This window comes from Rhamphochromis longiceps, linkage group LG18, assembly GCF_057381845.1.
Source record: "Rhamphochromis longiceps isolate RC_006_pf linkage group LG18, R_longiceps_female_GT1.1, whole genome shotgun sequence".
Lineage (NCBI taxonomy): Eukaryota > Metazoa > Chordata > Actinopteri > Cichliformes > Cichlidae > Rhamphochromis > Rhamphochromis longiceps.
In genome coordinates this window covers 36,286,571-36,423,786 of record NC_140574.1, presented here as the reverse complement: position 1 = coordinate 36,423,786, position 137,216 = coordinate 36,286,571, and the positions used below count along the sequence as shown (strand labels likewise).

Sequence of the window (137,216 nt, the reverse complement as noted above, 5' to 3'; positions counted from 1 at the left end):
TTAACAGTTTAACAAAATGATATTTAACAGATACTTTATTTTGGCATCTTTCACGGTACCCACAGTCCCCACAGTCCTCTAGCATTTGAAATGTCATATGGATGTTATATGTATATATTCAGAAAAACAGTCGCTATTCTTCCGCCTCAGCCTAAAGTCCGGGAAGAATTAAAATAAGCACAGATAGGCGGTAAGAAAAGATGCTGGACTCCCTGACATTCACCCAGGTCTCTGTTATGTAGAGGAAATAGAGGGTATTGAAGGTGAAGGTAATTGATCTTTCTGAGTTAACTTCTTCCAAACCATCCACGTGCCTTTTAGATATTCCTACATGACTGCTCAATTAAGTCCTATCATAATCATGCCAATACCACTCTGCCTCTAATCATTAGTCATTATTAATCTCGGTTTCTCTTTTACAGCATCTCTCTGTTCTGTCTTTCTCTCCTCACCCCAAACCAGTCGCACAGATGTGCGCCCCTCCCTGAGACTGGTTCTGTAGGATGCTTATTCCTGTTATAAGGGAGTTTTTCCTTCCCACTATTGCTCAGGGGGGTGATATGACTGTTTGGGTTTTCTCTGTTTTCTTTGTATTTTTGTAGTGTCTTTACCATACAATATAAAGTGCCATGAGGCAACTGTTATTTTAATTTGGCACTATATAAAATTGAATTGAATAAACTTAAGTGTCATTACTGTTTGTTACAGAAATGTTCCAAAAGGTGATGTAATGAAACATGGATATAAGAAGTTGGATATTGTATTCATCAATGTTAGAAGCAAGTGGAAAAAGTGTTGAAATGAACAAAAAGGAATAATGTCTGGTTAATGTGGGAATTGAGATATCAACATACATCAGTCTGTTAGAAAGTGAAAAGAGCAAAGTGTCTTGAGAAGAGCATAGTATTCAGCAAACACGGCTGAGTCCTGACAGTGGAAGGAAGTGAAAGCTGAAAAATTTTAATAGGGAAACAACAGAATTCATAGTGGGAATAGGTCAGAGAAGAAAGTGGCAGAGAGAGAGAGTAAAACAGAGAAAGGAAAAGCGAGAGAGCTAGTGTGCTATGCCCGAGGACTTGAGGCTCACACACAGAGCACAGTGCTGGCAGAGAGACAGCAGCAGAGGGGAAACTATAGAGAAAAAGGGCTTCACACTCTGTGAGCAGCCACAGCTTTTCACAATGATTGCTACTGTTAACACAGGGACAGATCTGCAGTACACAGATAACAAGAGCTGAAAAGGGATTAAGAAAACTCAAACTGATCCAAGATTGAAGAACAGCGGAGTGGAGCTGGACAAACAGAAGCCCACAGAGGTGGAGGATAACATGAACTAAAGAGACAACCTGACAAAACCAAAACATTTTCAATCCCTAAAAAAAAAACAAAAAAACGGACACACAGGAAGGAGACTGTGGCAGCTTTCTTCAGTTTTTTTTTCAAACAGCATAAATGACTTTTTGAAGACAAAACTTGAAGAAGCCAAAACTCTGGAAGAAGAAAAGGACGAACCCTGGAGTATAGAACTAATATTCTGCTCAGCAGCAAAGATGCCAAAGTCCTCCACCCATCTTGGTCAACCGGGATCAGCAGGTTCTAGAAGTCCCAGCTTAAGAAAAGAACAGCAGTTCAATCGCTCGTGCATGCTGCGGATTGGAGAGAGGCTGATGAGGGCAGGCAGTGAGAGCAACCTGGTCCAGAGACCCACTCCAGTGCAAAGTCAAAACCAGACTTCCTCATCTGGATTAGGGCAAAGGTCAAATGGCAGGACACAAACTTCAGCCCATGAGGACAAGCTCAGTAAGTGTACAAGAATAACCTCCAGCAAGGGTAGGAAGTCTTCCCTATGTTAATCTAACTGAATGCTTTAATAACAAAATGTAACAAAAGTTATTCTCCAGATATATTTCAGAAGTAGAAAACAGAAAAACAATCTTCCAGCACAGCTGCTGTCACAAAACTGGTTTTAAATTGAAAAACGCAGTGACTTTATCCATAATGTATTTTACCAACCATCTACATGTCCTCTTTCGCTACATCCATGAATCTCCTCTGAGGTCTTCCTGGCACTCTATTTTCAACATCCAATATATCAACCATCCCTCTGTTGTATGGCCAAATCATTTCAACCTTGCCTCTCTAGCTTTTCTGATTTCACTTCTAATTTTATCAACTCCGGTGACTCTCAATAAAAATCTCAACGTCGTCAACTCCACCTACACCACCACCACCTCCAGTTCAGCCTCCTGTCTTTTTGTCAGTACCACCATCTCCATACATCATAGCAGGTCTCTTTACCATCTCGTGAACCTTCCCTTTCACTCTTGCTGCTCTCCATCTGTCACAAAATCCCCGCTGACACTGGTCTATCCTGTCTGCACTCTCTTCTTCAACTCTCTTGTGCAGTATCTGTTGCTTTGGATGGCTAATTGCACGTATCTGCCTTCAATATATCTACTCCTTGCATGTTCATCTCTCCCCATGCCTCCCTCATACACATGTATTTTCGTGTTTCTAATAATTTCACTCATGTGTAAATAGCTGTAACTGAAAAAACACTTTTTTTCCCTTGACCTCTGTAAACATGCTGCAGTGTTCATTGCCTTAATTACAGGTCATACTGAATGAAAAATCAAATATATTTTGTGAAATATTTCATATCACTCCAAGCCTCTTACTACACTCTTCATTTCTTTGCACTCCTTTCTGGCAATTGCATTGTAAAATGATGATATAACTATAGTTATCTATTTACTATTAGCTCATGCCTGGAACACCTCACTCAGGAGGTGCCCAGGAGGGATCTGTCTCAGATGCCCGAACCATTTCAACTCATTCCTTTCGTCTGGAGGAGTATTGGCTGTAGTCTGAGGGACTCCTGGATGGCTGAACTCGTCTTGTGAACAAGACCCTGATATACTTAAGCTGCTCCACGTTAGACTTTACCTCAGTGCTATTCAAAAAAAATAATCCTATTTCCTTAAATCCAAACAGTGGTTGCAATCTACCACTACACTGATTTCTCAGACTTTTTATCTGATTTAGTGCTCAGCTCAGATAAAATAATTATTGTAGGTGATTTTAACATCCATGTAAATACTAAAAAAGACAGCCTCGAAACAGATTTAATCAGTATTAGACTCAATTGGTTTCTTTCAAAATGCAAAAAGAACCAACCCACTTCAGTAACACTCTGGATCTTGTGCTGACATGTGGCATAGAAACTGAGCAGTTTTCCTGAAAACCTCTTTTGTCCGATCATTTCCTGATAACATTTACATTTACAATAATTGATTACACAGTAGTAGAGAATAGATTTCATCACAGTAGATGTCTTTCTGAAAGTGCTAAGTAAGTAAGTAAGTTTAAGGATATACATGTAATTCATCCACTGTCATCTTCTTCAATGCCGTGTGCCAGCACAGTACAGAGCAGCTACCTGAACACTACTCGCACCAAGGTTGATTATCTTGTTATCTTGTTCTTGTTGTTTTTAATTCTTGTACTTGACTCCCTAACACAACTCTCAAACACGCACCTTAAAACAGATAACTCATAAGCTGGAGAGGAAATGGTGTCTCACTAATTTAGAAGATCATCATTTAGCCTAGAAAAATACTCTATAAAGAAGCTCTACATGAAGCTAGAGAATCTTACTTTACTATCTGAGAGTGAAAAAAACAGGTTAAAAAGTAGTTCGTCCAATTTTTTACTTCTAGGCGGGACTACTATAATTCATTACTATGAATTAAGGATTAAGGATTAAGGATATTAAGGGTGTCCTAAAAACTGCCTGAAAAGCCTTCAGTTGATCCAAAATGCTGCAGCAAGAGTCCTGACAGGGACTAGAGAGAAAGATCATATTTCTCCTGTATTGGCTTCCCTTCATAGGCTCTATGTTAATTCCATCCATCCATCTTCTTCCGCTTTATCCGGGGCCGGGTTGCCAGGGCAGCAGCCTAAGTAGAGAAGCCCAGACCTCCCTCTCCCCAGCCACCTCCTCTAGCTTATCTGGGGAAACACTAAGGCGTTCCCAGGCCAGCCGACAGATATAATCTCTCCAGCGTGTCCTAGGTCTGCCCCGGGGCCTCCTCCCAGTGGAACATGCCTGGAACACCTCACCCAGGAGGCGCCCAGGATGCCACCTCAACTGGCTCCTTTCGATGTGGAGGAGCAGCGGCTCTACTCTGAGCCACATCACTGCGGCCGCAGCACCAATCCGTCTGTCGATCTCCGGCTCCCTTCTCCCATCACTCGCGAACAAGACCCCGAGATACTTGAACTCCTCCACTTGGGGCAGGAACTCATCCCCGACCTGGAGTGGGAACTCCACCCTTTTCCGGCTGAGAACCATGGCCTCAGATTTGGAGGTGCTGATCCTCATTCCCGCTGCTTCACACTCGGCTGTGAACCGTTCCAGTGCGAGCTGGACGCCATTACCCGATGAAGCCAACAGAACCACATCATCCACGACAAACAGAGATGAGATTCTGCGGCCACCGAAGTGAAAGCCCTCCGCCACTTGGCTGCACCTAGAAATCCTGTCCATCAAAATTTATGTTAATTCATAATCAAAGATAAAATCCTATTCCTCACAAAGAAAGTCTTGAATAATCAGGTTCCATCTTATTTTAATGACCTTATATTACCGTATCACCCAGATAGAGCACGTTGCTCTCAGACTGTGGGTTTGTTTGTGGTTTCTAGAGTACCAGCTTCCAGACAGACACCCTCTCTACTTTTAAGATTAGGCTTGAAACATTCCTTTTTGACAAAGCATATAGTTAAGGCAATAGGTGTAGCTCGCTGGGGGATGATGCAATGAGTGTTTCCTCTTCCTCACCCTTTTTACTCACTATGTGTTTATACATCTCTCTGCATTTAATTATTGGTTATTATTAATCTCTGGCTGTCTTCCACAGCATGTCTTTGTCCTGTCTTCTTCCACTCACTCCTAACCAGTCATGACAGATGGCCACCCCTCCCTGAGCCTGGTTCTGCTGGAGGTTTCTTCCTCGTAAATGGGAGTTTCTTCCTTCCCACTGCCACCAAAGCACTTCATGTTAGGGGGTTCTTAGGGAGAAAGTCTAATGGTGTGATAGCTAAGACACTGTAATGTCCTTACCATGCAGAAGTTTGCTGGTTCTAAATTAGTGATATATAGGGATACAAAGTAAATAAACAACTTAAGCTCAAGTGCATAGAACAGAGTAGCTAGTAGTGGATGCCCATTCATTAATATCCACTTCTGAACAGACAATTGTTTTGTCTCTTGTAAGTTCATTTGGTCTGAGACATTAAAGTTCCCAAACTAGAGAATAGTTGGGTTTAGGATACTGTCCTTGAGGATCTGTCATGGGTGGAAGAAGTCTGCAGGAAAATGCCATAATTTGTTTGTGAGAATAAAGGACCCAAGGCACAAAGCACTGATGGTACATGGAAGCTTTATTTGCAATGTTTATGTTCGCACCTGTGCAGGTGCCTTGTTCCGTGCCACACCTTTCTTGTCAGGTCCCAACATCCTACTGAAGTAGAGAGGCATGACAGGGTGATGGAAAACAGCTGTGTGGGCCAGGCTTCCCTGACACCACACCCTTGAACCCGTTGCTCCATTCTCGGGCTGCCACAAATGATTATTTTGATAGTCGACTAGTCACCGATTATTTTTGCGATTAGTCGACTAATCAGATCATCATCCATTGGACGTAAAACGTACAGCTTATTGCACCAGCAGCATCTGCTCTTATATAACTATCATTAGCTTACAGCTTTAAGTGTTTAAGGTCTGTGCTAACTAACAATAAAGACAAGATGATAGTTCATTTTTATGAAATTTGCAGATTGTTTCGGTGAAGTTTAATAAACTCCTTGCTATCTAAAATATAACAGGACACCGGAGTAAATTCTCGAGCATCTCACACTTCTGATAATCAGCTGTCTGCTTGATGTTTATTCAGCTGTGTAAAAACTATAACTTTAATCTCAGCCAAACCGATTTACTCAGGAACAAATAAAACACTGAAAAAAGCCAAACAATAAAATTTTTAAGTTATCTAAGTGACTTATATATCATGTTTAACCTGAGTAGCGAAAGAGGGCGGTGGGTTTGAAAACGATTTGCCGGGAGTCCGGTGTTCTCACGGCTCTAGTGAGCCTTGCCCCCGGCTCGCTATCGAGCTAGCGGGTAACAGACGTCTCCGAAAACGTCGGAGCACTTTTGAAAATTTGTGTCTTGATAAACCAAACAGATATTTGAGGTTTACACAGCTACATTCTCGCCTGAAAATATGTTAAAAGTTTATTTTGTGACCCAGAAAGAATAAAAAGAGTAATATTAAAACTAACTAGCTGCCGCCATTGTTGGAAACTGAGCTGGGCCGCACGGTTCCTGAATTTGGACACAGCTACCATACCGGACACAGCTTCTTCTTCTTCGTTGTTTAACGCCAGCTGGCATCCTTGTACATGCAGTGCTGCCATCTCCTGTTTCAGTCCGTTATTACACTCTTAAATCCTGCTACTTATTCCTGCGTCTTTTGGGATCTTACAAAGCTTCAAACGACGCGTCGACTATTAAATCAGTCGTCAACGATTTTAATAGTCGACGTAATCGTGACTAGTCGACTAATCGTGGCAGCCCTACTCCACTCCTCCCCTGCAGCTGAGCTACAAACCACACCCCGCCACATAGTTATCATGTCTTTTTTGTGAGTCTTTGTGTTTGTCCCAATTCCGAGGCTGCATTTGAAGGCTGATTACATCACAGCCAGGCAGCGAAGGCTGTCCCAATTCAAATGCATCCTTCATCACCCCGGATTTCAAGGATGGGTCGGTGTATCTTTCGTGGCCCAACCTATTAAAGAATTCATAGTGCGGCCCAAGAATAACTCCAAAACATTGCTTTGGCATTGCTTGAAATAGAATCAAATGTGAAAAAAACAAAAAACAAATGAAAGCCGTAGGATAAATTTTGTTATTTATTGTATTTATGTATTTATTTTTGGCACAATAGTATAGTAACACAATAAAGATGTTCTTCTTCTGATAATGTTATCACTCTATAAATGTTATTAGAAAAACTTGACACTGACACTAATAGAAAATAATTACCTAGACCAGAGACTCTGCTTTGCCAAAAGGCTAGAGGGCTTTCGCTTCATATTGTGCTACTGCTTTGAAACAGTCACTGACCCTGTCCTGGCTCATTTTTGTCTTTGCTGTAAGGGAAAATTGTGTTGGCTCAACACTATGCTACAGATGCAACCGATCAAATAAAATTGAAAAAAAAAAAAAAAGCACAGAAAGAAAAGATATAATCTACTTTATTATTCAGTAAGTACAAGCATTTTTTTAAAGACCCACAATTACATTGATGGGCAGCAAGGTAGCTTTGTGGTTAGCAGTGTTGCCTCATAGCAAAAGTCCTGATTTCACTATGTGACCGGGGCCTTTCTGTGTGGCGTTAGCATGTTTCTCCGTATGCTTGTGTGAGTTCTCTCTAGGTACTCCGGCTTCCTCCAACAGTGCATTACCGTACTTACCACTGAAACACACTCACCCTAACCCCCTCAGGCCTATGTTAGAAGGATTTAAGGGTATCAGAACATTTCTGGCTCTGATTTCATTAGTCTTTAGTGATAGCAAAACAGAGGTCATTGTATTTGGGGCCTGGACTTGGAGCCTCTCACATCCTGTGTCAAAGCAGATGGAACAACTTTGGGGTGAAAATTGAACCAGTGCCTAAAAAGGACAAAGCAAATAAGTATGGCGAAGGGAAATATCTTTTGTTCAGCTTAGGCAGCTATCTAAAGTCAAACCTTCGATCTCTTTTCACAACAGAGAGAGATTTACATATATTTGTGATCACTCGTCTTAAATATTGTAATGCAGTTTATGTTACATTTACTGTTATGTTTCAAATGATCCAGCATGCTGCTGCTTATCTACTGGCATAAACAGTCACATGGCAGGGCACATGGGAGAGGCACAGAAATGAATTGGCAGGAATACCACAGGGGCAAAACACCTACTGGAAGAACTAGAGCTATAGAACTGTATACAATCAACAAGGCCCTGAGAACCTTCATCAGGAATTCAACGGCGATGTCACAGTCATGCCAAAACCCAGTTGTGGGACAATGGACCCATGATCGACACAGTCAGTACTGGAACTGGCAAAATTGTTTATGTATTGGGAGCAGGCGTCAGTGGAGCAGCAACAACTCAACCGGCTGCAGGAACCGCCCATCATCGCCGATGATCCCCCTAGCCCCAGAGGTCGTCTTTGAGTGCATTGGAATGGAGCTCATTGTGCCATTTCACAGGAGCGCATTTCTTTGTATTAGTTCTGGTGGAGCATGCAACACGATATCCCAAAGTAGTGTTGGTGTGCACCATTTCTGCGAAAAGTGTGGTGCTGTTTCAGGTCATCTCATCTTTCAGTAAGCATCCCGTAAGTGTTACTGATTGACCAGAGCACATTGTTCATGTCTCCCACACTTAAACTGTAGAAATTACTGGGCATTAAATATGTTTGGAAGCTGAATAAGACCATGATTCGTATGTTCATTCATGAGAATGAACGCAATAGAGATTGCTGCTTTTGTTTTCAGTGCATGAGGGCACAGCCTTCATGTCTTGCACACTAAAGGACCTGTATGAATTACTGGGCATTAAATGTCTTTGGACCAGCATCTGCCAACCTCAGACTGACAGGCTGGTGAAGTGCCACAGGCCTCCACGGGGTCTTCTCCCTTTGAGTTATTGATCAGTAGCAAGCCGCAGAGCATACTGGACATTATTAAAGAAAACTGCTTATAACGCTCAAGCCCAGGGAAAAATAAAATGTATTATGTTCTGGACCTGAGAGCAAAGCTACAGAAATTGAGAAAGTTATTATGGGAGGATTTGCTCTAGGCCCAGGAACAGCAGCAGCTCCTGTCCAAAGAAGGGGGCTAGGCTCAAGCTGTCATGTTACGGCTATGTGCAGGGATTGGACCCAAACGCAAACTCACTGACACAAGGAATAAACTCAAAAAACCACAGCTGTATTGGCGGGCAGGGGAAAAGGATACTAAACTAAACTAAACTAAACTGGGAAACTGATAGAACTAATGCACACGAGAAGACACTGGGAAACACACAGCATGAGGGACGACGCAACATGGAACTGAGGGGAACTGACATAAATACACAGAAGGTAATGAGGGAAGTGAAAGCACACAGGGAACACAGCTGAGGACAATTACAGTTGACAGGACGGGGAGGACACAAAACTGAAAACGCTGACACCAAGACGTGAACCTTAAACGTAACACAGGAAGTACAAAGAGACAGCCTGGAGAGAGAGAGGGAGAGAAGTCCAAAAACAAAACGTCCACAAAAAACAGTGCCTGCAGGGAGCAGTTCATAAATAATTCAGGGGGCCGACCTGGAGGACGGCAACAGGGGCGACAGGGCAGTTCTGGAGGCCGACCGTGCGGGAAGCAACGGCGGCAACGTGGAAACCGTTCTGGAGGCCTTCCACGATGGCCAGGGCATCCAGCCAGCGGCCTGGAAAGTGGCCAGTGATGCTGAGGAGATGACTGTGGAAAAGCCAGCCATGCTAGACGTGGACGAGGAAGTGACGTGGCAACCGCAGGACCAGACGGCAGCGTGGCAGCTGCAGATAGTGATATTGCAGGCCGGATGAATCCCTCAGACCCTCCAGCGAAGACAGGCGGCGGCTGAAGCGGCCCATCAGACCCTCCAGCAGGGTAGAAGACTAAACACAGAACAGAGGGCACAGAGAAACATGAGGGGCAAGGGATCAAAACCTAGGAACCATAGAATAAATCATAAATGAACTTTACATAATACAAAAATCACAAAGAACTGAAAACACTGGATCAGGAGACCCAGGACCCTGACACAAGCTATTTTCAGAGATAAGAAATATGCGGTTTGATGGAGGGAGGCGCAATATTTGTGGTACCACAAAGAGGTGTCATGGGGTGGAAAGGGACAAGTTATCTAAGTTTTTTTACTGTGCATGTTTTTGTTGTGTTTTATCTTTTTAATGTTTTAATATTGTACATTGGGTTATTTTTATGAGTTTTACTGCATGTTTTAATGGTATTTATTTGGTGACTTGTCCTGGAAAGACTCCACCCCTACCTGATAATAAACTGATCACACCTGCGAGAGATCCCAGAGAGGCCAATAAGAGGGCCTGCCAGACCACAGGAAGGAGTCGACCGAGAGGCAAGAGAGGACCGAAGCATGAAGGCACCCATGAGTGTCACGGGAACCCACGAGAGCCTGGAGTGACACGGAGGCTTAAGAGATGAGGCCTGAGAGGCCTGACGTGAGGCTTCAGGGTGAAGTCACAGAGGCGTGACACATGGCGTGACACATGAGGCCTGACATGAGGTTTGAGAGCGGCACGAAAAGAGTGACACATAAGACGGTTGGAGCTTGGCGTTCCAGGAAAGGACGATACAGCACCAGCGACTAGGGACGCGGAGCGAACAGTTGGACGGCAGTAGCAACAAGAGCCCAGCCTGTGCACTGCGGGAGAGCTGGTGCTGATTTGCAGTTTTAAAGAAGCGGCGGGCGGAGTTGAGAGCTCTGCCCACCCGGGGTAAGTCTTCGACTTATCCCCTTTTTACGAATGAAAACTGCCTGAAAAGAATAGTGACTGCCGCTCCCTCCCTTTCTCCAGCGTACCGGGACGCGGAATGCGGGGAGGAAGGCGAGGACTCCGCTGGGTTTCCTTTTTACACCACTTCGCTGGATTTCTTTAGTTCTTTGTGACTTTTATACCGTGCCGGATGCCACTGGACTTTTAATGTTGTGTTTTATTGATTTGTATTGTGTTACCCCTTGGCCAGGGTTGTTTTAATTCATTTTACATTTTTTAACTATTTAAATATAATAAATTATATTTTAATTATACAGTTTTTTAATCGTGTGCTTTCCCTTGGCGGCTCCACTGCTCTGTCCGTTTGGAGGAAGGTTTCCTTCCTTTAGAAAAAACACTGTGGAAATATAAACACCTTCATTACAGAGGCAGGAAGGTGCATCCACAAATGGATAAAAAGGCAGCCATCACATCCTATGAGCCTATGAGCCAGTTACTGAAACTCCAAAAGTTGATTCTGTTCATCTGGACGTAGCGTTTTTCAAAACGTTACGATTTACTTACCTGGTTGATTGAGAATGCATCAAGTTCCTGAAACTGTTCAAACCCTTATTTTCAACCCATAAGAGAGGGAAGAGCACTTCAGATCTGGCCCCCTCCCAAACCTCCTCGTGTATGTCCAGTGGACCTCTGACATTGTCTTTTCCTGAGCTTTTTTTTTTACAAACTTCCTCAACATTGATTTCAGGGTTTTGTTAAACCTCTCATGAAGTGCATCAGTTAGCGTATGGTAGAGACTTGTTTTGGCTCCAGTAAGTTCCCAAGATTTATAGATTTCCTTCAACAGGTTGGAAGTGAAGTTTGATCCTTGGTCTGTCGGGATTTCTTTTGGAATACCCACCCTTGTAAACATCTGTATCAGATAATTATCAATTTAGCAGGCTTTAACAGCTCTGCCTGCCCACAAGAATGACATACTAAAGGGCATTTAAATGGTCTCAGTTTAAATGGTCTAACATTGTTACTGCTAGTGATTGGAAAACTTTGCTTAGGGCCTTTAGTTCTATTTCCATTCCCACCCCCTGACTTACCCACCATCACAGAGACTGAACTGGGTTTTCCTGTCATGTACCCTTTTTTTTGGGCATCAGGCTGCAGCTGTGCACTACTTTGAACAGTTTGTTTGTGGGGCTCACGAGCATTCCAGCATCACCTGCTGCACCTCCCAACAGTGGCTGATGCTCCCAGCGTTCCGACTGGACTTCCTGCTGAAATTGACTGAACTGGTGGTGCATTTTCGGCCACTGTTTATCTGGCATTGAATGTCAGACGAACGGTGCTCTAGGCCCAGGAACATCACTGGCCTGATGCAGCATGCTACATTGTTTGTCCCAGGTGGTTGTGGTGATATACTGCAAGATGCTGTAGATGCAGCAGCAGCAACAGTTGCAGGACACACTGGCTGGCACCTTCATTAATATCACACTCAACTAGCTGTTTTATCTTCCCATTGCACTGATGGGTGGACAGTTCTCAGGTGCCTGTTTTCTTGCAGACTCTACACTCTGCCTATGTATTGTCAGTAAAATTGAAATGGTTCCAGATTTAGCTTCTTTTCTTGATGTCACTGATTTTCTTTACTATACCTTTCTAATGTGTTGTCTCTTGTTGTTGCCCCTGGCTCTCATTCTCTCTCTTACTCCTGCTCTGTTTGTGTACTACTGCAAGTGTAACTACCACCCTTCCCCCCTCTGCTCAGCACAAGCACCAAGACTCACGTGTTGTGTGAGAGAGGGGCTGAGAGAGAAAAAACACAGCCGGCTCCTGTCGTTCGCTTTTGTTCGTGACCGACACATCACTAGTTAGTATCTTCCATCCATCCATCCATCCATTCGCTTCTGCTTATCCTTTTCAGGGTCGCGGGGGGCGCTGGAGCCTATCCCAGCTGTCATAGGGCGAGAGGCGGGGTACACCCTGGACAGGTCGCCAGTCTGTCGCAGGGCCAACACACAGGGACAGACAACCATTCGTGCTCACATTCACTCCTAATGGCAATTTGGATTTTCCAATTAACCTATCCCCACAAGCTGCATGTCTTTGGACGGTGGGCAGCACGGTGGCACGGTGGTTAGCACTGTTGCCGCACAGCAAGAAGGTCCTGAGTTCAATTCCAACACCAGGCCGGGGTCTTTCTGTGTGGAGTTTGCATGTTCTCCCCGTGTTTGCGTGGGTTCTCTCCGGGTACTCCGGCTTCCTCCCACCGTCCAAAGACATGCAGCTTGTGGGGATAGTTAGTATCTTGGCCAAGGATATTTGGCATGTAAACTGGAGCAGTCAGGCATCCAACCTTCTAATTAGCAAATGACCTGAGCTACACCCATCCCAGTGGGATGGCTTTGTCTAAAGACAGAACAATTCAAATAAGTTTTAGTTACATAGAACCAATTCACAACAGCCTCGAGGTGCTTTATGTTGTAAGGTAAAGACTAATGAGCAAACACCTGAAGACGGTTGCTGTTAAAAACCTAAAAAGGAAAAGTTGAAATCTAAGGGTTCCAGAGATTTGGATCTGAAAAATAATTTGTTTATTTTAGTGCTGTCAATAGATTAAAAAATTGACTAATGAATCTCACAATTTTGTGTAATTAATCGCGATTAATTGCAATTACTTGATCAATAGCCTGGTTGCAATTACATTTTTCAATGTTATATTTAACCTTGTAACAGACATTTATGCAATATAATGAAATAAATGCAGAATAAACACAAAGAATGTATGCTTAAATTCAAAGAGACTTTGAATAGTTTTCAATCTTTTAGCACAGGTTCTCTCCTGTGAAATACAACTTTTTTAAAAAAAACCCTGTATACTAGAACAGTATACATACATACATTCTATACTATATAATATATATTAGTGCTGTCAAATAATTAAAATATTTAATTGGTTACAGTGGATTAATTTTGATTAATCATGATTAAATATCATTAATTTTTTATTCTATATTAATTGCATTTCATTTTGCATGACCAAACATACTTGAGAAAAAAGGGAAAATATACGCACTTAACATGTTTATTGAACATCTTGCGCGTCCATGTTAACAAAAAACTCTGGATACATTTATCCACTCTCTCTGCCACTCTTGGGGAGGCACTTTAAACGAGGAACCAAAGCTATGTAGGCGCAACGATATTAATAGGTCTGCAGTTTGTTGTAATGCACTTCTCAATTGTGTCTGTCAATATTTCCGACGTAGCCTTACTGAGTCCCCGATGCTCCGTGAGTGGTTTGTCACAAGCTGGGTGACGCATTGGCCAAAGTGCTAGCAGCATACGTCAATGTGATATTTTAAGCTGGAAGTGCTTCAGTGAAAAGAAAATTCCTTCTTGCACAATGTGCATAATACTTTATGTCGGTCAACTGTTCCATCTTGTTATTTTTTCAATACTCAAATTTCCCATCAAGGGCCAATGTGCGTTTATCATCTTCCATATTGAAATGATTGGTGCAGCTGCCCATCACTACCAGATCAATTGCCCATTTGCACATGTGCAATGGTAACTCTACTTGAACAAACTGCCCGAAATGCGTTGACAGAAAAAATTCAGGGATTTTGAGTTATTCTGCACTTCAGATGCATTAATTGCATTAAAATTTTTAATCGCATTGACTGTGATGGCAGATTCATTTGCATTAACACGGTAATTTTAACCAGTTTATTTCTGAGTTCTGATTTGTTCAATTATATTTGAAGCTCTGAATATAAGGCTTGTATACAAAATGCTTTTAATTCACTGAGAGTCAGATGGCATTGATCAAATGCAAGGAAAATCAGAGCTGGGGTGGGAATGAGGTGGGGTTTTCTACATAAAAGATCACTGCTTCCCAACAGCACAAGCTGTTTGTCCTGTATAAAGTACAACGTAAATGTCTCTTCATGCTGATGGTGTAATCTGAGTCTATGGTTCTTAAAGATCATGGGTTGTCACAGTTTTCTCCAGTCATTGAGCTAAGTAACTGCATGTCCAACCAAACACATGCACGCACTTTCCCAGTAGAGCAGCTTGTATCATAAGTTGTTATTATTGATAAGATATTACTGAATGTTGACTTGTTTTGAAAGGATATATAAGCCGTCATTTTAAAATCCTTCATCCTGATGGTCTAAAAGTCAGACTTGTTTGAGTAAAATTGAAAAAACTCCCTTTCCACTTCACTGTGTTTTTCTCATTGTGTTAGATGAAAGTACTCGAAGAGTGGACCAACATCAGTGTATATAACATTTTTCATTCAAACATTTAAAAAAATGCAAAACTGTCACGATTTACGGGGCAAGCCATGTGGGATTTAAGTCCGAAACAGAAAAATTGTCCTTTTTACTCACCACAGCCAGCCGATCTGAAATCCCGGGGTCTGACTGTGGCGAGGGGCATCGACAGCGAGGGGCACTGACAGCGAGGGGCATCGACGGCGTGAGTGCCACTTCCTTTTCGAAGGCTGGACCAACGGGCCGGACAGAACATCCTCCGGCAGGCCGGGCAGCGAAGCAGTAGTGGCTGGATGAAGGTTTGGTGTGTTAAAGATGAAGTCCTGTGCGATCGGAGGAAGCAATCCCAGTAGCCATGGAAGGCTGGAAAAGAGCCGCTGTAGCCGGCTTTCAACTGCGCAGCGAAGCTCCTTCAGAGGGTGATCCAGCCACAGGTTGAGGAGAATCTCCACCGTGTAAATAATGTCATCTTGGAGCCACTCAAGTAGTTTGGGGGTCACTGCATGGTCAGTGTTCTGATTATGGGAGACCACTGTTGCCTTCATCCTCCACATCTTCTCGAGTTTCTCTTTCAGTCATTGGTATTTCTTGAGCTTCTTGTGTTCCTTCTTCCTGATGATATTCCTGTAAGCATTTCATGCATGCCCTGCCTATTAGTATCTTGCACACTCCTGTTATGTGCTGGATTGACCCAGGGTCATCTTTGCACAGCCTGCACATGGGGTCGTGCCTGGTGTGGTAGACCCTAGCTTCTATCGATCTTGGGCTTAGAGCTTCTTCTGCCATGATTAGTGCCTCTGTGCTTTCTGGCTATATTCCTGATGTACTCATGGATCTTTATCATTTCACCCTGGATTGTGGATCTGATACTTACCAGTCCTCAGCCTCCTTCTACAATTAGTGTAGAATTTCAGCGTGCTGGACTTTGTTTGAAACCCTCCCTGCATGTTAAGGAGTTTTCTGGTTTTGATCTCAGTGGCTTCTATTTCCTCCTTTATCTGATATCAGGAAGGATGTAGCATTCAGATCTTGTTCTTCCCATTCAGCTGACCCCTCAGGACTAGGACTGTCTGTAGGTAATTGGTGCAGCTTTCCTAGCGGCCTCTTCATAGCTATCCACATTGTATGCAATTGTTGCCTTCTGGTATGTAATTCCCTCTGTTCTGACTACCATCCTTCTCTTTGTTACCATCCGACTACACTTTTCCACTCTGACTGGCATTCCAAAGTCTTTGCTGTAGATCCTGGTGTGGTTCAGTGAATCGAAGTCTCGTTCCCTCCTGGCATACAGCATTCCAGATGCCTCTCATCTATCAGCAGTATACATTAACATTATTATTATGTACCCCAGAGGTTATGCCACCAAGGAATTGTTTAACTGCCTCCAGAGATTGGCCAGTCATCCCCCTTGACCCTAGACTCTGATCCCTCCTTGGAAGACATTTTGGTGGGATTAAGGACGTCCTTGTAGTATTCCTTCCACCACCTGACAATTTTCTCAGTTGAAGTCAGCGTTCCACCTGCACTATACACAGTCCTGAGTTGCCTGATGATTTGCTAGAATCTCTTCGAGGCAGTCTGAAAGTCTTTTTCCATGGCGTCTCTGAACTCCTCCCACACTCCAGTTTTTGACTCAGCATCTGCCCAAGCTGTGTTCCGCTTGTCCTGTCAATACCTATTAGCTCCCTCCAAAGTCTCACAGGCTAATCAAGCCCGATAGGATTCCTTCTTCAGCCTGGTGGCTCCCTTCACCTCTGGTGTCCACCGTTTGGTTCAGGGGTTACCACCATGACAGACACCAACCACCTTGCAGCCGCTCAGGGCAACGGAGGTGCTGAACATGGTTTGGACCAGTCCCCAGTCTCCCTCAGAATGCTGTTGTGGCCTCTGCCAGGCATTCCCAGTGCACCCTCACTATACGGTTAGGTACACCAGGTCTGTCCAGCATCCTCCCCTGCCACCTGATCCAACTCACCACCAGGTGGTGATCAGTTAACAGCTCAGTCTCTCTCTTTTCCTGAGTGACCAGAACATATGTCAGTAACCAGAACAGATCCTGTCACGGTCCGCTGTGACGGACCGAGTGGAGAGTGCGTGGAGGACTCAGGTGCAGACACGAGTGATAAGGAAGTGAACTTAAACAAAAGCGAGCCTTTTATTGTGGCTGATGAATACAAAAGAAGCAAACCAGAATAAGGGCAGCACAAGAGCAATAACTAAACTGGGGAAAACTAATACTGTGACAAACTAAGGGAACTCTGAGACGAAGATGATCACAAAAGACTGATCGTGAAAACATGGGGGTGAGAACACAGACGACGCGACACAGACTGTACGAAACACAGAGACTAAATACACATGAGGGATGATCAGGGGAAGTGGATGCACACGGGGAACACAGGTGACACTGATAATCATAACAAGACACGGCAGGAGTGAACGTAACACTGATGGGAGATGGGCAAAGTAAAGCAGGAAGTACACAGAGGTTCAAACAGGAGGAGAGAGAGCACGGGGAGAACGCAGACATAACGGGCTGGGGAAAACATAGAATAAAGCACAAAGAGAGACGAGGGCTCATAAATACACAGAGGGGCACACAGGGGGTAAGAGTCACGAAGGGAAAACACATAAGGAACAACGTAACAGATCAACCCAGGAAGCATGGCCTAAATAAAGAACAAAATACAAAAATACATGAAAACTAAGAATACTGGGCCCACATGGCCCAGGACCATGACACCACCCCCCCCTAAAGGGCTGGCTCCCGACAGCCCAAACCCGAGAAACAAAACACAAGCGAAACAGAAAACACCCCACCCAGGGCGGGAGGCGGGGGACCAGGACGGAGGGAACAAAACGAACCAAAAACAAGGAGCACGAGAACAAAACTGAGTCCACAAATACACAAAAGAGTCCAGAACAGGAAGGCGAATGTCCAAAGAGGCCCGAAGGCCAACCCGAGAGGCGACAACACAAAAGTCCAGTCCAACCGTTCCGGAGGCCGGCCACGGGAAAGGTGGCCACGGTGACAGAACAGATCCGGAGGCCGACCGCGCGGAAGGCAGCGGCGGCGGCGAAGGCGGAGCAGTTCAGGGGGCCGGCCGCGCGGAAGGCAGCGGCGGCGGCGAAGCAGTTCAGGGGGCCGGCAGTGCGCAAGGCAGCGGCGAAGCAGTTCAGGGGGCCGGCAGTGCGCAAGGCGGCGGCGAAGCAGTTCAGGGGGCCGGCAGTGCGCAAGGCAGCGGCGGCTCTCCAGTGTCAGGCGTACTGGCCGAGGCCCGGTGGGCACGGGACCAGCTGAGGCGGGACCAGACGAAGCACAGGCTGAGGCGGGACCAGACGAAGACTCTGAGGCTGCAGCAGACGAAGACTCTGAGGCTGCAGCTGACGAAGACTCTGAGGCTGCAGCAGACGAAGACTCTGAGGCTGCAGCTGACGAAGCACAGGCTGGAGCTGCAGCTGACGAAGCACAGGCTGGAGCTGCAGCTGACGAAGCACAGGCTGGAGCTGCAGCTGACGAAGCACAGGCCGGAGCTGCAGCTGACGAAGCACAGGCCGGAGCTGCAGCAGACGAAGCACAGGCTGGACCAGGCGTAGCAGAAGGTGGCTGGATGGGCTCCTCGGGCCCTCCAGCAGACGAGGCGTGAGGCCGGATGGGCTCCTCGGGCCCTCCAGCGGAGACAGGAGGCTGAACGGGCCCCTCGGACCCTCCAGCGGAGACAGAAGGCTGAACGGGCCCCTCGGACCCTCCAGCGGAGACAGGAGGCTGAACGGGCCCCTCGGACCCTCCAGCGGAGACAGGAGGCTGGACGGGCTCCTCGGACCTTCCAGCGGAGACAGGAGGCTGGACGGGCCCCTCGGACCCTCCAGCTGACGAGGCGTGAGGCTGGACAGGCCCCTCGGACCCTCCAGCGGAGATAGGCGGCCGGGGCAGAAAGCAGTCTGAGGCGGAGAGAAAGCTCACGCCATTCCTAGCAGGCTCAGAAGCAAACTGTACAGCCGACGTGTGAACCCCTTTCGCTGTTTCATGAACCTGGGCTTCATGTGGTACGACTATGAGAGCAACGCTAGAAAAAGTCCTGGATTCTACAGAGACAAGAACATGGTCTGTGGTTTCGTTGTGTGCTCCTTCAAAACAGTTACACACAGTTCTTTCAGCTCTGGAGCCCAATTCCGTTATAGTCTCCGGTCCCGGCAAATCAACACTCATTTCACTCTGCTTCATAGAAGGGACGTGAGGCGCAAAAACGCAGTCACTCACCGGAGTTAGTGCGGTGCAACGGCGGCGCCGGCACCGCCCCCTTCTGGTAGCTGGCGCAATGGGCGCTGATGCCACCACTGCCGAGGGTGGCGTAGCGGCAACATCCTCCTCTGCCCATATCCTCGCTAACGGCGAGGCAGGGGAAGCGAAGTCTGAGCGGGTTGGAGACGGCGAGCGGCTGGTAGGCGGTGCAGCAGGTGAGAGTTCCTCCTCTGGGATGAGCCAGGGTTTCCACCGGAGCTCGTCCTCCCGATAAGCCCGTAACACCTGCTGACGCTCATCGTCCCCGAAGTCTATGGCCTCCACCGCCTCCGTGTGCCGGTTAGTGCAGCATGACGGTGGCGGAAACGAGGAAGCCGATCCACGGTGAGGCGATGGCTGAGTGGAAGTGGGCCTCAGCGTTCCCCCTGTCGCAGCCTCTGGCTCATGAGGCAGCGGCGCCGACACCCGTTTACGGGGTGGAGGTGTGGGTGCTGAGGCGGCATCCAGGACCCTCTGGGCCAGCGCGCGGGCACGAAGCTCCTCCTTCAGGGGGCCCAGGGAGTCAAATGCCTCGACGAGGCGGGGGAGCTGTCGCAACCGTGGCTCCCGCAACATAATGGCGTCCACGGCCGCCAATCCCGTGGAAACCACTCTCGGATCCGTGCATCCGATGATGCGATCCATAACGCGGCAGAGCCTGTTCAGCTCCTCTCCCACCTCCTCCGAAATGTCCGCTGAGTCCGACATGGTCGCGTCGTACTGTCACGGTCCGCTGTGACGGACCGAGTGGAGAGTGCGTGGAGGACTCAGGTGCAGACACGAGTGATAAGGAAGTGAACTTAAACAAAAGCGAGCCTTTTATTGTGGCTGATGAATACAAAAGAAGCAAACCAGAATAAGGGCAGCACAAGAGCAATAACTAAACTGGGGAAAACTAATACTGTGACAAACTAAGGGAACTCTGAGACGAAGATGATCACAAAAGACTGATCGTGAAAACATGGGGGTGAGAACACAGACGACGCGACACAGACTGTACGAAACACAGAGACTAAATACACATGAGGGATGATCAGGGGAAGTGGATGCACACGGGGAACACAGGTGACACTGATAATCATAACAAGACACGGCAGGAGTGAACGTAACACTGATGGGAGATGGGCAAAGTAAAGCAGGAAGTACACAGAGGTTCAAACAGGAGGAGAGAGAGCACGGGGAGAACGCAGACATAACGGGCTGGGGAAAACATAGAATAAAGCACAAAGAGAGACGAGGGCTCATAAATACACAGAGGGGCACACAGGGGGTAAGAGTCACGAAGGGAAAACACATAAGGAACAACGTAACAGATCAACCCAGGAAGCATGGCCTAAATAAAGAACAAAATACAAAAATACATGAAAACTAAGAATACTGGGCCCACATGGCCCAGGACCATGACAGATCCGGGAGGCCGTTCCTCCCAATCATGCCCCTCAAGGTCTCACTGTCGTTGCCCACATGAGCACTGAAGTCTCCCAGTAGGACAACAGTGTCCCCAGGCAGAGCACCCTCAAGCACCCCACCCAGGTACTCCAAGAAGGCTGGTTCCCTGACCCGAAGGCACAGGGAATAAACGCTCTCGTCCACTATGAGAAACCCCAATGTATGTACATATTTGCATATTTTGGCATATTTTATATGTTTTGGATCATCACACTAATTTAATATTGGACAAAGACAACATTAGTTACCACAAAATGTAGTTTTTAAATGATGACTTAATTTATTATGGGATATAAGCTATCCAAACCTGCTTAACCCTGTGTGAGAAAATAAACCTAAACCTAAGACCTAGTTGTGTCACCTTTGGCAGCAAGGGTGGCAACAAACCATTTGTGATAACTGGTAAATCTTTCACATCACTGCGGAGGAATTTTTTGCCCAGTATTCATGGCTGAATTGTTTTAATTGAGCCATTTTGGTAGGGTTTCAAGCATGAATGAGCTATTTAAGGTCATGCCTGTGCATTTTTGAACCATTTAGTCTATTTGCTGGTTTTAGATCATTGTGCTGCTGAATAACCTACGCATGCTTGGGTGTCAGGACGTAATGTGCAGACATTCTTCTACGGGATCTTCTGGTAGAGAGCTGAATTCCCAGTTCTGTTATTTATGGCAATTCATTAAGGTCCTGAAGCAGCAAAACAGCATCAGACTGTCATACAACCACCACCATGTTTGATTGTTAGTATTATAACCTTTATATGAAATGCTGTGTTGTTTTACACCAGATGTAATGCAAACCTTCCAAAAGGTTGTCTCCTCGGTACACAAAATATTTTCTTGGAGATCACCAAGATGATGTTGGCAAATATAGGAAAAGCCCTTATGTTCTTTTTGGTCAGGAGTGGTTTTTTGCCTTCGTGGTTTCCCATGGATGCCATTGTTGCCCATTCTTTTTCATGCTGTTGAATCATGAACTCTGAACCTAACTGAGGCAAGTGAAACCTGCAATTCTTCTTGGTTATGGCTTCTTTGGAGATCTCCTGGATGAGACATTGGTGTTGTCTTGGAGCAATTTTGGTAGGCTGGACACTCCTAGGTTCATCACTATTTAAAATTTTCTTCTATTTGTGGGATAATGGCTGTCACTATGGTTTGCTGTAGTCCCAAAGCATTAGATTCATTAGAACATTCCAGACTTATAGATATGTCAGCGGTAGGTGCCAGGTACTTTGAGATAGCTTAATTAATGAAATAACCATTTCAATCAAATCTGCATTTTGTATTTACTCTGATTATTTTTGTCTAATAATAAAATTTGTTTGGTATACTGAAACATTCAAGCATGATAAAAATGTGAAAAAACAAGGAATCAGGACAGAGACGAATGCTTTTTCATAGCACTGTAGATTAATACTGCTGATTAACAGAATTTTTACTTTTGTTTAAACTGCATGTGTGAAGCTGATATACGATGTTGTGCGTGTGTTTTTATTTTGTAGTGCTATTATATTAAGAAAACTGAGCAAGGTGACAAATCCAAACTTGATCACATATGAATGTGTTAGTTTCATTTTTAGTTTTTACACAAAGAAAGTTCAGGTATCATAGTGTTTACATTTAAAGAAAATGTTTTTGTCCACTCACAATAAAAAAAACAAATCCTTCCAGCTATGTTAGAAAATGATTTTCCATCTAACCAGAAAAAATGTCCTTATTTCAGACAATGCTCCAGGACAGGTTTAAATGTCAAGAAGATGACGTAAATATACTCTGTATCTGTACACTACAAGAAATGGGTGAATTTAAAACTTATGCTCGTTAAGTACTGGTGTCCATTATTATTCAACGATTTTTGGCCATACAAGCAACAAAAAATAGAATCTTGCCCAAGGATATTTGACATGCAAACTAGAGCAGCCAGGGATCAAAGTTATTAAACAAGATATTTAGTTGTATATTTCTACATGGAAGCTATTGCAGTCCTTGAAATCCTTGAAAGGACTGCAATAACTGTGATAAACTGTGATTTTTACTATTTAACTGGAGATTTACGAGTTGGTTTACTGTGGTAACTCATGACAAGGTAAAAGACAAAATAAACATTGAAATATTTTAAACATAAGTTTCCATTTCTACCACTTCTAAAAACTTATAAAACATACTTGATGACACAATACACACACTAATACGTGTTTTAATGTAACCTACGATGTGTAGATGTGATGCGTTAATGTGCGCTGGTTAATTTGCATATTTCTCCTAATACAGGACAGACTATAGAGCTGTTTGAAATATGACAATTTCATATTTGAACTATGAAGCAGCAATGTACACTGCTCAAAAATACTAAAGGAGCACTTTGAAAACACATTTTTGGTCAGACATTCACACCAGTGGCATGCAGAAGGTCATTTTGTAGGGATCTGTCAGTGCTCATCCTGTTCCTCCTTCACAAAGGAGCCGAGACCAGTCCTGCAGATAGGTTAAGGACCTTCTATGATCCTGTCCAGCTCTTCTTGAGGAACCTCCTATCTCCTATCTCTCCTCTATGGTGTTGAGACTGTTCTGGAAGACACAGCAAACCTTCTGGCAATGGCACATGTTGATGTGCCACCTTGGAGGAGTTGGACCACTGTGCAACTTCTGGAGTGTCCAGGCCAAGCTACCAATAGTGACACTGAGCCAAATGCAAAAGTACAGTCAGAAAAGACCAGAAGGGAAAAATATCAGTGTCCTCCATATGTAAAGCCTTTCCTGTTTGGGGGAGTGGAGGGGGCTGTCTTATTTCCCCCCTCTAGTGCACCTGTTGTTAATTTCATTAACACCAAAGCAGCTGATTAGTGATTAACAATCCCCCCAGCTACTTAACTGACCACATTAACATCCCACAAGTGTAAATGACTTGATGATATACTCTAATAAAAACTGTTCCTATAATTTTTGAGGAGTGTATAAACACTCCTGAATAAACATATATCCTCATGCTAGTGCACTGAACTGTTATGGTTGTCAGCTGACATTGTTTTAACCTGCCAGTCTCCTTCTGTGCTACCTGAAAGTCTGATCAAGATTACTTACAGTTGTCATGGGATAACTGAAATCATAATGAAGAAAATTGGTAAACAGAAAACAGTTCATTTTGAAATTATATATTATATAAATTATAATTATATAATTGTAATATTTTCCATCGAAACATGAAGATAAATAGGTATACCTGTACGAAGTATTTATAAGTAACAGTGAGTACAGTCAGAATCAGAGTGTTTCTTATGTTTCACCTGTGTTGTAAATCAGCTGTGCTGTCGTTGTTGGTTTTGTTTTGTTTTACAATCCTTTACCGTGCTCCGACCCGTGGCTCCTCTCTCGTACTTCTCCCGTGAATCTGCTCTCGTGAAAGACACTCTTTGCTCCCAATTCCTGACAACAAAAACACACACACGTTGACAGATAAACAATAAGCGAGGTTCAGACATGATTAATCACAGCCGTACTGATGAGGATTAACTCAATGATCCAGCGTTAACTGGAGCCTGGCTGCACTGCTAAATAGGTTGCTCTTCTGACTCAGTCAGCACAGCTGATGAGGGGTGACGAGCGGCAGGTCCGGCTACCTCCAGCACTGGACACTTCCAGATTGAGAAGTTGCATCGGCGACCAAAACATCCAGGAGCGAGAGAAAAACAAAAACACAAGGAGACACTAACAAAAAACAGCACACACGAGCACAACGGGCAGGTCGGCCACAATGGACTACCGATCCGACACAATATGTGTGTATGTCGGAGCCTGTAGATGTGAGGAGTGGATGGAAATGCCACACATCTATACTGATGGCATCATTCTCAGCAGCTATGGGAGTAGGTTGGAGTTAGGGCTGAATCAGTGACATTTAAACTCCACTAACAATCCTTGGCCTGTGTAATGCCAAAGCTTATTAAAGTCATGCAATCAAGTTACAGTGAAGATACTGGGGGGAAGTTACATGTACAAGTAAAAGATATTGTTTCATCTCAGCAAACTGTGAAAACTACAAAGAGGAGCAGAGGAGCAGCGGTTAATAGCTGCAGGCTTTGTGAAGTCTTTAAAATATACATGGAGTATTTTTAGCATCTGTCAAAAGGCGCCTGTATGTGATGGTGGACTCAAAGGCAGAGCCCGATGCAGACACAGCAGACACACAAGCTTTATTTACAGAACGTGAATGCAAGAGTAAATTCAACAAGGGACTCGTGGCTTGGTGACTAGACATGGCAAGGGTGTAATGGTCTAATGCAGTGAACTGTGAACAGAGGAGAGGTGGGTAGCGGGGAACTGTTAACTACTTATCCAGGAGTGAAGTGTGAATGGCTTAGTTTGAAGGAAGAGTCTGTGATGCTTTGGGGGGGTGGGGGGGTGACGGTCCGCGATGAGGGCTGACCTGAGTTCCAAGGGATCCTGTGAGGAGTAGTAACAAGAGGGCAGGTAGGTGCGATATTGAAACCCCATTCCGGGAGACGGCGCGTGAAGCTGGGTGGCAAATGCTGGAAGTATGATCTGATGTCTAAGCTTAACTGAGGAGTGGAGCAGTTTCATGACCAGAGAGCTGTAGCACAAAGAAAAGAAAGTAATGGGCTGAGTACTGGCATAACCTGTGATACACGGGATGAATCTTTAGAGATGTAGGGAGTTTGAGTTTGACAGCGGATGGTGAGATTTTTACGGTCGAGGCGTGGGGCAGACCGAGTGAAGTGAGTGAGTGGACCCAGGAGCAGACAGAGGCGAGGAGACTGAACTTCAGTTACAAACCAAAAACGAGCCTTTATTGTGGCTGACATGAATACTACTCAAATGGAAGCAAACATGGGTAAGAGCTAACTGAAAACCTACACTGGGAAAAACTAAGATAATTGAGCAAACACAGAAATACACATGAGGTGATCAGGAGAAGTGGCGACACATGAGGACACAGCTGACTCGAATAAAACATAATGACAACACATCGGAGAGTAACACCGGACACACTAATATGAGACACAGACCTTCAAAGTAAAACAGGAAACATGACAGGCACTGAACTAAACCTAAGAACAAACTCAGAATAACACTGAAACGTAGGACTATCATATTCAAAACAGGACAACTAAAGAATCTGAAAATAAACCGTAATACAGAAAAATACCAAAATACAAGAAACTGAAAATGCTAGGTCAAAGTGACCCAGAACTGTGGCAGAGATGATGGTGTCGATATCATAGGGCCCAATGAACCATCTTGCACCATGGTTCAGTTTACGGGAGTTTGACTTGAGAGGAATAGCCATACCTTCTTTCCAGGGGTGTACTGGGGTGCTGGTGTCCAAAGCTGATCCGAGTAGTGGTGCTGGTGGTTGACAGCTTTATGCAAGGCTTCCAGAGTTCTGACCGAAACGTTGCGCCAGTCCCGGAGGTGGTGCTGGAGTGAAGGATTTGTGATGTCAGCCTCCTCCTTTGGAAGCAAGCTGAGTGACGCTTCAAATAGAGACCGGCGGATGATGAGGTGTGTGCATTGTGCGCCTACTCTACCGACGGGAGATTTGAGGTACAGGTGGACAGGTTGTGAGTGATGACACAGTGGAGAGTGGATTCCAACTCCTGATTCAGCCGTTCTGTCTGGCTGTTGGTCTTTGGGTGGTAACTGGAGCTGAGGTTGACTTGGGCCCCTAGAACAGAAAGATTTCTAAACCTATGAGGTGAACTGGGGGCCTCTGTCCGAGGTGATCTCCGAGGTGATTCCATGAGGTTTGAAGATGTGATATACCACAAGCTTCACTGTTTCTGTGGCTGTGGGGCGTTTGTCCAGGCCAATGAAGTGTGCTGCCTTAGAGAATCTGTCAAGTACAGAAGGGATTACTGATTTTCCTGTGGAGACAGGTAAGTCAGTGACAAAAACGAGAGAAATATGGGAACAGGGGTGTGATAAACCACGGCATGTTTATGCTTTTAAGCATCTCTGTATTAACACGGTAGCTTGTTCACACGACTAGGCTGCAGCATTCCAACTGCCAGCCACACACCAACAACAACAACAACATGACAGGACCCTACACCACTCTTAAGCTGGTGAGGCATGATTGCGATGCCGCGCAGGTGCGTCCGCCTTCCCAGCCGCGGCACCACCGCCTACGTCCTGCCACAATAGCCAAGAAGGTATGGATAGAGGCTGAAGCAGGCCCAATGGCTTCTGAGTTTTGGTCTTGCTGCCAGCACAGACCAGCACTAGTCCTGCACATCCTTCTCTGTCATTCCCCACCAGAAGTGACGCTTCAGCAGAGGGATGGTCCGACCTACCTCATGATGACATGAAGACCTGTAGGCCCAGCTTAGTACCAAAGCTAATGCTTCTGAGGGGACATGTCGCCAGCCCAGGGGCCCAGTTCCTGGATCTGGCAGAGCCTGCCGAATCATTTCCTCAATCCCCCAAGAGATGAGGCCCACGCGGCAGAAGGCAGGTAGCACAGTTGACAGCTCTGAGGGATCTGCGTCAGGGGCGTACTAGTGGAACAAGGCATCTGCCTTGGTGTTCTTGGACTCTGGATGGAAGGACATAGCAAACTTGAAACAGTCAAAGAATAAGGACCACAAGGCCTGGTGGGCATCCAGGCGTTTAACTGTCTTGAGGTAAGTGAGGTTCTTATTGTCAGTGAATGGAAGTTCAGCCCGCTCTAGCAGATGATGCCACTCTTCTAAGGCCAGTTTTATAGTTAACAGTTCTGTCTCCTACATTACAATTTTGCTCCGCGGGGGAGAGACAGCATGAAAACAATGCACAGGGTTGTAGCTCGGGGTCCAGAGTGATGCAAAAGCATCGCTCCGACTCCAACATCAGACACATCAACAACAAATGATTTAGTGGTGACAGGATGAATCTGAACAGGAGCTGAGGGGAACAGATGTTTGAGCTTTTTGAAAGCTGATTCAGCTTCAGGTCTCCAGTGGAAGAGTTTTTTGGTGGAGGTGAAAGTGGTGAGTGGTGCAGCTACCTGGCTGTAGTTTCGTATGAAACAGCGATAAAAATTAGCAAAGCTGAGGAAGCGTTGAAGCTGTTTTCAGGAGGTGGGAAATGGTCATTCCTTGACCGCTTGGATCTTCTGTGGAGACACGAGAGCGTTGAGTGGACGCTGGCGCATTTTGGCTGCTGCTGCTCTCTCTCTATACTTATTGCTTAATATAGTTAGAGAAGTTTTTTTATTCTCTGAACCTATACCTGTATTTAAATTGTCTGCTAGGTAAGGCGTTTGCATTAGTCATTTACCAACCTTAAATGCCTCAGCTTCCACCTCTTGCATTCCTCCATTCTGAAGTTATTTCTAGCGAGGTGTCTATGAACCTGCACAGCTACTATATTTTTCAAGTCGAAGAACTTCCTTTTCCCGTTCTGCCTCCTAATATTCATCTGAACTTCACCAACTCAAAGCTGTTGGCCGCCACCTGGAATGTGTCTTCAGCAAAAATGGACGTACTATTCTTAAGACTTAAGGATATCTATCTCAGTCATATACAACATTATGAAGAAGCTATTTATCATGCTAAATCATCTTACAACACTTCTATTATTAAGTGCACTGATGAAAATACTCGTACTTTGTTTTCTATATTACATAATATTGTTAAACCTCCAGATACCTTTGCCAGACATACCCACTCTGCTGCAGTCTGTAACAAATTTATGGACTTTTTTAAATACCAAAATTGTTAATCTTCACAGTTGCCCTCTTCTTGTGGTCAATTGTTCTATTTGCATGTTTTCTCCTACTCAACTGTTATCTTCTCTATCCAGTTTTGAACTTCCTATAATAATTCAAATATCTTCTATTATTAGTAAGTAAAAGTTATCATAGCGTAAACTCAATCCACTGCCCATTTGAATAATTGTAGAGCAATTTTAAATTTGCCTTTCCTCAAATTTGCCAAAATTCACAAAAATATAGTAGCTGCACAGGTTCATAGACACCTCACTAGAAATAAATTGTATGAACAGTTTCTATTTGGTGATCATTCATTTCATAGTACAGAAATAGCTCTAGTAAAAACCACAAATGATTGTTTTGCTTGCAGCTGACTCTGGACTCATCACTATCCTCTTTCTCCTTGACCTTTGTGATATTATTCTGTTATTATATGTTACCTTATATATGTAATCAAAGTAGTTGAATTAGAATACTGCTGTAGATCATATTATACCCTTTAAAATAGAGTGTGTGATCTGTATGTAGTTTAGTTCTCATTATACTTTTGAGTTAACAGAACATATTCACATATTAGTTCATTAGATAAATGTGCATCACTCTGTATCCTTGATCTGCTGGGAATGTGTTACACTGTTTTCTTGACATGCTTAATTGTTGAATCATGAAGAGAAGGTTGTAAGCAGAAGACTCTGTGTCTAAAGACAGGGGAGATAGACAGACCACATTCCACACCCCCACCTTACAGAAAGCAGAGAAACAACTGCCGAGGTCATAACTTAGGCGCTGTAACAGAGAAAAAATGTGATGTTTTGGCTTTTACGACTAGCTGGGGGCCACTAGAGACTATAAAAAGCTGAGCAACCCGTCACCATTTTGAGACATGTGCCTGACCCTCTGGTAGCATCTCTCCCGTCCGGACGTTGTAATGCTCTTATTGTTGATTTGTATGGAAATAAATGATTGTTGATTGAGCATTGATACACCGAGTATTGTCCCTCCTTCAGCCCAAAGATTCAAAGAACTGCGTGTTTTCAACAACTTGGTGCCGTGTGACCCGGATCTTTGGTGTGCTGAGGAGGTGTAGATTTGACCTTTGGTGAGATCGTGAGGCGAGGTGAACAGAGGACCGGTCCAAAAATAAAAAGGTAAGCACAGCCTGTTGTATTATAAATACCAAATGTGCATATTGGGCTTTCCAAATTAATCTGTTCACTGAGTCACATGTATTTTCACAGTAAATTTGTCGGTGTCTGGTTTTTGGCGCAAGATACTAACAACATAAGTTGAGGCTGAATTCCAGTGTGTTAAATAAACTGCTTCTACCGAGATACTAATAACATACTACGTTGGTCTAGATTGCAGTAATCTGCTTCTACCGAGATACTAATAACATACTACGTTGGACTAGATGCAGCCACTTTACCTTCCACATTTAATTTTGTCTAATACTGGCTTCTGTAGCAATAATACATTAGAATTTATTCTGAAGACGCGGCCATTAGTTCAGTACATTGAAGTCGAGGTTTGAAGTTTGTTTATGGTGTCGGTTACGTCCTGGCTCTTGCCGGCTATGAAATAGAAGTTGATTTAAGGAAAAGCAGATGCTGGCTTCACGGTGCGGTTAAACACTGGCAACGCGAGAGCGAAACACGTCCGTAGGTTTGGTTTATGATACGGCCGTGTTCCGGTGATATGCGGCCGTGAAGTGCAGTAGTGGTTGGTGCTAATTTTAGTACATTGAACAGAGGTTTGACGGTGGTTTGTGGCGTCAGTCGAGTTTTTTTTTAAGGGCTGCGGTCATAAAACAAAGTAAAATTTTACTTGCCAAGAAGTACATAGAGCAAAACCTGGTTTATGATGTCTGGTATAACTTCGGGGATGCAAGCATCACTTTTATGATGCGACTTTGCCCCGTGGTGGCGGTCATAAGCGCAGAGAAAAGGGTATTTTGGTCTATGGTGCAGTGTGCTTTCAGAAGATCTAATAGTTGAGCTCAGAGGTTTCTGTGTAAAATTCCCGCTGAGGAAAAGTGTTGTGTGTGAGTGTCAAAGCGCGCTCTGGGTGAGAGAGTGTGTGTGAAGCTGCGAGGCGCGCTCTGGGTGCTGTCTTGTGGGTGAAGCGCGCACTGAGTGAGAGTGTGAGTGAGGCGCGCTCTGAGTGTGTTTTTTGTGTGGAGTGTGAAGCGTGAACACAGTGACAGTGACGGTTGATGTGTTTGATTAGGAGGACATTAGAGCAAATACACATTTTAGGATCAAAGGTTGATGCCTAGTGTACCTGTGGAACTTTGCCCTAGGAGTGGCGACCCTCCTGTCCGTGGACGCGTGGCCAGGACCGGCGTTGTCCGGGTGCCGAGGTGGTGACTTGGGGAGGTGAGGGCCCCCGCATAGCTACGGAAATAACACTGGAACGGCCGTGTAATCACGGGTTCACATTTATTTCCGGACTAGAACAAGACACATTTTGCGAACAAACGTTGAGTCTAGATTAGTAAAGAAATATAAAAAGGTTGAATTCCTCGTTTCAGTGGTTGAAATTGTTGTGTGCCTGTCCCCTGACGAGTGTGAAATTAAAATAAAGAGGGAATTTGGAGCCACATGGAGATAGACGGGCATAATTGGGTGTATTACTCTGTGGTGTAATAAAAATAAAAAGGAGAGATAGTAAGAGGTGTGCAGTGGAGAATTATGGAGGAGTACAGAGAGGAATGTGTTGGGAGACTGGCGTACAGTTTACGCTGTCAAGGTAGGCGGGTTGCCTGCTTATCTGTTTAACAGTGATGAAAATGAAATTAAATAAATCTCTTAGTGTGTTAATACAGGAAGCTGCGGACCTGGACCAACTGCCCCCACAAGCACAGCGGCCGAAGCAAAATTATAGGTAATGGGAACCACACCCAGCACGAATCAGCAGCTGTGAAAAAGACAGCAGCGAGGAGAGAATTAGAGGAGAAATTAAGAGAAGTTTTAACACATAAAATTGGGGCCAACGGACTTGTGGAGGTTGGGAAGGCGTCCGGAGCATCACAACAAAAAGGTGAAACAAAAACACACACAAGCAGAGAAATCTGAGAGAAAGGCTCCTTTTAAGGTAACGCCTAGTTTGAGAAAAGATAAAATTAACCTGCTTTTATACAAATGCACATACACGCAATGAAGAAACAGCTTACACTCATGAACACGTGAAGATTTTCCAGCAAGGTTAAAGAAAAATTAACATACTTAAATGATGAAGTCTATACATTACTGACAAAGAAACCCTCTGGGTTGCAGGACAACAATTTAACTAAAAAAAAAAAAAAAGGAACACTGGTCTAACCAACCAGGCAAGACACAACAAATTTAGTGGTTAAAAGATTCAAATTGTGACATGTTTTCTGTTGATTGATTAATAAAAGTGATTACTGAATGAAAGAAAGTTCCTTTTTTGGGCTTTTAAACATGATCTTAAGAATTTTAACATGTACCGGTGTTGTCCTGTCAACTTGGTGGGTTAGGAGTTGATTATATCGGGAGACAAAAAACAAAAAAAGGGGGAGAGAAGGCTGACACAGGGCCTGGCCCCATTGCCTCCCCTCTGAATAACACAGCCAACACAACAACATTTTCCTGTTCGTTTGTTTTTGTTTTTTGTTTGTTTTTGTTTTGTTTTGTTTTTGTTTTTGTTTTTTCTATACATATTTAATTACAGGCTGCTTTGCCGGCCCTGAAAGCCGAGGCTGACTGGACTCCTGCTCTCCCCCATACGTGACACTGACCAAATGCTGCAACAGCTGGACCCACAACAACGACCTGAGAATGTCAACAGACCTGCAGGAATGTGATCTCATGCAGCCGAGACGGAGAGCACTAAACCTAAGGCCCGTTTCACTACACGGGGGAAAATTCCCAGACTGCGTCAGCTGACAGAGCTGTGACGAGACGCCCGCCAAGCCCGAATGACAAGTAAGGCCGAGCGAAAGAATGCTGACCTTGATAACTTTGCATTCACACTGTGCAGGACAGTGATGGACCAACACGGATGATCGGGTGGCGAAAAAGGGCGTGACCGAGACAAGAGGAGTAACTGAGGACAGAAGGCACCTCAGAATGGACAAAAACACAGAAGAAGATGCAGGTTTCACCTGCGGTGAACATCGACACTGGAGAAAGGACTGCCCCAATTGGGGTCAGAACCAGGACGGACTGAATTTTGAGCAGCAGCAGCAGCAGCAGCAATGGTCGCAAACAAACTGAAAAAGGAGGGGGGCAGGACCCCAGGGCATGCTTCAGGCCGTGGTTTACCCAGAACACCAGAACAGGAAAGTGATGAACACAAACACACACACAAACACACACATCTACATGCACTGACTCAGAATGAAGAGAAACACACACACACACACACACACACACACACACACACACACACACACACACACACACACGCTGATGCAATGAAGAATGCTTTGCTTATGCTGATATGCAAAATGCTGCACACAAACATCCCAATGCATAATTTTTATGAGGAGCCATTGATTACCATTAAATACTTAGAATGTGTTATATGTCACCCAGAGGGCATTTATGTAGATTTTAGGAATAAGGTCTAAAACGGTTTGGTTATGAAAACAATGTCTGTGCGTGATGTCTGTTTATGGCTCAAGGCCTTGACTGAATTCTTTGCTGTGCTTCACACAGCCCTGATGAGGAACAGTGGCACAGAGTGAAAATGATGAATTAATAGTGTAAGTTTTAGGTTGGAGTACGGCATTTTCTGTGATTGAGTTTTAATTCAAGGAGGAACAAAAGGTGTTACGGCACCTGAGGTTCTCATTCCCACACAATATTGTCCCGGCAGGAAGCAAAATGTTCCTGTGAATTTCTGGTTGATTGTTTGGTTTTGTTTAGCGCTAGCTTGATTTTATCAGTGAGCTTTGGCTTGTGTTCTTTCTCGTAAGCGAGAGAGGGATAGTTTTATGCTTGGACATGTCTGCAACGGGCCCTAGTTTGTGTTATTTTAGTAGTATTTTGTTGGTTATGTCTGTTTTCGTTTTTGTTACAGTGCACTGGAGAAAAAACATCTGAGAGGTGTGATCCACCGGTGGTGATATGTTGATATTTTGTGAGTTTATGATTTAACAATCAGCTCTTTGAACCAGGCCTGAAAGATTGAAATTTAAAGCGCTATAAAATATTATTACTGTAAACAGTTGCAAAGTGTGCTTCTCCATGATTGTAATTGGCTTGGGAGAAATTCACTTATAGGGAACACTGATCTAAAAGGATTGCACCGAGTCAATCCGGCCCAAAAAACAACAAGGAATTGTTTTCCTTTAAAATGATGACGTCATCTTGCTGGTGATGGATGCTCGAATAGGTTGCGCGTGAGACTCCATTATCAGCAACATCTGGTATGAATGTGTATGGAGGTATGCATGTGAATGGACTGTGATGGACTGACGACTAAAAGTTTTGACTGACTTGATACTGAGACAATGACTGCACCCACTTTAGGATTAGTAAATGCCAATAAACAATTTATAAACAATTCACCCAGCCGACAAGAGAAGGGTGGATGCTTCGCTTTGTTTTGTTTTGTTTTTTCAGGAGCAGGAGGATAAGAGAGACTGGAGGAGGAGACTCTAGCTTCACATAAGTATGAACTGCAGACTTAACACTGTGGTTGCTGATTTTGAGTTACCGATGTTTGCATTAAGAAAACTGTGCTATATTAGCTGTGTTTTGAGTAAGGTATCATGTTATATTATTGGGAATGCCAAATGCTACAGTGGAGAAGACTTTTGATGCCACTCATGACTGGAACATGTTATTATTAACCATAGCAGGCCACTGTAAAAAGTCAATTAAATTTTATAGAGGAAAATCGCCAAAATTGAACAATACCTATGAATGACTGGCCATATTCAGAATAGAGATATGCAATAATAAACATTGGTCCACGTGATTTAGGTTCTCACTTGAAATAGTAAGTTATTAAATGTAGAATATAATCGACAGGGACATCTGATAGGATGTGGTACTGCAAAAGAACAAGAGCAAAGTAAATAAAGAAAATATTGTGTTTAGTTTGGATAAATTCAAATTAAAATGTACCATTACAAAAAGAATTGGTTAAAACTAATTAAAACTGATATAAAATTGGAAAATCTGAAGTCGAAGCTAAATAAAAATAAAAACTGATGAAAATTGCAAAACTATTACAACCCTGGTGCAGAGATTGGCAAATCTGACCAGGAAACGTTATAAAATGGATTGTCAGGATAGTCAGCGTTAAAGCCACTTTTGACAGTCCATACTAGGATGGCATTGGACATCTTCGGGGCAGAAACGGGTTGGTGTGACCAAGGTGTGGTTTGGCTTGTTGTATGTACATTTCAAAATGTTACAGCTCTGGATGGACCAGTTACCAGGGCATGGAAGGATGACAGACTTTATTAAATATGGAGAAGGGAAATGTCCGGGATTGACGATCCTCAGTGATGACAAGGCTGGAGCAACGGTACTCGAGAGAAGAATTTCTGATACTTTCTGAGATATGATGTCACTAACCTTCTCTTTTAATTGTCTAGCTCCAATGAATTGACACATGGGAGTGTGTCAAAAAGGGGGAGTTGACTCCGAACATCAAACAATGGTTTTATGAACATCTTATGACGTTATTTCTGTGTTTAATAATTTAGCTATGGTAAAACTTAAGCGTATAATGTGTTAGACTTAGAAAGGGTTCACTAATTTTTGATTTCTTTTACACACACATAGATTATGATTAGAATAAGTCCTGAACATAATATTTTAAACCAAATTTGAATCATTAGAAGAACAATGGATAACAATATTAGATTATCAAGGCTAGGGAGAGAGGTGTTTTGGTTTTCTGTCTCTTGCAGAGAAAGGAAGAGACACCAGACGGGGACACGGAGATGTGAGGACCCTTCACAGCAGAGACAGATGTAGGGACAGCCGAGACAGCAACTGGGGTCAAGTGTCATGACGTTTGGGCTCCTGGAGAAGATGGATCCCACAGACACAGCAATAACCATGAAGGGGTTGGCGAAAACCAGGAACACCAGACCAACGAGGTTCGAGAGGCTCTTGGCAAAAAGGGGGACACGCCGGTGAACCCAAAATACACAGATCTTTGTTTGAAATCGGGGCAGAATAATCCCCAGAACTGTGCAATGACTAAAGGGTGGTCTAACCCCGGAGGTCGAAGAAAGAAGCTGAGAATCACCCAACTGGAAGACACTGGTAGCTGCAGCAATAAAAATAAAGGTTAAAAGCTCCTTAGACAGAGGTTCTAGTCTAAGTACATTTGAAAGGTATAAGGGGGCATTAAAATGGGAGTGGAAAACTGGAGCACCAAAATAAAGCTGTGGGAAAATGGGGAGTGATGGGAGTGTCATCTGTAACTGCTGTTATGGTTGTAAATCTAACTTTGCTTGCATCTGAACTGCGTGAACACAGAGGTCATCCCCCATATGGTCCACCCGTTAAAAGGGGACAGAGGGCCTCAGGATCAAGAAAACCTGGACCTTGCAACGCTGAAGTGCTTGTTATTAGTGATCTCTTTAATGAGAGATCAAAAGAGGGTATTGTGATATTATTCTGTTATTATATGTTACCTTATATATGTAATCAAAGTAGTTGAATTAGAATACTGCTGTAGATCACATTATACCCTTTAAAATAGAGTGTGTGATCTGTATGTAGTTTAGTTCTCATTATACTTTTGAGTTAACAGAACATATTCACATATTAGTTCATTAGATAAATGTGCATCACTCTGTATCCTTGATCTGCTGGGAATGTGTTACACTGTTTTCTTGACATGCTTAATTGTTGAATCATGAAGAGAAGGTTGTAAGCAGGAGACTCTGTGTCTAAAGACAGGGGAGATAGACAGACCACATTCCACACCCCCACCTTACAGAAAGCAGAGAAACAACTGCCGAGGTCATAACTTAGGCGCTGTAACAGAGAAAAAATGTGATGTTTTGGCTTTTACGACTAGCTGGGGGGCACTAGAGACTATAAAAAGCTGAGCAACCCGTCACCATTTTGAGACATGTGCCTGACCCTCTGGTAGCATCTCTCCCGTCCGGACGTTGTAATGCTCTTATTGTTGATTTGTATGGAAATAAATGATTGTTGATTGAGCATTGATACACCGAGTATTGTCCCTCCTTCAGCCCAAAGATTCAAAGAACTGCGTGTTTTCAACACCTTACAGCAGCTTTTGATACTGTCTGTCACTGCATCCTTCCTCATAGATTAACATCTTTTGGCATCAGTAACATACCACTCACCTGGTTAACCTCTTATCTCTCTGGTTTGCTTAACTACTTACTCACAGATCACCATCTGCTCCAGTTCACCTCCATATCAATTTCAAGATCCTGCTTCTTACTTTCAAAACACTTCATAACCTTGCTCCTCCATATTTATCTGATCTTCTCCATGCGTGCTCACCCCCTCATACACGCCACTCGTTTTCAGCTTCCCTTCTGTCTGTTCCACCTGCTCGCCTGAAGTCCTCCCAGACCTCAACAGTGAGGAGGCCAAACAGAGAGAATGAGGAGGAGCTTCTTCCCTCAGGCTATTCGGTCCCTGAATCAGGTGTAGGACTGGACTCTCTCTCTCATTACTATACATCAGCAACAGTTTATTCCACCTCAAACTGTTACACTGCACACTGTTTATTTGCACACTCTCAACTTGCACACTTTTATATTTTCTTAAATTTACTTTTTTTGCACGTTCTATTTTTTTAAATATTGTTTTTTACCTTCAATTTTACTGTAATTTTTTACTGTTAATTTTGGAATTTTAAATTTGTATATTATGCAAATTTCTAGTTAGTTTAGTTTCATTTCTAGTTTCGTTTTGTTTACTTTTATGTCTATGTGTAGTTTTTTTAAGGTCAGGCTTTGCACAGCAACAAGCATTTCACTTTATATTGTATTATGTATGATTGTGTATATGACAAATAAAATTTGAACTTGAATTAAGGTCTCTGCTGAATCTACTCTAGTCTTGACCTCTTGTCATATTGGTAAAAAAATTTCATAGAGGCATCATAGGTCATCAGTGAAGCTAATCACAATTTAAGACTAAAAAACCTGACTGAAGTCAACAATTTATGCGCTCATATGGCGCCTTTAGCTCCATCGTATATTAGTTCAGTGAGACTGTTTGCTTATTTCTGGAAAGATTTTGAAAGGATGGAACATAAGGAAGCAGCAGGGTATAATGGATAACTATAATTTAAATATTACATTCTATTAGGACTATTAGTTGAATGAACAAAATGTGAGAAATAATAGTGTTTCAAACATTTAAAAAATTACAAGGCGCAGCTGGTTCTCTGTGTTTAATTTAGGGCACTGAACCTGAAAAATGGTCCAAAATACTTCGCTTTCAGACTGGAATAGCCAGGGATTTGATTAATAGATGCCCTGTTCAACTGCCTGAGCTACAGCCATTCCCACAACAGAGATTTGAGGAAAGACATAAAAAGACCACAGAGACACCACCACGCAAGAATCTACAGAAGAGCGTTAGATTGAGAATGGTAGCGATCAACTCTGATACACTGAAAATTCAAAGTTGAGAAATGAAAAAAGTCATCCTGTCATATAAGTTTTTTTCTCCTGTAAATCTTCGTTCTCTCTGCACTTCCTTCTACCATCACTCCTTTTTCCTCTCATCCTTCCAACTTAGATCCAAGTATCTCCCCTTCGAGAGCCTCTTCTGCCTCTGCTGTGGGGGACAACAGCATAGACTGTCTGCTACAGAAGAAAGAACACACCTCCAGAAGCCTGTTGTCTAACCCTGACTTCTCCTACAGTCCATATCGATGCTCTCCCAATACCTTACCTCGAAGCTACCCCACCAATAACAGCAGCAGCAGACACAGCCAGATGGACAGCCTCATAATGCAGCACACACATGTGGAGAGGAAGAAAGAGGTCCTGGACCATGTGAGGCAAAAATATCCTCAACATAAAACCATTATCATAGGACATCAGGACTGCACAAACGAGCAGGTAAGATTTGTTCATCATTAGCAGTGTTTGAAAAATGAAATGTGGAGTGAATTTATGACTTTTTTAAATTCATTTTAAGGCCAGCAACAACCTGTTTTCATTTTAATGATCTTCTAAGCTTTATCAACATGTTTTTCACATTGTGATTTCAATGAGTTGCTGACAGACATTTATCAGTTACTGTTTTGCATTTTCTTTTCTAAAACGATGTATGTGTGTTGTTATAGTGGTAATGCTGAAGGGGCATGAGGTGTCTTGTGGCTTGTCATAGATTTCACGAGTAGTACTACTGATCTCCCAGTTAGACCGGTACAGCCAGCATTATTTGCTAAGGTGGAGTTGTGTTGAAACAGCAACGGGTGGAAAGGGGTGGAGTTTGTCAGTGCACCTGATCCAAGCAGAGAAACATGCGGCATGTAGAAACTACGACGTCTCAAAAGTCCGAGAAAAGAACCTTAAACCTGCCGTGAAACCGCAGGACTTGATTTTGACCCTTAGAGCTAAGTTACCTGGGAAGTGCTAAAACTCTAAAACCGCACTGCTGACACCAAGCATCTCCTCCAGGTAAGTTCCTCTAATTTATCTGTAAAGACCAACAGCTCCTCTGAGCCGCTCTTTTTCTACTACTTAAAAGACAACTTAGTGTAAAAGTAGCCAAAGCGATTAGCAGGATATGAACTTTACATTAGCCTTCAACTTGCGATACACAAGCTCCTGAGTGTTTGGAGCCGGCTCAACAAGCTGCTCCATCAGCGCGTCATTATGCGGGCTATTCAGCGTCTGCGCCAGATGTCTGTCACTGTTTGTTACGTCAGCATGTGACGAGAGCCAACACAAACAGAAAGGTACCATCATTTAAGGGATTCAATGGGTGGAATCCGTTCTGACCCAGCACTGCTGTTGTAGGCGAAGAGTCCACCAGGTGAAAGAACTAAAAGAACTGAAGACGCTGTTTCCTAATATCTATTTTCCACACGCAGGCATTAAGAAAAATGACACATTTGCGCAGGAATGGTGAGCATTCCTCACAAGTTTGATCTGTAATGACAACAGGGATGTCTGTTTGCGCTCAGATGAGTCATAATAGCCATAACAGCCTGCTGAAGCAGTGAGCCGGGATTATGATTATTGCAGTGTGCTGTTAGCTGTATGGGGAGATTTTTATTTTCTGTTCCAGTAAGTGGGGGGCACAGGGGCAGTAAGACATTACTGTCCTCTCAACCTACTTTATTTTCAGACTTTTTGAAGCTGCGGTGTGTTTTAAATGTGTCTCTCTTCAAATTTACACCTATGGGCATTAGAGACTCTGCACAAACTAACATACCATTCACAAACAAACAATTGTGTAATTATTCGCTATCGAAATATCACACCTTTGGAATATTAACAGTCTCATAGCAATTATATCCGCCATTTTTTACTTCAAATTTTAAAACACAAAGCCACAAGCTCTTATTGGTCATATTGAATTATTATCTTTGTGTGTTTTTGTGTGATTTATGTCTTTGGCTGTGTGCCCTGCTGATGATGCAGCTGGAATGCAGGTTGTTTCCTGTAATGTCAGAGAGACAGACTGATGGTTAAACCTTGATTATGTCCTTCCTTCTAGACTACTCTTTTGTTTGCATTGAATTTTATTATAAGTTTTATTCTATTGAATTTTAATAATTATAAACACTTTTCTGTGGAAAGGTTCAGTCCCAAATTATTTAAACATGCTAAAATAGCATTAAATCACATTACAAAAGGGAATCTTGCCTTACAAGACTTTTTAATGATGTTTTATGTATTTCTTATTCTGTCTCCTCTGATGTCCTGGTGTGCTTTTCTCTCTCGTGGACCCTAAAATTTTAATCTCCTATCTTGAGCAGTCATCCGATTATTAAAATAGAATAGTCATTCATAACACAGTCATACAAAAATAACATTGCCCCCCCCCCTCATCATATTTTTAAGAGATGCATTCAGGGTTTGAGTCTGACCTGCAGCCTCTTCTCACTCTCTGAGAATTTCACGTAGATGAAAGAAGTTCGACGATTGTGGGTTAACATAAGATAACAACTGTATACAGCCAACAATGTAGTTTTATGTGGTCTGCCTTTGTCAATTTTGATATTTTTTTCTCTTTTGTGTTATGACTTTGTTTGTGCTGCTTTGGAGGGGAACCGGGACCTGTGTCCAGGTGAAACTGAGAAGGTACCAGAGACTAGCTTCTAGGCTGTAGGGAGACTCCCAGTACCTGCAGCATGATAGTGTTGGCTTCCAATGTTTTCAACTGAAAATACATTGCATACTGCCACATAATCGCTATTGTCTCCTAAGATAAGTCAGTAGAGTAAACTATGGCTTCCCAGATTGCTTTGACACAGTGCACCAAAAACCCTGCCCAGAAACAGCTAGTGGCACACAAAGGAGAGGCATTGAGCTGACCCAGCCTCTAAACTCCCAGATTCCAATGTCATCTGGCAATTACTGGATAAACTAACACACAATCCATAGAGGCCCCCAGCTTGCAGCCCACAGGAGACAATGGTTCTGGTGCCCTGTGTGACAAAGTGGATGAGCAGTCGTAAAACTTTCAACTTGTCCCAGAAGTATTGACTTTTTGCACATTAAGCACATTATTCTCTCCATATATTTATTTACTATGATTTGCTATTGTCAGAATAACATTGCTGCACTGACTATCCCAGGTTTCTTTGTGTAAACACTATGTTGCCAGCAAAATCAAACATTCAGCAAATTAAAGCAAATATTCAGTCACATGTTACTTTGTTTTATTATGTTGTTAATTCATTAAGTTATGAATTAACTTAATTGTGCATACATACATTGTTTCTTTGTTTTCGGTCTTCATGTAGGTCCGGTGTGGGGAAGGCCCGCCCAGACAACATCACACCATTATTGTGAATGTAGCAGCTAATGGACTGTAGCTAGATAAAAGATGAATCAGTACTGCAAGCTGAGCAGATCTCAGGTGGAATATTGAGCCATGACAGAGCAGATTACATGGAGAAATGCATGGGTTGCTGTCCATACAGAGCAACAGGGGAACCATAGCTGAACTGAGCAAAGAGTCCAGAGTGTGGAGAAGTAATCGAGTAAATTAAAAAGTGAACTCTGGAGTAGGGCTGTTCGATATAACGATATATATCGGATGACGATATAAAAACGTCTATCGTTTCATTTTACGCTGTCGTTTGTTTCGTGGTGTCGCAAAATAAACTCTTTACGGCAATATTTTTTCATGGTTTTGATGTCACTGTAGTGGCTATATTCATTTCTTAAACTTCTCTCTTTCTCTTATATTTAATATAACCACACTACGGACGGACAAGCGCCTGTTTTTATGCGTTGTGGTTCGCAACAACGACGGTAAAGAATAAAGTTACGTTGAAACCAAGCACACCATTGTTTTTCTTGTGAACCAATAAGTCTGATGTGTCACATGGCCCTCTTCCTATTGAAAAAACAAAAGTTGTATCCAAGATGGCCGACTTCTAAATGGCCACCATGGTCACCACCCATCTTGAGGAGTTTGCCCCTCACATATACTAATGTGCCACAAACAGGACTTTAATATCACCAACCATTCCCATGTTGTTACGGTGTATCTATATAAAGGCCCACCCTGTAGATCGTTATATCGAACAGCCCTACAGAACATGTTTATTGAACATCTTAACATTCATGTTTACAAAAAACTTTCTGCAAACATTTATCCACATTAATGTGGCCCTGTTACTGAGACAAACTAACTTGTTTACATTGTCCGAGAGGAGAGCTGACCGCCTCTGATTTACAGTGTTGCCTGCAACTGAGAACAGTCTCTCACACAGAACAGTGGTTGCAGGAGTGGCCAGATATTTGCAAGCCAGCAGTGCCAGCTTGTCACCAGCTCCTGAATGAGCTACAGAATCAAGTGCATGATTCTGTCAGGCAGAAACTCCTCATCTGATTCATCTGTAATAGACTCATTTTCTTGGGTGGCTTATCTTCACAAGTCTGAGGTGGGGATTGATCATGCAGCAGTCTTCCAAGTGTGGGCCACACCCTCTCTCTGTCACTCTTGGGGAGGCACTTCCATCGAGCATCCAAAGCTGTGGCAATCTTGAGACAATCATTGTTGATAAAGTTTTCTTGGTGGGAGGTTAGGTGTTCTTGGAATGCTGTTTTAAACCTAGTTACATATGCAGAGTCATCATTAGAGGTTTCCATCACATGATGCAAGTGGGAGAGGGCAGGCAGTACCACTGAGCAGGAAATATAGGATTCCCCACCCAGAATCTCAGTTACATACCTGTAGTGAAAACACACAGACAGAGGAAGAGATGGAAGAAGAACAAAATGGTTATTAAAACAAGAAATGGATTTTCTTTAATCAATTAATTAAAAAAATTTTTTTATTTCTTTCTTGTGGCATCAGCATCACAAGTTTGTGGCTCTGCTGGATCAATGGCTCCTTCTGCTCCCCCAGGGTTGTTTGTCGTGTTTCCAGCTCTGGGACGTTGGTTGGAATATGTTTGAATTGACCAACAATTTTCTGAAACCTGGACAAATCCACTGTCACCAACACTCACAGTGATGCAACAAGGCATATGCTCAAATGGCAAAGGTTTAGCTGCAGCTGTTGAGTTTCGTGGACAATCAATCCCTACAGTTGTGATTTTTCCTTCAATTTCCCACCTGACACCTGACAGGGTGACATGTTTGGCTGCAGCTAAATTCTCTTGTTTTTTCCTTTCCAGTGTCTTAGAGCCCATTAATTTTTGACATTATTGTGCTTGTTGTTGGAGCCTTGTACAATGCATCTCGAAAGGCAACTTGCAAAACCTTTGTAAGGGCTGTGTCCTCGACGATATTAATAGTTTTGCAGTTTGGTGCAATCTACTTGCCAGTTGTGTCTGTCAATTTGTCTGAGGTAGACTTACTGAGGCCCCAATGCTCCGTGAGAGTGGTTTGCCACAAGCTGGGCGACACGTTAGCCAAAGTGCTAGCAGCATCCCCGAGTAGCATATGCTTTGTGTGATATTTTTACCCTGGAAGTGCTTCGGTAAAAAGAAAATAACTTCCTGCACAATGTGCATAGTACTTTATGTCGGTCAACTGTTCTGTCTTGTTGTTTTAATTAAAATTTTCTATCAAACGAGCCAATGTGCTGTTTATCATCTTCCATATTGAGTTGACTGGTTCTTCTGGCCGTTACTACCAGATCAACTGCCCATTTGCGCATGTGCCAAGATAAAAAATGTAATCAGATTAGTCATGATGATGGATTAAGCTGCATTAACGTGTTAATTTTGACAGCCCTAATATATATGGATATATATGTCCCTTAACATGAGGCAGCACGGTGGCACGGTGGTTAGCACTGTTGCCGCACAGCAAGAAGGTCCTGAGTTCAATTCCACCATCAGGCCGGGGTCTTTCTGTGTGGAGTTTGCATGTTCTCCCCGTGTTTGCGTGGGTTCTCTCCGGGTACTCCGGCTTCCTCCCACCATCCAAAGACATGCAGCTTGTGGGGATAGGTTAATTGGATAATCCAAATTGCCACTAGGTGTGAATGTGCGAGTGAATGTGAGTGCGAATGGTTGTCTGTCCCTATGTGTCGCCCCAGACTGGCGACCTGTCCAGGGTGTACCCCGCCTCTCGCCCTATGACAGCTGGGATAGGCTCCAGCGCCCCCCGCGACCCTGAAAAGGATAAGCGGAAGCGAATGGATGGATGGATGTCCCTTAACATAAGATTTGATTAGTAGTGGAAGCACTTTTAATAATTTTTTTTTACCATTTTCTCCTCTCTCCCATAATCATAATCCTTTTGCTTTTTCTTTCAATCCAGGTAAGGAGTCCCTGGTTTGTTGACAGTCCCCAAGGTGCTGGTGTCCCACACTTGGTGAAAGAGCAGAACAGGCTGGTTTCAAGTAGCATGTCTGGTGGAGAGATGATACCCCTATCTGCTGCCTTTACAAGGGGCTCTAAGGCTAGAGCAAGTCTACCTGTAGGCCGCTCAAGTGGTCAGACAAGAGGTTGGCCGTTAGGTATGTAGACACATCTAAATAAATCTGTTCAATAACACTGTATGAAATAGTTTGCTTCTTAACTGATTTGGACAACACATATGAATATCCTGCAGAAGCTGTATGGAAAATATGGTCATGAAAATGCTGTCAGGATCCAATTTATGATAAAATACCATATTCCCAGATCACTTCCATCTCTCTTTAAAACATTTACTTTTAGAAGACATAATGATACAATAAAAACACACACACACACACACACACACACACATTAAAAAAAACAGCATAGAAAATAAATGGATGGGTTTTTTGCGCTAGTAAAGTTGTGGAGTTGTATTTTGTATTTTGTCTCACATCAATTATATCATCAGTTATATCGTTATCGCATAAATATTTTTGGCCATATCGCCCTGCTCTACTGTGGAGTACCTCAGGGTTTTCTACTGGGGCCCATTCTTTTCTCTTTATATTTGCTTCCCCGTGGGGTCCATTTATAAAAAGCATAATGTCCTTTCATTGCTTTGCAGATGACCTCCAGATATACAGTTAGGACCAAATATATTTGAACAGAGACAATTTTTTTCTGATTTTATACAATACAGTACAACTTTATTTATATAGCACATTTAAAAAACCAGCGGTACACCAAAGTGCTTTACAATCGAAACAGGAAAATAAAGACATGGTTAAATAAAAGACGATTAACAAAGTACCACAAATGTCAGCAGGTTGAGTGCACTAATTATACAGGAATAAAGTTACCAAGAGCAGATATTGCTAAAAGATAAAGTACATAGATAAAAAAAATTGAGCCAAATATAAAATAGGGACACCAACTAGATGGAAAAGCTAGGTTAAATAAGTGAGTTTTTAAACTGGATTTAAAAGATAAAATGGAGTCTGACGCACGGATAGCAATGGGAAGGTCGTTCCACAGGTTAGGTGCAACCAGGGCAAAAGCACGGTCTCCCCTAGATTTAAGTCTAGATCTAGGCTGAGCCAGGAGTAATTGGGCTAAAGACCTGAGGGCTCGCCCAGGGACATGTGGACTATGGAGATCGACCAGATAGCTAGGGGCTAAATTATTTATAATTTTAAAGGTGAGCAACAATATTTTAAATTCAATATGATATTTTATGGATAACCAATACAAATCAGCAAGAACAGGGGTGACAGAGGCATGCTTTCTAGTACCAGTCAGGAGGCGAGCTGCAGCATTCTGGACAAGCTGAAGTCTGTGAAGGAGAGCAGAGTGAAGACCAATGTAGAGAGAATTACAATAATCCAATCTAGATGTCACAAAAGCATGAATGAGTTTTTTAAGATCTTTATGAGGGACATAGTGCTTAGCCTTAGCAATAAGGCGCAGTTGGTAAAAGCTAGATTTGATTACTGAGGACACTTGTTTGTTAAATTTGAAAGAGCTATCCAGCAGGACACCTAGGTCACTAACCGAGTCAGAGAGAGAAGTGACAAAGGAACCAAAGGTATCAGTTAATATGTCCCATGGGGTATGGTTGCCAAACACTACAATTGCCGTTTTCTTTTCATTCAGGATAAGGGAATTGCCCAAAAGCAATTCTCTGACTTCTCTCATGCACTTGAGAAAGCAGTGCAACGATGGAGCAAATGTTATATTTTTCAAAGATTAAGTCTAGAGGGGCATGTATAATGAGAATAACATTGGGCCAAGCACAGAGCCTTGAGGAACACCACAGCATAAGGATGCAGTGGTGTGCATGGCTCTGTACATTACCACAATAAACTTTAAATGAAACAACTCAGACGGAGTTGATGTGCAGACTTTAGCTTTTATTCTGTGGGTTGAAAAAGATGTCATAAAAATGTGAGGAACTAAAGTATTTTTAACACAGTCCCTTCATTTCAAGGGCTCAAATGTAATTGGACAATTAAATAACTGAAAATAAAATGTTCATTTCTAATACTTGGTTGAAAATCCTTTGCTGACAATGACAGCCTTAAGTCTTGAACTCATGGACATCACTAGATGTCCTCCTGAAACTGAGTCAGTTTCCTCCTGACTCTCCCAGGCCTCTACTGCAGCAGCTTTCAGTTGATAATTTGATGATGTCATAATGAAGGGATTGCCAACACCTGCCCATGAAATAGCCTTTAAGTAAATTTTCCAATTGGTCCCTCACTGTAACGCAGTTCACCTTTTGCGGCCTTGCAAAATTAGTTTCCTAAAATTTTGCATTCCTTTTTTCTTTTTTCTTTCTTGTTTTCTTTCTTTCTTTTTTTTTTTTTTACAGCGCATTGTGTTCTGCGTCCTGATTGGCTATAGACCATTGTCAATCAATGGTTGCTCTATTCCCATGTTTTGGACCTGAAAACAGGGTTTGATGTTTGGTTTCATTCTATAATACTGGACTTATTTTTCTACGAAGGTTTGAACTTTGAGGCTGTTTAAACTAGAGAGAAAATGTTCATGCTTGTCTGAGAAGTGTGTAGTGAGAGGTTTTAAACCCTTAAAACATCTATAATAATTGTTAAAAATAAAGCTGACTAGTTCGCAGATTTCACCTATCGCAGGTTACTTTTAGAATGTAACTCCCGCAATAAATGAGGGGCCACTGTACTTTGGTCCCTGTAAAAAGAGGGTGGAACATGTTAATGAGCTGAAACTCCTAAACTCTTCATCCAATTTGAGTGTAGACTTAAATGAAAGCTGAGAGTGTAAACATATCCATGCCCATTATATAACTATAATTGGAATTAGAGCTGGCGATATGAGATTTTTTCATATCACGATATGTTTTTTTTCATTTCAGGCGATAACGATATCTATCACGATATAAGCCAAATAACTATATTTGTAAGATTTAAATGTGCCGTTGCTCACAAGTAAAATGTGAAATAATCAGCAGCTTGTTTTTATTTAAATATTTATTTCCCATAATAAGTTCAACAGGGTAGATGTACTTAAGGAACATGAGACTTTTTCAGATAAATAAAGGCAAATATTGCAAACTACACAAAAGGCAGCCGCTAAAGCGTTTAAGTTTCAAAATAGAACAAACAAAACAGACTAAATTGTCAATTCCACTTAGAAACAAAATATTAATTCTAAAAATAAATCTTAGTTTGTTTTACAGAAGAACAGACAAAACTGACTAACTTTTGTCAATATCAAATAAACTGAGAACTAAAAGGAAATTCTCAATCTCTCCTTGTTGTATAGCTGAGCTTTTCAAACAGTTTTAACAGTTACTTTAGTCTGACAAAAGCCGAATGAAGAATTAGCGCTTCCAGTCAGAGACTGAGGCTACGTCCACACGTACACGGGTATTTTTGAAAACTGAGATTTTCCGTTTTCGTTTTAAAAAATAATCCCGTCCACACATAAAGGCAGAAATGAAGGAAAACGCTGCTATGAACATGCCAAAGCAGCAGGTGGCGCTAGATTCCTAACCGTGCAGAAATGTTGGCCAATCAGAAGTCTAGAAGTGGAAAAAGTAAACAAAGCTGGGGCATAGAAGCAGAACCGAGTCGTATGTGTGGACGGACAGTAACTGTGTGTATATGTAAGCATTTAAACACTGCAGAGAGTAGAATTAACAGTAACAGTATTGTAGAAATTCATTTCACCGAAACAATAACGTGGCGCACAGTGTGACGCATGCACCAGTTTATTGTATTTCCAGACTTGCTGTCGGCACAATTTACAGTGCACGCTGCTCTGTTTTTTGTCAGACTTGAAATAGCCGAAATACCTTCACACTACGGAACTTCTATGGCTCTTCCGTTCGACAATCTCTCCGGCGTTGGAACCATCATCTGTTTTCTCTTCGGTCACGCTCGGTTGATTTTTCTAGTCGGCACACTCATTTCCTCCATTACGCGCTGGCTGCTTCCCAAACAAACACACGTGCGGCTTGGCACTTGTGCTGTACGTAACAAGTCACGCGACGTGACGCTGCGGCTGTGATTGGTTCGGCTCTGCGCTACTTGATTTGGATTGGCTGACCTTTTTTTTTTTTTTTTTTTTTTTTCTTTGAGGACAAGAGCGGCGAGGTCTATCGCGATAGCTTAATTTCTCTATCGAGTAAAAGTTATATCGCGATACATATCGTTATCGTTCTATCGCCCAGCTCTAATTGGAATATGTTTCAGTAAACAGAAAAAAAACAAAACTTGTGTCAATGTCCAAATACATTTGAACACAGTTAGTGTCCAAATGTATTTGAACACAGTGTTCAAATGTATTTGGACACTGTGTTCAAATACATTTGTATTTGCGTATACAAACCAACAGCCATATTTCTAACCAGGCACTAGTGAACTGTCCCAGAGATGTACAGTCGTGAGGAAATAAACTTTTGGGCAACCCAATCTGTTACATGGGTATGACAGCGCTATTGGTCCTTTAGTGTCTTACTGTCATCTGGTTGCAAGGCACCTTGGTGTGACTTTCAACAGTGCTTTAAAATTTGATAAACAGATCAGCTCAGCTGTTAAGACAAGTTTCTTTTAACTAAGGCTCCTCAGTAAGGTGAAGGCCTGCCTCGCTTTTATTACCTGTCATCTTAATTACTGTAACTCTTTATATGTTGGCTCTGATCAGTTCTTACTTCAGTGTTCAAAATGCAGATGTTTGCCTTTTGACAGGAAAGAAAAGGTGTGATCACATTACACCTATACTGGCATCCTAACACTGGCTTCAAGTCCGTTTCAGTATCCACTTTAAAATGTTATAACTTGTTTTTAAGAGTCTCAATTGTTTAGCGCCACGTCACTTAACAGAACTTTTGAAACTCTATGTAGGGTAATTTCCAATAAACAAAGTTTAAAAAAGGAGTCTTGTGTTCCTGGTTTCCAAAAGAAATGCTTCCAGTTGCATTATGATTTGAAGACTGTTTATGTATTACAAACTGAAGATGTAACAATGAACTCCTTCCTAAATAAGCATGGAAGTTCCAAAAAATAAGCAGTTATCCAGAACTACCTGTGCACACGGTCAGAAAACCGTGAGACTCCTAACCTCGCTGTCCATGCTCCGCCCCTTCCCTCTCACACAGGGTTTCATGCTGCTATTGCACTAGGGAGAAATGAATAAATCAGGAAGTGGAGAGGATTAGTAAGTGGGAAGTGAGGGCAGCTATGAAGAGGATGAAAAATGGAAAGGCAGATGTTTCAGATGATATACCTGTAGAAGTCAGGATATGTATTAATTCTTTAACCAGACTGTTTAACACAGTGTTGTAGAGTGGGGGAAAGAGTGTACTGCTTTTCAAGAACAAGTTTGATACTACAGTTCTGAACAAGGGTGAAGAACTTTACATCCGATTTTCTTCTTAACACAAATAAAGGCATTTGTGTCCCCCACTGGAATCAAACCAGCAACCTTTTGCTTGCTAATCAAGCGTGTCAAGCATTACACAGTTGGAGGCATTAGAGTTGTAGCTGCAGAAATCCCTTTAAAACAAGTTTCATTTTATCAAGTTACCAACTGAATTAACATTAATCCTGGCAGCTAATTTGACTGCTGAGGTTTCTCCTAGTAGCATTTCTGTTAGATAGACAGTGTTGCAGTGGTTAGCTCAGTCATCTCACAGCTAAAAGGCCTGTAGGTCCGTAACTAAGTATGTGTCACGGCTGGGGCAGCAGTCGTATGGTGTTACGAGAAAAGGACCCAAAATGCACGAACTGGCAGGGGTGCGAGTGAGTGTTTATTTACAGTGACGACGAAGTACAAAAAGAGGAAATAAGGAACAGGGAGCTACTAAAGCCTAGACTGGGAAAAACTAATAAACAACCCTGAAAACATAAGGACACAGGATGATACACGGAGATGACACGGAGGAAGCAGGGCAGAGAGACGCGGAGAAACACTGAATAACACAGACGAACCGACAAGGATCACAGGCAGGCACACACTGTAAAAACACACAAGGTAATTAGGGAATGACACACCAGAGGGGAACACAGCTGAACCTAATAGACACAACGAGACACAGACCTTCAAAGTAAAACAGGAAATTCACAAACTGTTCTACAACACTAACTCAGGGACATGAACAGAGCACAGGAGGGAGCACACTAAAACACTAAACACAAGAACCAAACCCTAAGAATTAATACAAAACATAAGATGATACCAAAATGAAACACAAAACGCTGGGTCATGTGGACCATGACAGTATGCATATGAGACAAATTGAGTGCATAGGATAGCTCGTGAATCACTGGGATTTAAATAATCTCTCAACATGAATCTATTCATACTTCACATTTCACCTGCAAGCTCTTGTGTTGGAGCTTGAAGGTTTAGTTTATAAGCTGTCTGCTTCATAAGCCATTGAGAAGCAAGCACCTGTACCCTATTTAATTTAAAGATTTTGTTGTGGATTAGCATTCTTATGTTGTATATGGCTAAATATATTAAAATAAACATCAAAAATATTTATTTTAGCTGCCACTCATCAGTTTGCGTATTAAGATTTGAAGATGTTTCTTTGTACGGTTCTGACACAGACTGATGGCCCCTCTTCCTGCCTGTTTGTGTTGTGTCAGGTGTGCTGTTCCTGCAGTATGGGGAGGAAACAAAGCAAGTCTGGGTGCCCACAGAAATCAGCAATCAGGATGCTCTTCGGGCTTTGTTTGTTACCGCTTTCCCTCAACAGCTCACCATGAAGATGCTGCAGTCTCCAAACATGGCCATCTACATCAAAGATACCACCCGCAATGTTTACTATGACCTGGAGGATATTAGGTGAGGGTGGTAAAGAGAATGATATACACAATTACATAGTTGTGCTCATAAGTTTACATACCCTGTCAGAATTTGTGACTTTTTTGGGCCATTTTTTTGTTTTAGAGAATATGAATGCTAATGGAAAAACTTTTTACTCGCTCGTGGTTAGGGGTTGGGTGAAACCATCTATATAAAAATTTATAATCACAACACAAACAATCAGGGGTGTTAAACTAATTTTACATCATGTACACATGCAGCCCACTTTGATCTTAAGCAGGCAGCACCAGTGACACTCCCCTTTCTGTCAGTGTAAAAAACATTACATATTTAACTGGGGTTTTTTTTTATATGATAAAGTGAGAAATGTGTCTGTTAGACTCTTTGGAGTTAGGTTGTTTAAAAAACAAATCAATTCTATAGTAGATAGTGAAAAACAGAAATCTTTCCTATTTTTACAAAGTTAGAGTGGTTTTGTTAGAGACATAGGTAAGCGTTTTGCAATTTGGAATAGTTTGTGAGAGCTGAAATTTCTTTTGTACTGAATTACACGTTTTTCTCCTCTTTGCAATCTTCTCTGAAGAGTGGCAACATGGGAGCTTCAAAACTCTCAAATGACCTGAAAACAAAGATTGTTCAACATCATGGTTCAGGGGAAGGATACAAAAAGCTATCTCAGAGATTTCAGCTGTCAGTTTCCACTGTGAGGAACATAGTGAGGATGTTGAAGACCACAGGCACAGTTCAAGTTAAGACCCGAAGTGGCAAGTCAAGAAAAATCTTAGATAAGCAGAGGCGAGGGATGGTGAGAATGGTCATAGTCAAGCCACCAACCAGCTCCAAAGACCTACAACATCATCTTGCTGCAGATAGTGTCACTGTGCATCGTTCAACTATTCAGTGCACTTTGCACAAGGAAATGCTGTATGGGAAAGTGATGCAGAAGATCAGTGACAGAATCAAGAATTAGAAAAAGTTGCATTTCCTGCAAAAATGCAGTGTGAATGCCGTGTAGTGGAATCTGCTGAAAAAAGCTGAAGAAGCAGAATTATCTGCTGAACAGATGTGTAGAAGCTGAACTGCTTGCCGAAGATGGCTATATTTGAAAGGGTACACTGTAGAGTGTCAAGAAAGCAGTGTGCATGCAAGCAGGGAAGATGTGCGGCAACCGCCACAGGTAGGATTCGAACCTTCATCACTGGGTCTCTCGGCAGCTGCTCATCCCACTGAGCCAAACCAGTTCCAGTCCCAAAACAAAGATATGATGAGAGAAAAAATGTGCACTGCGCAGAAGAAGCTGAATTGTGCTGAAAAAAGAGATGAAGAAACTGAAAATTGTGCTAAAAAGAGGCGAAGGAACTGAAAACAGCTGAAAAGGGGTGAAGAAGGTAGAATTTGTGTTGAAAAGAGTTAAAAAACTTGAACTGTTTAATGAAAAAAATGTTGCCATAAGCGGGATTCTAACCCTGGCCTCCCGCTCTGAAAATGGCTGCTTATCTCACTGAGCTAAAACATGGCTCAGCCCAGCAAGCTAAACTGGTGATCACACTGAAAATGTGGTCTCTTTCATCAAATGGGCCAAAAAGTGGCATAAAAAGCTTAATATCTCAAAAAGTAGAAAAGTTGTGAGCACCAAAGGACATAGCTGGCATTAGCAGAAATAGCAGAACAGTTTAAATATTTGAATGGTGGCAATCGGCTGAAAACTGAGGGAGTAGTTAAGCGGCAAAGAAACGGAGCAACTAGAATAAGGTAGAAGAATAAAGTTTAAAGAGAAACAGGAACACAATGCCTCACCACATTCACACAATCAGTGAAGTTGAAGTTGCGCCAGGCCCGGATTTTTCAACAAGATAATGAACCTCAACACTGCTCAAACTCTACTAAGGCATTCATGCAGAGGAACAAGTACAACATTCTGAAATGGCCATCTCAGTCCCAACACCTGAATATTATTGAAAATTTATGGTGTGACTTAAAGCGGCTGTCCATGCTTGGAAACCATCAAACCTGACTGAACTGGAGATGTTTTGTAAAGAAGAATGGTCCAAAATACCTTCAACCAGAATCCAGACTCTCATTGGAAGCCATAGGAAGCATTTAGAGGCTGTTATTTCTGTAAAAGGAGGATCTGGGTACACGGTCGGCCCCCTGATCCGACTCATCCTTGCTGCTGGTCTATGGGCCGGGACACAGATGGTCATGGCCAGTCCCCACTTACCGTCTGCAGAGGGATGGAATAGGCTAGGCCAGACGGCTCCCCGGGCTAGGTTGGGCGATGGGAGTATGTGGCGGGGTGTGGCTTGCAGGGAGGCTGAGACACACTGGAGCTCCATCAGCCAATTACGTCTCCCCTATTAAAGAATGTACTAGGACATGCGTTGTTGTTTTGTGTGTGGCTAGCAGCTGAAAAGCTGCGGCCGAGTGTTAGAGAAAAGAGCAACCAAATAATGAAGTGTCGAAACTGCAACTATGTGGTCCATCATTCATGTCACACAGTCCATTTTTCTTTAAGTGCTTCCTATTATGTATCTTGAAATCCACTTTTTTTCCCCGGAGAGTCCCGTATGTCAACTGAAGTTATTTGTGGGGGTTTTTCTTGCATCCCGAACAAGTTTTGTGGCAGTTTTGGCTGAAATGTTTGTTTCCATTACAAAAGAATTTTTCCACTTCTTTGTTTGAACACTGCTGATTGATGCTGTCAATTGCCTGGATATCATTTTTCCTGTTTCATAAAGTTCAACTATCGTCTCCCACAGATCCTTTGATCATTCTTTTGCTTTCCCTGTAGCTCAGAATCCAACATCAGTGCAGCACTGGGGGTTTGTCAGGAGCCCAGAAACTCACTGACTTTTATACACACAAACTAATTACAAGGAAACAGATCACGGACTGGTCACCGTTATTATTAAAACTTTCATGGTATATAAACATTGATCATGGTCATTTTGGTAGTTTCTGTTGTCATTATGATTTAAAAAGGGTATGTTTGATAATAAATGGTTTCTCCCAACCACTAATCCTGATTGAAATAAAAGTTTTGTATTATCAATCATATTCTCTGGAAAATGGCCCAAAAATTACAAATTCTGCCACGGTATGTAAACTTACCAGCACAACTGTTTATAAACAAATCACAATCCCCTCTGTCCTTTTTACTCATTAACAAATTCAGATTATCTGTCACTGTGTTTTGTTATATGAAAAGATTTTGGTGTCAATTGTAAATTGAGGAAACATCTTTTTCACTTTTGCCATCTTTAATTGATACATAGTTTTCCTTAATCTTGTTTTTAGCACTAAACCTTACATACTCAGTCTGGCAGCTACACTTTTTGCTTCTTGTCAAATTCAAAAGGATTAAGAACCCTGAGGTTAAAAGGCTTCATCATTCAAAAAAAGCATACACTTCATGTCGTGCTCTAAATGGTTTGTATCCTCCATCCCCTGCTGTACCTAGAGATAATGGCACTCTCAATATCATCTCCTTTCAGTTACAGAGCCTCCCACCTTCTACAAAACGACTTCTCAGCATTTTAGGTTTAGGCAGCAAAAGGAAATCAATTTGCCTCATATATCAACAGTAACTGGATTGAAATAGACAGCAAAATGTTAACAATTGCATGCTGAACATCACAACGATAAACTAAATAAAACTGTTCTCACAAACAAAATTTAGACCACCCCTTTATTTTAAAATATACGCTGCACAGCCATGAGACCTGTTTTGACCAAACAACATGTCTGATCCATTTAATTACTACTCAGCGATTTCAGCATACCACAACTTAAGCTAAATATTTAATAATGCGTTTCACATGTGTCAAAACTGATTCAGTATACCTTTTGTAGAAGTTGTTGCACACATTGATTTGTCACATCATGCAAATCTGTTGCTTCTAGAAACATCACCCCCAACTCCTTCTTGAAGGCGTATCATAAAGACCCTGAACATGTGTTCAAACATCATGCCAAGTCTGCCACTGTAGGAGGAAAGGTGAGTCAGTCAGCTTTTTTTGTTTTGTTTGTTTTTTTCAATTTAATGCATTGTGGTTTATTTTCTCCACAGAAAATGGTACATGCAAAAAGTCGTTAATATTTACAGTATATACAAGATCTTTAATCAAAGGGATAGTTAAACACACTACAAACAACATTTTCCCATTACATTTCAGCAGTACTAGAATTTTGAGCAAAGCTATTAACATCCATCTCTTTGATTTCAGGACACAGCACTGAAAGTGAATATAAAATGCAAAAATATTAACAGTAGTTATATGAGAGCCTGGACACTGAACCAGTGTCTGGTGTGGATCAGGCCAACTAAACATAAAGATCAGAAACTTCTAGTTAGGTTGTTAATCTGTCCATCAGAATAAAGGATTAGCAAAATGTATCCAAGTACGGGGCCCATTTACAGAGCTCTAACTGTTTAAAACCTGTGAACTTTGTTACACCCCAGCCCAGGGGAAACCGGTGCACAACACAAGGAAAATAAAAAGAAAAGAGAGAATGTCCTCACACTCCTGCTCTCAAGGAAAACAAACCAAAAACTGCCACAGAGTTACATAACCAGTCAGTATATTAAATTCCAAAAGGTAGCGGGCGTCAGGGTGAGCATGGCCAAAACAACAAACAAAACTCGCTATAAATGAAGTGAAACTGACTCACCTACACGGAGAAAACCCAAAAGAAAATGCAGGTCTCTTATCTGCCTCCCTAACCAAAAACAGGAGAAAATAGCTTCTCAGCCCTACAGCTACCGAGTAAAAATACTTACAACTATTTACAACAAAACTATTCACAACACAGCAAAAGCTTCTCATTCCAGAGAACAGAGTCTCACACACAGCCACAGCTCATTGGGAGCAGGAAGCAGCCAGGGGCAGAAGGGTCCTCATTTACAGCCGGCCTCTCCCAGTGCTCCACCAATGGTCAGCCTCCACCTGGAACTCACAAAACATCAATAACATAGAACACAAACTACGCCACCCTCTGGTGTGTGACAGACAACAACCACACAGTACAAAACATGACTCCATGACACTGACTCATAACAACTTATTTGTATTTATTTTTGCATTTATTCCAAGCTATCTCGTGGTAACTTAAACTTACAATGGCCTTTCTTACCCAGATATGAGCATATATTTCAAACAACTTACAGTGACAACTTGGTCCTACTAGAATGTGAGGAAAAAGTGATAATGAGAAAGTGATACTTGTCATTTGGTTGTTTTAACTCAACATTATTTTGGTGAAGCCTGAGGAGAAACCCGATGGGAGTTTCTTTTGCAGGTTAAATAATGATTTCCTTTGTGCTTTTCTTAATGTTTGTCTTTGTAGCTGTAGATGCTGGGTTAGAAATAAACAGTAAGATTTTGCTGAGAAAGAAAAATAATGCTAGGTAGAAAACACGTGCATGTGTGAATGAGGCATGTTGAATAAAGGACTTTGAGTGCTCAACTAGAGTGGAAAATGAAACAGTACAATTCAGAATGTATTTGAAACAAACAAAACTATTTAATGTAATTTTCCAACTGATTGGATAATTGAATCTTGTACACTGATAAAACTCACAGATGAACTTGGTCATGAGTTCTGCTACTAGTGCTTTTCTACTCTTCTGGAGCACTTTATACCACATGGCTCATCACACAAGCACTTTTTCTATAAACATTTACACATGTTCATACTCCCACGGATGCATCAGTGAACAACTTGGGGTTAGTATCTTGGCCAAGCCAAGGATTGAATCCCCAAGTGGACGAGTACTCATATGATGCTTTTCTACTCTAACTGAGCATTTCCTACTACAAGCCGTATTCATCCAGGCACACACACATTCATACAAACACTTTTTTCCATTCCAAGATTTGTTTGTCTTACATTCACAAATGCTCAGGCTTGGTAACATGCCACTAACCTCCTGACTGGTAAACATCAACCTCTACCACACTGAGATGCCTGTTGACTCTGAAGGGTTTTTCTCTTTGTTTTCCTTTCCTGGGCCACTACTTTTGAGAGCTAATTTCATCATATAGTTTGAGACTGGATATTGAACCACATTTGCTTAATAGAATGGGGATTCTGCTACCCTGCCCTCTACATATATGTTACTAACCAGCTCATAATTTGAGAAAATTCAGTAACTTAACATTGATAGAAGAGAACTATTGCAACAGTATTTGTTTCTGTCTGTACTTGCATTACTCATGAGAGAGAAATGTGTTTGAGGTCCCTATGTTGTAGGGTGAGCTAACGTTAGGTTTGGGTTTGTGTTGGAGAAAGTGTAGAGGGAAATAATGGAAGTCAAGTAAGTAGTACTGGATGTCTGAATGGTGAAGTGAAAGACAGTCAGGGCAGAGTCATAGCTGGAAGAATATTTTGTTGTTGCTGGGAATTTGTGTCAACTCAGTTTGTACTCGAACAATCATCTGTTTGACAGGTTGCTCTCCTTGTGTAACTGGTCTGGACAAAAGGAAAGCAACCTGTTGGATTTTTAAACTTCTGGCAGTTCATCTCTTTCGGCATGCCAGCTCTTTGTAGGTTTACTCAGTCACATAGACTAATATGCATCTCTTATTTGCACAACAATAGGAATATTAACTGTAGTCATGCAGAGCTAAGTCAAAATATGCACACATTATTTATTGTTTCACTTGGTAGTGTGGAGAATTGAGACAATAATGGAGAATGGAGAAAACAAACCAGTCTTTACCATGAGAAGATTCATATTTGAGTATTTGTAAAGAAATTTAATATGTAGGATTAAAGAAAAATGGAGGTGGAGGAATCTGTACTCATTTGTCCCATTGCACAATTATTTGGCTTATAATTTGGTTTCAGAAATGACTTGTTCACTGGCATATTCTCCATTCAGTAATTGACAATAGCAATGAAATTGACAGGATGACTAACACCATAATGTTTTTATATCTAGGAAAACCTTCATCTGATATGTAGCTGCTGGCAGAAACCAAACTTGTGACTAGAGCTTGCAGTGGAACGACATTAGTTGTAATGCTGATCATGTTGGCATTGTGACCCATGCATATTCAGCTAAATTTGCTAAAGACTTCCATGATAGACGCACACAGATTCATCAGATAGGCTCATATCTGCTATGGCTTTGCAACTTGTACTTATGTTTCTGAGTGCCATTTATATTATATTTACACTTCTGACCTCTCTTGAGGACAAAGAGGCACAATTATACTTTCAACATTTTCAGTAAATGTTTGTATGTGACATTTTGGGGTGGTGGTTTGGTATTTGGTACATTTTTGTATCGTTTGTATTATTATTATTTTTAATTAGCTGAGATTACTTATTCTTTCTTATACATTATTTCTTTTTCTTAAGACCCAGAGTCAGGAATGTTTTTGTTTGTCTGAGTGAGTGATATATATTTTATGTAAGGGTGTATCCAGAATTCACAAAAACATAAAAATTCCATTTATCAAATGGAAGTACTTTTAAAATTCAGCTATACACTTCTTGGGGTTTGGTGAAATGATGAAATTTCCGCTTGATTTTCATTGGAAGGTTGACTGAGTTTCATTAATACATTACATGTGCTTTATGATCAAAGCCTGAAAGATGAAACTGACTTGTTGGGATCAGCTAAACACTTTTGAATTAAATGCATATTCAGACCTGTTAAACAACAACTGGCCAAAAAGGACTCCACAGCAGAAAAGGAAGGAATCCCCAACTCACTCAGAACGGGGCTGTTCATAAAAGGTGATTGAACAAAAACATGAAATTAAACTAAATGAGCAGAAAGAAGTATCATGTCGCAATTGTGAGGGTTACCCAGCAGTACTAGTGTGCACCAGTGTGAACAACAGTGCTTGGCATCCAGCACCTGAAACCAGTAAACTCTGCTGGGACTATGTCTCTGCCCTGAGATTGGAGAGCACTGAATGGAACATAAAGGTGCAAAAGGTCAGAGAGATATGAAGGCGCCAGACCATTTAAAGTCTTGTAGGTGAGCAACAGGATCTTAAAATCTGCTCGAACCCTACAAGGCAACTAGTGAAGAGATTTCAGTACTAGAGTAATATGTTCATATTTCCCTATTTTGGTTAAAATGCAGGCAGCCACATTTTGTACAGTCTGTAAACCTCTAAAACTTTTCTTCGTCAACCCAGAGAGGAGACCATTACAATAATCAATACGCGAAGACAAGTGAAAGTTTTGTGGTCCAATGACCATCAAAGCTGAAAATTATCAGATAACCAGCCCCTAATTGCAGATAGACAAGCTTCCAGTTTGGACAAGTCAGCACAGTTTCCAATGATTAAAGGATCATATAGTTGCAGGCATCAGCATAACAGTGAAAGGTTACATGAAAATAACATAGAAGAAGACCAAGAAGCAGCAGATAGAGAGGAAACAGTAATAGGCCAGGTACAGACCCTTGAGGGGACCCCATGCCTCACAGCACAGGTCTCAGAGAGATCATTTTTAAAACTAACATTCTGAGATTTCCCAGACAGGTAGGATCTCAGCCAGGATACATGCCGATAAAAATGCTGATAAAACGTTCAATCTTATCCAGTAAAATACAGTGATCCACAGTGTCAAACCAGCGCTTAGATCTAGCAGTAATAAAACTGAAGTGCGATCATTGTCTCATTTACCACTTTGATTAAAGCTGGTTGTGTGGAGCGGTTTGGTCTGAAAGCAGACTGAAATGGCTCAAACTGATTGTTGACAGATGGTCGGTGAGCTGCATAGAAACAACTTTTTCAAAGATCTTGGACAACAAAGATAGATGTGACATGCGTCTATAGTTTGCAACTGAGTCAACTGAGTCCAGGCTTTTTCACGATTGTACCACCACTGCTGATTTAAAACAGGCTGATGTGACTCCAGCCGTCAATGAAGTGTTATGGAAAGTGCTCTATCCCCCCGTCTGTGGTTCTAAGTTGTGGTGATGGTGCAGTTTCAGAGCACTTTTTTTCACTTTCTTCAGATCCCCAGAGAAGTGTTGTATGGCAGTCACAGTCCAGTCCACACCTTGTCATCATCCAGTCGTGGCACCCTCCAAAGCCTGCAAGGTTCCATGTCTCCACCCATGGCCCGGTCTATGCCCTCCTCCCCTTCCAGGGTGGCATATGGTGGAGGGGGCAGTGGGGGAGTGCGGGACCCCAGCACTACATTAGCACAGACACTTCGCCTTTCGGGAGCAGGACGATCCAGTACCATATGCACCAGCAGTGCCATCCTGGAGAGGAGAGATGTCAAGCCTGGTGAGATTCCTCCAGCAGGAATGTGCTTTTTAGCTGATTCCTACTGAACAATGAGTCACTACTGCAAGTGTTTTTTTCCCCCTTTGCTGTGACATAAGGGAAGAAGTTATGGGCTGTGATTAGTTGTAATGATGTATGCCATCTCCCATTATCTGTGTGTATAGCAGCGGCAGACATTGACATACATACATGCCGTATGTCAATGTCTGCCGCTGCTATACACACAGATAACCAGAAACCTCGTTACTGCTGTGTAAACTAGCTTTAGTTTCACATTTAAGCAGAATGTCTGAATGTCTGGGGTTTGTGTGTGTGTGTGTGTGTGTGTGTGTGTGTGTGTGTGTGTGTGTGTGTGTGTGTGTATTTGAGCTTTTTGCATTTTTTTTGTTTTTTGTTCCACATGGCAACCCGGTGCACAATGCTGAACTGATTTTACTTGCACTACACTCTTGGAAACATAACCACTGGCTGTGTTTTTACTCTTTATGTGTGTTTGCTCCACATTCTAAAGTGACAGTGTGTTTATGTGTAAATGCATGTATGTGTCAGATGAGAACGTTGACAGCAGTAAGGTCATGGCCTTGGTGGTGCGTGGTGAAGGAGGACCACATCCAGACTCCTACTGCGCTTCTCTGCAGGATGGAATAGCTCGCCGCAGCATCTCCTCCCAGTGCAGTGCCCCTCCATCTCTCGCAACAGATGTGGTGAATGTTGGAGTCCTAGGACTCCCAGTAGGGCTGCAGCAGTACCGAGCCTCCATTAAACCCCTGATGGGCTATGGAGAGAGCCAATATAATCTAGAGGACGGGACCCATTCCCTCCACAGGTATACTTGCCTATTTACACACATATGCAATAGGAAATGTCTGAAGTTTAATGCTTCATTTCTGCACCATTTGGGTGTATGCAGCAGCCAGGAGGCAACAGTCTGTACCAGTTTAGGTACATGTGTTAGATGTAGTTCTTATAATGGGTTAAAAATGATCATTTTTAGTTGGGCAGCATCAATGACTGTAGAAAACATGGACGACGCGACAGCTCCACAAAAATGAAGCCAAAACGTCTCTATCGCCCCCTGGTGTCTGGCTGCAGTATAGGTCATAAACCTCCTCCATGTTAGCGGATGGGACTGGGGTCAGACTAAAATAAATTAATTCTCCTAGGATAAATTTTTTCCAAAGATTCTTTCTTTTGTTTTCAATAGTTCTCATCACGCTGATTGATGTCCAAGAGGTCTCCTTTCCCATAAGTTTGATTCTAATTCCTAATTCCTACCACAGTGATGTTAAATTGGGGTGAAACGTCATCATAACAGCTTTGACTGGCAGCTGCAGTCACGGAGAAACTTGCGTATCTCTGTTAGGGAATAGCAGATAGAGCGTAGGCTCTGAGAGGAGGGCCAGCGTTTACGCTACGAAAACACGACCGAGTGTTTTAACCTGACAGCCTGAGGTGTTCTTCAGTAAACTGGACTACCCGACAGTTTTCTACAGTCATTGGGCAGCATATAAAAGAAACATCTAAACACACAAAAAACAAACTTTTTTGTCAGTGTAATCTTTAGTTCGACATTTTTCGGTAATTCAAATGTAGGTAAATGAGCTGATTGTATTATAGTGATTTCTATCTAACATTCACACTCTTGATAGCTGCATGCGAAAGCAACTTGGGGTTAGTTGTCATGGTCCTGGGTCAAGCGACCCAGTGTTTGAGTTTATGTATCTTTTGTATTTATTTTGTGCCTTAGCTTAGTGCACCTAGTTAATTTCTAGATTACTGTGTAGTCCTGTTTCTTAGTTATGTCATCTCCCCTGTACTAAGTTTCCCTGGTTCATGTGTCATGTCTGTGTGGTTATGTTTGGTTCCTTGTCTAGTCTGTCATGCTTGTTAGGCCTGTTAAGTTGTGTTGTCGTGTCTAAGTCTGCATGTTTCCTGTTTTATTTTGAAAAGGGTCTTGTGTTCTGTGCTCATGCGGTTAGTTTTACTCTTGCCTGTGCATCATTATGTTTATCCTAGTCAGCTGTTTCCTCATGTGTCTCCACTTCCCCTGATCACCTCATGTGTGTATTTAAGTCCTCTGTTCTCTGAATGTCATTGTCGGGTCGTCTGTTATCCCCACCATAGTCATAGAACTTCGTAGTATTTGTTTCTTAGTGTTTTTTAGTTTGCTTAGGGTTCCTTGGTTAACCCCTGTAATCATCCAAATAAAGGATCGCTTTCTGTTTAAACTTGCAATACCTCGTCCACATCTGCTTTTGGGTCCTGTTTCAAAAAACACACCGGCGCACCCCGCCGTGACATTAGTATCTTGCAGGGATATTTGACATGTAGACTGGAGCAGCCAGGAATCAAACCACCAACCTTCCCATTAGCAGATGACCTGCACTACCACCTGAGCTACAGCCACACCGTTTCTTTGGTTAGCTAAACCAAAGAAATAGAAAAGTCACTTTGGGTATGTGGCCTGACAGTTACAGCATGTCATTTTGCAATCCAATAGTAGAACGTTTAAAGTGCCTTGAGGCAATTGTTGTGATTTGGCACAAAACTGAATTGAATTCAAGTAGGAGCTGACTGGGCAAGGCCTATGTGAGTGTGATGTTAAGTGTTGGGGAGTAACGGAATACATGTACCACCGTTACGTATGTAAAAGACAAAATATGAGTAACTGTATTCCGTTACAGTTACCATTTAAAAAGGTGGTATTCAGAATAGTTACTTTGTTGAAATAAATGGATTACACGGCGGTATTTTCCTGTTTCATAAGGCTATGCCCTCTCTATTTCTGGTAATTCCACGCTGATGGAAACCTAAACAAAACGCACATTAAGAGGCTCTAACGCGTGTGACTTAACCTCGCGGCACATGTCACCCCTTATTGTGGCCCGCATAATGACGTGAAGAAATATTTTTAAATAGTATTATTCAACAAATTATTTAATATGAAGACGATAGGCAGTGTGATAAAGGCATAGCATGTATGAAGCATGTAAATATAATAATAACCACTGCAGCCAAAAAGAGAGCCTGACGAGCCCAGCTGTAAGTAAGCTGTTAAGACTCGACTGTACACTGTGTTCGTGTTTCCTCTGAAACAATAAGTCCCGTTGGAGCAGCCTTTCGACGCCTCTCTCTGTCTCTGCTAGCAAAGTTGACCCAGACAACAAAGTAAAGCTAGTTTTCAGCTACGAGCCCGACATGAACCTGACGTATTAGCCAGAGGTCCCTTTACTACGGTTCGGAGCCGCAGATCTGTTTTATATATGCGCTGAATAGTTTCTATACAAGATCACTGCAAAAAGTGCAGCCTTACCTAATGTGCACCTACTGTTACTCATTTATATTAAGATTTAAACATCTAGTTGGTGTTGGTGTGGAGAGTAGCCTTCAGTAATAGTAATAAATCACACAGCAATAGGACATTCATGTAGTTGTAAAAAGCATGATAATGTATTAAGTAATCCAAAGTATTCAGAATATGTTACTCTTATTGAGTAATGTAACGTAACGGAATATGTTAAAAAATACATTTTGGAAAAATTAACCTACCCAACACTGGTGATGTTATATCACTCAAGATCAGACAGCCATCCTGAAAGTCTTTTATATAGCAAATATTTTAAAGTGAATGTACAGCCTGTGTGTGCTGTTGAGGGCAGGCCTGGCCAAAAATCATATAATCAACAAGTCTTGGCACAGGAAAATAAATCTCTACATGGATTGTATTAATTTAGTAATTTACTCACGTGATTATTTTTGTGCATAAAGCAGGCCGGATACAACAGTGTTTCCTACTCATAAGCTTTATTGCTCAGATATATATCTAAATCCAGAACTGAATTTAAAATCCTTCTCATTGCATACAAGGTCTTGAATAATCATGCCCCATCTTATCTTAAAGGCCGCTTAATATCTTCTCACTCCAATGTAGCTGCCATTACCAGTGTGTGAATGTGTGTGTGAATGGGTGGATGACTGGGTATGTAAAGCGCTTTGGGGTCCTTAGGGACTAGTAAAAGCGCTATATAAATACAGGCCATTTACCATTTAGAGCATTTTGCTCTCAGGCTTCTGGTTTACTTCTGGTTCTTCGGGTATTCAAAAGTAGAATGGGAGGCAGAGCCATGTGCTCCCAGTTTGGATTTGGATTTACTTTTAAGATTCATCTTAAAACTTTCCTTTTTGATAAAAAAATATAGTTAGGGCTGGATCAGGTTACTGTGAATACTCCCTTAGTTACACTGCAGTAGGCTTTCCATTATCACCGAGCGTTTCTTCTTCACTCTTTTTTTTCTGCTTTTTTTCCTCTGCTTTTAATCTTAAGTTATTATTAATCCATGGGTCTCTTCCCTGGCATGTCTTTGTCCTGTCTTCCTTCCCTCATCCCCAGCCGGTCGTGACATATAGCCGCCCCTCCCTGAACGTAAGTAACCGGACGTTTCTTACTGTTAAAGGGAGCTTTTGTTCCTCTACACTGTCACCAAAGTGCTTGTTCATAGGGGACCATCTGATTGTTGGGATTTTATTTGTTTTCTCTGTATTGTTGTGGAGTCTTTATCAGTTTAAAGCACCTTGTTGCGATTTGGCACTATATAAATAAAATTGAACTGAACTGGATTATATTTCTTCCAGGAATCATTTGAATCAAAATCAAAATCAGAATACCTTAATAATCGAAGAGGAAACGATGTGGTGACAATTGCTCCAAAATGAAAAGAACAGTAATGAACTAAACTGAACTAAATAAAAGAATATATTACAAAGTTACAAAATTTAACAAAATATCTCTAATAAATGCAAATAGCTCTAATTATAAATATATTACAGAAAATTAAATATGCATTGAAGTTGTAAAAAAAATATTAGGGAGTAGAGTTTAAGTACCTGCTCGGCACTGTGTTGGCACATGGGGAAATTATATCCTTAAACTTAGTTACAGTCCTTTGAGAAAGAGATGAAATGTACTTTTCCACTGCTTTGTAACCCACTATTGGAGATTTAAGTATTATAAGGAAATGATCAGACAAAAGAGGATTTGGGTTGTTTTTTTGTTTTGTTTTTTTAAGTTTTCCAGTGAGGGTAGGGTAAGCATCAAGCTTTCAAATTAATTAAAACTCTGTGTGGGTCTTTGGATGATTTGTAAGATGGAGTGGAAGATTGCTGCCACACCCTCTGTAGCTTGTGGTTCAAGGATTCAAGGCTATTGATTCATTTAAACTAACATAATTATTCTGCTCTAACCAGGTTTCTTTAAAGCAAACTAAATCAATTTGTTCATCAATTACTAATGTATGTACTGACAGGGACTCAGAAGGGAGAGACATAATGTTTAATAATCCACAATTTGGTGCAGTTGTGTATACTATATTGTTGTTTGTAATTTTTTTTTTGTTTCTTTGTCTAAATCACTTTTGTCATGTAAAAAACATCAGTGGTCTGGAGCTCTATGTAAGCTCTTTCCTCCAGACCATCCTGTAGAAAGCCTGTGAAGGTAGCTGAAGCTTCAACTTGCTTGGCAGTAGTCAAGAAACCTAAAGGATTTAGAGTTAGTTAGAGACGTAGGCAACAATTCCTCCTGAGATGTGTGCAAACCTGGTGACCAACTACAAGATTGGGAACATTTATTTCAATCAATGACATGAAAATCAATCGATGACTTGTAATAACTAACTGATTGCTATTATATCCATCTCTAAAACTACGATAGAAATGAGAGACTTTGATAAACTGATTACTTGATGTTTCATCTATTTGTCAAAGGACCATATTGTATGTGGGTTTTACACTGCTGTACATACATTCACTTTCTATTCCATCTGCTTTTTCTTTCTCTAGGCGGAAGAATAGGAAGTATGCTGACGGTCAGCTTCCCCCAATGGGAACCAAAATCCCGCCTAGTTCCCCTCACAGACTCAGTGAAGTCAGGATGTTTGATGGTGGACAAATCATCGGAGGTGTGGGCCTAGTGTCTCCTGAGAAGAAGTCACTGATTTGCCAGTCCCTGGGGCAGGACAATAACAGTGCTACACTAGAGATTATAAGCAGAAGCAGAGGAAGTGGATCCTTATCCTCCACCTCATCTGTTTTTGCTGACAGTCCTCTGGGACAAACTGAGAGACTGTTTCAGGGCCATATGAATGCCAGCAATGCCCAAAGGTGAGCTGATAGCCAGAGTAATTGCCTTGTTGCATTGCAGCCTATGACGAAACCACAGGAAACATAAATCACAGATGTTCTTTTAAACGACAAAAAAGAACAACTTTTCTTGTGTCTTTCATAATGTATGAGAAAGATAACTAAGCAGTGGGTTCGGTTATTTTCCATGTTTAGCCAGTTGCATCACAAAAATAGTCCTTATATTACACTCAGTGAATGCTTATAGTGATAGATTATACCAGTAGCTGATAATCAGCCCAGATATACTCTGCTCCAAGAACAAAACATGACATGTTGCCCTTTTTGAATTAAATACACAACTAACGACTTATCTCGCATTTGTCCTATGAGATATTTCTGTTACTAGGTCGAAATTGCGTGGTAGAAGTTTCAAAATCTGACACTCAGTAACTGCAAAATATCACACAGTGATGATATCTGCAAAGTAAAAAAACAGGCCTCTTGAGATTTGCTTTAAATGCTCAGAGTAGAAATGTGTTATAAAAGTAAAACTCCATTAACAAATGTTGTGCTTGGTTCAGCTGGACTCTTCCAAAACTGACCCCACTTAAGTCACAAAATGCATAAAATGATTAACCTTATTTTGTCCTTTAAGGCTTTTTCAAGTATGATCAGTACAGGGAGCTCAGATTCATAGCTAAACTAAGTGTCAATGGGGAAGTGACCAGTGAGGAAGTGGAGAGGGGAGTTGTTTTTAAGATTAAGCTTCAACTGTTCCTTTTGATAAAGTGTATGGTTAGGGCTGATCATGTGAACCTTTCTTCCTCCTGATGATGTAGACTCAGGGTGAACTACCAGGATGCTCTCAAAATTGCTTATCCACTAATATCGGAGTGTATTTCCTTTCCAATATAAAGAATCATGAGACCAATGGTTGGGAAATGGTGCTTAAACGAAATTATGACAGTTACATGGTGGCAAGCTGTTCTCATGGTTCATATAAGTGTTATGTGATGGATATAATGTATGTATTCCTATTTATCAGTGAGAGAATCAAAGCCATGGAGGAGCAGATAGCCAGTCTAGCAGGGCTAGTGCACCACGCTTTGTCCATAGGACCCGGAGACAAGGATGCTGTCAGGTCTGTAACATCTACTGATATTAACAATTACTATATTAATTATTCTTACATTTATTATGTTTGTTGTTGGTAGTATTTAAAATAACAATGTGTATAAAACAAGAATTCATTTAATCAAATATAATATTAGTTTGACTAACAGATCTTTGCCTCATAAAGTAAGATTATTTCTGCATACGATATAAACCTGGGTTAAACAGTCATTTTAGGTCTTTTGTCTGTCTGTGTTTTTCAGTGAGAGTCCAGAATGCAACCTTATAAACAACAGACTTGGTGAGAGGTTTCTTAAATGTACATATTGCCACTATGAGTGTGTCTCATGGTGTGAAAATTCTGAAAAGAAAACAATTTCTTTGCCCTTCAGGAGTATCATCTGAGCCCCAGAATCCTGCTGCTCTGACTGACAGCTTTACCTCCATCCATCCAGCTGCTCGGGCCCCTGCTTCTGACAGCAGAGTGCAACAGCGTTTAGTGTCAGCCAAGAGGAATGTGTGTGAGCTGCGACTCCAGTTGAACCAGCTCAGACAGTTACAGGTACTCAACTCTGCTCACTATTTACAGTTAATGCAGCACAAGTAATAAAGTTATTAATAATAGTAGTAAATACTGACGTGTACTTTTTAACTACTTATGTTGTCTCACTGACAACTCAAAGTGCTCCAAGCCAAATCAATTTGCTTCAATTTAGTTTTATTTATGTAGCGCCAAATCACAGCGATAGTTGCCTTAAGGTGCTTTACATACAGAGAAATCAGAGAAAACCTCAACAATCAGACCCCCCACCCCTCATGAGCATGTGCTTTGGTGACAATAGGAAAGAAAAACCCCCTTTTAACAGCAAGAAACCTTCAGCAGAACCACGCTCAGGGAGGGGAGGCCATCTGCTGCGACCCCCTGGGGGTTAGAGGAAGAAGATGGGACAAAGTCATGCTGTGGAATAGACCCAGAGATTAATAATAACTAATGATTAAATGCAAAGTGGAGTATAAACACATAGTGATGGAAAAAAAACACATCTGACTGAAGAGGATGCAAAGCATCATGGAAAGCCCCTAGCAGCCTAGAAATATCGGAGTGTCTCTAAGGGAGAATTCAGGGTCACCTGATCCAACCCCAGCGATATGCTTTCTCAAAACATTTTAAGCCTAACCTTAAAAGTAGAGAGGGTGTCTGTCAAACAGGAAGCCGATTTCACCGAAGAAGGACCTGGAAGCCATTCTGCTTTGGTCCTGTTCAAAGGCTGTTTTCTTGTACTGTCATTGTAATTATTGTTATTTAACGCTGTCATGCATGAATTATGACAACCTCAATCAGGATTTTTTTCATCTTTTCATGCCTAAAGATGATTGATTCTGGATTTAACTGTGAGCCAAAGAAGAGAGGCCAGTATGGAAGAGCTATGCTCTCTCTTTCTAGTCCCTGTCAGGACTCTTGCTGCAGCATTTTGGATTAGCTGAAGGCTTTTCAGGGAGTTTTTAGGAAATCCTGATAATAATGAATTACACTAGTCCAGCCTAGAAGTAATAAATGCATGAACTACGTTTTCAGCATCAGCCTGAGACAGGATGAGATACTGCACAAATGCAGTTCTACATATTTGTTTAATTTGACATCGAAGGACATGTCCCGGTCAAAAAGGAATCAAAGATTCCTCACAGTGTTACCGGAGGCCAAGGTAATGAGCATCTGGTTAGATACCATTGTGTAAGATTTTTGGGGCTGTGTATAATAAGCTCAGTTTTATCTGAATTTACAAGCAGGAAATTGGAGGACATCCAGGTCTTTATGTCTTTAAGACATTCCTGCAGTTTAACTCATTGATGTCTGTTATCTGGCTTCATGGACAGATAGAGTTCGGTTTCATCTGCATAGCAAATTAATGAAACTGTATGCTATGATTGATGATACTGCCTAAGGGAAGCATGTATAATGTAAACCGAATTGGTCCTAGCACGGAGCCCTGTGGAACATTAATACCTACAGAATCCTCTAATTGCTATAATAAAATATTATGGTCAACAGTTTGATACTGTTGACCATAAAGTGGGTGGGATTACACCAGGGAGCTATGTGGACTATGATGTTTACAGACGACACTGTGATCTGTAGTGAGATCAGAGAGCAGTGGAAGAGAGCCTGGAGAGGTGGAGGTAGGCTCTGAAGAGAACAGGAATGTAAGAAGCAAGATAGAATATAATGTATGTGTGAATACGAGGAAGACAGGTGTAACAATGAAGATGCAAGGAGTAGAGGTAGTCAAGGTTTAAATATCTGGAGGCAATCATCCAAAGCAACAGACACAAGAGAGCTGAAGAAGAGTGCAGTGTCACTGACGCTCACAGTGGTGTGAGTGTCAGTGATGATTTGTGACAGAAGGAAAGCAGCAAGACTGAAAGGGAAGGTTTATAGGATGGTAGTGAGACCTGCTGCGACTTGTGTTTTTTATGGTGGCAATAATTTACTGCCGCCTTAGGTTGGAGTAAAAGTTAGAGATGCGCAAAGGAGGGGTAAACAACATATTGTGCAAAGAATTCTGAGTATGCAGCTGAACGGCAGGAGGACAAGGAGAAGACCTCATGGATATAGTGAAGAAGGACATGCAGAGGGTAGGTGTCACAGTGGAGGATGCTTGTGATGGCTGGATAGTGAGATCGAGGTAAATTATCACTTGTTGTGATCCCTACAGAGAGCAGTCAGAAGGAGAAGATGATCTTATGCTGGGCCTTGCTGCAACACCTCAGTTCATCATTTGCCTTAAACAAGCTATTATAGATTAAGTGTTGTGTTGAAATGGCCATATTACCAATATTTGCTCTGAAAACCCCAAAACGTTTTCCTGATTTCTGACTTGCTGGATGTTTTTCAGCTATCAAACCAAGAGACTGTGAGTTCTACACTGCAGATGGCAGGCCACGAGCTAGTGGTGTTGATGTGTGATCGGCTGGCTCGATTTGAGGAGGCAGCATTCAGACAGAGAGCTGAATTGGAAGAGGAGAGGAGCCTCTACCTCGCTGAAGAGGAGAAAATACTCACACAGCTTAGGTAAGAAAATGAATTTAAGAATTCAAGAATTTTTTTAAAATACTAATCTTTTGAAGGAGTAGCCATGAACCACACTGTGCTGGTCTGTTATGACAGACCTGCTGTCAGAGGCCACAAGAAGATCATTCGTAACCTTCACTAATGCTGTTTCTGTGCTGTGATGAGCTCTGAAACCTGAGTTAACTTTTCAAATAAATTGTTCCTCTGCAGATGATCACTTAGCTGTTTCACAACTTTCTCTTTCAAGAATTTCTGAGATAAAGAGAAGGCTTGAAACTGACTTAAAATTAACTAAGACAGCTGGGTTTAACTAAGGGCTTTTAAAATGATCTAGTTTTTCCTCGATCATTGGCAAATAGTAATGTTCTAGTTTTACGAAGGCCTTTTAAAAATAAAGAAACAAGCAGTTTTTGCAGCCTATATGAAGACCCGTTAACATAGTGAGTCATCATTTCCTCTTCACCTTCTGAGTTAACTGCTGCAAGGCCTGCATCTGTGAGTTATGTGAGCTATTTGTGAGCCACAGTATCCAGTGGATAGGATCCACCTAGGGATGTAACGCTATTAATAACTAAGGACACCCCATGAATCAGTAGCTTGTAGAACCACATTTCACAGCATTAACTTGTAGAAATTTTCCCTTCTCTTTACAGCATTGTTTAAGTTTGGTCTGTGCTCAGCTGTTTGAATGGCCCGCCACAGCATTTCAGTCCGGTTGAGGTCTGCACTTTGGACCACTGCAGCACCTTGATTCTTTTCTTTTTCAGCCATTATTATAGATGATAAGCTCTTGTAGATTTCCATATTGTCTTGTTGATGACCAAGTTTGATCCAAGCTTTAGCTGTAAGATAGATGGCCTCACATTTGACTCTAGAATACTGAACAGGTGAACAGATGAGTTCATAGTGGACTTGGTAACGGCAAGATGCCCGAATTTTAATCCTTCCACCACCGTTCTGACGGTTGGTGTTAGGTGTTTGTGCTGCTATGCTGTATTAGGGTTTTTTTTCCAAACGTTATGCTGTGCATTATGGATAAACATCACTTTGGTGTCATATCTCTAAAGCAAATTGCTCTGGCAGTCTTGTGGTTTGTTCAGATGCCATTTTCAATCCTAAGCATCAATATCTTGGTGGTTTTAATCCAAACAAGTGAGGAGTGGATCTAATGCAGAAACTGAGATACATGACTTGCTTTATCATCATGCTGGACTATAACTGGGATAATCATTTACAAAATTAACATTATGTTCAATTGAAATTTATCTAATGCAGTTTTACAATGAAACTTGAAACTAGCAACTGAAACCATAAACTTATCAGCAAAATATTTGTTGAGGTCATAACTGCTGCTGAAGGTTCGATTTCCCATAGATTTCTTTTTGCAACCAAAGGAATCATCCCCTGATGTGACTCAACGTCACCGTTGGCCGACAGAGCCACCCCACTCCCAGTGAAAGCTTTTACTGCAACTCCAAAAGTCCTACCTTTGCTTGAGCCCATGGTAGCCCTTGTCCAACCTTGTTTAGATCTGTTCCCTTCCAGCTGTTATATAAACGAGTAGTTATGTGTAGTGTCTTTACATCAGACTTTAAGAGTTGCTGACCTAAATAGATGCTGATGTCAAGATTTCAGCTGTCCTCTTTCATTTAAAGTTAAAGCACTGACTGACCATGATTTAGTCCTTCCAACATTCACAGACATGGTCTGACATCATGACCCTTTATAGTGTAAAATGCAGCTGAAGTCAAATCATTGGTGGCATGCATGGCATGACATATCAACCTGTAGGCCTAATGTTAAAAAGCAATTGTTAAAAATAGAGGAGTGGGGTGGGAAGTGATTTGATTTGGTATGGCATGGTCGTCCAAACACATCATAATTCGTTCACATAATAACATGCTACACATTAACTTCTTTTTTCAACGTACTCTGCTAACATGGTTTGGCATTTATGAAGGTTCATGAGTAGGAGTTTCAGAATAACTGGGACACAGTTATGTTTCTCTATGCGAATTCAAACACACGTTTAACCAGATACCAACATATCAAGCCAGCCTACTCTCTTAAGCCCCAAGGTTCTTTCTGAGGTTCGTGCTCTTGGTATCTATAATAAAGCTAACACTTGGGAGATTCATCAGAGGTGGAAATATTAGAGGAGATGTTACTATGTCAAAGTAGCTGAGGCTGGAACATAGAACAAAAGGAATACTTTTTTCCTTGCCTAATTTATTTTGGAATTTTATTGCATATAACCATATTGAAAATATGCTTCAGTAGACAATAAACTCAGTAAACAGTCCCGATCAAAAGTTTAAGACCACTTGAAAAATGGCCAAAAATCATATTTTGCATGGTTGGATCTTAACAAGTTTCCAAGTAGAGCTTCAACATGCAACAAGAAGAAATGGGAGCAAAACATTTTTGAACATGCAGTTTATTGAAAACAGCACTTAAACTGAAACAGGCTGTTTTACAGCTGATCAAAAGGTTAGGATCACACGCCTTTAAAAGGCCAAATCTGTGGCAAAGATGTGGATTCATTGTCATTTTCTGTCAGGTAGTCACGCTGTCATGACGTTCTGATGACAAAGGCAACGTGAACGTGGTCGCGTTGTTGAACTGCATAAGCAGGGTTTCTCACAGCGCGTCATCGCTGCTGATGTGGGACGCAGTGAGACAGTCATTCCACCTGTGAGGATCTGCGCAGCCTTTAACCACAGCCATAAAGCTTTGGGTTAAGATAAACACGTTTGGTTTCTGTCACTGTCACATCTACACAACACTTGATGTAGAAAGGGACAGACTGACTGAAGGTCTCCAGGTCCCGTTGTTCAAAGATGGACCAGGCTGTTATATCAAAACAGTCCTGTAGTTGGAGGAGAGCACCATCTAGCCATGTTTTAATGACCCAGGTGCCTGGATGGGTCTGTTTGCTGCAGGGGATGTAGGCAGGGATGAAGACCAGTGAGAGGTGGTCAGATTATGTCAGGTGGGGGTGTTGTGTCACTCTGTAGACCTGCTTGATGTTGCTCACTTAGCTCTGGTTATTATATTATGTATATTTATGTGCATAGTGTCTATGCATTTATTGCTCCTACCCTTGAGGTTAGAGGCTAACTGCATATGTACTTTTATATTACTTGTAAGCTGTGCAATGAAATTGAAGTTCAATCTAGTCTAACCTTGCAGCACCCAAGCTTTTATACATACATCACTTCTGATGATGGCTTATGTGTGTTTATGTTGTCAGGCTGGTCTATCTAGTAAAGTGCTGGCAAGCTACAAGATACCATGTCAGAACATTCCAGTCACTTGAACATTTCATGTAGCAGACTTTTAGGTGCAGCAGTTTTCAAGTTATTCACAAAAAGAATTAACGGAATAATCACTGATTATTACGGCCACACACAGGACCAGTGACTGTGACTCCTTAAACCTGCTCTCTGCTGCCATCTTGTTTCTACAGCAGGCCGTCACACAGTTGACTCTGCTGCCTGTGACTGTTAATGCCATGTTTCTGTCTTCTGTGTTCTTTACTTTGCAGTGAACTGGAGGACTATGTGGACCATTTGCAAAGAAGCTCCATTACCGGTTCAAGCCAGCTGAGTGTAACTCTGAGAGATGTAGAGGAAGGAGCGATGAGCCTACGGGGGGTCGGGGAAACTCTGGCCATTCTCAAAGGTTAGTGGGTTTAGGGCAGGGGTCAGCGACCTGCAGTGCATGTGGCTCTTTCATCTTTATACTGCGGCTCTGCGTGGCGTGGGAAAATAAGTTATAAGTATTTAATTGAGGTGTACTTTATTTTTGTTAGTTCTTTTTTAAATTGTAGTTCAAATTGGAAGATTATTGTGATCGTGAAATATTAAAATTAAATTATATTTTATTTTAAACAAGCGTCACGCTTGCGGAAGCCGGAGAAAAGTAAGAAAAGAAAAATATCTGAAGAAACAGAATAATTAATGATACCTGGGCAGATTCATTCTGGCCTACAAGTATGCCTAATCTGTGGAGAGAGACTGGCTAACAATAAAAGCTTACATGTCGCAAGACATGTCCAAACTAAACACACGACCTTTGCTGATAAATATCCAGAGGGAGAAGAGAGGAAAAAAGCTGTTTCGGAACTGATGCGGAAGGATGAAATTGGCAAATTCAACTATACATGCAGATTTTGTGACCACTCAGGAAATAGTCAGGCATGGGAAGCCGCACCACCACAGGAAGAAATGATTGAGATGATACCACTAAAATGCCAGACACTGGAGAAGGACGTCTGTGAAGCTGTGCTTGATTGTTTAAGAGCTAAAGAAATGGAAACAACCCACCTAGTGTCAGTGGCTACTGATGGGGCGCCAAGTCTGATTGGTGTGCACGGGGGCTTCTTGGCATTGCTGCAGAAGTCACTGGATAGAAAGCTGCTGACATTTCACTGCATCCTGCACCAAGAGACATTGTGCACGCAAACCTTTCCTCCAGAATGCACAGAGGTCATGAATGTTGTCATTCAGATTAGCAATAAAATAATAGCAAAATGTTTAAATCACCGTCAGTTCCATTTGTTATTGGATGAGATGCAGAGCACGTACTCTGATCTCCTCATGTATAACAGAGTCCGGTGGCTGTCCAGAGGAGAGGTGCTGAAACGCTTTGGTGCACGTCTGGAAGAGGTGAAAACTTTCATGAGCAGCAAACTGCTCGCCTTTTCTGAACAGCCAGAGTGGCTGGAAAGGCTGCACTTGACGGTGGACATGATAGCAAACCTGAACAAGCTGAATACAACTCTTCAGGGCAGGCACATGCTGGAGGAGGTGTTAGGGCTTGAGCGCAAGCCGACAGTTTTAGTCAGAGATTTACAGAGAGGCACACTGTCTCACTTCCCCTCTTTAAGAGAGTTTAAACAAGGTCACAAGGTAATAAATGCAGAATATTTGCAGTCTGCAATCACCACGATGCAAGCATCGTTTTGGGAAACAATTCCAAGAGTTCGGAGAGGAAAAAACACATTATCACTCCCCTGACCATCGATCCCTCCCTCCCTGCATTTGCAGGTGTAAGTCAACCTGATCTGGAGCTGGCTGACATAGCTGACAAAGATATGTGGGTGTACGAATTCAAACGCTTGACAGAGGGTCGAGATGTTGCCCATCAGAAGGCCACTCTTGTTCAGGATCACAAATGGAGTGATGTTGACACCCTTTGAAGACCGGACAAACATGGAATGCCATCCCCGACACATAAACACGAAGAAATATGCATTTGGAGTCCGGTCGATCTTTGGATCCACGTATACATGTTCTCCACAAACACCGCTCACACCTCACAGACGACAGCTTACAGTCCTGCATAAAGATGAAAGTGACCTCGCACAGCCCTGCTTTGCAGACGCTGTGAGCAAATGTTCAGGAACATTAACCAGGTGAAATAAATATTTATGCTGATATTTTGCAGACATAAATTTTTAATTGTTTAGTGACATAGACCTTTTTTTCTATTATATTTTATAAATTCTGCTAATTTCTGGTCAAAGGCGATATAAAAATGACATTTTTGTGACATTTTTTGTGACATGAAATTTTTTGTTTGCTACATGGATGATTTAAGTTCAGCTTTTTAACTCATTTGAAAAACACCTTCAAGTCGACAAGTTTCGTTTTTGTTATTATTGATTTATCTTCAAAATGTGTTCATTACGTAAGTAAAATTTAACTTTCTCTGTAGCACCTCGTGGATTTCAAAAGCAACACACTTTTATACAAAGTGCAAAGATGAAAAAACAATATGCAGTGTTATCTTCATTTAAGATGTCAAAAAGTATTTGCGGCTCCCAGTATTTTCTTTTCCATGGAAACCGGGTCCAAATGAGCCATTTGGACCCGGGTGTTTGGGTGTTAAAGGTTGCCGACACCTGGTTTAGGGTGACTCAGTGAAAGGTTGAACCAATCATTTTATTGGCCAACATGTAATAGGTGCATTAGATCTGTATTTTGATATATGAATGGTTTGGTCATGTAATGTTCTAATAAATATTATAGTGATTTTAATAATTAATTAATTAAAAGCTCAAAAAATTCAATCAGTCACCTCTGGGAGTTATTGAAATAATGAAATAAATAATTAACCTGATATGTCATGTAGGGCTGCCACGATTAGTCGACTAGTCACGATTACGTCGACTATCAAAATCGTCGACGACTGATTTAATAGTCGACGCATCGTTTGAAGCTTTGTAAGATCCCAAAAGACGCAGGAATAATAGCAGGATTTAAGAGTGTAATAACGGATTGAAACAGAAGATGGCAGCACTGCATGTACAAGGATGCCAGCTGCCGTTAAACCCCGAAGAAGAAGAAGCTGTGTCCCAGAATTCATAGCGCGGCCCAGCTCAGTTTCCAACAATGGCGGCAGCTAGTTAGTTTTAATATTACTCTTATTATTCTTTCTGGGTCACAAAATAAACGTTTAACATATTTTCAGGCGGGAATGTAGCTGTGTAAACCTCAAATATCTGCTCAGTTTATCAAGACACCACATATTTTCAAAAGCGCTCCGACGTTTTCGGAGACATCTGTTACCCACTAGCTCGATAGCGAGCCGGGGGCTAGGCTCACTAGAGCCGTGAGAACACCGGACTCCCGGCAAATCGTTTTCAAACCCACCGCCGTCTTTCGCTACTCAGGTTAAACATATGAGTCACTTAGATAACTTAAAAATGTTATTGTTTGGCTTTTTTTTTTTTTTTTTTTTTAGTATTTTATTTGTTCCTGAGTAAATCTGTTTGGCTGAGATTAAAGTTATAGTTTTTACACAGCTGAATAAACGTCAAGCAGACAGCTGATTATCAGAAGTGTGAGATGCTGGAGAATCTACTCCGGTGTCCTGTTATATTTTAGATAGCAAGGAGTTTATTAAACTTCACTGAAACAAACTATCATCTTGTCTTTATTTTTAGTTAGCACATACCTTAACCTTTTAAGACCTACCATAGAACCAAGTCCGCCAGAGCTTATATTATATTTTTACATGCTGTGGAGCCATTTTTGGGAGCATTTCAAGTTGCTATACAGCAATACAACCATTATAGCCCAGATTTTAATAATATGTATTCATTAAGTGCATAGTAATTACATAAATTGCAAAAAAGTGCAATAAACTACAAAAAAATTGAAAATTGTTTTTGCTTTTTTAACATATATTTCTAGTTAGAGAAATTTAAGAGGCTTATCCCTCAAAACTGTAAATACAAAAAAGTTGCACAAAATAGTTTCCCACCACAGGAAATTTATTTTGAGTGTCTTCATAGTTTTATTTTTGAAATACACCAATTTTTATTCACTGCAGGAAAAACGAAAATAAATATTATACTGCAAATTTGCAAAAAAGCAGCATATGCATCAAAATAAACTATTTCCAGCAGTGCAATATGAGTCGTAAGCATCCCAGAAACGACACAGAAAGTCATAAAGTCAAACATAACTTTTAAAAAGACCAGCATAGGCCCTGAGGCCCTGATGGTAAAAAAGACTACATTTCCGCGAAAATGACGTCACTTCCGGTTTCGGGCAGGTAATGGCGGAAATGCAAAAGTTCGCGCTGACGTCTATTCCAACGTAGGAAGTGTTATGAACAGCTGATCGGATCGGCAAAGCGTGTTTCTGGAATATTATGTTTTTGTTGCTGCAAGTGCTTTTTATGCAGTTTTTGCAAAGCTTTATGTGGAAGGAAACCGTGACCTAGGACAAGCTGATGGCATAAGATGTAAGTACAACTCCTCCGGTTTCATATGCAAAAAAATTTTTTGCGCTAGCTTACATGGTTGCAGTGCTACCAGGATTTAAAAATAGTTACGCAAAACAGAGCGTGCCCGCTCCGATCGGCTCTAAAGGGTTAAACACTTAAAGCTGTAAGCTAATGATAGTTATATAAGAGCAGATGCTGCTGGTGCAATAAGCTGTACGTTTTACGTCCAATGGATGATGATCTGATTAATCGACTAATCGCAAAAATAATCGGTGACTAGTCGACTATCAAAATAATCGTTTGTGGCAGCCCTAATGTCATGTAGATTTTGGTAGTGTACTCAGAGTAAAGTTCCCTTCCTTGTTTGGTATCTTCCAGGTGAGTTTCCAGAGCTGCAGATGAAGATGCGCTTGGTGTTGAGGCAGGAGGTAGAGGCAATGCGTTTCCTGAAGGAGGCGCCTCTTAAGATGGACTCCATGTTAAAGAGGGTCAAAGCCCTGACTGACACCCTCAGCTCTCTCCGCAGGTACTCAGTATTTTCACTCAGAGTTAAAACTGCTCAAGAAAACGCTCTTGAAAATGCTCCTGTTTTCACCAGGTGTGTGTCAGAGTTGGTCCCATCACCCAGATCAGCCCAGTTAGAGCCGGTAGAAGCTGTTGAACTGGGCAACGGACCAGCAAAGACCCAGAGTCTTCAGAACTCCCCAAAACCCCAACCTCGGTCCTCAGTCAGGCTGCCTCAGCTCACTCCTTCTCTCTCTGGGAGCCAGGCTGAGACCAGGTTGGTGGGCTTGCCGTCTCTAATTGTGGCCCACGGAACGAAGAGCACACCACCTTCTGTGGTCCAGACCTCCCAACATTCCCCCGGTCTCCCTCTGAAACCCATCCCCGGACGGCACTCACCCACTGTGGCTAAGGTACCATATGGATAATAGTTCTTGGGCTGCATAACTGATCACTTTCATCTCTTCTTAAAGTCATTAAAGAACTCTTTAAGAGTTCTTTTTACTGATGGCATGAAGGTGGCTTTCATATGAATTGTATAATCTTGGGATTGATATTGTTATAGCACCTTGATCACAAACTAGGCCACCGTTGAAAAAAAACCAACATAAAATTCAATGAGATAGTAAGACGAGTAAAACACAGACATAAAATGATCTATATAACATATACAACATACCTCGCAGGCTGACCCATGCTTAGAGGCAGAAATGAGCACTTTACAGATACTTTTAAGAACATTTTAACTTCCGCTGACTTAAGTTGCCCTCTCCTGCTTCAACTTACCATGTTCATACTTCAACATGGGCGTGCGTGTCACTCAGGTGCTCCAGCGGAAACAACATGCAGTACAATAGTTCCTACATGAGAATTTCCAAAATAAATGACCTGATGACCAGTGTTGGTCAAGTTACTTGAAAAAAGTAATCAGTAACTAATTACCGATTACTTCCCCAAAAAAGTAATCCTGTTACTTTACTGATTACTTATTTTCAAAAGTAATTAATTACTTAGTTACTTAGTTACTTTTTAAAAACACGATTTACAACCTGAAGAGGTTGTAAATCGTGCCCAATTCTACAGCCCAATTCTACTTTTTCTGCATAATCCATCATACAAAATGTAATCAAATGGAAAAGTCTCTTTTTAAAACTTGTTTTATTAGTTTTAATCTTTTAACTTTATGCATCAAGCAAAAATTTAATTATCTGCAACATTCTCTGACTGGAAGAAATTTGTTTAACATTTAAACCTATTTTCTGCACATTCCAGCACAGAAAATAATTTTTTTTTGTGTGTTTACACTCACTCTTTCAAATAGATGCAAGTAAAACACAGCAGAAAATAAATAAAGTCAAAGACTCAGCGGTCCTGTTGCTCTATTTTCACCTGTAAAGCAGGAGTGGGGTGGGCGGAGGGTTACCCTGGTGCAGGTGTGCCGCGGTCAGTGGAAGAATCCGCGAGTTTCTCTGTGAGTTTCCCATTACGTCGTAGCTACTCGGAGCTTGCTTGGAAGTTTAGGGGGTTTTTTTGCTGTAAAAAGAAGTTTTCTTCCCACGCACAACGGACACTAATGTTTTTGTCACTTTTTATGGAATCAAACTCAAAGTAAGGTCAGTACTTCCACGCTTTAAACGCTGCACGCTCATACTCTCTCTGCACTCGATATATGATCCATTGTTGATCTGCACACAGCTGTTGTCACGAACGTCGCACTCGCTTACGTCACTGTCATGAGACATTCTCGCAAAAAATCATGGTTTTAGTGACGCAGTAACGCAGCGTTCCTACGGGAAAGTAACGGTAATCTAATTACTGTTTTTGCAATAGTAACCCCTTACTTTACTCGTTACCTGAAAAAAGTAATCAGATTACAGTAACGCGTTACAAGTAATGCGTTACTGCCCATCTCTGCTGATGACATTTAAAATATGCATAGTGTAAAACAAAATACATTAACTAGCGGTATGGCAGTAACAACTGTAAAGCAGCAAAATGTGAGCACCTTATTTTGTCTGTGGTGTGTAAGACATGTTGTCATGTTGTGAAGGTGCATCCTCGCAGCAGAGAGGGCAGTCCTGCCCTGCAGAGGAGAACAGGTCTTCAGGAGTCTGACGAACTGGACCAACTGGCACCAACACCAGCAGAACACACCCACAGTGAGCGGACCATGGTAAGACACAAAGACACACAGGTTAGAGGTCAACACTAAACTCTCATTCACTTATAGATAAACCTCTGGACAATAGGCTACAGAAATGTAAATGTCAACAATCTGTGTCACTTTGGCATCATTTATCATGTTATTGATTGAAAATGTTGCAGGAATCATTGTTGGCAGATCCCAAGGCTACTTGAGTTCTGTAAATTTAATAAAATCAAGAAATTAAAAATATATAAAGGTGGGTTTCATCAGTTTTCACTCACATGAATGCTTTTTGACTTTCTGCCAAAGATCTGGCAAAGTTGAACCAAGCTGGACATAAAAATTTGAGATCCCAACTCAGCTGTGCCATATCCCAGCTCTACCTCTCCGGCGTAAGTGCCCCGTCACCGGGGGCGCTGTAATGGCTGCCTGGTGAAGCTGGAAGTTTCTTTAAGGTGCTCTTGTACGCCCTTATCCAAAAAACACGGAGCGGTGCCTCGCTTCTCTATCTCTCTGCATTCACTGGAACCTGTCGATGACTGGCTGGTACCTGTCGCCAGTCTGGATGGGACGTTCCAGCCCCGAAAACCCTGCTCTGCTTGTCCCAGCTGGCTTGGAGTGAATTTGCAGAACCTGTGGCCTCTGTGTCGGGCTTCTAGGATGGCTAACAACGCAGATCCACCGCTTACTGTCAAGACTGGTCTGGTAAATGCTAGGTCCCTAGCAAACAAAACTTTTATTCTGAAGGCTCTCTTCATATCCCGAGGACTGGATTTTCTGTGCGTGTGTGAGACGTGGCTGAGCACTGTTAAATGTAGCATCTTCTCTGAACAACCTGCGATTGCTGCTATTTTAATTCACCGCAGATGTTGGGCTGCAATGATTTTTAAAGGTCATTTTAAATGTAAGCAGTTATCCACACCATTCAGCAGCTTTGAACTGGCTGTTTGAGCAGGGCTGCTCTCACACAGTGTTGTGCGCGGTGGTTTATCATTGTAGTGGCGAATTTCTGTCCCAAGCGATGAAAAAATAATTCTTCTACTTCTGACTCGTACATACAAACAAACGATGTCACAGTCAAAAAGCTCTTTGCTGCTACAGCGCACATTTCCATTGCCGTACTGGCTCATTCTAACCTGCTACCACACATGCGCCATCATTTTTATCTTTCCAGACAAAAATTAAACACGCGGCATATATTCTCTGATAACATCTTATATAAACCAAACATGTAACATAATAACTGAAATGGTACCAAAAATATTTTTCTATGCATTGGCTCTAACAATTGTCCTCCAGAATACAATAAAGACTTTGTGAATGACTTCTTAGCATGCCAAAATATGATTGTGTTCTTCTTGTTGGGGATTTTAATATTCACGTGTTGCCCTGATATGCCCATGGCAAAGGGCTTTTTAAACCTCAGCGATTTTGTTTTAATCTTGTGGAATGTGTGAACTGTCACACACATGAACGTGGAAACACACTTGATCTTGTTTTATCTCGTTTTTTCTGTTTTCAACGTAGAGATTTGTGATGCTGTGTTTTCTGACCATAGTATTGTTATTTTTGAAGTTCCTCTTGCCTGTAGCAGCGCTGCTGCTGTTGCGTTTTTAACTCCTCCACTGTTGAGCAGCTTTCAGCAGTTTTTAATCCAAACTGTAAAATCCTGGAGTTTTTATGCAGCCGGACTGAGGAACTGAGCTCATGGTTTTATTCCACCTGCCAGACTGCTTTGGACACTGTGGCTTCATTAAAAACCAGGCAGCCTAAAACTCAATCTGATCCCTGGCTGAATGACACAACCCAAGCTGTCCAACGCGTGTTTTATCTATTATTCCTAACTACATACTGTACAGCACTTTGGTCCTATGCTGGCTATTTCAAAGTGCTTTATAAATAATGTTGAATTGAATTTAATTGGATTTGCCTTCTTTTTTTTTTCTTCCATGTCTTTATTGAGTTTTAAACTTTATCTTTTACAGTAACATCACCATTAAAAATAAAAACAACAAATAAAAACAACAGAACTGAACAAAACATAAGAAAACAGACAACCGAGCTCAAGAATACAATTAAACAGACAAAAGAGGACAGACTCTTTAATTATGAGATAAAGTTAGCAATACTCAATTCAATTCAATTTTATTTATACAGCACCAAATCAAAACAACAGTTACAGCCGTCAGCTGCGTAGAAAAAGATCCTGGTGTAGAAAGAAATATTAAATAAATTCTAACAACAGCTTATCAAGCTTAAACGTGCTGCTGTTGTTCAGCCGCTGGTTTCCTCTTTCTGGTGCAAAGTGAGACAAAAACAAAGAAGAGAGAAAAGCCGATCAGCTGATCATTTATCAGTTTCATGATTGAAGTAGCAGCAGGAGAGGGAGAGAGAGAGGCAGTCGCTCCATATATCGGTTGTTAAACGTAACGTGGGAATGCTTTACAAACATTCAGAGATGAACTTACACACTTGTTTTACTTCTCTCTGGGATCACTTTGTCGGAGATGAAATGGTAGTGAGGCTACAAATGCTCAACCAGACCGCCGACAGGTCTCGCACGCCACAGCCGTTCTATCACGTGACGCATACTGCTCCGACGTGCTACGGTTATGAGCCGAGTTAGGCCATGTCGCAAGTTTTCTGAGGTGCTTTTTTGATATTTAATGGATCGGATTACATTTTTTATTTCTCTCCGATATCCGATTCAGTAATTTACGTCAGTATCAGACCGATACCGATACTTAATATCGGATCGGTCCATCTCTATCACAAACGCTGTCCATCTAATCTGACTGAGCTGGAGCTGTTTCAAAGAAGAATGGGCAAAGATTTCAGTCTGTAGATGTGCAAAGCTGGTAGAGACAGACCCTAAAAGACTGGCAGCTGGAACTGCAGCAAAAGCTGGTTCTACATAGTATTGACTCAGGGGGCTGAATAATTACGCACACCCCACTTTGCAGTTATTTATTTGGGAAAATGTTTGGAATCATGTATGATTTTCGTTCCACTTCTCACGTGTGCACCACTTTGTGTTGGTCTTTGTGGAATTCCAATAAAATAGATTCATGTTTGTGGCTGTAATGTGACAAAATGTGGGAAAGTTCAAGGGGGCCGAATATTTTTGCAAGCCACTGTATCATGTCATCTCAGATCACTCCCCTGTCACATTAACCTAAAACATCTAAAATGCAACTAGACCGCAGCAAATATGGAGGCTTAACCCTCTATTGTTACGCGAGAAGGATTTTCATGAATATTTAGAAACACAGATCTCTCCGTATTGATGGAAATGGCAACTCAGAAACTAAGCCTGCTACACTTTGGGAGCCTATTTAACCCTCCTCTCGTGTTAGGGTCGGCACCGACCCATTTTAAATTTCAAATGCATAAAAAAACCACATAGATTTGTTTATTGTATCAAGGCTTTTTGACTTTGTCAGGAACCTCTATTTCTACAAAATAAAACCAAAAAAAAATATTTTCACTAAATTATAAAATGCCCTAGTTAAAATTATGACCTTTGTGTTGTTAGGGTCAGTTTCGACCCAGGTATAATATTATGAGTATAAAGCAATAATTAAAGCCAAAACTGAAATCATAAGTGCACTGTCAGCTAAAACACTTACAGCAAGCACCTCTCCTAATCATATGAGCTTTAGGGGATTCTTATTTTGCATGTTTTTTGCAGTATACCTGCACAAAAACAAAACAAAATAAACACGGGCATGTGAGGTGAATTCACTATTTGAGTGGCCATTTGACTTCCAGAGTGCACATTTACAATTTGCAGCATACAAAAAATGAGAAGAAGATTCACAGTGAGCCAAGTTCAGGATCATATTTTTGGTGAAAATGAAGGAGAGGACACAGAGCAGCATAGCGATTCAGATGGGCAGGTTTCTAAGGAGGAAGACAATGTGGACTATCATCCAGAAGACACAGACACATCTGATCAGAGGTGGAGGTCGCTGGTGCTGAAGCTACTCCTGCTGAAAGATTCAAGTCCAAAAATGGTAAGATCTTTTGGAGCTCAGTACCTCATGATGTACATGGCAGGGCAGCTGCTGCAAATGTCATCAAAATGACCCCTGGAATCACAAGGTTTGCTCTGACCAAAGTCAGTGACATCAAGAGACGTTTTGAGATATTTATGCCATTGTTACTAGAAAGAATCATCATTACTATGATAAACCTTGAAGGGAAAAAAAAGTCCATGGCGACATGATGAGGAATACCTGGATGCTTTCATTGGTGTTCTTCTTGCTGGAGTGTACAGATGCTGCAATGAGGCCACTGATCGTCTATGGCAGGGGTGCCCAATCCCAGTCCTCGAGAGCTACTATCCTGCAGCTTTTAGATGCATCCCTACTCCAACACAGCTGAATCAAATGAATGGCTTGTTATCAGGCCTTTGCCAAACATGATGGCATGCTGAAGAGGTAATCAAACCATTTGATTCAGCTGTGTTGGAGTAGGGATGCATCTAAAAGCTGCAGGATAGTAGCTCTCGAGGACTGGGATTGGGCAGCCCTGGTCTATGGGATGCATCGACAGGCAGAAACATTTTCTGGGCAACGATGTCACTTCACACATTTGATATCATTTTGATTCAAGAGTCCTCAGATTTGACAACAGAGAGATCAGACCGAGGTCTGACAAGCTTGCTCCCATCAGGGATGTCTGGGAGAGATGGGTGCAGTTTCTTCCACTGATGTTCATCCCAGGGCCAGTGACAGTGGATGAACGTCTTGTCCACTTTTTGAGGAAAATGCCCCTTCCGGCAATATATACCCAGTAAGCCAGGGAAAAACGGCAGAAAAATCTGGGAAGCCTGTGATGCAAAAACCAACTATGCCTGGAATGTACAGATTTTCACAGTCAAAGCTGCGAGTGGCACTCCTGAGAAGAAACAATGAAAATGTGTGGTCCTCCATATGACCACTGGACTGCAGGATCAGCTGTGATATTTTATTTTATTTTATTTTTTACCAGATATGACCATGGACAAGAACTTCACAAAGGAAACTGAGGTGAAGCTGTATCATTGGGAAGTGATAAAAAGCCCACAATTACCCACGGCTATAACCAAAACAAAGGAGGAGTGGACTTTTTCTTTTTTTCAGTTTATATTAAAGGTCTACTGCTGAAAAAAACAACCTTTTTTTGTCTTTTCTTGATGTAAATGTCTATGGGTCGAAATTGACCCGTAACACCATAGATGTCATTTTAGTTATTAATCTTAAAATGAAAAAAATCAATAAAACAGATTTATTTAAGAGATGTGTCCTATACCCCTCAGTAATACTCAGGTAACACAGAAACCTTTTATTTATTAATATGATTCTCTTGAGGTTAATTTTACAATTTTTTTAAAATTGAAATCGAGGGGTACAGTGACAAAAAAAGACCCAGAGGCCCACGCCAAAAGTATTAAAACCAACATTTTCATGGATAAGGAAGCCTAACAAGGTAACCAAGAGATGAGAAACAAATTGGATGATAACTTATTGTTTTTAGTATATTTTATAGCTGATTTAATTCACGGGTCAAAACCGACCCGCTAACATAAGAGATGATAACAGAAAGCTAACACGAGAGGAAGGTTAAGCGATGCTATTATCTCTTTTGAATCAGCCAGAAGGAAGAGAAACCGGGCTAAGCTCCTGGACTTGGACAAACGAATTAAAGATTTGGATAAAGAGAAAGCCTAAACGCCATCCATCCTGCTACATAAGAGAATACTGTCTTTAAAATATGAATATAATAATCTACTCTCAGCAAAAATCAGTAAAATCTTTTTGTACACCAAGCAGATATACTTTGAGCTTTGAATTTAGTGAGATTTTGTGCCCATACCTGCATAAAACATTTGCTCAAACTCTAGTAGATAAAGTCTTCCCTCCCACCGTTACAGAGGCAATTATAACTGTTATTTGTAAAATAGGTAGGAATGCTGGTTCTTATCGTCCCATCTACTTGCTAAACCTGGATGGGAAAGTATTTTCTAAAGTACTTGCCAATAGATTAAGCCCCCTTTAGTACACCCAGATCAAACTGGATTTATACCCCAGAGAAATTCATCTTTTAATCTCAGGCTAATATTTAACATTACTTACTCCACTGCCAGACCTAAAGAAGAGTTGGCAGTTTTGGCAGTCGACGCTGAGAAGGCATTAGACCAGATCGAATGGCCCTATTTGTTCAAAATATTAGAAAGATTTAAATTGAGTAAGAAATGTATGTCGATGGTGGAGTTGCTTTATATCAGTCCTCATGCTCGCGTTCTTACCAGCCAGATTCTATCACCATCCTTTGGCTTATGCAGAGGGACAAAGCAGGGATGCCCTCTCCCCACTGATATTTGCCTTGGCAATAGAGCCCTTTGCTGAAAGCATACGCAAAGATCCAACTATTTTTGGTTGTAATACTGATACAACTACTAATAAAATCTCACTCTATGCAGATGATGTGTTATTATATATTTTTATATATCACCCAACCAGGAAAGACTATTCCTGCCATATTAGACAAAATTAAGTTCTTTGGGTCTTTGGATACAGGATAAATCTGAATAAAAGTCAACTAATGCCGATACATGTGAGCAACCCCTCATGGCTGCAAAACCTCCCATTCAGTATAGCTTATGCAAAGCTCACTTATCTGGGTATTCAGGTTACAAAAAGCAATCCCTCTCTATTAAAATCTAACTTCTCTCCCTTAATATCTGAGCTTCAGTCAAGTATACAGTTCTGGAATACGCTTCCTATATCACTCATTGGCAGAGTTAATGCTATAAAGATGATAGTTTTGCCCAAGTGGTTGCACTTATTTCCCAATCTCCCTGTGTTCCTTCCTAAAACATTTTTTAAAAACCTAAATTCACTCATCTTACCTTTTTAATGGGGCAATAAAACACACAGAATTGCTGGGAAACATCTTTGCAAGTCTAAAAAGCAGGGAGGGTTAGCGCTTCCGAATCTCCTGTTTTATTACTGGGCTTCGCATATAAAATTCATGACGTACTGGTTAGTTGACAACGGCAACCCCCTCACATGGTTGCAACTGGAGCTGGAAGCTTGTCAGCCTTACTGTATAGAAGCTATACTGCTGTCTCCCCTGCCCATTGATAAGTCTATATATGACGTATTCTTAAGCAGATTAAACTACACTTTGATTTGAAGTCTCTATCACCTATTACACCTATTGTAGGGAATCCATCTTTTAAACCGTCTATTCTAGACAATACATTTAGACTTTGGAAACAGGCCTTTGCACAATCAGCAATCTGATTTTTGGCTTCTCATTATGACAAGCTAGCTGGACAGCTGGGACTGGGGTTGTGGGCGTGTGGGAGGGTATTGTACCATGTTATGTTACGTTTTGTTATATTTTGTTATGCTATGTGGTGTTAATGTACAAAAACAGAGCAACTATCTCATGCTGTAAATTCCATTGTCATACAGACAATTGCTCAATAAATATATCCTGGAAAAAATTGCATATATCTGTTGCCATCAGCATGTTCAAAGTTTTAGAGGTTTCTACACATGTCAGGGATAATGTAGAGTTCCAACCCACCTGACCCGCCTCGCCTCATCCCGGGCTGTGTTATCCCTACTGTCATGATATCACAAGCACTGGCTTTTTTTCTGGGGTTGGGGGATATTTAGGTCGTATTTAGAAATCGTTTCCAATCTGTTTTAGAGTAATTGTTGTCAGTCTGGTTCAGACCACGATTGTCTGTCTAAACTGCATTCTTGTGGTATTTTAAAAAAGCTCTCATTCAGTTTTGTGCCTAGTTTGAAACAAACTTTCACTATTCTCCACAGACAACAGAGAAACAAACTCAAGGGGGCGGCCTCAGTGGAAAAGCCAGCTGTATGGGTCAGTCCAGTCCCAGCCGAGTGAAACAACCGGCCACCTTCAATTCTAGCCACACTCAACCTCCCAGCACCAGTATCGGCTTTAACCAGGTCCTACAAGAGGTCCAGGCCAGCGTAATGGAGTCTATCCCTAGTTTGGATGTGTCAGAATTCAGAGTGAACAATTCTGCCTCACAACATACAGCTCGACTTGCATCGAAATCAGAACAGAACACACCTCTGAACCTGACACTGCAAGGTAGAGTCCCTCAATGCTTCTCATGCAGTTTGTTCTTTGTTTTGTTTTTCTTTTTTTTTTGGGGGGGGGGGGGGGGTTGCGGTCCTGTCCAGCACTCTAACAATCAGAATTATTGTCTATAGGCACAAAAAATGCCCAACAGATTTATTTTCCCAAGTGGATCAATACAGCTTTTCCTATACTGGTCCACTTGATTATCATAGTTTATTCACTCTATATTATTGATGTATTTATTTTTTTACTTTTAAGTTATTACAATCAGAATGGACATTACTGGGAGACGGGAAAGAGAAAGACAAAGAGAAGAAAAGTTGGAAAGAGACTCAACAGAAAGAGAGGGAAAGAAAAAGACAGGAGACGAGAGCCAGAGAGAAACGACACTAAAAATCTGTTTGATCGCCTGCTGAAAAACAAACAACAAGCAAAAAGAGAACAACACAGTAAATAATAAATATTGAATGTTACTGACCGGCACACAAGACTGACAACGCACAATATGTTTAGAGGCAGCAGCCAACCAAGATAGTGTGTGTCTGTGAGGGAGGGGTTAGAGCCAGCTCCCCCGCTGGCCTATTATTATAACCCTTCAAATTTGAAGAAAACTGTTTTGGGGTTTTTTGCCAATCAGCACTGTATAGTGTCATAATTATGTTAAGGCATGCATGAAACCCTTTGTTGTTGTGTTTAAATTCAACAGTTCTTAACTTTTCACTTCAAATATTTTTGTATTTGACCATGGGACTCGTGTCTGGCTGCCCAAAACAATATGAAACATTATGGCTTCAATAATCAGTCTCTAATGATGAACTATAATAACTTTCACAGTATTACCACTAAAGTAATGGTAAAGTGGTAGTGTGGTTGTGACCAGCTAATACTGATACTTTGTGTTTGTGCTAAAATCTCAGGGGAGGATCAGGCACTCGTGTTTGCCACCCAGCAAGACACACCTTCCAAACAAAGTGATCAAGGGGACTCCACTGATTTAAAACCCCCAAACACAGGTATGACTCCAGTTTGAAGAAAGATATCACCTTAGATATCACCTCCTTGTAGTACGTTAATACAGCTCTTTTCATTCTTATCAAGGTCATTTACACTGCTCAAAAAGATACTGATATGGATATATAATGTGTTAGAAACAAAAGGATGCTGCAGTGTTTGATGGAAATTAAAATAATCAATATAAAGAGGACTGAATTCAAAGACACCTCGAAAATCACAGTCAAAAAATGATTTGGCACAGTAGTTACAGCAACTCAAGATGGTACTCAATAGTTATTATGGTCCCCACATGCTTATATACATGATTGACAACATTGGTGCTCCAAATGAGAAGACAGATGTTGTACAGGATTTAACACAGGCAGGCACAGAGGCAGGTCAATCAATTCCTTCAAACTCAGGAACTGCCACCATACTCTTACATGAAGCTGGGCATTGTTGGGCACCATGAGGAACCCAGAAACCCCAGCACCAGCACATGGTCTCCCCAGACTGCCACTGACCCACCAAAAAACTGGTCATGTTGAGCGATGTTACAGGCAGCATAACATTCTTCTTTGCTAAAGAACCTTGACCTTGACCTGTGACCCTTTTGCATCTGTCACATGTGCTCAGGGTGAACCTGCTCGTCTGTGAAAAGCAGCTGTGGTGCAGCTGCCAGTTATTATTCTTTTTAAAATGTCAGTCGGGCTCCACAGCGCTGGGCAATAAGCACAGTAGCGAATGTCGGGTCCTCAGGCCACCTTCATGAGGTCTGTTTCTGATTGTTTGATCAGAGACATTCACACCAGTGGCCTGATGGAGGTCATTTTGTAACTTTGTCAGCACTCACGCTATTCCTTGCTGACCTTGCTGATGGGTTAAGGATTTTCGACGGACCCCTCCTTCTCTCATAGGGTAACTGCCTGTCTCATGGAATCCCCTCCATGCTCTTGAGACTCTGCTGAAAGACACTCCTGGAGGAGTTGGACTACCTTTGTGACTTCTGTAGGGTCCAAGTATCACCTTGTGGGACCAGTAGGCACACTGACTCTAGCCAAATGCAAAACTACTGAAACAACAGTCAGAAAAGATGAGGAGAGGAAAAATGTCAGTGGCTTCCACCTATAATACTAAGTGCAATAATCCTTTCTGTCATCGTTGTATTTTTACTCAGTTGTATATAGTATTTGTATTTGTATTCTATTTTTATCTTATTGTATATTTATTTTATTTTATTCTACTGTATATAGTATTTTATTTTATTCTATTCTGTACAGTTGTGTACTGTATTTATTCTTATTGTATTCTAATTTTTGCCTCATAACTTTTGCACTGTCCACTTCCTGCTGTGACAAAACAAATTTCCCACGTGTGGGACTAATAAAGGTTATCTTATCTTATCTTATCTTATCTTATAAAACCTTTCCTGTTTTGGGAGTTGTCTCACAGTTGTCCCTCTAGTGCACATGTTGTTAATTTCATTCATTGTTCCTTTAAGTGAGCAGAGTAGCTTCTCAAAGCAGTTTCAAGATCATCTTGAATGGCATCATGATGAAACCAGGCTGATTAAACATTTCAAAATAGGCAGACATTAATCTACTTTCTTTGTCATTTATATGAAAGACAGTTTATTAAATGACAACATTGTGATGTGTTTAGCTCCAGCAGCAGTGTCACAGCTTCCTGCAGCCGCTGTGGACCTTCAGTCATCGGTTGGTCTTTCAGCTACCTCATCAGCTTCTCCTGGTGCCAAGTGCAGCAGCCGGCCACAGGTGGAAAAACCACGCCGCTCCAGCTTAGACAAGGAGATGAAGCACAGTCCAGACAGGGCAGGCAAGAGCCCTCCTCCTCCTCCTCCACGGAGGTCAGTTGATCACTGAGCATCAGGAAGGACTTTCTACTGGTTAAAATCACAATTCACCTAATATTTGTATTTGTTTTATTGTCTTCTCAGAATCCATGCTGTCACTTCAGGTCTCACAACAGGAAGGTCAGGAGAGGTGGTCTTTGTAACTAGGAAAGAGCCTGTTGGAGCCCAGGTTTGTTGTGCCTTCAGCTAAGACAGGTGTACCATGGACACTTCCAGTCTGGCCCGTCACCCTCCTGACATGAATAACTTTACACGCTAACTATTGCCAAGTGGAAGTACATTATACATTTTCCCACAAAAATACTTTCTTAAAATACTATCTTTTGTTTTTGAAATGTTTTACATTATATAAAGAAGAGTCACAATAAAGAACAAGCTAGGAGAAAAGAATGAAAACAACCTGAACACTATTTTGTTGGAGGGATTCACTCATCCACATTAAATTCAGGTGTTCCAATCACTTCCGTGGCCACAGGTATTTAGAATCAAGCACCAAGCAGACTTGTGCAAAAGCACTACAAACATTTCTGAAGCTTTATATCACAAGTACAATGTAAAGTGTTGGATGCAGTACTCTTTTTTTTTTTTTTGACAACTTTATTTATGATCTTCCAATATGACAAAAGTACAGAAAAATACAACTCAAATTGTGATTACAAACACAGCCATTGTGAAACCGGTTGCGCCACACAGTGCAAACCAGTTGGATGCAGGAAAACGTATAATCTATGGGCACAAACAAATAAAAACTACCATGTGAACAAGGCAAAAAAACAACAACAACAACAACACCCCCCCCACAAAACCCACCAAAGAACAAAACAAACAAAAATAGAATAGAATAAATACATAAATAAAAGGGGGGCTGCATTGTGCGCAGTTCTTTTTGGCTTGCTACAGATAGTAGGTGGGTTTAAAGAAAGAAAGAGAAAAAAACCCAAACACACATAAAAGCAGTAATACATCATACTTCAGTAAATGACGACTTCTCCACATATTCAACAAAGGATGACCAGGTTTTGTAGTATTTACTTTGAGACCCTCTCAAACTGTATCTCAGATGCTCTATCTGCAAGCACCTCATCACCTCTCTCACCCACTGAACAAACACTGGCGGACCTGAATCCTTCAATTTAAGAAGAATTAGCCTGCGTGCCAGGACAGATGAGAAAGCCACTGCATTCATTTGATAAGAAGTTATCCCGTGGTGGTTTGGGAGTACACCAAAGACTGCTGTCATCGGATTGGGATCAATTGTTTTCCCACACACATATAAAATAACCGGTTCAAATCAGAGCAAGTCCAGAACATATGGCTCATAGTGGCGGGTGATTGCTTGCACCTCGGACATCTATCATCAGAGGTATTGTATATTTTGGCTAGTTTAGCTTTGGTTAGGTATGCCCGGTGAAGAATTTTAAACTGTATTATACAATGCCGTATACAGATTGAGGATTCATGCATCCTGCTCACACTAAGGTCCCATAGGTCGTCTGGGATCTGGAGGTTTAAGTCCAGCTCCCAGGTGTTTCTGGCTGTGGACACAGTCTGCCTTTATATGCTGCAGTGTGCTATATATTTTAGAGATGTGGCCTCTAGCAATAGATTGAAATTGCAGACAATCCTCAAGTGGACAGTCATTAGGTAGACTTGGATAAGAAGTGAAGTGTTTAACTACAAAGCTACGCGCTTGTAAGTATCTAAAGAAGTGAGTCTTTGGAATTAGTAAGTAAGTAAGTAAAGTTTATTTATATAGCACCTTTCACAGACATATGTCACAAAGTGCTTTACAAGGTAAAGCACTCCAAAATCTTTAGATAATGTTTCAAAGGATAAAAATGACCCTTTAACAAACAGATCAGAGAAGCAGATAATTCCTCTGCTGTACCAAACCTTGAACCCTGCATCGCTCTGAGCTGGTAAAAAAAAGATGATTTGATGCAATAGGGGAGCAGACAAGTGACCGCCTCAGCCCGAAATGTCGTCGACCCTGAAACCAGACATTGAGAGAGTTCTTAACCACAGGATTTTTAAAATTAACATTGCGACTGACTGGTAGACCTGAACACAGTATTGCAACAGGGGATATGGTGAGATTACCGTCTAGCTCCATAGTGGACCAAGGCGGCCCTCTGCCCTCCCTAAAAGCCCGCATCCAGGTGGATAGTTTCACAATATTGGCAGCCCAACAATAATACATAAAGTTTGGTAGGGCCAGGCTGCCTTCCGACTTAGAACACTGTAACAGGGATTTTCTTGGAACTTTTTTGTCCCAAATAAAAGATGATATGAGTCCGTCTAACTGGGTGAAAAAGGTTTTAGGAAGAAAAAGGGGTATCATCTGGAAGAGGTACATGAATCGAGGCAAGACTACCATTTTAATTGTGTTGACCCGCCCAGCAAGAGAGATGGGTAATGCTGACCAGCGTGCCAAAACCAATTTTGTTTTCTCTAATAAAGGGGTAAAATTTTATTTAAAAAAATCCTGATAAGTGTCTGTGATTTGAATACCCAAATAGGTGAATGAGGAGTGTTCCAGTCTAAACTGAAAGGCTGAGTAGTCAGCCTCCTTTGCCAGACTGTTAATAGGGAACATTGTGCTTTTAGCCAGGTTCAAACTGTAACCAGACAGGCGGCCAAAGGATCCAATGAGGTCCAGAACTGAAGGAATTGATGCCTCCGGATCTGTAATATACAGAAGGAGATCGTCTGCATACAAGGAGCACTTATGAATAGTGATCCCCCTTATTCTGGGGTCCGTTCTCAATGCTGCTGCCAGCGGCTCTATTGCCAGATTGAATAGCAGGGGGCTTAAGGGGCATCCCTGTCGGGTACCTCTATGTACGGAAAAGTATTCTGAAATGGTCTTATTGGTGCAGACTGAAGACAGGGGCGCTGAGTACAGAGTCCTGATCCATGAAATAAAATTAGAACCGAAGCCAAATTTTTTTCAAAACGGAGAACGGATATTGCCAATCCACGCAGTCAAAAGCCTTCTCGGCATCCAGTGAGACTATTATCTCGGGGTGATCAACTGAATGGTCAGAATATAGGATATTTAACAGCCGTCTGATATTGAAATATGACTGGTGGTTCACTATAAAGCCTGTTTGGTCCTCATGTATAATAGAAGGTACTACCTTCTCAATACGAAGTGCAAGAGCTTTTGTGAGGATCTTATAATCCACATTCAGTAGACTAATGGGGCGATAGGATCCACATTTTTGAGGGTCCTTGTCTTTTTTGAGTATTAAAGAGACAGTGGCTTGGGACAGAGTTTGAGGCAACGTGCTTGTTGCCTGAATTTCTGAAAAAACCTCAGACAGTAAAGAAACTAACTTGCCAGCAAAGCATTTATAGAAATCACACGAGAAGCCGTCTGGGCCCGGTGCCTTGCCATTTTACAAGGAATTAACTGCCTGCAATATTTCCGCAGAGGTAATAGGTCTTTCTAGTAGCTCACGTTGGTCTGGGTTAATAGTGGGAGTATCTATGTTCCTCAAAAAGGAATCCAAGTCAGCCTCTGAATAATCAGTGCGGGAAGTATAGAGATCCTGATAAAATAACTTGAAAGCAGCATTAATTCCGTCAGGGTGTGTTACCACCTGACCGGAGTCTAACTGTATGTCGGGTATAGACTGAGCTGCGGCGGATTGACGAAGCTGATGCGAAAGATATCTACCTGCTTTTTCACCATGCTCGTATTTATGATGTCTTGATCTAAGTAGGAGCTTCTCAGTTTCTTTAATTGAGAGGGTGTCAAATTCAGACTGCAGCAGTACCTTCTGCTTATATAAATCAGCGGTTGGACAGGTAGCATATTGTGTGTCAATGTTAGCTATGAGCTCTGTCAGCTCTCAGAGCCGTTTGTTTTGCTTTTTATTCTTATAAGACGAAAAAGAAATAATTTGGCCCCGCAGATATGCTTTTAGCGACTCCCAAATTATAGATTTTGAAACATCTGGAGTGTTATTTGTTTCTAGAAAAAGCTCGATGTGGTGTTCAATGAACTTGCAAAACTCCTCATCTGACATTAATGCTGAGTCAAATTTCCAGAACCGCTGCCTTGCGCACACGTTTGGATATGCGATATCAACCTGCACTGGTGCATGATCAGAAATTACAATTACATGATATTTACACATAGTGACCCTTGGGATAATAATAAAATATCCAGAAGGAAATAATCAATCCTGGAATACGAATGATGCACGGGGGAGAAGAAGGAATCGTATTTTGCTAAGGGCTCAGTGATACGCAGTGGATCTGAAATGCCATAGTTTTGAAGAAATGTGTTCAGAACGGACACTGATCTGGAGGTCCCAGTAGACTGACGCGGCTTAGACCTGTCAAGGTTGGGATCGAATACCAGATTCAGATCCCCGCCCATAATCAGGTGATGCGTATTGAAGTCTGGCAGCAGGCCAATTAGTCTTATAAAAAATTGTGGATTGTCCCAAGTTGGTGCATAAGTATTTACCAAGATAACTGGAGTGTTGTGGAGCTTACAAGTAACTATCAGAAAGCGACCATTCACATCACATTTTACATTTGAGGTGATGAAGGGAAAATTTTTCCTAACAAGAATGGCAACCCCCGCGATTTAAATCCAGAATGGTAGACCTGGGAAACCCAACTTTGTGTCAGCCTCTTGCTTTGCGTGGAACACAGATGTGTCTCCTGTAGAAAGACAATGTCCGGTTTGAAAGTTGACACATGAGTGAATATCCTTTTGCATTTTCTAAAATTATTTAGGCCTTTCACATTCCATGTAATAAATTTAGTAGAATCAGGTGTAGTTGCAGCACTTTTGGTTACACAGTTGGCTATATTCACACTTTCAAGACAATCATGACAGGCAAGCTGAACAATAATTTGGGGTAAGTATACGCACAAAACTGCAGCCAACAAGAAAAAAAGAAATTAAAAAAATAAAAAAAAAACAAAAGAGCAAAAGTAAAAACCCAGAGTAACTATAAACGCAACTCCCACAAATCGGGAGCAAACTACGCCCTGCCCCCCAAAAGAGCTTATATCCCCCGCTCTTTTTCTTTCCCTCCTTCTTTCTCCCTTTTCTTCTCCCCAGTCAAGTCTGTCCCGTGCTCAGCAAATGAAAATGAAATAAACAATAAAAGCAAAGGTGAATCAAATAGACCAATACGGAAGGCTGGGATGGTCCATTTGGTACAGTAAAGCAGTTGGGCATCTTTCTTTGCCTTTAGACAATAATTCTGATGGCAAAAGATCCAAACGGGACAGACAAAAACAAAAACAAAAAGAGCTTATATCCAACATGTGTCTTCACTCCCCAAATACAAAAGTTGCCCCTAGCAGGGAACGCCAACTATGACCCAGTTGTTAGACATCTGGCAGATTGGAAAGGCACACGTGACTTCTCTTGGTCGATTACTTCACTCAGTGATAAACAATTATTTGCAGACCTATTAAATTATGAAAGAAGCAAAAGTTCAAACCTCTCTAAAGTGCAGTCTGAGTCAGTGAACAATAGAGAGTCAAAAAGCAACTGAGGTCGCACAGTCCACTCAGCCCGTGTCTTGATTCCCACACACAGCCAAGATGCGATTCCTGACGTAGTCTTTAGCAGCCGTTGGATTGGTGAATATTTCCTCACCAAGAGGAGAAGAAATCCTCAGCTTCGCTGGGTATAGCATCCGGAATCTCACACCCCGACATCCGCGCAGTAGATCTTTAACTTCTTTAAAGGCCCCCCGTCTCTTCGCGACTGCAGATGGCAGGTCCGGGAAAATTAGGATTTTGACTCCATCATGCGTCAGGGGACTGTTTACCTCCTCCTTTTCTTGAACGTAATGAAATTTGACAATAAGTGGCCTGGGTCTCTGGTCTCTCGCAGGGATGGGCTGGAGGCTGCGATGTGCCCGATCCAGTGTCGGAGCGGTATCCAGGGCCAAAACCTCCTTTAGTAGCTGGGCCACAGAGTTGACAGGGTGCGTCCCAGTCTCAAAGTGCTCTCTCACGCCAAATATTCGAATGTTGCATCTGCGCTGTCTCCCCTCAAGGTCTTTGGTGTTGTCCGAAAGAGCTGACACAATTTCTTTCAGATCGTGAACTTGCTTCTCCAAGTCCACAGCCCGGTCCGAATACGTGTTTGCATCTTCTTCCAGGCTAGTTAGCCAGCTATGGTGGTCAGTGCAGGTAGTTGCTAGAGCATCAATCTTAGCACAAAGTTCAGTCCGCACTTCATCTATTTGGTCAGAAACATTGCTGCAAAGCGAATCGATCAGCTCATTGAGAGCTTGGCACTTGGTCTCGACTTTTGCTTCCAGCGTAGAAATTTTGGCGACTACATTCTTCTCCGAGTTAGCCATGGCAGCCATTAGCGCGGCCGTGTCCGGGGATGTAGCATTGCTATCAATTGCCTTGGCTCCATCAGTCTTTCTGGTGTTTTTGGACCCTGACATTGTTGTAAAGTTCCCTTGGGCGATGCGCACATTTGCAGTGGTAACTCAGCTGATGACCGATAACGCGTTAGTGCCCAATGTCACAGTATTTATATGAAAAAATAGCGTATCCCCACAGAGCAACTCAGCCACGCGTCTTTACATGTCGCTGCTCCTACGTCAACCCCCGCCACCACTGTACTCTTGAGCAGACGTGTTCTCTGGAGTGACAAATCATGCTTCTCCATCTGGCAATCTGATGGAGGAGCTGGGGAGGGAGTCAGAAACAAAGGAATGTCTTTGATCATACAGTTTGAACCAAGACTTACAAATTTAAGTAACACACTGACAACATTTAACAATTTGACTCCAACAGTCTGTCTCCCAAACAGACAATCTAAGCAACAAATAAGCACTTTCTTTTTAGTTCTTCACACTTAACATTGAAACACTGCACTATGTTCAAAAGAGTAACTGAGTAAATAAATCAAACCACAGATTAATTTTAGTACAACAAACCCTGAAGTTAGAGCGACAGTTGTATGTTTTTTATTAGTAGTAGTTTATTACTAGTGTCTGTGTTAGCCCTTTGGCGAACTGGTCAGGGTGACAAAATGTTAAACCTATGACTTCAAATTGTAGTTTAATTAATGTTACACATCCTTTCACAACAGCCAACAGCGCATTCTTGTTTAAAAAAGATGAAGTGACTCCAATGGTTTTAGACAATGAGCTTTCTCAGTGACAGAAGACACCTAAATTCATTCTGTTCTGTGTTTCACAAGCAGTCTGCACAGGATGAAGATGATAAAGGAAAAGAGCTACCTCTAGTTCCTCAGCTCAAACCTCCACGACAGCCACCAGAGGTCAAACACAAATCCCAGATGTGCACTGCTGCACATCTGGCTATATCCACCTCTGCCCCTGCTGCAGTGTCAGCACAAAGACAAGAGGGGGAGGAGGAAGAGGAGAAAGTCTTGAAAGAACTGCAGGTATACTAAATAAATAGTTATTTTTAAGATAAAATTTTTAATCTGAAGAAAACACCAGGTTGCTAATACTGAGATGAGCCTATGGAAAGCTAAATCTAACAGTTAAAAATCCAGGTTTGTGTTTTAGTTTAGCCTGCCCTAAGTGGACTAAACATGCTTCTGCTTTGACTAATAATTTCAGGATTTTCTCTGCTTTTAACTGACAAAAGCTGAACTTTAATTGTTTTCCTGTTAATGATGAATTTGTCATGACAAACAAACATTAAACCTGTTTCAGAAAAATAAATTTCCAGTGAGCATCACTGGACAGTGTTCTGCTGTATTTGCTGTAAGATACTGATTTTTGTAGTTAGAGATGGACACTGTGTAAACATATGGGGTGGCTGTAGCTCAGGAGGTAGAGCAGATCATTTACTATTCAGTGGTTCAGTCCCTGACTCCTCTGATGCATCCCTCCAAGTGTGAATGTTAGCTTGAAAGCACTTAAGCCTAAAAACGTGCTTGTATGAATGGGTCAATGAGGCATGTTGTGTTTTCAGTGCTCAGGTAGAGTAAAAGCTCTTTATAAGAACCAGTCCATTTACTTTACCATTTGTCATTATGTGCAGTGTGAAATATTGTTACAATATAGAGGTTGGCCTTTATGTGTTTTTTGTTAGCTCTGGTTTAACTCATCTGGAAGTTTGTTACATTCTCATGTAATTCTGTTTAAATCGTGGCTGAAATGAACTGTTTGCATTATATTCCTGTCACTTTGATTTTTTAATTTCCTATTACAAAAACAAGAAGAAAAAAAAGATTACAGTGAGGAATTAGGAGTAAAATGAAGTTTTAGTTTTTCTTAGCCCATATGAGAAGGTTCCTTTCTTCATAAACATGCTGCCCGTGCTGTTCGTGCTCTGTACCTACCTTTTTGGAAAAATAAACTGTAGCTGTTCGCGTTCTTTGACTCTTCAAATAATTAATTTCCTTTTAAACTGGGATCAAACTTTCTTTCACCCTTAAACCATTTATTGCTAAACACAGAGTTGTGGGTTTTTTCATATCAGTTTATGGGTTAAATATGGTGGTGGCAGCACCATGCATCGCAATAGAGGATTAGTGTGCCAAAGCCTTCTCTAAGGAAAAAAAGTCATTTATTCTGTCTCAAGAGCTATTCAAAAAATCATCATTGTCATATATCGGCTCTGATCATTGCTGTATTACATTTAAAGTAAAATAATGAATGATTGTACTGAGAAAACATGGATGTAAATTTAAAGTAATTATTGTGCAGAAAAGGCGAAATATGTACTGTTTCTGTTGTTGTTTCATTTTACCTTTTCTGTTCATAGGTGACAGAACTGACAAATAAGAATCACTCATCAGTTGGAAATAAACAAAATGCAAAAAAGGAGAGGACGTCTCTAAACTCACAAGTAGCTAATGAGTTAGCAACATGTGACCAACAGTCAGACCCTCAGCTGTGCTTTACAAATGACTACCCTCTCATAGCAGCAGCTGGACTAAAAGCAAACAGAGAAGGTGGGGAAAACAGTCTCACTGAGAACAAAGTGGAGACGGTAATTGAACAAGTGCCTTCTTGTCCAACAGTAAAGGATGTGGAGATATTTCCACTGGGAACTTTAAAAGATGTTAAACGTTTCCAGACTGATGAGGAGGAGCCAACATCAAGTCAGGACAAAGATATAAAACTAGATGAACTTAGAGTAGGAAGAGTTTCACAGAAAGAAAATGTCAGAACTCCTAATCAAGTGAAAGAGTTTGTTGGACAGGTATCGTCGCCAGCCACAAAAGAAAAGAAGGTCAAGGTTACAACAGTTGTTACTCTACAGAAAGAAAACATTCAAGGATGTGCCAAAAGTCCCAAAGACATGAATGAAACCGCCAAAGAAGCGTCAGAGAAGAAGTCCAATGTGATGGTGGTTCTAACTTTAGAATCCAGTGAAAACGAGAGGACATCAGGTCCACCAGTCCAGCAGAATGCATCACTGAGGCCTGACCAGGAGTGTGTAACTTCAACCTCCGTTACAAAACCTTCCCCATTGTCACCCATCTTAGATTGTAGTAGCAAGCAGGGGAACCGGGAACAAACAGTAACAGGTAACCAGCTGCAATACACAGAAGACGGAGGTAGCCTGAGCTGTGATGAGGCTGGTGAGGGACCGCCCCCTCCACCGCCTCAGATTTGTAAATATAGCCGTATAATCTCCAAGACCAGAGTCAGACCACAGTCCAAAGAGGAAACCTCAGCCAAAATGAATGGCTCTCAAATACAAACAGTATCTGGGGACACCGCTGGTGAGCCCACCTATGTAGGACATGAGAACCATGGTTTTGAGGACGGTAATGATCAGTTTGACAGAAAACCTATTATTGTTTTCTTGAACCAGCCCGTGGACTTTCAGTCGGCCTACAAGCGGCTGTCTACAATCTTTGAAAGTGAGGAAGATACTGGTGGGATTTTTTCTCCAGAGAGCATTTCAGATGAGGAAAAGACAAACCAGGAGGAAGAGGAACAGGGTATTAGAAAAAGTAGTATCGCGAATATTAATATGGGATCGCTCACGACAGGAGATGGTCAGAATCCTCCACAAATACAGCATGAAGGACCTTCAACAGATAAAAGCTCCGCTCTTGAAAACCAGGGCCAGACTGAATCACCTTCACTTAAAAAAACTGAGACAAAAAGGAAATTCAAATTCAAGTTCCCTAAAAAAAGACTGACAGCATTTAGCCAGGCTATCAAAACAGGAAACAGGGGCAAACAAGAAGTTGTTGTTGATGAGGAGGAAGTAGCAGCATGTGGCACAACAGTCAAGGAGACCAAGAGCCAGACAAATAAATCGCAGATGTTTAAAATTAATAAAATGGAACAAATGAAGTTGGACGAAAGCAGCGCCTGCGACAGAGACAATATCTCCTCTTATATTAATACCAGACATTCAGAGTCACATAACCGGGTAGAGGAGCTCTGCAAAAATGCGTTCGACTCTATAGACAGTCTCGAGAAGTCGATTAAACAGTTGGAAATCAGTGTGGAGAGTATAACTGCCCCTGCTTCTTTATGTGACTCAGCTGACAAAGCTCAGCTTAAAAGAAAAGTCAAACAAGAACGAGAGAGAAGTCCGTCCAAAAGGTCAGCGACTCAGATCACTAAGGGTCCAAATCCACCTGAGAGAAAGAGAGCCAAACCCCAGACTGCACGCGCCAGCGAAAGAAACGGCATCAAGAAACAGGTCTGATATTCCTCTGCCCAGCTGTTTCACTGCAGTTTGCTGGGATGGTGGTGGGCAGCGTTACCATCTACCTCTGTGTTCTTTGAATTTGTCTTTCACCAGCTTTGAATTCCTCTCACAGACAAATCTTCAAACTACCCAAAATTAACAAGAAAACTGATGCATTTAATCACATCTCCGATGGAAAGTTGTTTTCCTACCATAACCTAGGTTTTCTGAACACAAGTGTGGGTTCTGCATTGCTGTTTGCCTTTTTCTTCTTCGTGTATGCCTTTCAGGGAAATTCTTTGCTGCTGTTGCTGATGTTTGAAAAGGAAAACAGTACTATGTGAGAGGGTGATCCTTAAAAATTCTACTGCTTTAGAAGAAGAAGAAGTCAAGATTTTTTCCACTTTAAATGACTCAGTCTTTTAAAACTACTTCAGTAGATACCAAAAATTATTTATAATTCTTTTTACTTTAAAGGCCAGTATGAATACACAGCTTAATTGCTTGTTTTTTTTATCGTAAAAACCAAAAAGAAAGAAAAAATGGCAGCTCCCCTGAGATGGGTCAGTGATTGGCAGCAGCATTGATTTTCATGCATTTTTATTTTTTCTACAGTGTCATTAAATGTCCGATGTCATCTGTAATCTTGATTTATGCTTTAATCTAAAGCTCTTGACTGCTTCTAATTGAATCTTGTAAAAACATTCTGTATCTCCTACATGTTTTTCAGCAACACACAGTATAGTTTTTAGCTTTGACTAGTAAAAGGGCTATATAAATGTAGTTTATCCACCATTGTCTCATACTAACCTTTTGTTTACTTTTGTAAATGGCAGACCTCCAGCAGCACCTCCAGCTCTTCTGCTCTGCGATCTCATGCCAAATCTCACCGTGCCTCTGGATCACCAGAAAAGACTCCTAAGGGCCAGCAGCAGTTCACCCAGAAACAGGCCAGCCAGGTAAATGAAGTTTGAGGACACCTGAGGTTAACAGCTCTGAGTCATCGTAGACTAAAGAGGAGTTCATCTAATGTTTCAAGGATTTGTATTCTTGTTTGGTGTTTTTGTTGTTGGTTTTTTGTGTCAACCATCATTATATTCTTCTACAGTTGCACCTCACAGTGCAAAAACATAAATGATAGTTTTATAATAAATATACTGAAGCTTCAATTCAATTCAGTTGTCTCCAACTCAAGTCAATAAACCTATACTTGTAACTATATGGGACAAGAGTCAATATAACTGTGCTATTAGAAAAGCAGAAACCATGCTCTACATGATAGAAATGTAAGCACTGCATGACTCTGGTGCTGTTTCAACCACATCTACCTACCTACTGTGTGTGTAGAGAGAGAGTCCACAAAGTGGTCCAAATGGAGCAGGATAGCTGGGTGCTGTGTAATAATGGACAAGGAAATGACCTTAAATTGAGTTTGATGTTTTGATTGCACTTGTGTGTGTTCTGCAGTGGATTTTTGTCCTGTTCTTCTTTTTTCAGATGTGCGTCGTCCTAAAGTTTCTAGATGTACCCTGTACTGTCAAGATACACTCCCTGTATACATTAGAGATTTAGTGACATCTCCTATATCGAAATTAAACATGTAATGTCTTGAAACTAGACAAATTTGACACTGAAGTTTCTACATCAGTGAGTGAATCTTGACCTGCATGTAACCTGTACAACTATCCTTCATCTGGCAGTGAGTTTTTCTGAGTTCAGAACTCCATTTCTTTAGACGCAAACACATCAGGATTCATCATTTACAGAAATGAATAATTCTGTGGAAACATCTGCCACTGATTCACTTCATGTTTATGGCACGAAGAGGTTTCCCATCCTTTAAGCACTGCATGGATGTTTTACCGTTCTTGTTTAGTGATGCATTGAAAAAGGGCTGCAGCTATTTATTATTTTAGTAATCAAATAATCTATTGATCATTCCATTGATTAATCCGATAGGAAATACTTTTGTATGTACTTAATGAGAAATAATAAATATTCAAAAGAGAAAAAACACAGGTCTTTCAAATAAACTGCTCATTGGTTTCTATTCTAGAAATTAGTTTAACTGCATAAATCTACGGTGGCCCCTAGAGACAAAGAGACAAAGCACTTACAAACTCCAAAACAGAGTGATTTATAAACACATGGTGAGTGAAAAGGGGTGAGAAAGGGAGAAACGCTCAGTGAATCATTAGAAGCCCCCAGCAACCGGTCTACTGCAGCATAACTGATCCAGCTTTGTCAAAAAGGAGCCTAGTCTTAAAAGTAGAGATAGTGTCTGTCTCCTGAATCCAAACTGGAAGCTGGTTCCATAAAAGATGGACCTGAAAACTGAAGGCTCTGCCTCCCATTCTACTTTTAAATATATCAAGTGATGTTCTGTCGTGTGCATGTCACTGCCACTGATTTGTTGTAACCCGCGGTGTGTGTTTGCAGGCTGTCAGCAGAAGCAGTAAAGCATTGTGTTGTTGCTTTGCGTGCTTCTCTGATTAAAGCCTAGCTCGAGGAAACACCCATCTGTCCACTTCTCACTGCCCAGATGCCACTGATGACCTCCAAACCTGTCCTCTTCCTGCTCCTCCACTGCTTCTTCACCTTCAGCCTTCTCTGCCTCCTTCAGATGTGCCTACCTGTCGTTCCTGAACTCTTTGCTGAAAAACTCCTTCAGTTTGTCCATCAGGCTCTTCACCTTGATCCCCCTCTCCATCCTCTTCATTTCCTTCCATTTCCTTGTCCTCACAAAACTTTTATCCCATCTCTGAATCTGAGTCGTCTCCTCCCTTCTTCTAGACACGCCTTGTCAGCACACCACCTTAACATGAGTCCAGCCCACCGTGGGCTTCGCAGCAATGGCAAGTGTCGGCATCGCCTCGTCTTCACCTCCACCTCAGCTAATATTACTCCTCACCCTCCTCCTCTGTCTCGACTTCTTCCCCATTTTCTTCTCCCCCCATCACAGTGACTCAAGGGGCAAAGAGTGTACCAACCCCAGCTCTGCAGGATGTAGCAAGAAACGCACAGGGAGCCAAGCTGTACGTGTACATGACGGGCACTGTCATGGCTTCAAAGCATACAGACATATCACTGTGTATAATGCATGTATGATGGCATTTAATGGCATCTGGAAACACAAAATCCCTGAACAATATTACTATGAGAGAAAATGCCACACAAGACCACACAGGCCAAAAAAGTAACCGAGAAAAAAAATGTGTCTAAAAAATCCCAAATGCAAAGATAAATAAAAAGTGTCATAAAGATGCCCAGTTGCTTTCTTTCCAAGTGCTACATGTATGATTTTATCCATGCACATAAACAAGCAAATTATTCTCAACGTGTGTTTGTCCCCTAATCACCGTTATCAAAATGTGAGATGACAAGAAATTAAGGTCCAGTGAAGACGGCATTTCTTTAGCTCTTCAGTCCTTCACAGAGAGGTCCAGATGTTAGAACAGTGTGTTAAATTTAACATTCTTCACCAGTCTTCAACCTGTATGTCAAAAATGTAACCAGTAATGTTGAATAAAATTGTCTCCGTATATTAACTTTAATCCATAGATATTTCTTTTACACGATCTCCATGCAGATGTTCTCATGAGCTCAACGACTGCAGATAATCAAGTGAAAATATTTCCCAGCAGATTGTAAATGACTTCAAATCAGCTCGGCTTCACTCGTTCACTGCACTAAATTGCTTAAGTAATTTCATGAACTGAATATAAATGCTAGGGCTAGTTTAGTTCATTAGCATAATATATAACAGGAACACAGGGAATATTTTTAACAGAGTAATTACCTTTATTAATGATGCTCACAACCTAGCAAGGTTTACTTCTAGTGGAGTGTTTGTATACTGCAGGGGCATTTATTAAACCAAATACTTCTTTCAGCCCTGGTGTTTGTCAGTGAATATTTTGATTGTTACTGTAGAAAACATTTTTAAGATATTTTTCCTCTTTGCTGCAAATTTGAAATGCTTAGTTTAGAAAAAATCCTAGCACTTCTTCCTCCTGGAAGAACTGCAAAGATGTCCATAAAGAGTTCACGAGACTTTCAGTGAAAGACAGACGTTGCTATGGTTTAGTCTGCTCCATTGAGTTATCATTCGTTGATAAATCAGCTGAAATCCATTGGACTGGATTGCCCATTGGTTGGGCGTCGTGTTGTTTTTTTTTCTGCCTGTCATATTATCTTCGTCTATGAGTTAACTTCACAACATGCCCACAACATTTACACCCATTGGTCAGTTCTTCAGAAGAGAAATTGAATCGAATAACACACTGTAGTTGCTGTAGTCATCATAATGGAGCCATGGTTTAGTATTTTTCAAAACCATTTTTCCAGAAAGCTTTTCCTGGTGTTTGTTTATGTTACAGCAGAGAGCTTTCTGTTTTGGGGGTTCAATACTGCTGAATATTGAGGTTGTGACTATCAGAGTTTATCCAAAAGACAATCCCATACAGACTGTAAGCTGTTTAAGAATTTAACGTGTAAAACTGTCAGTATAGAGCTTTTATGTAGCTACTGTTAACATGAAGTGCTGTGCAAATGTTTCAGGTATTAAAACTAAACTGTTAAAAACTGATGCCCTGAGTAGGTTTTTTTGCTTGCACTGTACTGTAGCTGGTGCATACTGTGCTCATTTCCATTTGTTTGTAGTGACTCTTGTCAAAATGAATGCACTTAATGTTTTATGATGGCTTTTATTGCACTTTCAAGTATGATCATTAGACCATTATAGGAGTCCAGTGAGAAGAATCACTCGGCTCAAGCAGAAGTAAAGAATGACCACACGGACGCGCCACGTGGTTGAAGAACTAAAGCAAAAACATTTCAAATTTAAACAGTAAAAAGAATATACAGAGGTCAGTGTTGCTCTCTGATATTTACCACAGGATCGGTGTTTTAATCTCTTTTAATGTCATATTGACTTCAGCTGTTGCTTCCATTGGTACCTTCCTGTCATTTTTGATGTGCAGTTCTTTGCCCACTTACTGTGACTGTACCATTAAAAACAGTAATATGCTCCTTGTTAACTCCATTTAATGTTGTTAATGTTTTTGCTTTCACTGATAACTACCCAGTCAGTGTTGTCATGTTATAGTTTGTGTGTGATTCTTACTCTGAATCGGAATAAGTACGGGGGACAACTGTGTGCACTAAGACCAACTCTTTACTCACTTTATTTCCACCTGCATGCATTGCCAGTGTGCAACACGTAATTACACAATCGAACAATAAACACATACAGCCCATACAACAAGTGTTGCATCTTCAAAAACAAAAATAGATAACTGAGCCTTAGTATCGTTGCGACTTGTTTACTGAACCTTCTTTTCAGTGCATGTTCAGAACATCAGTGTCCATTTTACTGCGTCCTACAGGACCCTCTCTTCTTCCTCTTTCTTACAACATTAATGTAACACAGAACCAATACTGCTTCTCCTGGCATTACCATGGTAACAACACTCATTCTATCTGCTTCTTTCAGATGAATAACAGGAACTTGGGATGTAGGTATCTATGAATAATAACTATTATGCATACCCATATATTTATAAAAACAACTAATTTCTTGCGATGCCACAACCAGGGACAATTATGAATACACTACATCTCCCCTTTTAAACAAAAACAGAATATTTCTTTTCTCCCTTTCCTTTGGAGCAAGCAGTGCGCCGTCCGGCAGTGTCGGCTCCAGCTGCGATGGAAGTATCGGCAATGTGGTTCGCAGACGTGGTGCAGTGGTGTAGCTTTATAGGCAAGAAGAGCTCGATATGGATCAGCTGCTTTTTTTCAGTCTGTACAGCACCTTCTGCTTCTCCATTACTTTGCGGAAACTTAGGACTGCTTGTGATGTGCTTAAAGCCGTACGCTGCTGTGAAGTCTGCAAAGGTTTGACCTGAATACTGTCGCCTATTACCAGACATGAGGACCTCTGGGATGCCATGACGGGCGAAGAAAGATTTCAGGTGAGTAATGACATCGTTTGATTTTGTTTAACAAAGCAATCTCAACAAATCTAGAGTGCTAGTCAACAGCCAGAAGGTACGTTTTCCCCCACTCTGCCATGGGCGGGCAGGGTATCCTGTTGGCATGAGTGGCTCACTGTGATTGTGTCTTTCTTGAATGCATGTTCTGCATCACCATCTCAGAGTTTTGTTGACTCAGCCCGGGCCACCACACTGTTTGGCGTACACGAGCTTTACATTTTACAACACCTTGATTTCCATCGTGTAGTTTTTCCAGCACTTCATTTCTCATTGCGGAAGGAATTACAAGCCGTGTATCTTGTGTGTGAATAAAGATCAGCAGGTGAATTTATTAAAGTGTGAGTTCAGGTGAAATCAGAGAGGTGTGTGTTAAAGAGTGTGTAAATGCCCACTGTGACGTCACATCCACAGTGTGTCATCAGTGTTTGTGGTCACAGTGTTTCTGTTTTCATGTTCAGGTTCTCGTTTAAAGTCTCTGTCGCTCACATTTTACTGTTAAATGTTTGAATGTTTAAATGTGAGTGTGTGCCTGTGTAACAGCGCCCTCTAGTGGCCTCCTGCACTATGAGCTCTGCAGACAGGAATGAGCTTTGAGCAGCTCTATGTAACCCTGGTAAACATAGCTGTCAATAAATAAAGCCTGCTAGTAAAAACAGTCATAAGAAATATATTACAGGTGATAAATAATCAATAAATAGATCATAATGGTTAAAAAACTAATTAAAAAACAACAACAATGATGCAATTCATGGTATAGTGTTTCATTTGTGTTTAAAAACATCCATCCAACCATCTTCATCCGCTTTATCCGAGGCCGGGTCGCGGGGGCAGCAGCCTAAGCAAAGAGGCCCAGACATGTTAAAGGTTAAAAAACTTGCTGCTTCACTGTGTTTTCATGTTAATTCAGGTAAAATGGGTAAAATATGTGTTCAGACTCTTATGATAACTATAATAAGAACATAACTGAACGAGACTTGGTGAGTAGTGTTGGTGAGATGAAGCCTCGTGATGAACTGAAGCTTCTATCCAACTGGTCGATTTATGGTTTGAAGCATTGTGATGATTCATTTGCTCTACTGCGCCATCAAGTGGACGATTCTAGTGAAACAGGCTCTGTGATTATAATGATGTGATGTGTAAACCTCTAAACTGAATATATACATTCTTTTCATGGTTATTTATCCCGAATATTTTCTCAGTGTGTCTGATACAAAAGAGAAAGTGGAAACTATCAGGACAGAGTTTTGATATGATTGTGTAACTGTTAGGGCTCGGTATCGTCACTGATTTCTAGAATCGATTCCACGATTGGATTCTGATCATGCATCACTACATATCCATATTTTTATATCTATAAAAAGTAGGGGTGCAACGATACACAAAATTCACGGTTCGGTTCGGTTCGATACTTTGGTGTCACGGTTCGATATTTTTTCGATACAAAAAAAATGTTCATGCCTTTTTAATTTGTCATTTATTAAAATTATAAATATATATTTTAACTCAAAAGTACAGTTTTTAAATTTAACCCTAACCCTTGTGCGTGTTTTTTATTTTGACAGCGAATGCGCACCTGCGGACCACTTATGTGCAGCCCTGGTTATTTAGCTCGTCATATCGCAGCCACAGAAATTCTTTTGTCCATGAAACCATAAAGCTGCACTTTCTTTTTGCCTTATAGTCTGATTTGTCATAACTTCTCCGTTTTGTGGTAAGCTTTTCTTTGGCTGTCACTTCTTCACCCTGACCTGTCTTATTTGGCTCAGCAGAACTAAAATATAAATCCTGCTGCTTTTACACACACACACACATAAGCTCAGCGATTCTCTGCGCGATCAACCTCTCACATGTTTAAGCTGCGGGAGATTTCACTTGTCATGTTTGCATAGTAAGCTAACAATTAATAAGACGATGTCAGAGGAATTGGTGCACAAATTATCATCACTCACAGATCAGTGCTGTCGCTCTCTATACACAGTTCGCACGATTGCAAAGTGAAAGCAAAAAAAACAAGCGCAAATTCAAACGCGATTTCAATATGTCACATATTGACAGTGGCTCACCGATGCCAATGACATAATTACCCAGCTACATTTCTGAAAGAATGCAAAAGCATTGACATATATTTTTCCTACAATAGCCCGACGGGCAGGGAAGAGATAGATTTTGGTAGCCCGACTGAAAAAATCGCTAGCTCCGGGACGTCGGGCTAGCGATATTGCAAGCCCTGTATCTGATTGAGGAATCACTCATCTTTGGAAAAGAGAGTTTATTACAGAGAAATGTCTCTTTCCAAAATAAAAGCTATACTATCCGCTTCTTCTGGGCTATATTCTCAGCAGCATAAGGAGAATCATGTGCTAACAGCTGTCTAAATGACTCGGCTAAAGTTAGTAGCATGCTTGCTTGTTTTTTTTCTGCTTCCACTTGTCTTTGCACTAGGATGATGTCGGCGTAAATGTGCAGTCATATTCGTTGTGTTCCCACTAGTGCTTTCAGGTTAATCTCGTTGAAATGACCTTAACGCCACAACACGGCAAATCTCCGTTAACGAGCTACCGCCGATCGCTCCGTGCATGGGGCTAGACGGCCAACACGTTAACGAGCTAACTGTGCTAACACACTAGTTCCCACCCATGTAATTAAGCATTGCGTGGCACATCCAACATACTGTTTTACTTTAGTCCATGACTCGCTTACCTTCAGGGTCATACGTCACATGAAAACCAAAATAATTCCAAACGCCAGATCTGAATGAGGGTGGGGGAGGTCCATGTTGCAAGGAGAGCTTAACTTCTGTCACGCTAGCTTGCCCTGCGCTCTTCCTTCTGACTATGCTGTCTGTGTTGAGCGCTCAGTGGATCTGCGCTCGACAGTGCAGCCTAGGCAGAGTAGTCGAACGCAGATTCACTGAGCGCTCAACAAAGACAGCATCGTCAGAAGGAAAGTTGATAAAATAAATTACAAATGTTGTATTGTTCATATTGTACATATGCGTACCGAACCGAAAGCACTGTATCGAACGGTTCAATATCGATACGAATATCGTTGCACCCCTAATAAAAAGAAAGCTGACACTTGCCAGACTTTATCAAAGGTGTAAACATCACAGCAGAGGCCTTTGTGTCAAAGTAGCTGAGGATAAAACAGAAAAACATGAAGGTGATTTTCCTGGCCTGGATTTTATAAAAATATTCTGCAGTAAATCAAAAACGAAAGAAAACCATGAATCAACATCTGAACATTACCTGATGCTGCTGAAGTGAAGCAAGGTTACAGAGGTTGGATTAGAGACACAGCAAAAGTTTTTCATTTTTAAAAAGTTTAAATATGTTCAGTATTGAACAGCAGAAATTAGGCTTTCTTTTTGGAAGTAAGTGAAAGGAAATAAACAGCATCCGACAGGCTGTAAACAACGGTAGACTTGTGCGTAACAAGCAAGCGAATAATGCAGAAAACAGATTTTTAGACGGGAAACTGTTCTTGAAGTACAGAGAGAGAGAGTGTCATGATCCAAGCAGGCAGGAACACAGGCACAAATGTAATCTTCAAAAAAATGGGTTTTATTATACCCCCAAAAAGGACAAGATGATTACAAAAATTCAAAATAACAAAAAATAAAGTTTTTAAGAAGCAAGTGGGCCCATAAAAGAGGTTAACTTAACAGACTGCTACTCAAAAGTCACTTAACAAAAACATAACTCAACAAACTGACCTGCCCAAATGAGAAACAGCTCCAGTTATATAGCAAATGAATAAACCATTATATACACCAAATGTGAAAACTAAAGAGATAACAGCTAACCATCATTCAAGAAGAACCCCATTCCCCCTGCATGATCACAATAGATGGTCCAGTCCACTTTATTGGCTTCTGCATTTGAACCAGCTCCACCCTCAGCCTCCTCTTTCAGCCAAACCAGGAAGGACTGGAGCGGAGGTCAGGTAACGCAGAAAGAGCAGAAATATAATCACCCACCTATATAAAATAACAAACAATGCAAAGCAAAGTCTATGCCACCATTTGGGCTATAGCTTAGTGCTGTCATGCATTACAGGTAAACTCAAAATATCAAATTAGTTAACTTATGATCACAGAAGCTTTAGAGCATAACGTAAACATAAGACAAAAGACCAAATGAATATTACCCAAGCATCTCAGTTGTGTGGTTGCATGCATCCATCACAGAGAGAGAGAGAGCGAGAGAGCTGTGCATGAAGTGTGATTTTTATCGCGCTCGAAGCGAAACAGCAAAAGTCAGAGTGAATTCATGACGATGTTTATGTGAAGCGTAGTTTGGATCTTCTTTGGCCGCTGCTTCATGTTGTGTTGGGCTCTTGAATAACACTCCTGCTCAAGTGATAACGTGGAGCAACAACAATCTTTAATGCAGTTTTTCTTGTGGCTGTTCACGTGCCAACCCATTTCCTGTTTGTGGGTAAGTACTGCCGCCTAGTGGCGCATGCATGTACATCCATATAGATTACACCACAGTTCAGTCAATATTGTTTGGACAGAGATAAAAGCTGCAGCTTCAGAATCAGCGCAAAAAGGGCGTAAACACAAAGCGCGGACCGGCCAACGGATCAGAATCAGCGAGCTGTCGGCTTTCAGCCACGGCCGTGTCCGTGCCGTCGGGTGAGAAAGCCACATCTCACTGATCCTGATCCGTGATCCATAAACGCTTTGTGTTTATGTCTTTGTGCACTGTAAAATGTAATTCTAGACGTTTGTTATTTCAACATATTATTCTATATCAGTTTGACGATAGATGACTGAAGTTGTTGTTATAACATAGAATTACAAGTTAAAAACGTCCCAATTACACCAAAAAAAAAGCTAACTTGAAAACTCATGTCCAGCTAAATCAGCAACTTATCTTAACTTGACAATGTGGGTAAGTTGAGCACAGCAGGATTCAAAACTGTCCCACGTGACTGCTATCGAGGTGCATCATGGGGAATTGGCGGTTAACGACATGCTCACTTTACTTGGACGTTTTCTAATCGTCTTCTTTGGAATCTGCTTTCACGGTGAGTAACATTGGTTATAACTATAAGGAAAGAGAGCTACGAAAGTTGGAACATGTTTTGAATTCATGGCATGACGTGGGTTTTCTCTTTTACCGAAATGTTTGCTTTAGCTAATGTAACTTTAGCCCACAAGGTCCAGCTTGTGTGTCATGACCAAACTTGACCTAATAAACTGACATATGGCCTTTTTTATGGGTTTAATGTGGCACTGACCAAGTCACAAGTATTGTGCCGCTAGCTTTAAGGTTGTGCACTCAACCACTGCTGCGATATTAGCAAGCTAACTCAGCTAATTAAGCTTATTTCATATTGTCTCTGTACTTGTAACAACAGGCTGTTGTATTTTGGTGGAAGTTCATTTTGGCAATATTTCCAATAACTGGCTGGGTTCAAAAAGAACTTTTTGGCAGGACTCCGATGCTTGTTGTCATCTGTTTACACCTATGTAATCACTTAAGTTGTTATTAAGTGCTGCATGCTAAGCTGCAAGAGTGCACTGAGGATTGAGACAAAATATGGTCCACAAACCAGCATTATATTAGTTTTTATCAGATAGTCCTCCAGTGTGTTTATTTTTTGCTTTAATTACATTGTGCAGTTATTTGTTACCCTGAAATGCTCTATGCTTAACAACAGCTCACTAATTTAACTTATTTTTGGACTCTTGTGATCAGTATGACCAGATTGTGTGAGTTTCCATACTAAAAGAGCTGTAGAGATAAAATAATTGGCATAAGAGACACTGATTTTTGGCATGATATACTGCAGAAGTGTTTTTGGTTTTTTTTTTTTTGCATAATTTACCTTTTAATTAAACTGCATTCCCTGTATTGTAACAAAACTAACATTGTTTATATGTCAGAAAATTAGCAAACATGAATAAATGGCGAAAACAATATAATTATAACATATTTTTATTTTACTTATTTTAGGTCTGTGAAGCCAAACTTGATGCTGGGGATTTAATTTTGTCAGTGGAGTCAAATGGTAAGTTACAATTTGTGCATTTTGTCATATTGGAAACACCACAGATTATATTGTAACTTAATAGCTCTGTAGAACAAATGATATAAAGATTGTAGTGTCAGGGTCCTTAAGAAGTAATATTGCACTATTGATGATCGCATGCAGGTGGCATAAACTAAATATTCAGACGTGCTACCAACAAATGATTCATTAACAAAAGCAGTGGAGCAGACTGTTTAGGTTCTTGTGGTTGTAATAACATCCATAACTGAAGGTTTGTCATTAATTTATTTTCACAGGTCTAGATGATCACATCTGACTTTGTCATTTAAATGAGGTGGACTTGCAAACTTTGCACTCTTTTGGGTAAATTGCCGTCCACTACATATACACAGAATGTGCACAGTATTTCAGATATAAAAAGCGAGTATGTAATGGACTCGCTGGCTTTAATGTAAAAAGCCTGTTGTGTAACTTTAATGAGGCAGTTGGACAAAAGCAGTATTGCTCATCAAGGTAAACATCTGAGGAATAAGGCAATTGTTACTTGTCCTTTCACTCAGTGTTCTTTTAATCACACATTTACTCCAGTTTTACATCACATAAGTCATTTTCACAATCATTCTACTTTAAAAGATTTCAAGACAGAGCTTATTGTTCTCTGAACTTCCTTGTTTGCTGAACGGCAGGTAAAGTGCATCTTTTTGTTTGTTTGCTTTTGTGTGTTTGTGTTTTCTCTAATGGGCCTCAGATTAAGCCTCAGTTTGCTTAAATTTGGGTCTCAAAGAATCTTTTTTTATTCTGCCTGTACTCCCCACCCCTCTTCTTCTGTTGCTCAGGTTGAAGCAGAATTTGCCTGTCTTACATCTGTTGACCTGAAAGGGTTCCTTTTTGCTATGCTTGACCATTATGGAGAGGTTCGTGGAGCTGTACAAAATCAAGAGCGGCATGGGAGGGCTAACTAGGCTCATAAAATGCTTCGGTGATGATGTAAGTGTTCAACTGCGAAATCTAATCCTTTAAGTTTTAGGTTATCCAGTTCAACTGATGAACTCATTGAAAGAAGGCTGATGAGTAAAGTCTGTCATCACATTTCACAACTGGACATTTAGTGTGGTAACTTTTACTGTGTATATTGGTGGTAGGTTGGATATCATTGATTGATTGATTGGTAATTTATTTCAACATGTGAACAATATACAAGTACATTTAGAAAAGAAATAAGAGAGAGAAAAAAATACTATACAAATTACATACAAAAAACCATTCTGATTAATTTACATGTTGAAAGGGAGTGGGAAGAAGTATACACTTATTTATCATATTCTACTTGAATGTCCTGATAAGCCTGATTCAAAATCTCCAATGATAATCATATATTGATGGAATTATGTATCAAAAGCTGTGAATTTGGAGCTGTCTGCATGCTTCATAAACACTGTTTAAAAAGTGTTTTTGTTTTCTTTTTGACTTCTTTGACCAGAGCCCTACACAAAGGAAGAGGACAGAGGACCTCACACACTCTCAAGACTGTGAAGGTTAGCATTGTTTATTTTAGTAAATTTTATAATGACAGCACCACAGTGGATTTTAAACTAAACAATAGATGCCACATGATAACATGTGTACTTCTTCCTCACCAAATGTATTATTACAAGATCTTTGACACTGGATTTGGTCTGGGTTTCAGAGAAACTAACTGGCAAGCTAGCATTGATATTATTAGTGTCTTGTGTTTATTCGTGTCTTCACCAGGGTCTTTGACATTTCGCTGCTGTACTCTTCACTTCAGCTTTACGTTTGATTTCTCACATTGTATATTGTAATGGCAGAGACATTAGGATATTTAAGGGGCTGCAGTGGCTGCTACAGCTGTGGGGGGCAATACTTCGTGAAGTGTCCTGGACCCTGGAAAAGAGACTGTGTAGACTGTGTAGACTGGGTAAGCAATTAAAGGCAAGGCAAGGCAAGTTTATTTGTATAGCACAATTCAACAACAAGGTGATTCAAAGTGCTTTACAGAGACATTAGAAACAAGAACAAATAAAAAGCATGATTTAAAATTGAATAAAACAAGCAAATAAACTATAGCAAATAAAGGTTACTGGCCCAGAGTCATTGGGCAGCTGGGTAAAGGTGGATGTTGATATTCAGTGCCAATTATGCAACCTGTTCAGCCATGTCTATATGCTCTTTTTTTTTTTTATGCTGTTAATATAGGGAGAAAAAATAAACTTGAATCAATAAACTGATTAAAGAAGCATGGTCTATGGAGCCACAATCTGATCCTGTAGTGTAGCTGCAGTTTGCACAGTTCATGTATTCTCAGACAGATTTGGTTTAGAGCACAGCCAATATTTAGCGTAAGTAGATTTAAATTTACACACACTGGTGATGGCAGCTACATTGTAGCCACAGTCACCCTGGGGCGCACTGACAGAGGCGAGGCTGCCGGACACTGGCACCACCGGGCCCTATGACCACCACCAGTAGGTAACAGGTGAAGTGTCTTGCCCAAGGACACAATGACTGAAACTGTCGGAGCCGGGGCTCGAACCGGCAACCTTCCGATGATAAGACGAACTGTCAACTCTTGAGCCACGATTCAGTCATCCACCCATGTGTGTGAATGACTGAATGTGTAAAGCGCTTTTGAGTCCTTAAGGTACTAATAAAGCGCTTTACAAATACAGGCCAGTTACCATTTAAATGGAAAATTTTGTTTGAATTCTGCAATTGAAGACATGCTCAGTTATTTATGAACATGGTCTTTGTTTAAAGCAAGAAATGGATTTGTAACATGGGGGTGCATATCTCATTCTGAAAAAACTTTACTAATAAGTGTTACCCAAAGCCAATCAGCATCAGCCAAGGCATCAGTGTGGCTCTTCTTTGGAAAGACATGAATTCTTAAGCACGAGGGATATTGTGTAATTTTATTTTATTTTTTGTCTTTGAACCCTTTTATAGCCGACAGGTATTGAAGACACGTTTTCTAAGAGGATGAAAGTTGCCATTGTGATGGTGAAAGAAGAAGACATCATCGATGTGTTGGTTGTCGTTGAGGCGGCAGTAATCCTGTCTAATCTGAGGGATGTCTCAAGTGCCATTTCCATGCTGATGGGCCTTCTCTTTGCCCTCAACATAGACTATCCAACGGAACTTAAGGGCATCTTTGAAGTCATTCAGAACATCCTAATGAACATTGGTGGAAGGCAGTGCGTCTCACTAGTGCATGGTCTAAGAAACAGACTCTTGCAGAACGCCATGCAGAACTGTAATTGTATGCTCACAGCATACAATTGCCTTAGTGTTAAGGACAGTTTTTATTTTACTGTTTGTTTTTTTATTCTTGCAAGTTCTCATTCTCACTTTTGTATGTCACTAAATGACTACACTTTACATTCCAGATTAGACAATTACTCATTTGTTCATGGTTTAAGAAACTTACGTGAACAACAATATAATGGTGGACTCTGCAGATGCTTATCTCATCAAGTCAGTAGTTTTTCCTTTGTTTTGCAATTGAGCAGACTCAAACTAATGTTGCTGAAATATTCATATTATCAAATGTTTCAGAAGCATGCACTCATTTTCAGAGATATTGGTTCTGTGGAATTTGTTGCAATTGTTTTTGTTTTTTTGGGGGGTTTTTTTTCTTTTTTTTTTTGCCTGTCCCGTTTGGCTCTTATGCCATCAGAGTTGTTGTCTAAAGGCAAAGAAAGATGCCCAACGGATTTACTTTACCAAATTGACCATCCCAGCCTTGCCGTAATGGTCCATTTGATTCACCTTTTATTGTTCATTTTATTTTCACTTACTGAATACGGGACAGACTTGACTGGAGGAAAGAAGGGGAGAAAGAAAGAGGGAAAGAGAAACAGCTGAGAAGAGGGACGGGGGAGAAGGGCAAAAAACATAAACCAACAGAATGAGCAGAAAAAAAAAGAAAAAGAAAAAAAAATGCATCTATCAATCACCTGGATCACCTGCTGAGAAAGAAAAAAGAAAACAAGCAGAAGAGAACAAGAGTAATAGAATAAACAACATCACAATGATATATGGGAATATGACAGTAAATACTAAATATTAAACATTATTGTGCAGCACATAAGATCAACAGAACACAGTGTGCTTTGAGGTAGGAGCCAAAAAGGGTGTAGTTTGTGGGTGTGATCACCTGTGTGTACACCTGTGAGCATGGACGCGCTTGTTTTTAAAAGGTTCCTTCATGTAATGATCTGCTAGAGGGTGTGGGGGGGCCACAGCCCCGTCCTCCAGGGCATGAAGCAGGTATGGAGGAGATCAAAACTCCAGACATCCAGAGGCCCCCAGAACACAAGAGACCAAGGAAGACCAACAGAGGGGCAGCCGCGCCACTGTTCCAGTAAGAGCTGAGGAGAGTCCCAGATGAGGGCTCACTCAGCAGCCGCGGAGCAGAAGCCAGGGGGAGTTGCAGTGACGCGCCCGTGAGCTCCGCCGGCAGCCAGCCGTGCCTGAGTGACCGAGCCCCAGGCCCCAATTTGTTGCAATTGTAAACGAAGACAAATAGAAGAGTTTGATGTCTTAGTTGTTATAAACTGATCTTTACTGTCACTCATCAAAGGTTTTGTACTATTTTAATATTTCAAGTTTTGTGCTAACAGGTGTGACTGAGCACAATGAAGTTTAAAAATTTTGCAAATGTAAAGAATAACTTTTCTAAAATAGCAAGTGTCCCGTTGATACATTACAATAATGCAGACTTTATGTTGTTACTTCACAAGAATCACTACTGCTCCTAGAGTATTGGTCAGAATTTAATCTTCACCCAAACTGGGCTCAAGACCAAGTTCAAATTTATTGTTTCACAGGGAGCAACTTTTGAGTTTTGATGGATTGTGAGCCTGATGAGCTACGTCACTGATTTCTGTTTCTCAGATGACTAAGATGGCACAATAAATGTTGAATGTTGCATGCTCATGAGTAATTATCTTGTCATGTTCTTAAAACAAACTTTCTGCCTGAATTGATCAGATACACTTTAATGGAATCTGTGGGTTTTTATTTTTTTTCTGTAAACAACAGAAAATTTATTTAAAGGAATGTAGATATTTAAACCTGAACTCTAAGATAAGCCTAACAGGTAGTTTTGCTGAAATGGACGTTAGAAAGCTTAAAAAAGAAAAACTTAAGATGTTCAATACACATTTTTCTTTACATCCAGTCAGTCAACTCTGATAATTAAAATGAAACTGATTTACGAGTTCACTCAGCTACTTTAAGGAGCTCAGTTAATTAATAAACTTAAATCAACTTAGCTAACAGATTATGTTAAGCTGAAATAGATTCCTAAGTTAAAAGAACTACTAAAGTATTTGAATTAACTGAAAAACCCAAGTCAACTGAACTAGGACAAGAGTTTAAACAATAGATTATTTTAATTTAGCTGAAAGGGTTTTCCCAAGTAAAAATGACAATTAAAGGAGTTGAACTGGCTAACAAATCTCAGTCAACTAAACTAAGATGAAAGTTTAGACGACATGTGATTTTTCATCAACACAACATTTGGTTGTGTTACAAGAACAAACTCTATTTCTTGACTTAACTTAAAATTTTAAGGCAGCCCTTTACCTGATATTTTTAAGTTGAAACAAGTTATATTTTACAGTGTGGTTTAAACTGTGAATATACTGCTGTGTATTGAAGTTCCTCTTGTTTTGCATAGAAATATACTATAATATATATAATATAATATAGTCGGCCTCTTGTGTAAAGGACACAGTGATGCTAAAGTCAGAAGCTGTGGTCAGTTCAGTCAGCCCAGGTTTCAGTATTCATGACATGCCTGAGGTAAAATTTGACCTCACTCCCCCTTAGTTAAAAGAAATAATGAAAAAACTCCTGACTTAACTCTCTGTGCTTGCATTGGGATGGCTCTCAGGAAGGCATCAGTGCAGCACTGTACCAGTGACAGTGATGTAAGCTACTCATCATTGGTTTTGGGTCAAAAACTGCACCAAAGGCTAATTACCACCTCAATTCCTGAAAAGCAGGAAATATATGAATGATTTTGAGCATATATGTATTCTGCCCGTTCCATTATTTTATGATACAGGCAATAATTCATGAACCCTGTCTGTGTCTATCCTATGAATTCTAGCCAAAAGCACCTGAGAACATGCACATGATGCGGTGAGCAACAAGTGTGCAGAGCACAGCGATGAAGACAGAGTGGAGCAAGTTTCAAGCTTCTGATGCTCCAGGTAACTGCACACAGATAACCTGAGACGTGTGAAGCTTTCAGTGGGTCTGTGTGATGGTTTATTGGGTAGAAACAGGCTCGAAACCACAACGGTTTCATACAATTATATTTGGCCCCCGAGAAGTTTTACAGCTTTCCTAGTGATAAAAACCTCCTGTATTGTAATTCATGCTACTGCTGGGATTAAATTATTTGAAGTGCCTCAATTCTGCCATATAACCATATAGTGTAGTATTAACTGGACACGGCCCTAAAAAATAAAGGCATTAGACAAGTGTCCCTGGAAGTCAAACGCTGCAGACTCTCACTCACGCTTGCCTGGGAAAAAGTAGATAAGACGGGACCATCTCTGGTGGAAAGTTACTGACACACTGTTGTTTAGACTAGAGTGAGAGAGCTTCTGTAATAAAACTGTCAGGGGCTCACCAGCATTTTGAGATCAACATGTCGTGCAGGACGCATCTCCCTCCTAGATGTAATAAAGAGTTAAATGGTCTACTGAGCAGTGTTTTGTCTTCCATCGGATGCCTCGGAGGAATCAAAGGAACTCGGTGAAGTGTTGATATTTAACACTACACAAAATCATCAAGCAAATGACAATTAAAAGACAGAAAAGTTTTTACTACAGAAATTTCTGTTTTTCACGACTACAGTTTAAAAAACGAAAGGAAAAAACTGTGCAGTGTGGGCAATGAGCTGTCAGGGCTTTTACACGTTTATTTCTTACGATTTAAGTACAAAGAGCCATGCCAACAGATTTCTGTCTTTGTCACAGCAGCTTTTTCTTTATCATGTAGAAAAACAGTTAAATATGTCACTTCTTTACACAGTAAGGGGAGTTTCACTGGTCTGGCATACAGTGGGCTGTATGTGGCCCGCTATGTAAAATGAGTCTCAATCTTCATGGTCTGAGAGATGCAGCCCACAAGAATGATTGAGGAATCAGGGCTGGACTGGGAGGAAATCGGCCCTGGCAGTTTTGGTCTAGGTGGCCGATCATGATCGCTCCAGAAAAAGACAGAAATATATAAAAAATAAAATAACATAACATACAGTGGTGTGAAAGTGTCACACTTAAATGTTTCAGATCATCACATTTAAATATTACACAACAACAACACAAGTCAACACAAAATGCACTTTCTAAATGAAAGTGTTTATTATTAAGATAAATCAACTGTGGCGTGTCACAGACCAGAAGATCCTCCAAAGCCAGACATCATGCCAGCATCCTAAGAGATTCAGAAACAAATGAATCGAGACCTGTCAGTGTGGACAGGGTTATAAAGCCATGTCTAAAGCTATGGGACTCCACCAAACCACAGAGAGAGCCATTATCCACAAATGGAAAACATGGAACAGAGGTGAACCTTCCTCGGAGCGGCCGGGCATCCAGCCACGACGCATCCAAGAGGTCACCAAACAGCCCAGAACAAAGAGCTGAGACTCACTCGCCTCAGTAAAGGTTCGTCACAAAGGGGAAGTAACAAAGTACAAATACTTTGTACTCTACTGTACTAAAGTAGAACTTTCAGATATCTGTGCTTTACTGGAGTATTTTTTACTTTTCCTCATTACATTGTAAACAAATAACTGTACTTTGGACTTCTTACATTTTGTTTTTACTTTTGGTTTAACAAATTTGAGGGGGTTATTGTTTCTGTCACTCTGAGCGTACAGTCCTCTTTGAAATAATCACCAGGGGACGTTACATACAAAGAGATGACGTGTGCCACAGTAACAGGTCCAAGTGGGCCATCTAATGAGCCCTACAGAAGACGATCAAGCATAAAGGGAGTAACATGTTGTGGCAGGTAATTTCAAACGCAACGTTTCTATCAGCCCAACAAACATCAGCAAACACACAAGCTGTTTTTGTGTAGTTTCTCTCACAGTGTGTTGTAGCTAAAGGTCCAGCTGCTGTATTTCACAGGGACAGAAACGAGTTTGAAATAACTTCACGCAGAGATGGAGAAAGAATACAGGACAGGAAGAGGAGAGCTTATATTTAAAGGTAAGGACTGCTCAGTGGCATTTGATATAAACTGAAAGCTTACATGGAAGTCTTCATGTTCTCATATTGTGAAACACGCTGTAAAGCAAACTAACTGTGTTACTTAAAGAGCACATGAAAGTCCTCTGTAGGTTAGTGCAGGATAATCAGGTTCGTTTACAGTAAAGAACTGTGTGCGACTGATGCACAATGGCTGTGGTGCTCGTGGTCTGTTACATCAAGTGTAACAGAGATGAATATGAATTTCAGCTGGTGATGCTTAAATGTAGAAAAAAGACGGTGTAACAGTGACCTGTCAGTGTAGAGGGTGGAAATCAGCCAGGACAGAAATACCTGCTTACATCTTGTTGATTTCAGTTTCTACAAAGAGCCACTGCAGCTGATTTTAGGTTCCCCCACCTGCTAAATCACACTGTAAGATGAAAACCCTGCTGAGCAAAAGGAACAAAGGCTGCTCTCAGTTCTGCCAGAAAGCATCGTGATGATCCCCAAAACCTTTGGGAAAATTGAACTGTCTCTGCTGCTCGTCTGCAGAAGTGACGAGTATCTCAGCCTTCCACACAGTGAGCCTTTTCTCTTCATTCAGATTGTATCATGGACTTAAGATCTGTTGTTTGATCTGTTCCTTCCATCTCTCCTGGTTTATTTCTCACTGGTCTCAGTTGCTACAGTGTCTACAATAAAAACATCCCGTTTGTGGAACAGCACGTGTGTCTGATCACTCTGCACTGCTCGCTCAATACAAATCTCACCGCCAGTACGGACCTCAGTCGCAAAGAGAAAACCTCAACACATAACATACACAATACATGAATCCCAGCTGTCATGATGTGCACCAAAAAGGGATTAATCCTGTTTTTTCTCAGTCCTTGCAGCGCTTTCTGTCACCTAGAGCCAATTAATGTCTCCAGATCAGCCCTAAAGAAGTGCTGATCTTTGAAAATGAATCCACTGTGAGTGAGTGGACAAATGTCATTGTTTTTAAGCCCCACAGATACAATCATAGTTTAACTGTACAATGCAATGTAGTCCAAATAATCCAGCACATATACAGCAGTGAAGAGACAGAGGTGAGCAGGGTCTGTGTTTATGTATTTGAAGTGAAATTAAAGCTAATTAGAGCTTAATGGCATGAAAGTGAAAGTGGAAAGTGCTAAAAATACAGAATTATCCTTTTAAGTGAATCTAAATATTTTCCTTCCTCTGTCTAAAAGAAGCTTCATCTCCTCTCTCTGTTTATACCAACTCTACTGTCTGACTGGCTTCTGGAGACTCAGATTTGAAGTTTGCCAAACAGAAAAATTGATATTGTTCACTGAATGTTTTCCAACAGTAAACATTTTTCTAACATTTGTTTCCAGTTTCTGTCTTTCCATGTGTTGTCCCGTAATCTGAACTGGAACCCAATGAAGCAGAGTGTAATCACCTCCTACGAGCCATCCTGTCACAGTGAGTGGAAGCTGCAGTATCATATACTGGCTCTTTGTCATTTACAATGTGAGCTATTCATGGTGGCCTAAAACAAACTGTGTGCATGCTCTTGTTGTTAAAGGGAATCTTCCTGCAAAGCCACAAGTCAGCGTCACCTCTGTTTCCTGCTTGTCCAAAGTGAACCGTGATGAAAAGATCAATTCATACAGAAGTGAAGCAGCAGGATCATCATGGACGCACGAGTATGTTTGTTTTGTGGCACCACAAGGGAGCCTGGAGTGACTGGAGCTCCACTGGATCATCACCAGTAGGAAGAAAAAAACCCACCACGTGGAACATTTTTGTAGAATCGTTGCAAATTTTCCAGCACACACTGGATGTGATCTGGGAATGCAGTTTCTTGCAACGTGTACTCAGATATTTATGCAATACTTCTGTAAGAATGCTGTTTGTTGACTTCAGCTCAGCATTCAGTGCAGTCATTCCCTCCAAGCTGATCACCAAACTTGTGGATTTTGGACTCAGCAACTCCAGGCGACCGTGGTTCAGGGGATTGGGAAGCTCATCTATAACCGGAAGGTTGCCGGTTTGATCCCCCTGGTCGTTGTGTCCTTGGGCAAGACACTATATAAATGCAATCCATTATTATTATTATTATTATCTGTACCTGGATCGTGGACTTTCTGACCAACAGACCCTGGCATGTAAGGTCAGGCCATAACTGCTCTACCACCATCACACTCAACACTGGCACTCCACAGGGCTGTGTGCTGAGCCCGTTCCTCTATGACTGCAGACCTCGGTCCGGATCCAACTCCATCATCCAGTCTGCAGATGACACCGCGGTGACTGTCTCATCAGAGGCAATGATGAGTCTGCTACAGGGAAGAGTAAAGCACCTAGCTGTGTGGTGCTGACAATAACCTGCTCCTGAATACCAGCAAAACCAAAGAGCTAATTGTGGACTTCAGGAGGGAGAACAGAGACCCCCATGTCCCCATCTACATAAATGATGGGGACATGTTGAACGGGTTGAATGGGTCTCCAGCTTCAAGTTCTTGGGGACCCACATCTCTGAGAATCTCACCTGGTAAACTAACACCTCCAGCCTGGTCAAGAAGGCCCATCAGTGCCTCTTTTTCTTGAGGACACTGAATAACCACATGTCTGCTGACATACTGGTTAACTTCTACCACTATGTGATAGAGAGCATCCTGACCAACTGTGTCACAGTGTGGTATGGGAACTGCTCTGTTGCTGGCCACAAGGCACTGGTTGGGCAGTTTTCACCACAGGGACTCCACTTCCTGCCATTGAGGATGTCCACAAGAAGAGATGTCTATGCCGAGCACGCATCATTCTCAGGGACTCCTCTCGTCCTGCCAATAAACTCCTCCAGCTCCTCCCCCCCAGAAGGTGCTACAGGAGCCTTCAGACTAAAGCCAGCAGGTTTAGGAAGAGCTCCTCCCCCACAGCTGTCACCCTACTGAACTCAGTTCACTCACTGAACCCTTCTACACGCCTCCTCCCAGTGACCATGATCATTTCATTCTCAACATTCACCACATGCTCACATTGGTTACTGCTATAGTTTTAGGACACTGACAGAGTCTCTGTTATAGTGCCTACACTGTTCACTGTTACAGGCTGTTCAGAGAGCTACGCTTCCACTGCTGTAGATATATTCATAGCACTCTGTGGATCTGTTTACCTCACACCGATACATCTGCATATATGTAGCACATCTGTATATTTGTTCACAGTACACCTGTATATCTGCCCATCTGTACAGCAATACAGAACATCTGTATGCTACACCATCTGTATATCTGTACATATGTATACAACAGTACATCTGTATATCTGCTCTCTACTGAACTTATACATAATCTGCTCTTATTGCACTTACTGATTAGATGCAAACTGTATTTTGTTACCCTGTATTTAGACATGTGTAATGACAAACGTTGAATTCTAAATGATATCCTAAACATTTAAACAGCTACAGGAGAAGTTTTTAGAAGACCAGTAAAGAGAGCATGGAGGCAGATGGAGGAAGCCAAGTCCACTGAATCTACACACTTCCTGTTTCCACCTCATCCTTCCAGTGCTTTATTACTATGGGCTCAATTGTGGTCATAAATATTTTATACTTGTAAATCAGGATTTGTGTGTGTAGAAAAGATTTGTGTGTGGACTTATCCAAAAAATACGTGTGAAAGTCTGCACTAAACTTTCAAGTTACAAGTACGAATTTTGACCCTATTTTTCTTCCTCTCATCTGATTGGCCAAGGTCATGTCAATCACAAATTTAACTATCCAATCAGAGAACGCGATTGCGTGTCCCGCGAAAATTTGGAAGCAGATTTGTATCGCGAAAACGCGTGAAACGGGCATCAGTGTACCGCGTCTGGCACGCGAATAAAACCACGCGCGTCAGTTTTTGTGTTGCATTTTGTGCATACGCGCGTTTCGCATCTACCGCTCAAGTTGGAAAAATCTGAACTCCAGCATCAAATCGCACCGTGACAACCAATCAGGAGCCTGGTGACGTGGCTGTGACCTAGGTCAAAGGAGCAGGTCCAGCCAAAGCCCTTCATTCTTCATTCAGTATGGAGGAAAAGCTCATCACTGCCGTGGACCCTAGCAATCAGTCGTTTTCTGATGAGGCAGCAGCTCTCCAGGGCAGAAACAGTGCTGTTATTTTTCCCCTCCTTCTCCCTGAGGCTCTTCCACTCCAAGCTGGGTCCTTTTTATTCCTGTCTCTCTGTAAATAGTTACATTTTATATATTTATGTTTAATGTTTTTGTTACTGAATTTATATATTTTTTTCCAATAAACATTTGTAATGACTAATGTCTCAGCTCTACTACACAGCAAATATTATACTAATGACAAAACATTCTAATACAGTGGGAGGCAAAAGTTTGGGCAACCTGTGAAAAGTCATTATTTTCCTGTACAAATCGTTGGTTGTCACAATAAAAATTGTCAGTTAAATACATCATATAGGAGACACACACAGTGATATTTGAGAAGTGAAATGAAGTTCACTGGATTTACAGAAAGTGTGCAATAATTGTTTAAACTAAATAAAGCAGGTGCATAAATTGGCAACACAAAAAAAGAGAAATGAAATGAATATTTAGTGTATATCAATGTGTGTGTCTCCTATATGATATATGCAAGTGACATTTTTTACTGTAACAGCGATTCATACAGGAAAATAATGACTATTAATAAGGTTGCCCAAACAGTTGCATCACACTGGTTATAGGAACATAGTGAAGACAAGTTATTTAGAGAGTAAAGAGAGGTTAGTTTATTTTGGAGTAGAGCTGCATTTATTAAGAAAATTTTAAAAAGACAGGAACACTCTTTAGAGGTTTGTGGGTGGCTCTTAAAAGAGCCGTTGTGGGGAAGTCACTCAGACTTCAAACAGGCTACTCCTTTGGTTGCCAAGACACGGCTCCCTGCGCCGAGAAGTGGGCCATGAACTTCTCCCTCACCAGGACAGCCTCTCTGGAGGAGTTGTTTGCTGCTACACGACCCAGGCCTTGCAACGGCTCCACCACAGCAGGTGCCACACCCCTCACAGCAGGTGCCACACCCCTCACAGCAGATGCCCCTGTCTCGTTCAAACAGCGCAGAAAATTGTGGAGAACACACGTTGCCTTCACGCACTTCTCCGCAATTTCAGGACGGAGCTCCATGGAGCGCAGATACAACCTCCACTGTGAGGGAGAGAGGGAAGTTCCAGCGCTCCTGGAATCCCTCTGCAATGCACCGCCAGTCTGCAGTTGAAGGCACAGCCATGAAGTCGTCCACTAGACAGTCCCAGATGGACGTCGCTACCTGGGGGGTGATCTGGCTCACCGTGGACACACCGACTCGAAAACTGAATGTGATGGTCCTGAAGGAGTCCCCGGTGGCAAGGAACCTGGACAAAATGCTGCAGTTACAAAATACATTATTCAAATTCCAAAATACTTTTGTGATGTCAGATTTAAATTACAAAACATAAATCTTACATAAAACCTTTTGTAATTACAAGGATAATTACATGATATATATTAGATATAATCTAAAACAGTCTGCTGGGATTATATACAAAGATTCAACTATCCCAGAATTAAACCAGGTCTAAATAAAAAGGAGTGAGTATCACTACAAAGGTTAACCCACAGTGGTCCTCATACCACAGTCTGATATCAGCAAACAGCGAGAGCATACACTGATAGGACACCACAGCCATGCTATCATTCAAACACTGATAACAGCATAAATCGAATTAAATCGGGACTTGATGAGAGCTTCTGAGTATCACTAGAAATATTATAAACAGTCGTCTCTGTACCACAGTTTGCTTTCAGTAAACACCGACAGCATTCATTGATAGCATAGCACATCGATGCTGGGACCAACGCGGGACAGCAGGTCCTCAAACTGGGCGAGTGAAAGACGGTGGTATTGCTGGAATCGGCCGTCATCCAGGCGCAGCTCCTGGAGCAAATGGTGAAACTCACCAAACTGCTCACGCGTCTGGAGGACCTGATGGACCCAGGTACGGCGAGGACGTCCTTAACGCCGCTGCTCTGCTCCTTTTTGGCTCCTACCTTAAAGCACACTGTGCGCTGTCGATCTTACGTGCTGCACAATAATGTTTAACATTTAGTATTTACTGTTATATTCCCATAGATCATCATGGTGTTGTTTATTTTATTGCTCTAGTCTTCTTCTGCTTGTTTTCTTTTTTCTTTCTCAACAGGTGATCCAGGAAAAAAAAAAAGACCCCGACGTATTAGCCAGAGGTCCCTTTACTACGGTTCGGAGCCGCGGACCTGTTTTCTATACGAGATCGCTGCAAAAAGTGCAGCCTGACCTGATGTGCACCTACTGTTACTCATTTATATTAAGATTTAAACATCTAGTTGGTGTTGGTGTGGAGAGTAACCTTCAGTAACAGTAATAAATCACACAACAATAGGACATTCATGTAGTTGTAAAGTATTCAGAATACATTACTTCTATAATCTTTGGTGGAATACATTTTAAAATTAACACTGTCAACAGGTTAGCACCTCATACCACAGTGCAGCAAAGCAGTCTCATGAGCGCTGGGAAGGACACGCCCCAAAACAGACAGTGCAGGAGATGACAAGGTTAGTAAATGTATGGTGAAAATTATACTTTTAGTTATCTTGTTAGTTATCTACAAAATCTGCTTCTCACATATAGGGCATTTCCAAGATTTTTTTTCAAAACTTCTTCAATTTCTTTCATTACAGCTGTCCTGTGCCAGATGTTCTGTTGACCCACAGTGAGAGGCATCATTTCAGAAACACCAGGAAGACTGAAACTCGTCGCCAGGATCAAGCAGGGCTCGTGATCTTCACCAGCAGCTCCCTCACAAGAAGGATGAACCCAGCATTTCATGAACACTGATGGAGACCTTTGCTTTGTGTAATGTTAGAAGTAGCAAAAAAAAAGTTTTCTGGCACAACTTCACCTGCTTCCAAGGTGCATGGAGAGGATAAAAGAATTCACAAAGCAGGAACTCCAGCAACACTTGAGGGAAGATGAACAACTTTAATAATAGACCAACGCGTTTCGGCTGTGGCCCTGATGAAGGCCACAAGCCGAAATGCGTTGGTCTATTATTAAAGTTGTTCATCTTCCCTCAAGTGTTAGAAGTACTCAGATAATCCTCCGAGGGTCTGGACTTTTACATAATATCATAGCTTTAAGTCCTGTAGAAAGTTAAATATATGTTGTGCTCTCTGGTTACTCTGGTATGAATGACTCTGAATTACTTTATGATAAATAACACTATTGTCAAAAACAGTGAAAGAATTCCAGATCACAAGTTTTTAGTTCAAAAACAAGTAACAACCTTTGAGTTTAATTAGGTTTTATTTAATTGTGTCAGAGAAAACATCATGTGCTCTTCATGTAGCTGAGTACATTCAGTGTTTAAAACAGAAGCTGTGCAGGTCTGAGATCAGCAGCTTTCTGAAACACCAAACTGAGGTCCTGTTAATGCTGATGTATAGTGACACAGTTACAGGGGTGATTAATCCTTTTGACCTTTTGTCTTTAAATTTATCAATAAAACAGCTGCAGCTTTCACTGACAGCACATGTGGTACGTTAACCTTTGTACTGTTTTCTTCAGTTAATTTACTACAGTTACAGTTACTACAAAGAGTGAAGATATAGGATGATCTGTCTGCTGTCACTGGGTGGTGCTGAGGTCTGAATCTGAGGACGGCTCCTGAATCATCACAAACTGAAATATAAAGTTTATCTCAAATCTGAAATAGAGCTGATCCTTCTCCGGCCTCACACACTCGGGATCTGAAGTTGTTCAGTCCTACAGTTCTGCCGACAGCTGTTTATTTTTTATTTGTTTTAAAGGCCTTATATACTAACACATTTTCTAATATCATGTTTACCTTTGAGTTGTTGATGCTTTATAAATGGACATCTGCAAAGATGAGATGATGGAGCAGGTTTCAGTCGAGGTTCAGTCTGCTGCTGCATCCTGGTCACAACATACAGAGGTGTTATCAGCTCAGTATTGAACAAGAAATATTAATGCTTCAAATTATTTGTCCTAAAGGATGCAAGCTGTACAGAGTACTGCACATGTGACTTTGTGAACATACCTCATTAAATATAATTCGGACAGTTTTTTAACCTGAATATTTGCAACAAACAAAAAATATACAGAGTCAGTGCTAAAAAATAATCAGAGGAAAAAATTAACATTTTAACTTAAGCTGCCAAGCGGAAGTAGTTGGTTTCAGTACATAAGTATCGGGCTTTGCTATTTAATCCGTAGCTATTGACTAATGAGGGGTTACTGAAGTGCCAGGTTTTTAAAAGTTGACGTTAATGTCGTTCCACATGTGGAAAGCGACAGAAAACACGCTTCTGTTTGCACATATTTAATAATCAGCTCTGCACAGGAGCAGAAGCAGAGTCCAGCCTGTTGCTCTTACAGTATAATACTCATAATAAAAGTACAGTAACCGTGGTTAGTTACTGAGCAGCCTGGTGCGTTTCTCTTGATTTCTTTAGTCAGGGTAAATTCATTCACCTGCACAGGTTAGCTAAACGAACTTTACAAAACAAGTTTCCCTGACAGCCGAGTGCTCACCTAACACACAAATCCTGATTTACAAGTACAAAATATTTATGAGCACAATTTGAGCCCATATACTCTCTCTACCACAGCTACCTTTGAACTTGCCTGGGCCAGGTCTGAGTCCAGCTTTGCTACTCCTGCCAGGTCACATGACACAGGGGTGTGCTGTGATGTCAGCAGGCAGGTCAGTGGAGCACTCTGGTGGTGGATATATGGCAGTGAAGCAGGAGGAGGCCTGAGAACAGACAGCAGGCTTAACTAGCAGGACAAAGTAGCATGTAGTACTTGAAGGAGTCATCACAGCCAATCAGCTCTCAGGAAAATGGAACATCACATAAATATTTCTCTTCTTTGATTTTCATCAATTATTTCCTTTGATAGATTTTCCGTCAACACTTCTGGTTGATTAGAAGCTCATAGGCAGTTCCTGTCACTCTACAATAAAACAATGTAAAGGCTGCGCTCTCTGCCCTCCCTAATTTGACATATTTTGTTGTTTTGTGTGTGTGTTTGTCTGTGTGAAGTTTTGATGTGTATGTGAAAAACACAATTTTGAAAACACTGGAAAAAGACCTCAAGACATGTTTTCCTTTACTTTCTATGAAACAACAATTCCCACCAAGGCTTTTCAGGGTGAAATTTAGTGTATAGAAAAACCTGTGCCAGGTTGTCTCCATCTAGTGGTGAACATGGCCTCACCACTACATCAGGTGAGCTTTTCACTGTGCACAGTGACACAAAAGTCATTTAACAATTTTTAAAAAAGCAATGTTACAGATTCAGTAAGAACTGAAGTTTATCATAATCCTTCAAGTTTGACTCAGTAACAGCAGCTTTTTAATATTATTGGCTATATTTTAGAGTCACATTTATATGAAATGTCAAACAATCACAGAGTGACACTGAACTAAACAATCAATGCCATGTGAGTTGTTCTTGTTTGTTCTTTATCTCGGATTTATTGTAAGCAGCGGGAGTAGAAGCTAAAGAAAAATAGTAAAGATATGAATGAATCTCTGCTCTTACAGCTTTTATTGTGCCATAATGTCTGCTTTGAAACCGTCCTCTTGCTCGTCTCTTGGATGCTCACCTCTTCTTCACCTGTTCCTTTCACCAAACTGCTGCACTCTCGTTCTCTGCTCTCGCCTCCTCTTCTGGTTATAATTAGAATGCAGTCAGCATGTGCCAAACAAACTCCCCCCAAATCGATCATGTTTGATATGATGATGACGTTTTTAACATCTTATTTATGCACTTGTTGGGTGGGAAAGAGTAAACAAAGATGGGGCATAGAAGCAGAACTGATACGTGTGGAGGGACAGTAACTGTGTGTGTGTATGTGTAAGCATTTAAACACTGCAGAGAGTCAAATTAACAGTAACACTATTTTGTCTAAGTCCGCCATTGTAGAAATTCATTTCACCGAAACAATAACATGGCGCACAATGTGACAATAAACGTATAAAACACAAATTCTTACCTAGCAGGAGAATAAATAATCAGTATTTTAAGGCTACTGCATGTATAGATGTCACTGCTGGCTCACATAAGCTAGCTCTGAGACCCGCCAGAGTTTACGCCACAGTTGACTGTCACGAAAGAGTCGTAAATCACCGGCATTGTAAAACTTAAAATGATTCCAGGGCATGTTATAAAACACCCAATAGATGTGCTGGATATTAAACGGTATCAAACGACTAAATGAACACAGGGTTACAATTACATGCTCACGTCGTCACATCGAGAGTTTATTCATTAATCATCAGAGTTCAACAATGTTACATCCAGTTGAAAACAGCTTCACTAACGCCAGCAAAACAGGCTAACAGTATATAAGAGCACAGAAACAGCCGTGCTTATCGACAGCTCGACATATCCTCAACAACTCACCTCAGTATGTGTAACCCGTTCATGTGTTACGCCTGTTGTTCTTGCGTTGTTTTCTGGCGTGAAAGTAAGAGGCAGGAGACAGTACTGGGTCTTTGGCTCTTTACTGCACATCTGCAACACAGAAACATGTGTCTGATCTGTGTGTGTCACGCGACTGCCAGTACACCTCTCCTCCGGCCATGCTGAAAGGAGCTGTGTCTGCAGCTTCATTAACACTACAATAATATAATGAATCAAATACAACAAATTGTTTTAAAACATTAACTTAAGCTCTCAAAAACAAAAAGCACAAAATAAATAATATGTCACTGAAAAAACATCAAAAACAACTTATAAGAACAATAAACAAAATAATTCAAAAACAAATAAACAGTCAGATAAATACAATTCAATAACCAGGACCCAATATTCTGGTACTTATAGTTCAAACATTATACTTCAGTACAATTATATTAATAACCGCCATCTAACAGGCAGTACAACACTGTACTTATAAAAACAATGAATGAAAGACTGCATCTCCAAAACATAAGAACATCTCCATACCTGCAACACAGAAATATGTGTCTGATCTGTGTGTGTCACGCGACTGCCAGTACACCTCTCCTGACGAAGGAAAAAAGAGTGCATGCTGTTAAAAAAAGACTGCCGCGAGTAGCCGCTAGCAATCAGGCTAACTTAGCATGCTAGCATTTTAGCTGCGTTCTCGGCTAAAACTCATAAGCGTATATTAGTGAACTCCGCCCTCCACAAAACTTATCCCGAATGAGTCTCTTAATGACAAACAAAAACGCGGCGGTTTGGCTGTATTCACATTGCAGCTTGGGATCTGAACAAACTTTAATTAGCTGCGAGCAAAGTGGCAGTGACTTACCTCCGGCCATGCTGAAAGGAGCTGTGACCGGGGCACACATGCACGCGCCTACGTCACCACGCAGCGCACACACACATGAACGCACTATACACATATGCAGCATATTTATTTTACTTGGTTTTAGAGTTGGAGTATTTACATATTGATCTGAAATATTTTGCTGCTGAGCAGCAGAGCTCCAAAGCGTCCCCCTGTAACCATGGTTATGCAGATGCGTTCCGACTGTCACGTCACCGAGGAGAACCTGTTTCAAATGTATACCTGGATCAACCTGCAATCAGTTTGAAAAGTTTTCTGTTGCGATCCGCAGCTCGACTTCCTGGCACCCCGGGATAAGATGAGTTGCTGTGTTTTTCACGGAGAAAAAATAACGTCAGTGTTAGATGAAAAAAAAAGATGCAAGCAGAAAAGGACAGCAGATTGAGAAGAGATTTCTTCAAACGGTAAGGAGCTTCTAACAAGTGATATCTGATAAGCTTAAAACTTAAATCTTAAATCTAATGTCCAGATTCATGCTAAACTTTTCTGATTACTCCGTGTATCTGCACCGTTAGACTTTTCATCGCCACTTTACGGTAACATACTGGCGTCACTGCTGCCAGCGTCATATCGTGACGCCGTGTTACGGTAGCTTACCTTTCTGCAGGATGATACCGTTTCTTGCTGGTGTGGTATAATACTCTTGGACAAATTATGGTAACGCACCGTAGCCTTTTTTACGGTATCTCACTGGCGACAGTTATGTCAGTGAGATACCGTTATGTCGTTATGTCGTAAATTACGTCAACAAAGTAACATCATACTGTGATTAAGAAATTGGTATACTACCGTTTATTCACGGTATGTCACTGTAAGCCCGCTGCAAGGTAATAAACTGCAATAAATTAACCAGTAACTTACCGTTATCACGCATCATCAGTACCAAAAATATTCATCTCTGCTAGAGGATACCGTGTCCTAACAGGCGGTCATTTACTCTTTTAACAGGTCGTAATTTACCGTAATTTCAGTTAACAGTAACATACTGTAAGAGACTGGAGGGTTCCAAAAAAATTGGATGGATGGACACACACACACACACACACACACACACACACACACACACAAAATATAATTCATGTGCTTTACACCACTTTATTTCAATTCTGATTCTTCCCTGCTGAAATACACATTTCCAAAATCAATAACTGAAAAGAACTGAAAACATATTTTCATTGAGCAAGCACTTGTTTTTACTAAACCATGTAATACATTATTTTCTCAGATGGTTGTACAAACAATAACGATATTATGTCATGTCCATATCATGGCAGACAACACATGCTCAAGTGTTGGGTTTCCTTAGTTATATTTTGTAGGGTCTCAAACCTACAATGTGAAGTGCCTTGGCATTCATTTTGTTGGCACCATACAAACAAACTGAATTGTAATGGATATAATATCAAGCCCCACACGTCTGCCTTTATATACACTTTGTCCAAAATACTGGCTCACACCACCAAATCAATGCACAAAGCAGGGTCCACGACATGGATGAGCGTGTGTGGTGTGAAGGAACTTGACTGACCTGCACTGAACCCTGATCTTGCTTTGTGGACTGAGTTCATTGATTTGTAGGGTGAGCCAATACATGTGACAATTAAAGTGTAAGTAGTTGAAATAATTTTTAACAAACAGGTAAAAGCAGGAAAAAAAATCAACACTTGCACTCAAAAAACCTATTGGACAGAAACAGCGTCTTGCAAGATGGCGAGAGAGCTTGTCTTCATTGTTGCTCGTCTTGTGTAAATATCCAGAAAGCATGGGCCATGGATCATCTGTGGAGACATGGGTAACACACATTGGTCACTTAAATTATACAAGAAATTTACTAAAAATGGCAAAAACAGTTACCTAATTTGAAGTTCTCCACTCAAATTCAGTAAGCCACTGGAGGAAAGTTGTGACATGAGGGTTAATGTGAACAACCTTTCGCTTCACAGTGGTCCCAGTCCTTCTTGTCCCAACCTTGGAGGTACATTTTGTTCCCTCTTCTGGGTTTATCCTTACAAAAAACCTTGCACACGCTGACTCCTGGTATTCCAGGTTCAATACATAGAATGAACCAAAGAAGACTGACATTGCATCAGCAAAGATGTTCTCTTTGTCCAGCTCAACAATTACACGCCCCTCTGCACTCACCATCCAGCAGGTGGCGGTCATTGAACTTTGTCCTTAAATGTATAGGGGCAACATGTTGTCATTATGCAACATAAAATAATTTCAATACTTCACTTCTTCACACTGTCTAGATAGTCATAAAGCAAATAGCTACGTACAGTTAATTATTAATGGCCTTATGTACATAAGTCCATTTTAACATATTATAATTGTACATAATTGGGAATTATTCTGCCCATTAAACACACCTAACAAAGAGTCAGCCCAGTTAAAGTACCGGAGGTGAATCAACTGTATGGTTATTTTGGAGTTTATAGTTTGTGCTGCTGTTAAACTTTACAGTATTGACTTCAGTATTCCTGCTGTTGGTGTAGCTAGACTACTATGTTGATCAGTAATATGTAATGTGAAATTTGATATTGTTACTTTGCTGGATTCACTGAGACACATGTCCAACAACCTTGGTTTATAAAGGAAATTACAGAAATTTGAGCTAACAAAACAGAGACTGGATACCTGTGTCCACGAAAAGCTCCTGTGCCAAACAGAAATTTTAATATGGTCTAATCAGCTCTATGTCATAAATGACTTCTTACCAAGCATAATCAGCCTTGGGGTGCTTGGCAGGCTTTTAACATGCAAGCTGAACAATATAAATTTGTGTGCACTGAAGCCACAAAATTTAGAAATACACAGTTGCAAAAAGTTCAGTGACCAATTACCTTTGCTAAAGGACATATGCAATGCAAAAAATAAGAGTATTGTCAAT

The 137,216-nt window shown here is 41.3% G+C and overlaps 3 protein-coding genes and 3 long non-coding RNA genes across 21 annotated transcripts; 3 read left to right on the top strand and 3 right to left on the bottom strand.

The window, feature by feature from the left end:
- Window positions 1–18,945: 18,945 nt before the first annotated feature.
- LOC146648770 (uncharacterized) lies at window positions 18,946–19,882 on the bottom strand. Its single transcript, XM_085388219.1, has 2 exons — window positions 19,154–19,882; window positions 18,946–18,978 (listed from the first exon to the last, which is right to left on the bottom strand). The coding sequence occupies exons 1-2, from the start codon at window positions 19,880–19,882 to the stop codon at window positions 18,946–18,948; spliced, it is 762 nt and encodes a 253-aa protein (XP_085244345.1).
- Window positions 19,883–29,310: 9,428 nt separating this feature from the next.
- On the top strand, window positions 29,311–33,633 carry LOC146648769 (uncharacterized). The gene is made up of 2 exons (XR_014908458.1): window positions 29,311–29,478; window positions 32,024–33,633. It is a non-coding gene; the product is annotated as an uncharacterized LOC146648769 (long non-coding RNA).
- A 5,140-nt stretch (window positions 33,634–38,773) lies between these two features.
- On the top strand, window positions 38,774–106,966 carry LOC146648767 (uncharacterized). Of its 2 annotated transcripts, none has more exons than XM_085388477.1 (23): window positions 38,774–38,945; window positions 44,223–44,421; window positions 50,938–51,136; window positions 55,022–55,115; window positions 60,102–60,378; window positions 60,928–61,204; window positions 66,214–66,534; window positions 67,541–67,636; window positions 67,872–67,909; window positions 68,001–68,170; window positions 70,503–70,678; window positions 74,226–74,362; window positions 78,797–78,944; window positions 79,017–79,335; window positions 80,973–81,095; window positions 88,901–89,192; window positions 90,101–90,196; window positions 91,839–92,043; window positions 92,134–92,218; window positions 99,257–99,460; window positions 100,795–102,699; window positions 103,524–103,646; window positions 105,481–106,966. In XM_085388477.1, exons 2-23 carry the CDS (start codon window positions 44,310–44,312, stop codon window positions 105,505–105,507), a joined length of 5,424 nt encoding a protein of 1,807 aa, XP_085244603.1. In that variant the 5' UTR covers window positions 38,774–38,945; window positions 44,223–44,309; the 3' UTR covers window positions 105,508–106,966. The 2 variants fall into 2 exon arrangements, with proteins under 2 accessions (XP_085244603.1, XP_085244602.1); XM_085388476.1 differs by having other exon boundaries at window positions 99,254–99,460.
- LOC146648768 (uncharacterized) lies at window positions 41,154–55,969 on the bottom strand. The gene is made up of 3 exons (XR_014908411.1): window positions 55,790–55,969; window positions 54,962–55,101; window positions 41,154–42,681 (listed from the first exon to the last, which is right to left on the bottom strand). It is a non-coding gene; the product is annotated as an uncharacterized LOC146648768 (long non-coding RNA).
- Window positions 106,967–113,641: 6,675 nt separating the features above from the next.
- On the top strand, window positions 113,642–120,037 carry LOC146648766 (uncharacterized). The gene is made up of 6 exons (XR_014908477.1): window positions 113,642–113,717; window positions 114,650–114,704; window positions 114,983–115,049; window positions 115,523–115,673; window positions 116,167–116,221; window positions 117,654–120,037. It is a non-coding gene; the product is annotated as an uncharacterized LOC146648766 (long non-coding RNA).
- Window positions 120,038–127,700: 7,663 nt separating this feature from the next.
- LOC146648765 (uncharacterized) lies at window positions 127,701–134,325 on the bottom strand. Of its 15 annotated transcripts, none has more exons than XM_085390093.1 (7): window positions 133,414–133,951; window positions 132,614–132,674; window positions 132,181–132,245; window positions 131,617–131,758; window positions 131,042–131,073; window positions 130,829–130,917; window positions 127,701–128,326 (listed from the first exon to the last, which is right to left on the bottom strand). In XM_085390093.1, exons 3-7 carry the CDS (start codon window positions 132,198–132,200, stop codon window positions 128,247–128,249), a joined length of 363 nt encoding a protein of 120 aa, XP_085246219.1. In that variant the 5' UTR covers window positions 132,201–132,245; window positions 132,614–132,674; window positions 133,414–133,951; the 3' UTR covers window positions 127,701–128,246. The 15 variants fall into 15 exon arrangements, 8 of the variants coding, with proteins under 8 accessions (XP_085246219.1, XP_085246220.1, XP_085246218.1 ...); XM_085390094.1 differs by having other exon boundaries at window positions 132,614–132,677; window positions 133,414–133,426; XM_085390092.1 differs by lacking the exons at window positions 132,181–132,245; window positions 132,614–132,674 and adding an exon at window positions 133,960–134,325 and having other exon boundaries at window positions 133,414–133,524.
- Window positions 134,326–137,216: the final 2,891 nt, after the last annotated feature.

Coding starts and splice junctions, on each gene's coding strand:
- LOC146648770 (XM_085388219.1), bottom strand. CDS start 19,882: ATGTCGGACTCAGCGGACATTTCGGAGGAGGTGGGAGAGGAGCTGAAC. Junction 18,979..19,153: donor GTTGCACCGCACTAACTCCG/GTGAGTGACTGC, acceptor TTGTCTCTGTAG/AATCCAGGACTTTTTCTAGC.
- LOC146648767 (XM_085388476.1), top strand. CDS start 44,310: ATGTCTGGTGGAGAGATGATACCCCTATCTGCTGCCTTTACAAGGGGC. Junction 89,193..90,100: donor TCTGAACCTGACACTGCAAG/GTAGAGTCCCTC, acceptor CTAAAATCTCAG/GGGAGGATCAGGCACTCGTG. Junction 92,219..99,253: donor AAGAGCCTGTTGGAGCCCAG/GTTTGTTGTGCC, acceptor GTGTTTCACAAG/CAGTCTGCACAGGATGAAGA.
- LOC146648765 (XM_085390092.1), bottom strand. CDS start 133,436: ATGAACGGGTTACACATACTGAG. Junction 131,759..133,413: donor AACGGGTTACACATACTGAG/GTGAGTTGTTGA, acceptor GTCTGTTCTCAG/GCCTCCTCCTGCTTCACTGC. Junction 131,074..131,616: donor TGGCCCAGGCAAGTTCAAAG/GTAGCTGTGGTA, acceptor GCAAATATTCAG/GTTAAAAAACTGTCCGAATT.